This window comes from Octopus sinensis, linkage group LG1 (assembly GCF_006345805.1).
Source record: "Octopus sinensis linkage group LG1, ASM634580v1, whole genome shotgun sequence".
In the NCBI taxonomy this organism is placed as follows: domain Eukaryota; kingdom Metazoa; phylum Mollusca; class Cephalopoda; order Octopoda; family Octopodidae; genus Octopus; species Octopus sinensis.
In genome coordinates, this window is record NC_042997.1 from 140,162,359 (window position 1) to 140,306,537 (window position 144,179).

The 144,179-nt window shown below is 35.4% G+C and overlaps 4 protein-coding genes and 1 pseudogene across 8 annotated transcripts in view; 2 read left to right on the forward strand and 3 right to left on the reverse strand.

The window, feature by feature from the left end:
• Window positions 1-2,409: 2,409 nt before the first annotated feature.
• On the forward strand, window positions 2,410-71,895 carry LOC115224366 (formin-like protein 3). Of its 2 annotated transcripts, none has more exons than XM_036505334.1 (27): window positions 2,410-2,985; window positions 37,534-38,057; window positions 39,447-39,500; window positions 40,434-40,636; window positions 41,302-41,455; window positions 46,623-46,673; window positions 47,725-47,823; window positions 49,368-49,517; window positions 50,744-50,860; window positions 51,879-52,019; window positions 53,322-53,348; window positions 53,937-53,981; window positions 54,578-54,646; window positions 55,453-55,597; window positions 56,315-56,445; window positions 57,040-57,145; window positions 57,973-58,032; window positions 59,081-59,208; window positions 59,928-59,996; window positions 60,753-60,839; window positions 61,985-62,053; window positions 63,904-63,984; window positions 64,203-64,329; window positions 65,210-65,313; window positions 66,149-66,313; window positions 66,996-67,191; window positions 69,030-71,895. In XM_036505334.1, exons 1-27 carry the CDS (start codon window positions 2,775-2,777, stop codon window positions 69,404-69,406), a joined length of 3,690 nt encoding a protein of 1,229 aa, XP_036361227.1. In that variant the 5' UTR covers window positions 2,410-2,774; the 3' UTR covers window positions 69,407-71,895. The 2 variants fall into 2 exon arrangements, with proteins under 2 accessions (XP_036361227.1, XP_036361229.1); XM_036505336.1 differs by lacking the exon at window positions 2,410-2,985 and adding an exon at window positions 30,625-30,749.
• A 5,888-nt stretch (window positions 71,896-77,783) lies between these two features.
• LOC115211616 (cell wall protein RBR3) lies at window positions 77,784-93,144 on the reverse strand. 3 transcript variants are annotated; one of them, XM_036505348.1, is made up of 5 exons: window positions 92,774-93,144; window positions 85,203-85,471; window positions 83,529-83,663; window positions 81,791-82,353; window positions 77,784-78,641 (listed from the first exon to the last, which is right to left on the reverse strand). In XM_036505348.1, exons 2-5 carry the CDS (start codon window positions 85,432-85,434, stop codon window positions 78,258-78,260), a joined length of 1,314 nt encoding a protein of 437 aa, XP_036361241.1. In that variant the 5' UTR covers window positions 85,435-85,471; window positions 92,774-93,144; the 3' UTR covers window positions 77,784-78,257. The 3 variants fall into 3 exon arrangements, with proteins under 3 accessions (XP_036361241.1, XP_029636089.1, XP_029636106.1); XM_029780229.2 differs by having other exon boundaries at window positions 77,988-78,637; window positions 81,787-82,353; window positions 92,774-93,141; XM_029780246.2 differs by lacking the exon at window positions 83,529-83,663 and having other exon boundaries at window positions 77,988-78,637; window positions 81,787-82,353; window positions 92,774-93,139.
• A 7,781-nt stretch (window positions 93,145-100,925) lies between these two features.
• Window positions 100,926-139,030, reverse strand: LOC115214493 (argininosuccinate synthase). 2 transcript variants are annotated; one of them, XM_029783701.2, is made up of 16 exons: window positions 138,884-139,030; window positions 130,727-130,816; window positions 127,772-127,902; window positions 125,175-125,243; window positions 122,791-122,915; window positions 121,274-121,394; window positions 118,937-119,011; window positions 118,052-118,122; window positions 115,628-115,749; window positions 115,388-115,472; window positions 114,032-114,096; window positions 113,728-113,801; window positions 110,728-110,785; window positions 109,040-109,196; window positions 103,174-103,239; window positions 100,926-101,709 (listed from the first exon to the last, which is right to left on the reverse strand). In XM_029783701.2, the coding sequence occupies exons 3-16, from the start codon at window positions 127,883-127,885 to the stop codon at window positions 101,652-101,654; spliced, it is 1,260 nt and encodes a 419-aa protein (XP_029639561.1). In that variant the 5' UTR covers window positions 127,886-127,902; window positions 130,727-130,816; window positions 138,884-139,030; the 3' UTR covers window positions 100,926-101,651. The 2 variants fall into 2 exon arrangements, with proteins under 2 accessions (XP_029639561.1, XP_029639554.1); XM_029783694.2 differs by having other exon boundaries at window positions 130,717-130,816.
• Window positions 123,222-123,320, reverse strand: LOC115220507 (annotated as a pseudogene).
• LOC115214510 (RING-H2 finger protein ATL52-like) overlaps window positions 138,532-144,179 on the forward strand; it is a 53,388-nt gene continuing 47,740 nt past the window's right edge. Inside the window, exon 1 of the mRNA XM_036505386.1 lies at window positions 138,532-138,731. The gene's annotated coding sequence lies outside the window, so the exon portion shown is untranslated. The remainder of the gene's footprint in view (window positions 138,732-144,179) is intronic.

Sequence of the window (144,179 nt, forward strand, 5' to 3'; positions counted from 1 at the left end):
CTTCATGCTTGCAAGATCCACTACATGTATGCTTGTTAATACTTCCAATCAGTTAAGATGAGAAACCATGAGAGGCACTGAATGCATGCATGCATGCATGCATGCATGTATGTATGTATGTATGTATGTATGTATGTATGTATGTATGTATGTATGTATGTATGTATGTATGTATATACATATACGTATATAATATATATATAGACACACACACCAATATCTATCTATCTATCTATCTATCTATCTAACTATGTATTTTATTAATAAAGCTGCAAAAACAGGAAAAGATCCCCAAAACATCACAAAAATTGTTACTCAGAGTTTCATGTCCCCCTTCGATGGACGTGTAACTCTGAGTAACAGTTTTTGTGATGATTTTGCAGCTTTATTAATAAAGCATAATACTCTACCTCTGCTATTCGAGTACTATTTTTTTCCACCTTGTTACACATTTACGTGCTTACTCTGGGGTTTCTAAATACATACACACGTGCGAGCACATACAAACACGCACACATATGTGTATATATATATTTGTATATTATATATGTATACACACACTTGCGTACGCTTACATTGAATGCACCATAGATACTCTCAAACATACACATGCATTCATACGTGCATGCTTGTATTGCGCGTGCGCCCCTCCCCACAAAAGTAGATTGTGAAAGTAAGAATGCATAGAAAGATTAAAGATTTCCGAATTATGTTTTTCACAGGACAGCGTATAAATTACTAGTAGTATCGCCCGGCGTTGCTCGGGTTTGTAAGGGAAAACATATATAAGCATTTTTAGAGAGTTATAGCAAAAAAATAGTAAAAAATGCATTAAAAATGGAATAAAAAATTATGGTAATTTTTTTTTTAATCGTTGACTCATCGTAGACATTTTTAGAGAGTTATTTCCCTTATATAATAGCGAAAAAATGTATTAAAATGGAAAAAATGATGGTAAATTTTTTTTTAAATTGTAGACTCATCGTAGACGCGCGCTAATACCCAGAAGGGCTCGATATGAATCACGACTATAAGATACCCGGTTTTGGTTAAACTGCACCGCAAAATGTGGGAGTAGTTAGGAATCTAAATCGTAGGAGACAGACACTCACACAACTTCACTTTTATATATAAAGATTTTTTGCAACAACTAAAACATTCGGTTGTGCAAATTGTTTGCACAGGAAACCTGCCCTGTGTGGCGGTTTTTGCCGTTTTTGTGGATCTGTTTCAGCTTTTTTTAGCGATTTCTGTTTTGGCGACTTCAAGCCATGAAGTCGTTGTTCTAAAAGAACGCTGGTCTCCTTGACAACGCTTTACGATGTTGATTTCCCTACCCTGCCTTCCCCACAGCTTCACGAGGGAGGGAAGAAGGGAAGGAGCTACACAGGTGCAGGTGCGAGCATGAACGCCAACGCCGCCACCGACACACGAAAAAATTGGAAGATCCCAGACCACCACCATCATGAAGACCACCACGACCACCACCATCATCCCCACGACCACCACCACCATCATCACCACCTCCACCACCACCAACAACACAACAACACCACCACCACAAACACGACGACCACGACGACCACCATGACCACCATCACCACTACCAGCACCACCGCCACCACCGCTGCCACTACCACCGCCTCCACCACCACCATACTATGCCTCTGCTCTCTCCTTTTGGCTACTAAATCCATTACCATATTTCACAAGTACCATCGCCATACAATATTGCCTTCAAAAGTTTGTGTTTGGATAATATTTTTTTAAGTAAAAGTTGTGCAACAACGATAACATTCGGTTGTGCAAATTATTTGCACGGGAAACCTTCCCTGTGTGGCGTGTTCCCCGATTTTGTAGAATTTGCTTTCGGGCTTTCTTAGACGTTTCTGTTTTGGTGTCTTCAAGCCATGAAGTCGTTGTTCTAAAAGAACGCTGGTCTTCTTGACAACGCTTTACGACGTTGATTTCCTTACACTCCCTTCCCCACAGCCTTTAAAAAATATGCGTTAAAATGGAAAAAAATTATGGTAAATTATTTTTTAAATCGTAGACTCATCGTAGACGCGCGCTAATACCCAGACGGGCTCGATATGAATCACGACTATAAGATACCCGAATTTGGTTAAACTGCACCTTAAAATATGGGAGTAGTTAGGAATCTAAATCGTAGGAGACAGACACTCACACAACTTCACTTTTATATATAGATAAGCGGAATATTATTATGTGCATCCTGTATGAGTACGTGTGATTGTAATTTATAAGCTTTCAAGTTCACACGCTCATTAAGTTTATTTATCTATTTTGTCCACTAATTTTCTCTAATAAACTCTTTCAACTGAAAACCTGTTTAGCGTGGGCTTACTTATACCTACAGGGGGACGACCACACTTCTTTCACTTGGCTGACAACCAAGCGCTGGATCAACACATTCTACGATTCCCTTCTATATCTATGCCAGTTTCTCTCTCTCTCTCACTCAATTTATGCCAATTATTTATGATATACTAATGATAGTCAGTCATATATTTGTCATATATATAAGTTATTTACGCAAGTAAATGATATTATCTAACACCATAATTCAACCATATTCTAGTTGTTCTTATACGTATCTTTTATATTGTTGTAATATTTTCTTTTGAAATTCAACAATATCCAAATTCTGATCGATAAGAAAAAACAACAACAACAAAGATTAGATCATTGCTCTTTGTAAACTAAACAACTTTAATTCGAATTTATCTTGGTGAGTGAAAGAGATATCTAGAATGGTACGGAATCAGTCAGAAGTGCCATTGGGCGATAAGAAATTTGAAAGAGGTTTCGTGACGAATGGCAGTCAAAGAAAAACCCGACACAGCACGCAGTCAGCTCTTGTCGCGATGTCAGCATCTGTTTGGACTGGAGGATCCACCGCATATGACGCTTTTGGCCGAAACCGCGATGACACTATTTTAACTCTTGATGGATTCAAGTCTGGTATGTGTATGTTTTACAAAAAATTTTCATTATTTCCATTTATTGTTGTTGTTATTTAACCTCAGATCAACCCCGACTGAGCGGGCCTTTGGTCAAAAACATTCTTGCCGTGAACACCACGCAAAAACGGGGAATCCAGGAACGCATTATCTAATGTGTACTTTTCACAGACCAATAGGTTATTTAATAAAGATTTGACTGCTATTTCTACCAGGTCCAGCGATTGCACTGAGGCTCCCTCGTAGGCTCCTTCCCATTTGTTTGCATGTGGAATGGTCCACATTTTGCCTTAATATCCCGCGAAGGCAATCAGTAGAGTTTGGCAATGATTTTAAACTCAATGTTTTCTTTGATTGGTATGCTGGATTGAGATGTCAATAAAACATCCTACAGAACTCGACGTATTTAACTTCATGACTGTTCAGACTTTTTGTGACCAGAACTTAGAGTTTAAATTTTCATGTTCAGTGGAGACAATGTTGTTATTGATGTTACCCGAGTATTTTGAAGACGACATCGTTTGTAGTGAGTAAAAGTTTGAACGTTAATGTTTTCAGGCAACAACCTACTTACTGTACATTGAAGAATGCGCTAAATGTGCTACGGACAAAATTAGTTTCTTAAAAATAATATGTATGTATGCATGTATTCTATTTGTTTCAGTCATTAGACTGCGGCCACGCAGTGGCAGCCTTTAAGAATTTCAATTGAATATTTTTGAAGATTGGTACTTTTTCCATCACTCTTTTTTGTCAAACCGCTAAGTTAGGTGGACATAAACACACCAATACCGGTTGTCAAGCGGTGGTGGGAGACAAACGCCGACAGAAAGACACAAACACATACATACATACATACATACATACATACATACATACATACATACATACATACATACATACATTTGATAAGTGCTAACGCACGAAACTCTCGGCTCTTGAGTCACTGTTTCTTGTAATATATATAGGCCTGGCTGTGTGGTAAGAAGCTTACTTCCCAACCACATGGTTCCGGGTTCAGTTCCACTCTGTGGCATCTTGGGCAAATGTCTTCTACTATAGCCTCAGGTCGACCAAAACCTTGTGAGTGGATTTGGTTGACGGCGGAGACTGAAAGAAGCTATCTCTCTCTCTCTCTCTCTCTCTCTCTCCTCTCTCTCTCTCTCTCTCTCTCTCTCTATATATATATATATATATATATATATATATATATATATATATATATATTATATATATATATATATATATATATGTTTCTGTATTCCATTATTGTTTTTTGTTTTTTTTATATCTGTCCTTTTGCTGTCCTGGTGTTCGTATGCATTCGATCCTTCTTCCAGGAAATCTACGCTTCCAGCTTAGTTTTTCTAATGCTCGTTGCTTAGTTTTTCTTGGAGGGCTGGCCGTGATCTAGTAATCTCAAGATTAATCAGCCGAAATTACTACGATGATCCGGTTCTTGACTGAAGACTGAGGGTTTCGAATGTCTTGTCCATGTTTATTGTACCGTCTTCTAAGAGTTATACGTTCTTGTCCATGTTGTATTTTTCTACATACCTTAATATATATATATATATATATATATATAATTTATCGACCCCGAAAGGATGAAAGGCAAAGTTGACCTCGGTAGAATTTGAACTCAGAACATAATGATAGACGAAATGCCTATTTCTTTACTACCCACAAGGGGCTAAACACAGAGAGGACATACAAGGACTGACAAACGGATTAAGTCGATTATATCGATCCCAGTGCGTAACTGGTACTTATTTAATCGACCCCGAAAGGATAAAAGGCAAAGTTGACATCGGCGGAATTTGAACTCAGAACGTAGCGGCAGACGAAATACCACAAAGCATTTCGCCCGGTGTGCTAACGTTTCTGCTAGCTCGCCGCCAATCCCATGGTCATTTATGACCGAAGGGAGTCTTTACCCTTACTTTTATGCCCCCCCCGCCAAGACGGACTTCTTTCAGTTTCCGTTTAACAAATCCACTCAAGATGCTTTTGTCGGCTCGAGGCTATAGAAGAAGACACCTGTCGAAAGTACCATACTGTAGGACTGAACCTGGAACCATGTCATTTGGAAGCAAATTTGTTACAACATAACCACATAAACAACTATTAATATTGTTTCAAAGTAAGAATGAGCACACTCATTGCATTTTAAGACAGAGATGCAGTAACGTAGCGTAGGTTGCCAACACTCGGGGTTGAGCAAGTACTGCCCTCCTAAACCGTGGATTCATTTAGACAAAACATAACTAATTTTTCTTCAACTGTTTCCCTAATGCTTGAATGCTATATACCAGTGCTTCTCAAACTATTTGATGTGGTGTACCGGTAGTTTATTTTTCCAATGTGTCAGGGACCCATTATAGTTTTTAATAATATTAATTTATACCGGAAACAATATATATAATTAATTTAATAAAAGTTGACTTTTTTATCGTATGTCTATTTTGTAAACAAATAATACCATATGACATAAGCATTTTATAATGTTTCTTTTCTGGAAACTCGCCGCGTACTTGCAGCTGATGGCTCGCCGACCGGCACCGATTCACGGACCACCAGTTGGAAAGACTTCCACTCACCCCCCATTTTCTCCCAAATTTACTGACCCGGGGGATAAACAACAAAAACAACGAACAGAAGTATGAGACCTCTAGGTAGTCGTTCAGCCTGCCAGATTTAATAAAACCCTACCGTTTTTAAACAAAGCAGGATATATTGGATAAAATAGCCCAAGGTATTCTGTCTAAAAATTAGATTTGATGGTCATGAGTCGATTAATCTTAAATAAAAAGTGTGGGAACGTTGTCTATAGCAGTGCTACTCAAAGTGGTGGGCAAGACCCCACCCCAGCCACCCTTAAAATTTTTTTGACCCTCTTCCTTTCGGCTACAGGGAATACGAATCTGCAAATAAATTGGCAAAAATCGACATTTCTAAATTACCACGCCCACCTCCATTTCCTTCATTTTAAACTTTTTTCACAATCTTTTTTTTCCAAAATATGCAGAAAAATACGGAGATTATGATTCTGAAAAAAATTCCCAAAATCTTTGTAAATTTTTTTTTTAATAATTAAAAAATTACAAAAATAAACAAATTTGGGAGAAAATGGGTGGGGACGGGCGGAAGACTTTCCCTAATATTCTAATATATCATCCTATATATTGGATGGGAGTTGTAATATAAAAAATATATAAGACATTTAACCAAAGACGCTCCAACCGACAATTCTGTTTTTAGAGGCATGTAGGGCTTCATTATCTGTCATTTCATATTTTTTTTAGATCAGAAAGAATAATTTGAGGGAGATCTGACTGTTATTTCTAATAGGTCGTGCGACCACATAAAGGCTCGTTAAAACAATTGTATGTGTTAATGGGTTAGACAAAGATTTATACGGGAAGCATGTTACCATCGGCCCCTACAGCTGCGAGGTCTAAATCGTAACAATTAACGGTATTTAAAACGATCAGTTTGCATTTAATACCAATTTCTTAGTTTTTGTAGTTAAGAAAACATTAAACAACTTTCGAAAATTTAATGAGTCTGTGAAGAATTATAAGGGGATATTTAAGATGTAATTCATTTTTATCGACGTGCTTTCCGAAATCCGCCGAAACTACACCTGATTATATATACACTTTAGATGAGTTGTAGTGCACCTGAGCACTGTACACAATTATTATTATTATTATTATTATTATTATTATTATTATTATTATTATTATTAATAATAATAATAATAATAATAATAATAATAATCGTAAATTTCAACTCATGAATAACAGCAGAGGTACGTTTAATAGGAGCTGAACCACTGATAAAGTTTTTGTTGTCGTTGGTATTTTATGGGGACAGGGAAGGTGCTTGACTATTTCATCGCATCAGCCTCGCAATCACCTGCAGGATTGCTGTGTGTGTCTGAGGGGTTGCCTTAAAAATTTCTTCGTCGTGGAACACTTGTATCCCCTGATGTGGTGTGTAATCGAAGGAGTGTGTAAGCTTATTATTTTATTTTATTTACCTACATTCTTTCGTTTCTAGACACACTTTTTACTGCTGTAAACTTAATTCGTGTAAATTATGTTTTTTTTTTAGCAGATTTATAGTTAATTACTGGAAAAAAATTATAAATGCAAGCAACTTCAAATGTAAAAACAAAAATGATTTTGGTTAAGTACTACTACCAAAACAAACAAACAAACAAACAAAAAACAAGTGTATTAGGTGTAAAAAAAATGTGTATTAAACGAATATGTAAAAAAAAGTTGCGCCGACAAATCGGGTGCGGTGGGTGGAGAGAGGACTTTCGGAAAATTCGGAAGATCCGATTTTTCCCCTCATAACTTTTAGGAAAATGGATATCTTTTGATGAAATTTTATAGAAATACCTTTCAAACAGCATAGATTATAATTGTAAAGAAATTTGTGGGGAAATTTTTTCCCGAGGACGTGAGGAGAGGACTTTCGAAGAGAAATTCATAAATTATTTTTTGGCTTGAGTGTAATGGAAAAAAAGTTCGAAAAAATTATTTTAGATTCATTTATTTTTCGTTTGAGTAATAGAAAAAGGGTTTTAAAAAAGATCCCATGTAGCATAATATTTTTTCATTACTCAAATGTGTTTACGGGGAGAAAATATTAAGCAAACAAGGAAGGTATCAGATGGTCGTGAGCTGTGCTAAAAACAACAGCTAAATAGCCCTTAACATTTTTTCCCGCAGTGAAACCATATTCAACACTGTACTTATAAATTTGTTTCTCTCACCATGGTACATGAGATCTTTTTAAAAACCTTTTTCTATTACTCAAACGAAAAACAAATGAATCAAAAAATTTTTTTTCAAACTTTTTCCCATTACACTCAAGCAACTAAATAATTTATGAATTTCTTTATCTTCGAAAGTCCTCTCCCCACACCCTCTCGAAAAAATTTCCCCGCAAATTTCTTTATAATCGTAATCTATGCCGTTTGAAAAGTATTTATGTATAATTTCATTAAAAGATATCCATTTTCCTAAATGTTATAAGGGAAAAAATTGGATCGTGTGAACTTTCCGAAAGTCCTCTTTCTACCCACCCCGGTTCGGTGGCGCAAATTTTTTATACCTATTACACCTTTTTTTTTTTTTTTTTTGCTAGCCGGGTGTTAAAGTAGTAATTAACCGTGATTTGTTCAATCTAAATTGTTTAGTATTATGAATATAAGTTTTTTTTTCCTTTTTGAATGTAATGTTGCTAGCCCCTTTCCAACTTTGTAGGTAGTTACAATGAATAGCTACAGGCACTAATGAAAGAAGATTAATTTATATTCAACACAGTCTTTTTTTTTTTTTTTTTACATCAAGTTTTCTTATTTTGCATTTTGAATATGTCCTCTTATATGGTTCAATACGACGTTCATGGGTGTATTTATGATAATAAGCGTCACATATGAAACACAAAAACAATTATTCGTATATAACAGGGGTCCTTAATTGATCTGCCGTGGTGCATTGCTACATTATATGGTATTATTGCTGCACCACAAAGGATATATATGTAGGTGTGTCGCAGATTTTAAGAATTTTTTTTGCTTCTTTAGAAAACTCATACTAATGCTTTAGCATTTTATAAAGTGTGTTCATGATTTTGTTATATGCAAGTATGATTAAAAAGCAAGGTAAGCAATAATTTTTTCTTATATTCTAGCTATATTTTCAGTTCTAAAACCGCTCTTTTTAATAGAATATTCCATGAAATGTGAGTCGTAATGGAAAGCCTTCCTCCCGTAATTTTTGTTTTGCTATGAGGTATTTCATAGGGCAAATAAAATTGATAAGTACTTTACATACGCACATACATACACGTACGTACATGCATAGATATATGCACATACACACGCTCACATGCATCTACATACAAAACACGTATATACATAAGTGCATACCAACTTATATTCATACACACATCATACATACATATTCAGGTGTGTGGTGGGGACAAGGTCAGAAAGAATTTATGTCCGGCCACTTAAAATGAAATATTCAAAGGTTCCACATATTTTCATCGCCCTTTGAAAGATTTAGCAATAAGTTAATTGTAAGATAGAATTATGTCATTAGGTTATACTCGAATGAGTTTTTATTTTGTCAGAAACAGTTAATGCTTTCTTAATTGGACACAAGGTCTCTAACCTGTGGGTTTTGGTATAGTTCACACTGGACAATCTTTTTCGAAATGCAGGCCGCATGAGACATGGCTCACGATCAAGCAGACTGCACTACTAAAATAAATAAATAAATAAATATATTTCATTAGGTGTGCCATTCAGAAAATCCCGTGGGCCTTAGGTTGCCCATGACTAGTTTAGAGCTGTCACAGGCAAACTGCAGCCCACGGGACTTTTTGACTGGCACGCCTAACGAAAACTTTCCTTGAATTTTTATAATAGTGTGGCCCATCTATTGAATGAACCATTTCTCATGCCACCCGATTCCCGAGAATGATTGTTCATGTCTGGTTTAGAGCTTATGGTTGAGTATAGAATTTAAAGGACGGGGTGGTTACGGTTGGAAAACTGTAGTTGTGTCGAAATTCCATTGTATATGCACATGATTTACTTGTTTAGAGCATGCGAGGAACCAAAATGAATCTGACTGTTTAATTTTTATGATGAAAAATTTATATTTCAGACCATAAAATATGGAATATTCTAAATTTCATACTCTCTTACATGTAGAACTTCCTTGGTAAAATAACATATATTCTGAGGCAGTATTTGAAGCTATACTTCATACTAAGTCAGTGGAAACCTAGATATCTAGCTCAACAAGCAATACCAATTTCTTGTTTAATATTGCTTTCCAATTTAAGGCGGACAGAAACGTTAGCACGCCGGGCGAAATGCGTAGCCGTATTTCGTCTGCCGTTACGTTCTGAGTTCAAATTCCGCCGAGGTCGACTTTGCCTTTCATCCTTTCGGGGTCGATAAATTAAGTACCAGTTACGCACTGGAGTCGATATAATCGACTTAATCCGTTTGTCAGTCCTTGTTTGTCCTCTCTGTGTTTAGCCCCTTGTAGGTAGTTAAGAAATAGGTATTTCTTCTGTCTTTACGTTCTGAGTTCAAATTCCGTCGGGGTCGATAAATTAAGAACCGGTTGCGTATTGGGTCGATCTAATCGACTGGCACCCCCACCAAAAAAATTTTCAGGCCTTGCGTCTAAAGTAGAAAAGAATATTGGTTTCAAATTATGGCACAATATTAGAGGTGGTGGGATAGTCAATTATATCGACTCCAGTACTTTACTTTATTAATGCCAAAATGAATGAAAGGCAATGTCAACCTCGGCAGCATTTGAACTCAGAACGTAAAGACCGACGAAATTTCACTAAGCATGTTGTTGTCTGGCGTGCTAACGATTCTGCCATCTCACCGCCTTATTCTAGTTTAATATTGATTTCAAATTTTGGTACAAAGCCTACAATTTCGGGGGAAGGGCCGAGTCGATCACATCGACCCCAGTGCTCAACTGATAGATCCTTGAAGTTTTTTTAGGGAGGGGACTGACTAGTCGATTACAACGATCCCAGAATTTCAATGGTGCTTAATTTATCGACCCCGAAAGGATGAAAGACAAAGTCGACCTCAGCAGAATTTGAACTCAGAACGTGAGCTGCTAAGCATTTTGCCTGGCGTGCTAACGACTCTGCTCGTCGCCTTTGTTATTCTAGTTTAACTTAAATAAATAAATAAAAGAGCTTTAAGTTTGAGTTAATGTCATGATGACCATAGTCTTTAACTAAAACCAGAATAACAATACAATACTAACACGAGCGATATCACATTTTCCGAAGATGCAAACGAAAATCTTCAAATACGTATATTTAATAACGTCTTTGAATTATCCTTTTTACTATTGGTGCAAGGCCTGAAATTTGCGGGGAGAAGGCTCGTCAATTACATCGATCCCTCTGCCACCTCAACGCCTGAACATCTTTGAACTATAAAACATGCAATAGTTGAAATATAATATTTAACTATGATAGTATTATGTGATTCAGTATGTTAGTAGTGACTGTAGGCAACGCAAACAAGAAATCTTACATCAAAATCTCAGAAAGAAACTGATGGATCTACTGTGTTGGATCATAATTGTTATTGTTACTTGTTTGGTATATTTTATATACAATTACATGTCAGCACTGGTTAGGTGCCAGCCATGGTATTTACTAGGGAACCCATCACTAGTAAAAAGAAAATATCAAATCACGGAAAACATCGTGTGTATGTGTGTGTGTGTGTGTGTATGTATGTATGTATGTATGTATGTGTGTATCTGTGTATGCATACACACACACACACACACACACACAGGGTGCGATGGGTAAATTGTCGCCATTTCATATTTTTTATTTTGCGCATGCATATTGTTTTTAATTTTGTTGACTACACAGTATTGTAGTGTCAGTTGGGCACCGTCTGTGAGAAAACTAGTACCGTGACGCAATTCACTCTGCCAGAAATTTGGAAATGACATGCTGTACTGTTTGGCTGCGAACATTTCAGAGTGTTTTTGGTGTCAATCTGAGGACAGTGCAGAGGATTCGGAAAGAGTTGGATAAGTCTCATGGTGATTACGAAGGTACAGTAGCTCGGAAAACTCACTTTGATCGTTCGGATCAGAAAAAAACTCCAGAATTTTTGGTGAGATCTAGGTCAATGGAGTTCTTTTCTGAGGTCATGATTGACAACGTTCCCTCCATGTCACTCAGGTTCATTGTCAGGGACATAAGTGTGTCTGAGTTTCTTATCAGGCAAGTAGTGCATGAAGACATTCGGTATTTCTCATACAAGATGAGAAAGGGCCAATTTTTATCCCAAGCCATCAAGTGCAAGAGGAAAGACCGCGCTACGAAGCTTTTGAACAAACTCAAGCATCCCCTCCAACTGAACATGCTTTGGTTTTTCTCAGACGAGAAAAAATTCTGCTAGGATCATATGGTGAACACAAAACAACCGTTGGATTGCTGTGTCTCCAAAACACGTACCGAGAGTGATAAAAATCAAACATCCAGTCAACATCATGGTGTTTGGAGTGATCACTAGTGATGTCAACGTTATACCTCCATTCATCTTCCCACACGGCCTCTGACTCAACACAGTGGTCTACATCAAGTGCCTGGAGTAGGTAGTGCTGCCCTGGGTCAAGAAGGTGGCTACTGGAAGACTCTGTGTCTGGCAACAGGACTCTGCAACATGCCACACAAGCAGGAGAATCCGGTCTTGGCAGTCAGACAATTTCTCCAATCACATCACCCCTAACATCTGGCTACCTAATACCCCAGACTGCAATCACCTTGAATATTATATATGGGATGCAGTTGAGCGACAGACCAACAAAACTCCTTGTAACACCAAAGATGAACTGAAGGCAAGGATTATGGCAGCGTTCACCAACTTAAACAAGGTGACCACCCAGAAGAGTGTGCAGGAGATTCCGAGGTCGTTTGGAGGCTGTGTTTGAAGCCAATGGCGATTTTATTGAATAAATTAACTCTTTAGTATTTCAGGATATATTTATGCAATTTTGGTAAATATCTGTTAAAATGAGATGTCAGTTATTTTCATTTTTGTATAATTTAGACGATAATTTATTCATCGCACCCTGTTTCTATTTTTTCGGTATGCGGTCAAGCAACCTGTTTGCCTGTCCCTTTTTCTTATATACAATATATATACTGAACTTTACAGAAGTTCCTGCCGGTAATCGGCTATATATATATATATATATATACCGCATATACTCGAGTAATAGTCGACCCCCTAGTTTTAGCCCAAAAATTGGGTATTTTTCATAGACCCTGTATAAAAGTCGACCCTAGTATTCCTCGAACGACAGGACAACATTTGTGGGTCAAGGTACCGCATTCTCCTGTACGTAGAAATAACGCGGTTACAAAATTTTGTAGCTATCTTACTGTAGCCTGCTTTATAGGTGGAATACTTACTGCTTATAATGGAATGCACGTTGCTTACAGTAAAACACCATTAAATAGCGAGCATTCACCATTATTAAAATGTATGAACAAGATATGATACAAACCTGCATACATCTTCAAGCACAGTAAACAAATGCGTCATACACTCATTGTTTACATGGTGAGAAACGTGTTTCACAGACTGCACTATTGACGAACATTGGCAAATGTTCCCATGCGACCTTTATATTTTCCTCATTTGCAAATACAATAAACACATGCGTCATACGCTCATTCATTTACACGGTGAAAAACGTGTTTCACAGACAGCACTATCGGCGAACAACAGCAAACACTACTGTATGAATTCTTACAGAGGCAGGACTTTGGAAAGCCTAAAAACATTTAGTTAATCGTTAGATCAGTGGTTCCCAAACATTTTTTTCGTCGCGGAATCCTTCGACATTATTTGTAAAAACGTGGGATCTTTACTTTTTGACCTACAGATTTAAAAAATTACTTTTTGTAACTAAACACTTTCAAACTTCGGACACTGGTAGAATGTGTTATATAAAACATGTTTTACTCTTAGCATTTTTGAGAAAAACTTATATTTACGAAGCTATTTCACGTTAAAGTTATCGTATTTCGGTAATTTCAACCAATCAATGACGTGTATTCAGCTGAATAAAATTACTGCTGTTGTTTGTCAACAAGAACTTCCGGCGGTGTATTTTTCGTTTGTCACTGTTATTTGTGACAACTCTAACCCTAAAACCTTAACCCCAGCCCTAAAGCCTTAAAACCAGTACAAACGCATGAACGATGTCATAAATAACAGTAAGTTGCTGAGGTGGGGTAGCATTTAGGTTCAAGTAGTGCAGCATGCTTTGCCTTGATAAAAGCAGTGTGTTTGCTAGAACTTCAAACTAATCCTGTGTCTTACTCTGTTTCTAGCCAAAGGCCTTCAGTGTAGTACTGCAGATAGTGGTCCTAAGAGAATCTACTGTCATCTATACCTCTCTACCTAGGGGATCTGTAGAGAAAGCATCCTCCAGGTCAGTTCTGTTTTAACTGGATGTTATGTTATAGTGATGACAATATGCTGTTTACTGAGTTGTTTCATATAAAGGATCTCCTTTGGCTGCAATTTAATCTTGGAGCAAACCAAAGAGTGATCCAAGTCATAGTCTGCACTCTAGAAGGGTTGTGTCATCAGCACATTCCTCCAATGGCAGTGTCTTATAAGTATCAGGTGTAGCTGATGCTAATGTATGGAGCAAGGATGTCTCCAAGACACTTTGTGCTGGCTTTTATTTTAGAAGTGTTTGTTGGTGACATACAGTTCTTGGAGTATGCATAACTAAAGCAATCATTATCTGTTGTTATTCATGCTGTCAGTCCCATGCTGTCTTGGGCAGCTTGGTCAGGAGTCATGGTCAGCACCCATTCTAGCGTTAAAGTCATCAAACAGTTGCAGCTGCTTCTGGATTGAAGTTTTCTGAATTGGCCTTGAAAGTTGATCATAGAATTCATCCTTTGTATCTTGTGTAGAGGGTCAGGCATGGACACTGACAAGCTTGATAGGCTCATCAATGTATGGAATGTGAAAATAACCCTTTATTGTTTAACAGTGAATTTCTCACTGCAAAGACAAGCTTGTACTCTTCAGTCTTTTCTAAACTATTTTCCTGCCAGAAAAAAAGTGTAATCTCTCTTGCATAGTGTTCCTGATTCTGCTACATGTGTCTCTTGTGTTGCATTGTCCTTTTGAAAGTTTAGCAGTTTGTTACTCATCTCTGCACTCTTTGATATGTCACTGCTCTTCAGGAAGTATTTAATTGTCAGTGATTATGGTCTGCACATTTCAGCATCCTAATCTGTGTGTTGGCCTTTTTATTTACCTTCTTATTATGCCTGGTGTGGTTCAGGTTACATGTATACCTAAGTCCCATGCAGTCAATGAGACAGTTGGGCTGTGATGCGACAGTATCTAATTGGCCAGGGTTTGCTAATTAGCCTGAGTTTGCTTATTTTGAAGAGGGATGCAGTTGTCCAGTGAGACACAATGGCCTCTTCTTCCATTGAAAGTTGTCTTTGTCATCTGGCTCTACTTCAAGTTGAATACACACTTAGGAACAGTAAACTGCTGCTTTTTGCATTGTACCATCACTGTGAGGCAGTGCTGCTATTCCTTCAGGGTATAGTCCTGGGCAGGATTAGTGTAGGAGATCAGCAGCTACTCATGCAGCAAGTCTTCCCTTTTCATTAGACTGGCCATGCTAGAGCACTGCCTTGAAGAATTTTAGTCAAATGAATTGGCCCCAGTATTTATTTTTTAAAGTATGGGTACTTATTGATTCGGTCTCTTTTACCGAACTGCCAAGTAACAGAGAAACACCAGTTAAGAAGCGGTGATGGTACAATCACAGACACGAAGATATGTATTTTTTTTTTCCAGATATATTCTTAGCTTTTAATTGTTCCTGTCATTGAACTGTGACCATGCTGAGGCACTGCCTTAAAGTGTTTAGTGGAACAAATCAACTACAGTACATTTTTTTTAAGCTTGGTACTTATTCTATTTGTCTCTCTTGCTGAGCTGCTAAGTTACAGGAATATAAATAAGCCTAACACTGGCTGTCAGCTGGAAGTGGGGTAACAAACCTGGATCTCTGTTGGTTATGACTGAGTGTTTTAGTGGATCTAATCAATGGAACAGCCTACTCATGAAATTAACATGCAAGTGGCTGAGCACTCCACAGACATGCATACCCTTAACGTGTTCTCAGCGAGATTCAGTGTGACACAAAATGTGATATGGCTGACCCTTTGAAATACTGTACTATTTATTTTTTCCAGCTGAGTGAAGTGGAACAGCAAGAAATAAAGTGTCTACTCAAGGATGCAATGTACCACCAGAAATTGGCCTTACAATTGTGAGCCAAATGCCCTGACCAGTAGGCCATGCATCTTCACAAACACAAAGACAGATGCAAACACAAACACATACACATAGATATAAATATATACATTTGATCAGCTTCTTTCAATTTCTGTCTACCAAATCCATTCACAAGGCTTTGATAGGCCCAGGACTATAGTAGAAGACACTTGCCCAAGGTTCCACAGAGTGGGATTGAACTCAGAAGCATGTAGTTGAGAAGCAAACTTCTTACCACACAGCCATGCCTGCACCTATATGTGTATATTTATGTGTAATTATCAACATGTGTATGCATTTGTTTGCCAGAGAGCAATACATGAACATGTAAAATGTGATGCAATGTCTTTTGTTTTTCTTTCTCACTCTATAATTTGTCTTTGTTTCTCCTGCTTATATCCACATAGACAAATTACCTCCATCACTATCTCTCTCTCTCTCTCTCTCTCTCTCTCTCTCTTTCTCACTTCACTCTCTTAGTAACACACACATACACTTAAGACTCTCCTCTCCTGCTGCAAGGGAGCATGTGTTATAATGTTTACAAAAGTTTGGAATACCTTCCTACTTTGCTTTATTTACAGTTGTGTTAGCAATTACCAGAAGTAAACATTCAGGTTCAAATAACGCAATTATCATCATCATAGTTAGCATCTAAATTTGAGACACTATTTATTTTTACTTAATTTCTTCACCCCCCACCCCAGATGCTAGGGCAGTCAGTTCATTTGAGCAGGCACCTTCATTAAACTGTACACCTAGATGCATTTGATTATTAAGGCGCTGGAAATAGATAATAGAATATAAATTTTGTCACACACACACACAAACATTTAGTTAATATTTAGCAGAAGCAACAGAGTGACTCAAGGGCCAAGGGTTTCATGCTTTAACACTTATCAAAGAAGTTTTATATGATCCTTGGTCCTTGAGCCACTTTGTTACTTTTTCTAAATATTAAGAAAAGAATGTACATATACTCGTATTTTGAGCTCTACTTTTCCTCTTTGCGTCACCAATAATACGGGTTGGACAGTTTGACCAGGGTCTGGGAATCCAGGAGGCTGCACCAAGCTCCAGTCTGATCTGGCAGTGTTTCTACAGCTGGATGCCCTTCCTAACACCAACCACTCCATAAGTGTAGTGGGTGCGCTTTATGTGCCACTGGCATGGGTGCTAGGCGAGGCTGGCAATGGCCATGATCGGTTGGTGCTTTTTACGTGCCACTGGCATGGAAGCCAGTCAAGGCGGTGCTGGCATCGGCCACATTCGGATGGTGCTTTTTATGTGCTACCAGTACAGGTATCACAACTACAATTTCCATTTGATTTCTATTTTGATGTTGATATACTTGACTCAATAGGTCTCCTCAAGCACAGCAGGTCACTCTACGATCCAAGGTGCTTTGGATGGGCTGGGGCTGCTATGTGAGGCTGGTATACAAAATTGTTTCCCTCTTTTCTGTCATTAATTGAAACTGAAACCATGCAAGCTACACTTGGGTTAATCTGTCTGTCATTTACTGTACAATTTCATTGAAAACAAACCTTTATTTAAAGATTTGTTCACCTTGAAGATGAATAGAAAATTTAATCTACACACTTTCCTTGCAGCAATTATAGTAATCTTTTTCATGACTAATTTGCCTCCTTCTTTGGCCCTTAGTCCCTCACCTTTTCCTCTCTCTTTTATTCTCCTTTGTGTCTATCATTTGTTCTAGATTAATGAGTTCCGTAGTCTTCTGTCTCTTTATTTTCACTTATTGTTGAGTAATGTCATTACGAACACCATTTTGTTTGTCAGCTTCCCTACCAACTCCTGTCAACAATCTCTATTACTCTTTCATTGTTCAGGCTTCAACCTTCAATTTAATCCACAGCTCCAATAGTTTTACACATGCATGCACGCGCATGTGCACACACACACACACACACACAATCTCACTTGCGATAATCTTTGTCAACTCATCAGCTGTCATATTATATGCAGCATTAATTTTAGATACTATGACTGTACATTAGTGGATTAACAACATCTTCTTAGGTGAATACCCTAAATTACGTGTTGGCAACTAGAAAACAACCTTTTCATTTTATTATTTATTTTAATTATTCAGTAAGCTTTTGAGTTGCTCACCTACTTTCATGGACCCAGTTCAATGGGACAGAGACTTTACTATGCTCTGTAGAGGACATTGCATAACCCTTTAGTGACAGAATTCAAATACAGGACATTTCAGATTTCAGGAGTAAGGTCAGCTGATAAATATCCAATCAGTGATTCTGCATAGCAAAGGTCATTCACCATCGTTTCCCTTATGTATCTTATGCAGGCGCCCTCTGCATTATGGAAACATTCCGTTACCAGAAAATCTTGCTGTAAACTGTCATTGCCTCCATGAGGCCCAGCACTTAAAAGATGCTTTTTACATGCCACCAACGTGGATGCCAGTTACGCGACACTAGCATTGGTCATGACTATGATTTCACTTGACTTGACAGGTTTTCTTAAGCACAGCATATTGCCAAAGGTCTCTTCATTTAATTATTGAAGTAAATTTAATATTTGCTTGATTTAGAGTGTGATGGCCAAGGTGACCGCCCCAAGATCAGAAATATCTGTAATCCCAAAAAGTTTTAATGCAAAACCTCTGATGAATTTTCTTGCAATATCTTTCTACCATTTTTTTTTTTTACATAAAAAAGATATTTTTTAATGTTTTCAGGATTAAAATCTGCCAATTGGAGTAATTCATTTTTTACTAGAGAGAATTACAAGGATTAAGATAAAATGTATGAGTGCATGAAAGAAAGAGGGGAGGAGAGAGAGAGAGGGGGGAAGAGAGAGAGGGGGGGAGAAAGAGAGAGAGTTAGAAAATTAGAAATGAGTTATTGGTTTGAAAATGCTCCTAGAATATTTACATTAATTTCATTAAGTATAAACATTTCCAAGAACTAATATAATATTTTCATTTCTATTCCTCCTCCCCTATTTTACAATTTGAACAGTTTTTTTTCTAAGTTTTCTTTTATTTTTAAGCCTAATTTCAAGCAACTCTTCCAGATGAAATATCAATAAAATAAAAGTTTAATCCTTAAGCATTTAAACCACAATATCCAGCCCAAAGATTCTATCTGTTTTATGTCTAAACTGGCCAGATTTGACCTCTCACACCTCTCATACAATGTCATTCAGAAAAATATACAATCACATCATTGAAATTTGGAAATTATAAGATAGTTCATGACTAGTTCAAAACAGTTTGAATAAATAAGCATTACATTTGACAGAATAATCTGTATGTTAAAAGTTTAATGCTGATATAAATAATATTGTTGTTTAAGTTGAAAGTCAACCTTTGATTAAAAGTGTTCCAGCTGCAACTATCCCATCTTATTTTAAGGTCAAATGTATCTAGGATTCCATTATCCAGTGTATCCTTTTATTTTTTCCTAGTTGGTTGAGTGTGATTTGAAGGAGATGTGACTTCTATTGCTAGATCAAAAAACAACATTATAAAGAATTGAATATCCTATTGTAACATGTAATGAGAATGAAGAAATGAATGATAAAGATAAACTCTAGCATAAAAACATGTCAATAATAAAATACAGTTACAACATTGTCTTTCTGGGTAATGATGGTCTGGAGCCTCTTACAATCCACACTAATTTACACTAATGTACATCATCATCATCCTCATCATTTAACATCTGTTGTCCATGTTGACATAGGGTGGACAGTTTGATCAGGGCTGGTAGGCTGATGGGCTGCACCAGATTCCAGTCTGATTCAGCATGGTTTCTATAGCTGGATGCCTTTCCTAATGCCAACCACTCCAAGAGTGTAATGGGTGCTTTTACATGCCACCAACATGGATGTCAGTTGTATGACACCAGTGTCTGCCATGACTATGATTTCACTTGGTTGATGAGTCTTCTACTCAAGCACTGCATATTGTCAAAGGTCTCGGTCATTTGTCATTGCCTCCATGAGATGCAACGCTTAAAAGATGCTTTTTACATGTCACCAGCATTGGTCATGGCTATGATTTCACTTGACTTGATGGGTTTTCTTAAGCACAGCATATTGCCAAAGGTCTCTTCATTTAATTATTGAAGTAAATTTAATATTTGCTTGATTTAGAGTGTGATGGCCAAGGCAATCACCCCAAGATCAGAAATATCTGTAATCCCAAAAAGTTTTAAATCCAAAGGTTTATGAAAATTGATGTTGTACCTGTACTATAAAACCAAGATCTGTATTGAAGCTGTTGGCTTCAACAGTCAAATATATGCTTGATAGTATAATAAAATAGGAAGTAATAGTTAAAAAACAAAGCAAAAATCTTAACCTAAATTGACAGTATATGTTATTTATTTATTATTCATTACATGCTAACTGAAAATCACATGTTCAGAGCATTACACGTGCCATGAAATAATTAGGGTAACATTTCATGATCAAGATCTGCTGTCCCATGTAATCTTTTATCTTTATGGAAATAAACTGTGGCATGAGAAATTAATGATTTATGAAATGAATTCTGTGTTAATTACTAGTTTGACTGCTGTCTTTCTAATGATGTATAAATTATCTAATTAGATGCCTGAACGAAAATTTTGAAGTTTTTATCACTTCTGATATTTTCACATGAAGTAAATAAATTTTCCACAAGGCTGTCAGTCTAGATTTTCTCTTGCTTTTAAACATGTAACCTTGTGTAACCATATACGTTTTTGAAAAATACACTTGTTCACATGGGATAGCAATTAAATATTTGTAATCTTATTATAAATAAATGATTCATTTTATTTAATAAAATCAAAATGTCCTCTTGGGATTAAAAAAATCACAGTAAAGTCCATTTATACAAAACAACCACATTGAAGTGATGACAAGCATTACTTGCCAGTACAGTTACTGCTTCATCTCTTATTGAAATTTTATAACTAGCTGTTTTGCTTACTGCAAGATCAGCAACAGAATGTCGCTTGATTTTCTATGTATTGTGAGCTGAAGTGAACAACTGCCCTCTCTAGTAGACAAGGTGTCCTGCACAGATGATGGGCAGAAATAGTCTGAAACCAGGCTGGTATGTTGGTTCTGTCACTAGAAGGTGGTAGGGGTTCGCTCCTCTACTTGCAGTATATCAGATGCAGGTTGCATTGTTAACCAGCTAGAGGAAATGTCCATTTGGGATTAAAAATCACAGTAACGTCTGTTTGTACAGAACAACCATGTTGAAGTGGCAGCAAAGTATTTAAATGTTCAGTGGTAATGGTTAGTTGATAGAAACCTTAAAAATAATTCTTTGTATTTGTATTCTAAGTATTGCACTCATCAGATAAAATGGAGTAAACATTTTTTAAATTACTAAATAAGAGTTTGGATGTTGCCAAGAATGAATGTGAGAATTACTTTCCTTAACCCTTTAGTGTTCAAATTACTCTCTCAAATGTAAAACTTATTTATTCATATTGTTTTGAATTAATGATGTATTGTCTCATAACTTTAAGATTTTGATGCTGTTATTGTCTATTTTTAGAATGGCATTGTAGGGTAGGTGTGAAAGGTTAGATCAGCTAAGTTTGAACATAAAACAGAAGAAATATCTGGGCCAGATATGGCCGGTTTAAACACTAGAGGGTTAAAGTAGTCCAACAAAAGAATTAGTATTTAAAAATTATATTTTGTAAAGTTGTAATTGTACAATTTTTACTGGATCATCCAAGAGAACATCAGAGTTCCATAAGACTAGGTTATTATATTAATTATAAATTAAAATGTGTATCTGTTTAAGAAATTGCATTGGGAAGAGTATTTGAAGATAAAAAAAAAACCTTAGAATGCATGACAAAATAAATTCTTATTGTATAGTAATAGATTATAAACGAAGTTAGTTTTTTTTAACATCTGGAATAATAATTAATTGAGTGTGATAAGTTTTTCAACTTGATTTGTAGTGATGTTTTGACTCATTAATTAACCAAATTTAACATGTTTTTCATACAGTGAACTTTAAAAAATTCAAGCATTTATAGTATAGCTGCAAACTGTTATTAAAATATTGACAATGTTAATAGGAAATCTCACTAGATAACTATTTCATTTACTCATTAACATTTAAACTTGCCATATCTGACCTAAATATTCAATCTGTTTTATATTCAAACAGACCTGATCTGGCTTCTCACACCTACCCTACAATTTCAGTCTAAAAATAACAATTACATCATCAAAATCTTGAAGCTATAACATAATGCATGATTAATTCAAAACCATGTGAATTTAATAAGCTTTACATTTGACAGAGTTATTTGAATGCTGAATGGTTAAGTTTAATTTTGTCTGCTGTCTTTATCAAACTAATTTTATGCTGCCTTCCATGTCCAGATGAGACCAATAGAATAAGTACCAGGCATAAAAAGAAAAGCAAAACAAAAAGCACTGAGGTCAATTCATTCAACTAAAAATTCTTCAAGGTGGTTCCCCAACATGGCCACAGTCTAATGGCAGAAACAAGTAAAAGATAAATAATATAATTACATAATTATATGTACATACATACATATACATATATACATACATATATATGTATATAGATATGTGTGTGTATATGTATGTATGTGTGTGTGTATATATATGTATGTATGTGTATATATATGTATGTATGTATGTGTGTGTGTATATATATATATATATATATATATATATATATATATATATATATCAACATGTGTATATATGTTGAAATTTCAACATCCATCTGATGATATGCTCTATGATTGATCTGATTTAAAATTAGAATTAAGGTTTCTTTAGGTATCTAGAGTGTTTTCTTGAAATGTCCCGCTCCTTAGTGCTAATGGGAGATTGGAATGATATCTTGGATGCATGCTTGGAATGTGTGGGGCTAGCTAATAGAAGAGGAGGTGCAATTTTTGAAGCTAGTAGGGTTGTCCAAAGATGATGGCAAGAGGTCTGATGGGGATTACCCTTTAGTCTTGAGCTAAAAGTAGATGCCTTATATGGGGTGTCACTGTCAGTATCCTTTTATGTGTTACACATCCTCCATGTTGTGGTGGAGGTGAGCATTACTGCATCCATTGTTGTATAGACTGGGATATTGAAATACGTGTACCTTCCCTTCATTGGACACTGCTTGCGAAGACCTGTTGAAGCAAGTGAAATCGAAATCAAATTTGATGACTGGCTAGTGGAGCACTAAGAGCACCATCCGAGCATGATCGTTGCCAGAGTGGCTAACTGGCGTTCGTGCTGGTGGCATGTAGAAAGCACCATTCGAGCGTGATTGTTACCAGCGTTGCCTTACTGGCACTTGTGCTGGTGTGTAGATGGCACGTAAAAAAACACCATTTAGGCATGGCTGTTGCCAGTACCACCTGACTGGCCTCATGCCAGTGGCACGTAAAAGGACCCACTACACTCTCAGAGTGGTTGGCATTAGGAAGGGCATCCAGCAATAGAAACTCTGCCAGATCAAGATTGGAGCCTGGTGCAGCCATCTGGTTTGCCAGTCCTCAGTCAAATCGTCTAACCCATACTAACATGGAAAGCGAATGTTAAACAATGATGATGATGAATTATTTATCATTGATGGCACTCAAGACTTTGGAGGGAGCTAGACTGATGACAAAGAAATTTTTGTCATCTTTGGTTTTCTATTTCACTGGAATATCAAGTGACACTTGCTAGGATGCTTGGCTATTTCAACACTTCAGTATCACAATCATCTGCAACAATGCTATGAATATTTTGGGCTCCTTCAAAAAATTTTTAGAGTTGAATACCTATATCTTACTTGTGTGATCTATAACTGAGGAGGTGTGGATCTTTCATTCCTTATTTTTTTTGCATTGTTTACTCATCTTTACAGTAAACCTAATGCCATAATTAATTCTTATGTAAGGTATTAAAGAAAGTCTTTAAATGTGTGTAAAGAAGCTACTTTATTGGTGACTTTGTTACGTTCATTGATTGCAAAAGTAATCAGCATGGGAGAATGTGATAGTTATTTTAGTTTCATTAATATTATTATCTGAAGGTAAAATTGTGCAACGTGACAAGGATACCACCTCCTTCTGATGAAAGCAAACAAATAAAATATTCATAAATTCTCATTGTTCTCATATATTCCAACTTCAAAGTTTATAGTTTCTTCTTGGAAGCTTACCGAACATCTCACGTGTGACATATAAACGTTTCATGGCCAAGGTTGACTCTCCTACGTAATCTTTATTATTATTATGGAGATAATTTATGACATGAGAACTTCAGGACACTTACATAAACACCTGATTAAATTCTGATTTTATTGCAATATTAGTGATGGTCTTTGGTTAATCTGATAAAATAATTGTATTATTTTTAACCTTTGCAAAAATTGACTTTACAATTCAGTAAGTTCTAGGTTCACTTTTCACTTTGACAGATTGAATTTCCTTGCCGATTCATTTTGTTAATATGAGCATAATGTGTTTAAGTCAGGTTTTTGGAATAGTTATTGCAAATAAAATGGAATTTCTTGTTTTTTTTTTGTTTTTTTGTTTTTCAATATTTTTGGTTTTATAATATTCTGCATTCTAACTCACAGGCAATTTGCATTAAAAATATTTTTCTAATAAAAAAAAATCCCTATTTTTCAAACTTAATGCCCCCCTGCCCCCACTTGATTGTGCCTTCAGAATATCTGTTAAAATTAAGATGACTTTTTTTTTCATGCTATTTTTAATAATTTTATAATATCATACACTCTGAAACGTTTAATTGAGACTAAAAGAAATTTCTTTTAAATTCATTTTTTACAAAATATCTTGCCCTATATGACACAAAAATTAAATGATAATGAAATTATTGTATACAGTGCTCAGGTGCACCAATGTAGTAAGCTGCATGATTGCTGGAGCTGCTAAAAATATCAGACTTACAGAAGTGGATATATGAAAAACACAAAATTGGAATTTTGAAAGAAATATTTATAAAAGGATAATTTCAGCTGTTTGAAATGTGAAAAAGAATATTTTTGATTTTCTTTTCTAAAGAATGGTAATTTTGAGTGTTTGACAAACATTAATACTGAGAATACTTGAAAGGCATGATGAAGGGGTAAGATGGGTTAACATTTAAAAAATATAGAGTTTTGAAAAAATGATGAAAAATACCGCTAAAAAATAATTCATTATTAATCACAACAGTTATTCTGAGGTGAAGGTTAAGAAGTTTGAAAAACATGGATTTGTTAAAGATATATTTGAAATGTGAGTTACATGTATTTTAGAAGGTGGGATATTATAAAATGCTGAAAAATATCAATAAGAAAAAAAATAACCCAAATTCTATTTTACTCATGACGAAACACAAAAAATGACAGCAGGGTGTGATTTGAGGAAGATATGGCTGATGTGTCTTCCATTTCAAGTATCTACCTAGAAATTCCCTCATTTGCAACTTGGTATATAACCTCTAACTCATTGATTATAAAAGTAATATGTATATTAAAAAACGTGACAGTTTCAGCTTCGTTAACATTATTCTTTGTGTAACGTGACAAAGAAACTAATTCCCTGAGAATGTTTATAATTTGTTATTTTTGTTTCTCATTGAAAGCCGAAGCCCCCAGTAACATATCACGTGTGGCATATAAACGTTTCATTGCCAAGGTCTGCTCTCCTACCTACGTAATCTTTATTATTATGGAAATAACCTGTGACAGTGAGAAGATAATAATGAATTAATTAAATACTGGCTTGACTGCCTGCCATACTATTTTGCTCCTTAACTTTTGCGTTGTCCTATGTGTGTTGTGGGGGGGAGCTTTTAGAGGGAGATGGGGTGAGGGACTGTGTGTATGTATGTGTGAATGACTGATAGTCGTGTGTACTGTGTTGGCAATAATATAGGGCAGTGGGTTCCCAAATTGACAAATACTAGCCACTTCCGAATATTAGTGAATTTCTTTTGCTTCCCACCTTTTCATTTATGAGAAGACAAGATAGAATTTGCATCTATATAATTCTTCTTTCAATGCTATGGTATTAGGACTCTTGTTATAATATTTCTACTGAAATACACTAACTTTGCTTCAATTAGTTTTGAAATAACTTTTATCATTATTGAGCTGGTGTTTAGTTCATGGATCTGTTCCATCTCATGCACAGATTTTTTTAATTAATTTTTATGGAACAGATCCTTCATAAATGAACAGGAAATTTTGATGGAAGGTTTTAATTTAGTTCACTTTCAAACAAAAAGTTTTTATTATAGAACCAGGAGCAATCTGATGTGGATTGGTAACAAATGTATTAAAACTATCTTAAATTTATTAATATGGCCCCTCCCCTTTCAATCCTTTCAACTTCTCTGATATATATTACTACAGATAGCTAATTTCCAGAGTTTGGGTAAATTGATTATATTGATCTCACTGCTCAGTTGGTACTTATTGTATCAACCCCAAAAGGATGAAAGGCAAAGTTGACCTTTGAAAGAAGGTTGAAATACCACAAAGCATTTTGCCTGGCATGCTTATGCTTCTGCTTGCTTGCCACTTTTTGATGTGATGAACTATTAGTTGGAGTAGCTGTCAGTTCACCTGTTGTCAGAATTCCATACTTAAATCAGGTAATCTGGGCTCTCCTGTATCATTGCTTCTCTATTGCATGTTGGTACAAGGAGGCAGTTGATTAAATTAACTTCTGGAATGATGACTATGAAAAACAGAGTTGATCCTAGCAGGATTTGAACACAGAGCATCAAGAGCTACAACAAAAAGTACTTTTGCTAATCCACCCACCTTTGACGTGATAAAAAAAATATATATATATTCTTAAAGTTATAAGTTGTACCCTTAAGGAAAATTTGTTTTAGTGCTTAGTAATTTCTGACACATTTTTTCACATTACCTCAATGAATACTTCCAGGGTACATTTGGTAGATTAAAACAAAAGAAGTGTCAAATGACCTAAGTAGAAAATGAATCCCTGTTTTCACTGAAGGGGATGATGTCATAATTTAAAAGCATATGTATTTATCTCATGGTTGGAATTGTGTAATATTGCAGTCAAACCAGTATTTATTTTTCATTGTTTTTAACTTCTCATACCACAGGTTATTACCATATCAATAATGATTATGCAAGAGCTGAACCTGACCATGAAACGTGTATAAATGACATGTGATTCCATTGTCTGCTTCACTATTTCTCATGAGCACTTCTTTTGGGTTGCAAGGCATTTCGGCTCTGCTTTTCTGTTATCACAATGAAAGGCTGTTAAAACCAGCTCTCAGCACAAATAAGTTCAGGGGTGAAAATTTACATGTTTAGGGATCTTTGTAGGCAAAGGACATGTTTTATAGCAGGTTTGCCTAAAATAAATATAAAATAGCAAAAGAAATAAAAAATATGTTTGGTAAATTATTTGTGTGTGTGTGTATTCTAACATATTAAATTATAGTTAACTAATGTAAGAAATTGTTGCCAGATTACTTGTTAAGCAGTATTGAGTCTAGCATGATTGATATTTGGAAACCCTTTTTGACTTGTTTATTAAGATACTACTCAAACTATGGCTTGTGCACAAAAGAGCTTATACCCAAAATCTTGTTTTTGAAAATGTAGGATCCAAAAAAGCCATAGGCAAAATCTGCTTAATACCTATAATTAAGACTTCAAAGGTCCCATTTAGTGAAATATGATTATGATGATCTGAAAAGTATTAGCTCATGTGTTTTTCAAGCACACTGTAATGTTTTTATATGCTATCATTTACTGGAATGTTCTAAAACAAATTACATATTCTAGACAGTTTATGTTCCACCAAATCACAAGTTAAAAAACAAACCTAAGGAGATTAATGAATACATTAAAATATAATTATATTATGTTACTGTCTAATACTATTATTAAATTGCTGTTCAACCCATAAATTTAAAACATAAATCCTATATTATTTATTTCTCAGGGTTTGTTTATTCTTCTTACAACCTTTCATTACCATTTTTGTTTCTTTTTAATGAAAAATTAGAAAGAAGAGAAGGGTATGTCACAAAGACTGTGTAGCCCTCTTGGGTCAGAGTGTAATCTGGTCTTGGTATGGGTTTTGTTAGCGAGAGAGAGAGAGAGAGAGAGAGAGAGAGAGAGAGAGAGAGAGAGAGAGAGAGAGAGAGAGAGAGAGAGAGAGAGAGAGAGAGAGAGAGATTAATATAATACAAGAACATATGGAAGATGAAGGAGATCCACAGTAATAGTTTGTGGATATTAACACTTTAGCATTTAAACTGGCCATATTTGGCCAAAATATTATTCCTGTTTTATATTCAAACTGATCAGATTCAGCCTCTTACACCTACTCTACAATGTCATACTAAAAGTAAACAATCCCATCACTGAAATCTCAAAGCTACACAATGAATTAAAAGCATGATGAATTAAAAACAATGTAAATATATAAGTATTACATGTGATAGTGTAATCTAAATGCAAAAGGGTAAAACACTTCATGAATTTTTTTAGAGAAAGTTTGTGAATATTAAACACTTTGGTATGGGTTTTTTAGCTAATGAGTGAGAGAGAGAGAAAGAGAGAGAGGGGGAAAAGTATGGTGACAATTTGACATATGGATATGTTTTCAGTTATGGTATTACAGTTTGCATTCGCCAAATTTTAAAGAACAGAATTGATTATATTAATAGGTAGTAAAAGAAGTAAAGAAGATCTAATTAATATGAAGGAGGTTGATGTGGAGAGATTTAAAACTGCTAAAATAAGACATACTGATGAGATGAATAGCCTTCTTTTGAAGGAAGTCTAGGATACTAATGATTAAAAAAGCTGTGTTATTTCTAATGTAGGAACATTCATTTATAATCATATAGAGAAAACTAAAATAGAGATTTCTGGAAATTTAAGTCTTAGAATGAGTAATGGAGGAAAACCTTTGACTGGGAGTTTTTTTTTTTACAAGAACTGGGTGTATGGTGTGGAGCTCTCAATATAATATTTGAGTTTGAAACTTTACAGGATTGTCTGCTCCCAAGTTGTCTTAAATGGCTTTTCAACCAGAAGTACTGATGTAATAGTTTGATATATAATGAAGAGGGATGGAGTGATATATCATCATCTGGCATAAAATTGAGTAGCATTAACAGATTAATTGATAAATAGAAAGCAAATTAATGGGCTGATGATAGATTTTAGAGTGTTGGCATAAGATTTAAATTGGTAACAAATTAAAATTAGGATTTCAATTCAGATAAGTATAAATTAGATAGGATGAAAATAGATAAATTTTACAAGAATTCTGTGTGGTAAGAAGTTTGCTTCTTGACCATATGGTTCCAGGTTCAGTTCCTCTGTGTGGTACCTTGGGCAAGTGCCTTCTATTATAGGCCAACCAAAGCCTTGTGAGTGGATTTGGTTGGCAGAAACTGAAAAAAACCCATTATATATATATATATATATATATATAAATTAAATTAGAGATAAAACCACTATTAGGCAAATCAAACAAATATATATATATATATATGACAACTGGTGTTGGTTTGTTTATATCCTTGCAACTTAGTGATATGGTAAAAGAAACCAATAGATTAAGTACCAGGATTTAAAAATAAGTACTGGGGTTGATTCATTTGGTTAAAACCCTTCAAGGTGTTGCCCTAGCATGGCCACAGTCCAGTGACTGAATCAAGTAAAATTTAAATGATAAAAGAAAGATATATGACAGGGATTTACAATGCTACATTGATCTCTGTATTAATTCATCTCTGTATCAGTATTGTTGATTAATTTTCGATAAATACCTAGTAATCTTTTAGTTATTAAAAGCATCAATAAATTTTTAACAGCAAAAATAAAAAAAAGTATATGCATTAATATAGAAATTGAAGAAAGTAACAAGTTTCCCTTAAATATTTTTATGAGCTGAGATCAAACAGAAACTTTCCATTTTAAACCTTGGTGCAAGAATTTGGTTGTTTTTATTACATATGTCCTAGTTGTTTTGCACTCATATTATGTTAAATAATAAAATTTTGTCTTTTTAATGATTAATTAGTCTTAAGTACACATTTTATTAATTAACTGTATTAAAAATGATCACCTTGGTTTTAATAGGTTATTTTGTTTGATGAACCAAAAAAAAACAACATAAAATCCAATTAAATAATCAAGTTCAAGACTATGTTATAATTCGGTGAAATCAAGTGTTTATTCTGTAAAAGAATAATGAAAGAAGAAGCAAAATTCTCTAAACTGAGAACGTGACTCTCTTGACATGTGACTTTCAGCTACATTTTAGACACGAGTTACATATCGCACTTGCTTCATATATGCAACACATAAAAGTTTATGATATACAAATTGCACTATGTAACCCTGCTATTGTTTTAATCTGTTAATTAGTATCAATTTTTATATATATTCTTGGTTATGTATCTGCCTGGGAAAATTCAGTTTCAAGTTCACTGCTCCAATTACTAAAACAGTATGTGAATTTCTCACTCATTACTATAAGACAATAAGATTGTTCATGCTTTTTGAGAACGATAATATATTTTTAGAGTTTTTTAATTATTCATCTCTTTGTTTGTTCATTAGAAAATGATTTACTCTAGCTTCTTTTGTTCTCACTTTTAATTACCATAATTATTTCTTCTACTTATATATGACTTTCAAATTAGATTCTGTTCACATTCAGAACTTTGCTGTCTGATGTTTAACACCACAAATTCTTATTCCAAACTTGAAGGATATTTTTTCCAACGTTCACCATAAACCATGGAAGTAGTAACTGATTTCTTATCCCGACATGGTAAAATACAAATCTTGTGTCATTTTTACTAATCTGTTTTATTAGTTATAACATATTGATGGACATTTATCTTTCATTATTGAATTGTAATTTTCATTTTCTGTTACTGTTTTTCTTTAACCTTTGACTGTGGAAATCAAATATATTCACTCAGAATTTCATTTTCCTTAACTGCAGAAAGCAGTTCAGAGATATCAACATAAAATTTCATTATCATTAACTGCAGAATGCAATTTTAGAAACTAGTATATCTTTTGTTGCGGAATGTCATCTTTGAAACTATTTTCCATTGAGATATGTCAAGTTTGTTGAGGCAAAGTGACTTACAAAAAATACCAATTTTATTTTTTGGTAGATATTTAACATCATTACAGGATGAAACAATCTGATAGGGACTGCAGAAAATAGACTTTATATTATGAATAAGAAATTGTTATCTAGTAATATTTCATAGTAGCATGCTCAACTATTTTAATTAGACGTCTACACTGTTAAAATAATTATGTTTGCAGTTATAAATGCTTGAATATTTCTTAATGTCATCATACTAGAAACATGTTAAATTAGGTTAACTAATGAATCAAAGCATCATTATAAATCCATTTGAAATACTATTTATGTAATATCTAAGTGAATATTATTTCAGATATTAAATAAAAAAGACTTCATTGCAATTTTGTTTTTATCTTATCTTTTACTCATAGATTAAGAGCTTCATCCAGTTCAAGCATTCTAAAATTCTATCTCCCAAATACTTCTTTTCAAATCTGTCACTTTGATGTATATTCATTTCACTTTATTATCAACATGATAACTCAGTTCTGTGGAACTTTGTTATTCTCGTGGGGGTAGTTGAAACTATTAACAACTTAGGCAATTACCTGAAGTGCCATGTCATGTGTATGTGATCCTCCAAATAAAAGGAGAAAATTGTCTTGCCTTGCTTATTCCCATCTTCATTGGTGAGGGTTGGGAATTATGGATGCATGTACCATTTCTTTCCATTGATTCCTCTCTCTGGCCATGGTTGTGCATTCAGCCAGAAGTTTTCCTGTCCATTCTTTGATGTCATCCTGCGAGTGTCTTCTCAGTCTCCCCTCTTTTCATTTTTCATTGGCTCCTCTCTCTGGGATATGAGGACTGAAGTTCTGGGCATTGATAACATACCTAAAATACTGCAGCTTTCTCTTCCAGACAGCTGCAAAAAATTATCTTTCGTTTTCTATTTCCTCTAGTACTGACTTGTTTGTTCAATAGTCAGTCCAGTACTCTTTGGTACATTGTTGTTTCAAATAATCTGAGTTGAAATAATGAAAATGTAAAAATTCTTTGAATGGAGTCAAGCTTATTTTAACACGCTTCAAAGGAGATCAGGAGTGGAAGGTGAGGGATAGAGATTGTCTTAGTTAAATATAAGGAAATTCATCTTGTTTTAAGCAATAAGGAATTTTCCTTTCTCCTAGCAAGTTAACTACTCATGGTTTGAGGCAACAGCTTCAAAGAATTACATTTAGTTGTGAGATCCAAGAAAAGTAAAAAGCAATATCTTTGGTAGTGAATCATGAAATCGAAGAAATTAAACTGATAAGCTATGGTTGGTAAACTCAAAAAGTTATGCCCTGTGACCAAATAGGATATGATAAATTTAAACTTGTGGATAAGTTGGCAGCATTTTATAGCTATATTTGTCTTTCTGTAAATGTGGGCTGTCTGATGATTTGTCAGCTCTCAGAGCCAGCAGCACTTGGAATAGGTAGCATAGCATGCCAAAATGCAAGAGAATTATTGTAAAATTTAAGTGTTTATATTGATGTTCTTTAAATTATTTTGCAGTTATTAGATATGATCATATATATATATATATATATATATATATATATATATATAGCTTTAATTGTTGGGTTTCACTATTGCTAAAAGTCTCTCCTGGCAAAAGCACTTCTTTAACCTAGCTAGGGCTACATCCCAATGGTCGACCCATCTCTTTAGGGTCAGAAGATATTTCAGCCTCCAACAATTATTGATACTTAGCAAAAGTCAGGTGATGTCCACAAAGGGGTTTTGCTCTCAGATCTGGGATGGTGCTGCTAATGAAAACACTGAAACTCTAATCACATCCATAAAAGGGCTTATCTAACTGATTGATATAAATTCACTCATGGACATGGTTTAACCTCTGGCCCACAGATGGCATACTGTATCTTCCCTCTGCCTTTTTCACAAGTATTGTAAAAAAGCCTACGCTCCCAGGAGCTGACTGGGCTTATGCTAATTCAATTCCCATTCCACCTGCCTCTCTTCCTCTTATCACCCTTATTGTGTCCAACATTAGTCCTTTAGAATTTCATGCTTGTTCATTTCTTTCATGTAGGTGTTGATTTACAAAAGATCCAGGGAGACCTGTAAATGGTCTCTAGCTCGTCCACCAGACTAAGCAAGTAAATATGCATGTGCACACACACACACACACATTTTCTATATCTAATTTGTTTCAGTCATCTGACTGTGGCCCTGCTGGGGTTTGGTTGAACAAATCAACCCCAGTACTTATTTTAAGTCTGGTACTTATTCTGATCTATCATTCTCTTTATTAAATTACAATATGCACACACACACAAACACACACACACACTAAATAAATGTTTATGCAATATACATTTGTTTAATTAAAACATCATGACAATCTTGTAAACTTGCAATTTTCATTTCAAAATTATTTTATAGGTTCTGTGTCTACACTAATTGATATTGTCATTGAAGATATTTGTCTATGTTGCCAATGAAGATGTTCTAGTAGTTGATTTTATTTTTAATAGTTAAAAAAAAAATGGGGTCAAGAAATAACCTTGAAGCTACTCCGCCTTTCTTTCTAAAGTTTGTTATTTAAAGCATTGACTTGATCTGTGTGTATGTCTGTTAAGGCTGTGTTTAATCTTGGAGACGATGAAAGTTGAATGGAAATGTCATAAATAAAGCAGAAGGCCAAATCTCTTTCAGCTATGCTGTGCCTTTGTTATTGGGAAGGCCTTCCTTTTAAAACACACAAACACACATACACATACCCTATCACAAATCCAGCCTGAACTAAACCCTGTTACTACAGAAGTAATCTTCTTGTAACCCTCTATCTGGCACTCTAACAAAAGGTTCCTTTTCCAAAGAGCTATGTTTGCTGCTTGCTTTAATAATATCTCTGTGTCAACAGTGGTGGCCTATGATGACAAGGTTCCGAAAATCGAAATAGCCGAGACTCCATTGTGTTTATTTACATTTTACAAGTAATAATTTTTATGGTTTTATTTTTTAAAATATTCCCTCTAACTTCAGTTGCATTTTCTGGCCAAAACTGTTTATAACCTTGAACAGAAATAAGTTAAATAAACACGGCATTTTTTCATCCCTTTTTTCCCTCTCTCTTACTATTTTTGATCACAATACTTGTAAGTCATTGCTTCAATCAGTTCCTGATTTGGAATAGCAGACATGAAACCAATTGTCTTTTGTCTCAGTAAGTTGATGACATTTACAGATAAAACCCATTTCTTACCTATTTTTCTTTTGCAATAATGACTTACTGCACTAATTATTATTTTCTTTATCAATTCTTCCTTAATTCTCATCTCTTTCAAGCATTTATATATATATATATATATATATATATATAATATATATATATATACACACACACATACACACACACATATATATGTATACATTTAGTGTTATAGCTTGGGAAAAAGAGTATTCAGTGTCATTGTAGAGATTAATAATATATTTTATTTTGGTAGAGTTAGTCCCTTGCTATCTCTGAAATTAGTTTCATCTGTGGGTGCACAAGATCTTCAGTTATGTCATAAGTTGCCCGAAGATCCGATGCACTCACAAGTGAAACTCAGAGTAGCATGAGACTGACTTGACCAAAATGAAATATATATTTAGCTTTCATTTATAGAAAATTTTGCAAAATTACGTAATTTCTCTGGAGTTGTGGAATTCTTTTTTTCTTCTTATCTTTTTGCAAATATATTTTGCCATGTGTTTTAATAATGTTTACTAATTACAATAATGAATGCTGCTGTCTTAGACCTTTATCTGTAACATTCTATACTAGCTACTGTGACAATTTCATATTACATGTGAAAAATTACATAAACATTATAGTTATTTTTGTTTTTAAATTACTGTGCTGATTCAATGTTTATTACTAATGGTAGGAGATATCAGCAATGATATGTTTATTAGTAATTGTAAGAGATATCAGCAAAGATTTCAGTTGAGTCTGTTACAAAAACTTTTATCATTAAATACACTCAGACATTCTCATTAGGATAAGCAGCTTCTTCTTTAGTCATTCCTCTGTAATATATTAAGTACATAATTCTCTTTTGACAAAATGCCAAACTCAGACACTTATAATTATAATTATATATCTTTCTTCTTCATTTTTTTTTATTTCTTTCAATCATACACTCAGAGATATCATCACATTCTATGCTTATTTCTCTTTCTGATTGGCTTTGGTGAGCATAGATATTAAATTTCATCGAACTGATTAATCTTATTTGCAAAAGCAACATGGCTCAGTCATAGGGTATTACTCAGACTTTTGGAATAGTACAGCTGTTTCAGTCATCAAAGTATTAAAATGCTTCTTTGGAAAATAACCATCTGTATGAAATGATAATTTTCTACCACTAACTCTATATCATTCTTAACCCATTTTTAAGCCGTCCCCTTAAACTTGATTCTTCCATCTCTCTTACTCAAGTAGGTCTATCATATTACCTTCTTACAAACTGAAACTGAAATGTGTTAGCCTAAAACCCATACTTTTTGGGTGTAAATTTCATCTTTCAGATAATCCTTTCACGGGCAAGCTTTTTCATCAATCTTTTGTATTAAATTATGGAGTTCTACATGTCTAGCAAGTGACTTGATTTGAGACCATCTGTTGAAACTGAAGCAAGTGCATCATAGAAGAACCAGTTTAGCCATCTAAAAACTCGCAAAAACTGTTAAATTCACATTACATTTATATCTCATAATTGCTAAGGTGCAATGGAATTGTGTTAGTGATCATGTTGAAGTAGTGTAATGAATATTTTGACACCTCAAAAAGTAAATGAAAAAGTGAATTTAAATAGTCTCTTATGGGTCCTTAAATGGTCGAGATTGCAGTTCTTCCATGTTGTAATTGCTGTTGAATTTAACTTATATTCTACTATACAACTATCTGTCTTTTGCTTGAGTGAGGTCATGAGAGTAGGGGTTCTCAACCAGTTATGTATGGACTCCTTTGATTACTATTTTACTCTGGTGAACCCCCATAACCATTCTATATTTGAAAACTAGTTTTATAGAAACTGCTTTCAATATTCCTATTTTGTTTTTCACACATTTACCTGTGTAGGTTGAATTATGTAAAATATTAGAGAAAGAAACCGGGCTGTTTCTTGCAATATATACAAATATATACATCTAAAGTAAAATGTTTCCAGGAGCCTTTAAAATACTATTGTGGATCCCCAATTTACTATTTTGTTGCATACCCCCCCCCCATCTTATATGGTGCATCATGGGCCATTGTTGAAGATACTTACCCAAGATGCTGCACAATGGGTCTGAACCTAAACCCATGTGGTGGTTGGGAGGTAAACTTCTTACCAGACAGCTACAAATATAATGGCCATCATTCTGTTTGGTATTTGTTTATTGCTAGGTATTGTTATTTTTATGTTCATCTTTCTTGAGAGGATTATACTGTGGCTGCAGGTAAGCTGGAGGAAACAAATGAAAGCAAACACAAAATCTGGCAATATGCCTTGAACTTTTGTTGGATTTATTTGTTTTAAGACTGGCTCAAAGTGTTGAAAGGATAAGATAAATCCAGTAGAGAGACATTAGGGAGTAACAAGGTGTTAAATATACACAACACAAATCACAGTTTTGAGAAATGTTAATGCACTATTCAAGTTAGCTCTTTGTGAGGGAGGAAACTATTTTGGCATAGGGTTTAGTATAATTCTATGTCAAACAATCTACTTTTCAGATAAATTGCCCTTTTTAATAGTTTAACAAATAGCTTAACAACATTGTATTACTTTTACACATACCTTATCTATTATTGTTTTATTATTTTTTTTATACTGAATTTAACTTAGGAAATAAAAAATTTATTTCTGTCTAAATTGTTGACTCCATCTTCATCATCACTATTTAACATTCATGTTCCATAATGGTATAGGTTGGATGGTTTGGCAGCAATTGATGTGTCCAAAGATCACATTGTGCTCCGCTTTCTGTATTGGCATAAGTTCTACAGCTGGATGCCCTCCCTAATACTAACTTTACACTTTACAGCATGTATTAGATGCTTTTATCATGTCACTGGTACTAGTAAGGTTGCCATGCAGCTTGCTAGAGTACAAAATTCCTGGTAGGATGAGTGGGGGTTGGCAGAATTCATGCAAGAAGAAGAGGTTAAGGCATCTATATACTTTTAAAGATGCTATTGTAGCCTTCAACTGCAACTTTAAATTGTAGATCTAAAATTTAAGAGGCTGATTTATCACATTGTTTTATAATTTGGGAGGATTTTATATAATTTCTTATATAAATGGTAGGTAATCAAGATAAAAATATCCATCATTAATTTTAAATAAATGAATACATGTATTTTTTCATATTTGGACTTTAGATTATGTTTCATTGAATTTGTTTAAGTTTTTGTCATTAAGACATTTTCTTTTTAAATTATTGTGTTTTTTTTTTTTATATATTTTAGACCTCCAAGAATCTGAGACTGATGTTGACTTCATTGAAACAAGCCCATCATCTTCAACCAAATCGTCAGATATGTTTTACACTTCAGTATCATCTTCGTCCAACGATGGTGGTCAGTCGTCTGATTTGGACTCTTCTGGAGTACACAGTGGTAGTTTTTCAGTAAGTAGCTCACCAAAAGCGAATAATAGCAAAGATTCTGATAGAGACTCAGGGCGCCTCTCCATACCAGATTCTGCCAGTGAATATTCTTTGACTGAAACAATATCGGCATGGGATATTTCAATGCCATCAGTCTCACCAGCTACTTCACATTTAAATCTACATTACTCGGAAGATGACTTGAGCAAATATGAAGACAAAACAGGTAAAAAAGACAAGATTCGTTCAAGAAAAGACAAAATCATGATGTCTATTAAAACTTTTAAGAAGAAGATCATGAAATTGTCAAAAACTAACCGAGAACCTGGAGATGAAACAGATACTTCAAAGCCTTCTGACGAATCATTATATCAGTGGGTTGTGGTAAGTAAGCTATTTGGAATTATTCTTTTATTTGTTTCAATCATCTGACTGCAGCCATGCTGGAGCAATGCTAAGTTACAGGGATATAAACACACCAACACTGGTTGTGAAGCAGTGATGGGGGCACAAAATAAACACGCACACACACACACTCACACACACACACACAATGGGGTTCTTTCAGTTTCTGTCTACCAGATCCACTCACAAGGCTTTGGTTGGCCTAAGGCTATAGTAGAAGACAGTTGCCCAAGGTATCATGCCGTAAGACTGAACCCAGAACCATGTGGGACCCCGGAACCATGGTTGGGAAGCAAGCTTCTTACTACATGGCCATGCCTGCGCCTATAGAGAAATCTATTAATGGTTTCAAATTTTGGCACATGGCCAACAGATTTTGAGGGAAGGGGAAGTTGATTACATTGTCCCTAGTACATGACTGTTACTTATTTTATCAACTTTGACAGGGTGAAAAGCAAACCTTGGTGGAGTTGGTACTTAGAATATAAAGACAGACAGAGTGTTGCTAAGCATTTTGTTTGGTTTGCTAACAATTTTGCCAGCTCGCCACTTTAAAAAAATCTATTTATGTCATCTGGGTTAATATGAACCTTAAAAATAGTAATTGAATATGTTTAAAGATGTGGATTTGAACCTCATGGCAGTCTTTGACTTTTTCTATCCAAAGCATTTTTTAACCCTATATTTACATGCTTTGGTTGCTTCAAGATCTACCATTCTAAAACAAAATTATTTTACATTCCCTTGAAGTTTAAAACTCCTCATGATGTGAATAGTTTAATAGTGTCTGTAATATTTTGAAATATTTAAATGAAATTCTAAAAAGTTCTTAATATTGAAAGTGCTTATGGAAGCTGGCAGAATTGTGAGCACTCCAAGCAAAACGCTTAGTGGCACCCAGGTCAATATGGAATATGGATGTTAAATGATGCTGCTGCTGATGATGATGGTGAAAGAATGGGGGAATGCTATTAACTTTATAAATTAGAGCATTTATGAGATGCCTTCTATATTGCAATTTCAAAGTTTCTAATTCTTTCAGCTTATCAGGTATCAAGAAATTAATAAATAAGTGAAAATAATTATTTATTTAATTTACTGTTTATTGGTTTCCCTCAAAAGCACAATCAGCCATCTTATGGTGTACACACACATACACACACACATGATGCGCTTCTTTCAGTTTCCACCTACCAATTCCTCTCACAAGACTCCAGTAAACCCAGGTGTCACACAGTTACACTGTAGAACTGAACCTAGAGCCATGTGATTGAGAAGCAAACTTTTTACTACACAACCACACCTGTGGCTATGCAGCCACACTTAGAATAGTTATGTATATAACTGTTTGCTTTTTTTATATTTCAGGATAGTCTGTCACAACTAGATAATGAAGGTATCAATTCTGATATTGAGAAAAAGGTAATTAACATTGCATAAATATTTTTCTTTTATTTCATAAAATGCTTTCCTAAACCAGTTACTTTTACTTGAATTAGTTCTAGAAAATATATGTTATTAAACTTACTCTTCTCTTCATTATCCAATGGAACCAGTGTTACTCTTCTATGCATTTGTTATTCTATAAAGAGAAGGCATACATTTTTTTTTTACTGGGTTCAGTGTGTAATCTCCAGCTTAGCTGAAGATCCATATCCAAGGGTTTTACACTTTGCCTGTCCAAAGCATTTTCATAAGCTTGTCCTAAATGTCCATGCTAGGTTTTCTGACAGTTAGCTAGACCTTGATTCCTATGTTCTGAGTAACTTAAAGCTTTCCTTTTATAAGTTCCAAGTTACTCTGGTGGTTGAAAAAAGATTGAGAATGTTTATAATATTATGATGCATGGTTGCCAGGGAAATATGTCCTGTGTATCACATGTGACACACTGGACAAGCAAAGTTGTGTCACCTGGTTGAGGGTGATACAATGCACCTAATCACCCCAGGAAACATCAGGGCACCCCAGAAAACATTGCTTATGATGTGTCCAGATGCATCACAGTGATGTACAGAAAAACAGATATACAAAATTAAATTTCTATTAAACCATTTTGGAGGTGCGTGGCTTAGTGGTTAGGGTGTCAGCATCATGATTGTGTTCTTGAGGAAAACACTTCATTTCATGTTGCTCCAGTCCACTCAGCTGGCAAAAATGAGTAATGCTGCGAGGGACTGGCGTCCCATCCAGCTGGGGAATACATACGCCATAGAAACTGGGAAACTGGGCCCATGAGCCTGGCTAGGCTTTAAAAGGGTGCATTTATTTTATTTTATTAAACCATTTTACTTTTACATTTTGTTTCTCTACTAGAATAATTGATGTTTTTTTTTGGTTTATTTGTTTTTTTCTTAGATGCTCTCTCGCCCTACTAATGCTGTACCGTTATACATTGAATGTCTGAAAAAATGCATTGAGAAGAATCTGCTTTCTTGTCCCCCATCCGATGTATACTCAGCTACTCAGTTTGAGAAATACAAAGGCACTCTTAATGAAATCAATCCAATTTCCTATGTCCTTCAAAGGCTTAAAGGCGACTTGCGTTTGGCAGAAGAAAAGTAAGTAAAAATTTATTCTCTCACTACATGTTCCTGTTAATCATTGACAAAGACCATTTTCTGTTTCTTCCCTAACAGAGTTCTTTAGCATTTAAACCAGCCATATCCAGCCAAAATATTCTTCCTGTTTTATGTTCAAACTGGCCAGATCCAGTCTCTCACACCTATCCTTTAATGTTGGTCTAAAAAAAAAATATACACATAATTGAATCAAACACATCACAAACATTTGCTTTGCAGTGTTGACTTAAAATTTCTATCAACTTAACAATTTAATATCATAGTTGGTGTTCTTTTTTTTATTCAATCTAGACTGAGTTTTTGTTACTCATTCTAGAAGCTTCTAGCTCATTTTCATTTTTTGAATCATTCAATGGCTTTGAAATCTAATCTAAACTCTGACCCTAAAAGTTTTGTTTTAAGGATACTTCTGAAAGGTATGTCAGTGACTAAAAATTATTTCCTGATAGAATGCTCTAAGAACTATCATATGTGTCTGCCTAACTGTCTATCTGGTTGGCTGTTTAGTCTCATTATCTCATTCGTTCTCTCAACATATATTATAAATTGCTGACAAAAAAGGTCCTCACACCCACACACACACACACTTATAACTATATCCCCACTCATACACATATGATTATTTGTTTGTGTTTCTTTTGCAGTTTTGTCCTTGAATACATTAATAAGCCTAACAGAGGAATGATTTTGATGGTTCATTTGCTACAAGACATCCAAGTGGCTGGAATGTCTCTATCAGAAACAGCCTCTATAATGGCAAACCAAGGACTCAAGTATGATGAATATCAACAACAACTGGTATGTGAGAACTTCTTGAACTTTCAGACCATATCGCTTAAGCTAAATTGAAAAATATTTTTAACTTCATTGATACCAACCCATGTTAGGGTACCCTTGATTCTGTGATGCAAACTTCCAGTTTTAATATGCGTATTTATTCACATTGTTTTGAATCAATTGTGCATAGAACATAGGATCAACTCACATATTATTAATCTAAACCTTCCAAAGTTTTATAGTAATTTAGAAAGCAAAACAATTGTTAGATCCTGAATTGAGTTCAAACTGTATTTAAAATAAGGACAATACATATAACTTATGTATTAAGTGATCTTTTCAAGTTGATCCTGAATAATTATGAATTACTTCTAAACCTGTCTCTTATTATTTCTGTTCTTTGCAAGGTGGCAAGCTGGCAGAATCATTAGCAGCATTTCATCTGTCCTTACTTTCTGAGCTCAAATTCTGCTGAGGTCAGCTTTGCCTTTCATCTTTTCGGGGTTGATGAAATAAGTACCAGTTACACACTGGTGTCAATGTAATCGTCTTGCCCCCTCCCCCAAAATTTCAGGTCTATAGTAGAAAGGATTATATTTGTTGTTTGCTTTACTGCACATCAGCCAATTTTTGGACACTTCCTGTAGCCTATCAGTTTTTCTATGAGAGATGGTTGCTAGCTCCTCACTTAACTTTTCTCAATTTCTTGAGAAAGAGATGCTTTGAGTAGTCCCTTATGGCCTTTCCCACTCTGCAATGGAACTGATACTGAGACAGAGCAAGAAGATAGAAGAATCAACCTTAGTACATGACTGGTACTATATTTTATCAACCCCAGAAGAATGAAAGACTAAGTTGGCCTCAATGGCATTTGATCTCGCAGTGCAGAGCCATATTAATACTGCAAGACAATCTAACACTCTAAATGGCTTTGTCAATTCACTGTCTTTAAAACCTTTTACCAAGCTGGAATAACAAAAAGAGTAGCTTTCTTGTTGCCTATGCTTTTAATCATAGCTGAATATAACAGTGGTTATGCTGTTTATGTTTATGATTTTAATACAAATGTACAAATATATAGGTAATAAGCAGTCAATGACTTTGAATATTAAACAAATTAACCATATAATGTTGAAAAAGATATTTTCAATATCGTTTTAAAAACTGACGGATGAAATGTTAATTCTGTTCAACATTACTGCTGTGTTGAAATTTTGCTGTTTTTTGGGGTTTTTTTTCTTTTAAGTATTGGTGAACAATTTATCTGTTGTTCCTACCCCTAGCTGTTGCAGTAAATATAGCTGGCGAGTTCATGTCAACATGTTCGTTATTGTTTCTGCCTCTTGTTAAATGTTTTGGTGTTAGTCTTGCTTCAAGAAGCAGTGAGGACATAGATAAATAAATAGACATAGAATCAAAAGAAAAAAAAAAGAAATAGAAAAGAAAAGGGAAGGAACATAGAGTAGGGAGTTAGATGCAAAAAGAAGAAAAAAAAAGAAAAGATGAGTGTAGTTTTCTTACCATCTTTGTTTTACGTTTTTCTTTTTTCATTGTTAGCCTTTTGTTTACTTTTTCTGTTTTTCATTCCAACTTTTGTTTTCTTCCTATTTTCTTGTTTATTTTTCTTTCTTTTTTTTTCACACATACTTACGATCTCTCTCTCTCTCTCTCTCTCTCTCTCTCACTACCTTCTTTTTAATCTCTAAAATATAATTACTTGATCTTGTATGCTAACCTTCCACTCTCCCACCCAAACGCCTTGGAGGTGAGTACCGTTAGATATACTGCATGTGTTTGCTTGGTTTTTCTGTTGCAATGACGTCAATCTTTCATAGTTTGACTTGTTTGTGTGTATATGGTGTGAGCTTTTCAACACGAGTGTTTTGTTTCGGTTTTGTTTTCGTGTCTGTTACCCGCATTACTCCTTAAACTTTCTACCAATACTGCTATTACTCTTACTGTTTAATTATTCATTGATCTGTTCCCATCCATGCTCATACTTGGTAAAATAATTGAGTAAGTAAATTTCATCATCATCATCATCATCATCATCATCGTTTAATGTTCGTTTTCCGTGCTAGCATGGGTTGGACGGTTCGACCGGGGTCTGGGAAGCCAGGAGGCTGCACCAGGCACCAGTCTGATCTGGCAGTGTTTCTACAGCTGGATGCCCTTCCTAATGCCAACCACTCCGTGAGTGTAGTGGGTGCTTTTTACGTGCCACCGGCACAGAAGCCAGTCAAGGTGGTGCTGGCATCGGCCACGTTCGGATGATGCTTTTTACGTGCCATCGGCACAGAAGCCAGTCAAGGCGGCACTGGCATCGGCCACGTTCGGATGGTACTTTCTACGTGCCACCAGCCAGGTTGACTTTGCCTTTCATCTCTTCAAGGTTTCATAAAATAAGTACCAGTTGATCACTTGGGGTCGATGTAATTGACTAGCTCCTCCCCAAACTTGTTAGCCTTGGGCCAAAATGTGAAACTAATATAGAAAGGTAATCTGTAGGACTTAGATCAGGGAATAGCGGATCTTTTAAGTACTAGGCTGAATTGTAAGTGTATAAGAACCTGTATAAGAATTGTTGGGGTGCATCTGTGCTGACAAAAAAACGTTTTATTTTTTACACATTCATTGGTAAGCAACTTGCATTAAATTATGGTTGTAGTCTTAAGGCTTGAATTGAAACAAAGATAGTGTATTTCTGTTGAAATGCACCACTTTTGTACTGTTGTTTCAATTCATTTTGAAAATAATAAAGAATTTAGTAAAACAACTTTGTCCTTAGTTGGCTGATATTTGGAACATAACATGAAATTCTGACAGAAGGTCTTAATGTTGATCATTATGAAGCAAAAAGTTTAGATCATAGACCCAAAGGTGGTTTCAAACTCAATACAAAGTTTGGTATCAAAAGGGTTATACCATTTTTTTTCATATGGGTTTTTTGTGACTTTGTCACTTGGCAAGTTTAAATTTGAATGCATGCAAAATTTTATCCAGAGGTGGGAAGTTTATGTTTTTATTTTTCGAAAGAGTGAGTGGATTTGAAACATTGACTGGACTTTGAAAAATGATAGGGATTGAATTGACAACATCAGCTGGGGCTTCCATGTTGATGGCAATAAATTAAACGAGATACAACCATTTCTAAAGTTGAATCTAAATAAACTAATTTGGATTCAGATTAACGGAATGGGTGAGCAATTTAATGAACTGTTTTACTTCATGTAAAATGTTGGACAATTAAACATTAAAAATAAATTACATCTAATCATCATCATCATCATTTAATGTCTGTTTTCTATGCTGGCATAGGTTGAATGGTTTGACAGGATCCAATGAGTCACAGGGCTGTACAAAGTTCCATTGTTGGCTTTGCCATGGTTTCTGTAGCTGGATGCCCTTCCTAATGCCAGCCACTTTACAATATGTACTGGGTGCTTTTCATCATTCTACCAATATTGGTGACATTGCCAAGTAATTGCAAGACAAAAAAAAAGAATGGGAAATTTTTCAGAAAAAAGTTTAATGGCTTCAAGGGTTTAATCAAGCAAATCGATCCCTATATTTATTTTATCAGTCTCTTTTGCCAAACTGCTACATTATGGAGACGTAAACAAACCAACACTGGTTATTGAGTGGTGGTGGGGGGCATAAATACAAACACAAAGACACACATCTATGTGAAGGGCTTCCACACAGTTTCCATGCATCAGATTTATTCAGAAGACATTGGTAGGTTTGGGGTTACAGTACAAGACACTTGCCCAAGGTGCTGAGCAGGAGGACTGAACCTGAAACGATGTAGTAAATTTCTGTGAAAAATGCTTTACTATGCAAAGCAATAGGGTAATCTTAACCTTTTCTGTTACAAAACAAGACTCAAAACAACAAAAGTAGAATTAATGATAACCATAAAATATTAGAAATTTATAAAGATTAGGAATGATTAAAATAATCCAAAACGAAAAATTTTTGAATGGCTCAAAATAGTTTCAATTAATTTTGAGAAATATCGATTAGCAATCCAAGCAACAATTTTTTTCCCACAGTCAATGTTGCTTAATTTTTGTTGAATTTCAGACATAAGGAAATTTTTTGAGGGCAAAAAGGCAACCACATTCCTTTTCTGTCGAACTGACAGCATATCTGCTACATTCTTGTCATACATTAAGTGTGCATGTTTCCTCAATCTTGTATTGATACAAACTCAATTGTACCCTCATAGACAAAGTCAAATGGTGGAACATATTTTAAATGGGATTACAGCTATGTTCAGTAAACAGATCCTAACACTTTGACTGTGTAATTAAATTTCATGGTCATTCCCGTAATGATCAATGTTAATTATCCACCAAAGAAAAAAAAAAAATTAGAATTGATATTTTCTGTTTCTGCAATACTTTTTCAGTATCTCTTGAAGGTCTGCAGGTACAGTTTTCATATCTACCACTAAAAGTATTTGGTTCTTACTCTATAAAGAGATATTTGAAATATATGAGAAAAAAATAAAGAAAGATCTGAAAAATTAATTTTGTTAGAAAGTGTCATTGGGGGTGTCTCCTTTTCTTGCAGCATAATATTTTATCTTTTACTTGTTCTGCTGGGACTCCACCTTGAAAAAATTTTGGTCGAATGAATTGACCCCAGTAATTAATTTTTTTTTTTTTTGTTAAACCTGGTACTTATTCTATCATCCGTTTTGCCAAACCACTCAGTTATAGGATGTAAAACACCAACACCAGTTGTCAAAATGTGGTGGGGGACAAACGCATACACAAGGGGACACAGACACACACACATATGATGGGCTTCTTCCTGAGGCTATAGTAGAAGACACAGTGGGACTGAATCCAGAACCATGCGACTAGGAAACAAGCTTCTTACCACACAACCATGTCTGTGCCTATAAACTAATTGATTTTCAAACCTTATTGGAGTCTCGTTAGAGACATCTATATGGGGTAAAATTACTTTCTGCAATTAACTAATAAAATTTTGAGCAGACATCTGCTTTCTGCATTTGAAAGGTCTTTTTACTCTCCACAGCATATTCTTACCCACCGCCTCCGTCACCTCCAATCCCCACTTAGATAGAAGGCTGACTAAAATGATTTCTCATCACTATTTAAATATTTGTGTCAATTGATTTTATTAATGTTATTAATTACTGTTATATTTTCAGGATGATGAACATGACTGTCTGATGTGTCTCAAGTACATGTTGAGGTTCAAAGTAAGTTGTTGAGCTTTTGTACAATGTTACATTCAAATTGTAGAACCATATAACCTTCTTGAAAATTCTTACATCATACACCACACACACAGTCCAGTTTTTAATATTCTAAAGACACCACTTTTCTCTCTAACTTTTGATTCTATTATCTCTTTCAAACTGTGTTACTCATCTGAACCCACCTCTTTATTTTAATACTCATATAATTAAACCAGTGGAGTGTGTGTGTGCGTGCATGCACACATATAGTAGTGTGTGCGAGTAGTGGTGGTTGTAGCAGCAGCAGTAGTAGCTCAACTTGTTAATGTAGTAAACTAAGTCTTCTTCAACAAGTACTTTTACAGTCTTTACACTAGGGAACATGTTTCAAACCATCAATTTTGGGAGATATATATATATATATATCAAACACTTCAATCAAGCAGCTATCTTTTGCCATAAATCTGCTGGATCAGTCTCAACAAAGAATATCCTTCTCCAATGGCAGGAACAATTCTAACAATTTCATTACCTCAAATAGTCCTACTCTGCTCTGGCTTTACTCACCTCAACTCTCATATTCACTTCAGTATAATCTTCATTCTTGCACAATCATGAAGTCACTCAGTCATTCAAAGCTCTGATGAAATTCTTTATACTATCTGGTTTCATTTTTTATTCTTTGTTGATTAAATCCTAATGAAATTGTTCTTATTCTTTCATATAATTAGGTATCAATAAAATAGGGTAATATACTGAGCTCAAATAGGACCTGTGCAATTAGACATGTATACTCTTTGTCTTAATACCTTTGTTTCAGAAACTCACATTTGTTTAGTATATGTTTTTAACGTCTGATTTCACTGTATTCAAATTTTTACTTACCTTTTCCTATCCACCTTTAGGATTGATAAAACAAGTAACAGTTTTAATTTCTGGCCCTTAGATTATTTCTTCCTTACAAAATTTACTCTAATCTCACATAAAAGCATCTAATTCTTTATCATATATATTTTTATTGTAATTTTCATGAAATAATACAATCATGTTTCTCTGTTTCCCTACTTTATAGGCAGCTATTCAAAAATTTTTGGATATCCGTCACAGTCTTGAAACAGTTTCACACAGTTTAATTAATGGCATAAGTAAAACCAAGCTGGCAGCTCTCCAGGTAAAATTTTTGTCATAAATTTATAATTTTTATTTCAAACCTTTTTGATATCAAACCATCTGAGATCACTCATTCTATGACATCTGCTGTTGTTTAAAGTGATCTAAATTTAAAATAATAATGAAATTATTGTGTATAGAGCTCAGGTGCACTACGCCTCATCAAACATGCTTGTAGTGTACATAGAATTATGTACAAAAGTCAGGAAAGTGAACAGTGAATGAGTCATGTTATACATGTGTGTATGCATATGGAGGGGGGGATATCAGGTATAATGTTGGCAAATTTCAGGAAGCATGGTGGTTTTAAAGGATGCAATGTCTCAGCAACCTTCTATCAAAATTTCATGCAAATTTATTTTCCAAACATCATCTTAACCCTTTAGCATTCACAGTACTCTTGTACTGAGCAGTATTACTAGTTATGAAAGCCATATCAATATATATATATATATATATATATATATATATATATATATATTGGACTCTTCTGTTGAAGATGATGTATGAATGTTCAGCTTTTGCTTAACGACCTGCACAAATGGTTTGTTTATTGTGATCAAATGTTCATGCCACACATTAGCTCACTCTCTCCATCAAAACAATGTTTTCTGAACTGGTGCATGGTGTGTCACTCATCAGGTGTTGAAGTAATCATAAAGCAATGCGGGATGAGGTTTTTTACTTGAAGAAACAACAGACCACTTGGTCTGAGAATTGAAATCACGATTGCTAGATCATGAGTGCAACACCCTAAACTCTAAGCCATATATCATATAATGCTTGTATATAAGGCACAAGCATGGTTTTGTGTTTGAGGGGATTTGTGGTTTCACATCCAGTCTCACAATGTAACACTGTAGGCAAGTGTTTTTCTACTGTAGTCCAGGGCCAACCAAAGCTTTGTGAATGGATTTGTGGATTTTATATAATAATAATAATAATGAAATTATTGTATACAGTGCTCAGGTGCACCACAACTTGTCAAAAGTGTGTATAAAGCGTATGCAGTAATGTACAAATGTCTGGGAAGGGAACAGTGTATGAGTCAGATATATGCTTGTGTATGTATGGAGGGGAGGAAATCAGGTGTAGTGTTGGCAAATCTCAGGAAGCTTGGAAGTTTTGAAGGATGCATTGCTCTGACAACTAACAACTGACGCCAGCAGTGTGTTCCATGCATCAGCAACTCTTAGCGTGGTGTGTGGAACTAGATTTCTGTTACTTGAGAAATCACTAAAGGTTAGTCGTAGAAAAGGTATCCAGCTGTAAAACGACATATTCATATAATCAATATTAGCATGGAAAAACAGTTGTAAAATTGAGCAGGTAATAAAATATTGTGTATGTATGTGTATTTCTGTCTATATTGTGTATGTATGTGTATTTTTGTCTGAGTATGAACATAAATGTCATAGTAAACACTGTGCTATCAAGAAAGCTTCATACATGTTTTATCACTGTTTGTCTTTGTCATTAACATTATCCTGTTGTATATTATTTATATTAATTTTGATTACTGTAATATATATATTTCATTTACAGATCTTTACTATCTGCTTAACTGAAGTGAATGGCCTCCATTGTGTTTTGGAAGCATTTTCATACATTTGTTTCAAGTTTGGGGAGCCCATGCGCTTTAAACTACTGATGAACATGTTAAAGAATACAACTTCTCAACAACTTAGCTTCCAGGTGCGTTGCCAAACATATTTCTTCGATTCATTCAAGCATCCGTCCGTCCGTCCGTCCATCCATCCATCCATCCATCCATCTTCTCCACCCACTATTCCTAGGATGCTTGTTGGGGTTTAGTCCTCACACTCCTGCTCCATAGGATCCTATCGGAAGCAACCATCATTACACTTTCTGGTTGGATTCGCAAGCATGACCAACTGAGACTGACAAATAAAAGGCACCCACTACACTCTGTGGAGTGGTTGGCATTTGGAAGAGCATCCAGCTGAAGAAACCAAGTCAAATCAGAATGGAGCCTGGTTCAGCTTTATGGCATGTCAGTCCCAGTTAAACCATCTAACCCATGCCAGCATGGAAAATGGATGCTAAATGATGATGATGATATTAATTTTGGTCTACCCCTAAGTCTTCAACCAGTTGACTCAGCTTGAAGAATCCCTCTTGTGATTCTTTCCTGTGACATACTAATTACAATATCTGTAGAATGAGAGCATTGATCTCTCAATGCAGAGAAGTAGCAGCTTGACCTGGGGAGACTTTCTGATTTCTGAGCTAAGCAACCAGTCAAGTAATGTTACTTCAAAGATCCTTCAAAAGAACCCCGTTTCAGATGCTTATATTTAAAATTGTACTCATACAGTCATTATCCATCAATCATGACCATAGGTGATGATAGGCACAAAAATTCATTTGAAGATAACATGTTTCTTCCACCAATTTAAACAGCTATGATGTTTTGATTGCTAATTTTATGGAGAAAAAAAATGAAGTAGAAAAAAATTAAAAGAATAAATGTAACCTACATATTTTAAAAAATTATTTCTTTACAAGTTTTTTTTTTCTCTTAAACAGTAAGAGAGAAGCCTCTCTGCGCTAATACTGCCTCTGCCACTAAAATTTATTTTCTAATCAGTTTGTTACATAAGCCTTTAGCATTGAAACTGTTCATATCTGGCCAAAATATTCTATCTGTTTTATGTTTAAATTGGCTAGATCCTGCCTCTCACACCTATCCTACAAAGTCATTCTAAAAATAAACAGTCACATCATTGAAATCTTACTGCTATGAAATAAGCGATGATTAATTCCAAGCAATGTAAACAAATTAGCAGTACATTTGATAGAATAATCTGAATGCTAAAGGCTTAAAGTTATTTTGAATTAAGATATTTAGAAACCATATCTTTATTTACAATAATTTTGTTTCTTTTTCTCTCTCATAGGTGGCATGTTTGAGATTTGCTAATACCATGTTAAATGCAACATCAACCCTTAATCATCGAGTTTTTCTGCAACATCAGTTGCTGGCAGCTGGCTTAGATATTGATTTCTTAGAAAAGGTATGTAAATTTCATACTAGTATTTAATTAAGATCTTGTACAATTTATACTAGATTTTTCTTTTTACTCAATGTAATTTAAGCCTGTTGTTCCCATCAAATTGTTATACATACATACATACTTAGATACATACATACATCCATATGAACATGTGTGTATGTGTGTATATGTATATGCATGTGTGTGTATGTATGTCTGTGTGTATATATATTGTCCCGCCCATGCCAGCATGAAAAGCGGACGTTAAATGATGATGATGATGATAATATATACATATCTATGGACCCTTTTGATTCCTATTTACTCTGATGGACCTTCCTAACCATTCAATGTTTTAAAAAATCCTCTTATATTTTTGTAAAAAAATTGTTAAAATATTTTGTGTATTGTAAATGTAAATTTTTTCCCAAATAAAATGTACTTCATATTTAATGCTCTGATGAAGCTATAAGGTGTTACTCAGGCACTCAACTATGAGCACACTGCATCTTATAGCAGAAACAACTGTAAGCTAATGAAGTTCATAAGATAATCATTAATTCCTTTGTCATCTCATTTTCTTATCGCTGCTCTGTACTCATTCTGAAGCAGTGTATATTGAGGTTATTAACCAGGTTAAATTTCAGATAAATTTTAATAAAAAAATCTTATATGGACCTCCACAAGGGCCATATGAACCCCGGTTGAAAACCACTGGTTTAGTGATAATGATATAATAAGAATTTAGAAATTTCAAGAAAATATGGAATAATTCATTTTTGCAACATTGGAGCTTGAAGCAGATAAGCTATAAATAATAGCATGTAAATATTAGATTAAAACTCTTTGAACAGAAAAGTCAAAAGCTGTCCATGGAATACATAGGGCAGCCCTTGACTTATCTCATCCAAAGCATTTTTAACTTTACATTTATACATAATTATTTATCTGCTTCAAGATCTAGTGTTCCAAAAAAGAATATACTGTTAAGTTTTCAATAGTACATTCATTTAAATTTACTTTCTTTCCCATTTATTAGCAAGAAACTGAGGGAAATGGTTGCGATCTGGCTGAGCTTCATCATGAAATTACTAATTGGAAGACCAATTTCGTCAATGTTGAAAGCATTCAAGAGGAACAAATAATGGCTGAAAGCAGAAATTCAATTCTTCGTCGAGAGGTAAGAAAAATGTTTACAGTATTACATTTGACCCATTTTGATTGTTTGACCTATTTTGATTATTATATAAAGCACAAATCAGTCGATCATGTTGGGAATGGTTTAGGGATTCTGTTACTACTTCACATATGTTTCAGTTTTCTGTTTTGGCTCTTTCATTGATTAATACCTTCTTATATGAAAACAACACATAAAGTCACATAGCCTGGTGGTTAGGATGTTGCACTTGCAATTGGAAGATTGTGGTTTCAATTCACAGACCAATGGTTTGTTGTGTTCTTGAGTAAAACACTTCATTTCCCATTGCTCCTGTCCACTCAGCTGTAAATAGATAACCTTTTGGTGGGACTGGCATTTCATCCAAGGGGATGTCAATCTGGTCACCTAACCAGTGGTGTGGCATCATTCAAAGGATACAACAATGCAAAGAAGTGCATTGTGACCAGTGGTGCATAACAACATCTGATAGTCTGGTGAATGCAGTGATAATAGTACAGCATCTCAGGTGTATCAAGGAAGAAAAAAACAATTAATAATGTATTGGAATCAGATAAATTCATTCATTTTCATACCCATTTATTTTAATCCTTTCCATTTCAATTAACATGGAAAATACTTCTACTGTAGTGTTGTATGCTGTTTTTTATTATTATAGCTCTATTCTTCCTCTACAACTTTTGTTATCACTTTTGAAATTTGAATAAACTTTACTGCTTTTCAGGCATATAACTATAGAATGCCCAGGAGGAAAAAAAAAATGAATTTATCTGACTGCCCAATCCATGCCTTTCACAAGGACCTTAACATTGTCACTGAAATTGCTTCTATTGTTGCAGATGTGGCTTATTAACTGTTTACTACTTCCCCTCTTTATGTGAAGGCTTGGCTCAGTGGTTAAGAGGATATAATTCAGAGAAATACTATTTATATATCTATTTATACAAAAAAGTAAATTTTTTCCCAAATAAAATGTACCTCATATTTAATGCTCTGATGAAGCTATAAGGTGTTACTCAGGCACTCAACTATGAGCACACTGCATCTTATAGCAGAAACAACTGTAAGCTAATGAAGTTCATAAGATAATCATTAATTCCTTTGTCATCTCATTTTCTTATCGCTGCTCTGTACTCATTCTGAAGCAGTGTATATTGAGGTTATTAGCCAGGTTATTAGCCTTGCAATGCCTTAGTGAAATATCAAAATATCTATTTACTTAATCATATCTTTGTAGAAACTAAAAGCATCAATTTCCTCAATATCTTTATGTGTATTTTAATATTCATTTATTTTGTCTTACAGGTGGATATTCTTCAAACAAAAATGAAAGTAAGTACTCAATAATGTTTATTATACTAGCACTGCTTCTATTTAATATTTAAATTTGTTTTTACATATACATTGCTCAGGTATTCTCACACATACTTTCCCCGCTGAATTCATAGAAGTTGTGGACTGGTGAAATGATTCATCTCTGATCCTGTTTGGGCACATGATGTTGATAAGCCACAAAAATGGCAAAACATCAATGTCCATCATTCCTAGATGGGATTAGAGGTGAGTTACCTCACCTGTCCATTACTTTCAGGTGTATTAACACCTGACGCTTTGAGAGAGTATTCTCTACCATACTATATCAGAGCAAATACACAAGCCATGTATGTTAAGCATATGTGGTTGATAATGTTTGTTACATGAGCACTACTTCTATTTCATATTTGAATTTATTCTGAAGTACTTATAATTTGTTTTTGTATTCACTTTGCAAGACACTCTAGAAAAGTTGTAACTGGTAATGCTTCTAAAATACTTCTAAAAATAATATCTTTTAGTCATTTGATTTTGTATTATACATTCTTTGAGCCATTGCTGGGCATAATGACATTTTAATTAATATTTGTATCTTGGTACTTTCAGAATATTGAAAATGATTTTGAATCTTCAAAAAGTCATCTTACTGAGGTAAGCATTCATAGTTTATATAAAAAAGTTTTATTCAATAAAGTGTGACTTGCTGCTCAATGATTTCATGAAAAAAGAATTCCAAAAGTGAATACCTGGTGGGTTATGACTTTCAGAGAGCTTTTCCAATAATGCTTTGTTTAAAATATATTTTCTCTGAAGCCTTTTGTGCATACATATATATGAGGGGTTAAAGTATGAGAGAAGGGGCAAGAGTATAGCAGATTTCTTGCTGTAGAGAAGCTACATGACTACACACACACATGTATATTCACATGCTTTTTCATTTTCCCTCTCTCCATATATATATGTATATATACACACACACATTATGTGTGTTTATCGATCTATGTATCAGTCTGTCTATCTATCTATATATGTATATATATATATATATATATATATATATATATATATATAGAGAGAGAGAGAGAGAGAGAGAGAAATAATAGTGCAAACTCAATGCAAATTTGTAATATTTCACAGAGTAAATATTAAATATATAAACAACAATTTTTCATCTATGTTCATGTATATATCTATGATGTGTGTATGTATATGTATATATAATTTTTTGCCTCTTTCTCTTTTTTTAGGCCAGTAAAAAATCAAAAGATTATCAAGAAAGAGTCTTTGAATTACAAGAAAAAATGGAAACATTAATGGTGAGTACAAAATGTATATTTGGTATATTCAGTAACTACTGTTGTTAGAAAGAAAATAATTATATCCTTCTTTAAAGAATACATGTTCCAGTTCCTTGAAAACTGGAATAATCTCTTGTACTCTGCCTTAACATTCGGAAAAATGATGGTAAATTTTTTTTTAAATCGTAGACTCATCGTAGACGCGCGCTAATACCCAGAAGGGCTCGATATGAATCACGACTATAAGACACCGGCTTTTGGTTAAACTGCACCGCAAAATGTGGGAGTAGTTAGGAATCTAAATCGGAGTAGACAGACACACACACACACAACTTTAGTTTTATATATAAAGATATATATATGGTAGGCATATGTGTGTGGTTGTCTCCCACAACCAGTTCACAACCAGTGTTAATTTGTTTATGTCCCTGTAACTGAGGAGTTTGATAAAAGAGTTTGATTAAATAGGTATCAGGCTTTAAAGATAAGTACTGGGGTTGATTTGTTCAACTAAAACCTTTCAAGGCAATGCCCTAGCATGGAGACAGTCCAATGACTGAAACAAGTAAAAGAAGGAACATTCAAGTTAAAGAATAAAGATATGAACCATTAATTCAAGAAGGGGTTTTATTGCATTCCAAGTTTCATTAACACAATGCTACACAGATTAAGTCTGTTTATCTTTCTTTGGTGGTGTAGATTTTAGAAGAGAGATCACAGGTGTGAAATACTTACTTAGTTCTTTGATATCTGTATTGTGACATGTTTTCTTATTTTTTTTACCTGCTCTTAACTTATCTTATAAATTTTCATTGAAATCTTAGCAATTATACGAAGAAAAAACTGGACAACTTGCAGGCAAAAATATAGTTGCAGATGTATTGCGTTCTGTGGAAGCCCCAGAGTTTTCACCAGTGCGTCGAGATAGCGCTGCTTCAGTTACTTCAGCAGTATCACATGCTATTCCTGGTAATTATATGTTTTTTCAACTATATGGTTATCAGCTGCTCTCCTAGGTCTTTTGCTCTCTCCTTCTCTCTCATATATATATATATATATATGTGTGTATGTGTGTGTGTGTGTGTAAGTGTATGTATATATATATATCTGTATATATGTATATGTGCATGTGTGTATATATAAATATTATTTACAAAATAACAAGATGGAATGAACAGGCTTTGAAATGCATATTATGAGGTTATTACTCAGATGATATTAAATACACACACACACATACTCAAGCATTGTTTTGTTAAATAAGGTAAGCCCTCTAACACTCTAACTCTGCAGTCAATCTAGTTGCAATTGATATTGCTGGCCAGCAGGAGTAGGCAATACCTTCATAGCTGCATTATAGGCCGCTGGGCAAATCAGTTCACTCGGCCCTATAGTATTTATTGACAACAAACCACTGTATACATAGATTTGAATTCGTTTCCTAAACTCATGGGACCACACTTGCAGCTGTTCAGTGTGTCTTTGCCTCAAAATGGCATTGTGAGCAGGAGATACATTTTGCTGAGCAACTCCACTACATATACATATTAAGACTCACTTTAACTTGACAGATGTAAGATTCTGAATCTGTTTGCAATATTTTCTTTTCTTCTCTTTCCTTCATACAAAAATCTGTCATTCTTTTGCGCTTCCATTTTCTATATTATCTGATACATTCCATTTCAGCTCCTCCACCGGTACCACCAATCAGGGAGAATAACTCTAATTACTCATCCAAAAGAAAATTTGAACCTAAAGTTAATTTACCAGTCTTAAATTGGCTCCCATTGAGCAATGTTCGAAAAACAATTTTTGAAGTAAGTCCTTTGAAGAAAATAAACGTCTTTCATATTCTCATGATCAATTATTATATTCAAAGTGGTACACCAGCTTGGACATAGTCCAATGATTGAAACAAGTAAAAGTCAGGTACATTAGATAGATGGTTGTTAACACTTACATCACAGTCAGAAACCTTATCAACAGCTCTTTGCTCTTTATTCTCAAACAAATGCTGAATATATTTTTTGCTAACTATTTATGCTTTTAAGTATGCACAAACACACACACACATACACCCACACACACATGCACCCCACACACAAACTAATTCATACATGTAATACATATTTATATACCCTGGCACCTGTATACAAACATACTTCCTTTGTAAGTCTTTGGACTCTGAAGTTGGGTCAAGTATCTCTATCCATTTATAAACTTTGTTGGATGCAAAAAGATTTATTTTTGACTAGTTTATGCAAAAATGTGCACAATCTGAGAAAAATAACACCTATCAATAAAGTTATCAAATATATTCAGCTCAGGAAATGGACAATGGATGATAGGATAGAAGAAAGCGAAGACAGGTTTTCTGTGATGGCTGAGTAATATTTTATGTATTGTTTCAGGAACTCAGTGATGATGTTGTATACCAAGAAATTGATTTCTCTGATTTTGAAACCAAATTCCAGATTTCTAATAACAATACCAATGCTTTCAACCGATCTTTTAAATGTAAGTACTACAAATTATTATAGTTAACTTTTTCAATTTCAGTATATGTTACATCGTGTGTGTGTTTGTGTGTGTGTATAGGTATTATTATGGGGACACTGATGAGGTAAAGTGTATGATTTCATTGGTTCTATAACTATTATGTAATTATTTCAGCATTTTGTTGAAACATGTGTATGACCTATAAAGCATTGAATACCATACATGTTTTCTGCTTATTATTATTATTTCGATTATATGCCTTAAGAAAGTTTGCCTAACTGTTAATGATAAATTTTTGTCTTTCAAATGGAAGGAAAGTTAAACCTCAGTTTGTCAACTTTGCCTTTCATTCTTATGTAGTTCTTAAAATATATCGATCCCAGTCAAGTATTGGGGTCGATTTGATATACCTATTAATCATCCTAGATTCGAATGGAATTATTAATAGGAAATGAAAAATACTTAATTTGTGACTGATATATATAAATGTGATTACCATAACATTGCGCAGGATCGTAAGTTATGTTATGTAGGGGAAATAACTACAATTTAGTTGCATATATAAAATTATAAATGTGCCAAGGGAAATAAATCTACTGAACATAGAACTCGAGCTGTATAACGTGTTGATCTCACATTCAAATGTATGTTTTAATAGCTCCTTTGTATTATACTATTATACCCTTTTCTTCATTAGGATTTAATTTTAAAAATCAACTAATTAGTTTGAATTTCAAACTATAGTCATTTTTACCTTTTCTTTTGGTAGTTTCAGTCAAGTAGACTGAGAACATACTGTATTAATTTTATTACTTTATGAAAACTGTTTTTATTTGTTTTAATAGCTGTTCGCAAATTAAAAAACAGACTGAAGGTGTTGGATAATCATCGTGCGAGAAATTTAGGTATGTTATTTCTGTATATTTTACATTAGTTTTACAATTTCAGTTTTTGAAGACACAACTTATTAGATGCATATTTTGTTTGTTAGCAACTAAATACCCTCAATATCATGCTATTTATTTTTTTTTAAAGATAAAGAATTTAGTCCTACTGTTTGGCATCTTGGGCCAATATCTTCTACTATAGCCCTTGATAGACAAAAACTTCATGGAAGTGTCGTGTGTGTGTGTTACTGTCTCCTTGCTTTGACTTCATATGGTAGTTGTAAATGAATGTCACCATCATACAAGCATTTCTTTCATTTCCAATCTTCCATGCAAACATGCCAAATCAAATACTACCTTACTTGGAAACAGATGGGGGTTTGTGACAGGAAAGGTATCCAGCTGTAAAAAATTCTGTCCAACCTATACAAACATGGAAAAGTGGTCATTAAAATGATGATGATGATGATGATGAAATCAATAGTAAGCAATTAAAAAAATACTGATGTTTCTTTCATGTTGGTGATGTCAGGATTTTGTGTGGATGTAGTTTGGCAGGCTGTTTTGAAACGTTCTTTAAATAAGATTCTTGATGTGAAATTGTGTGTTGAAACAGATTGCGAAGTCCATACATCAGTGAAATGTCATTAGCTACAGCTTGGAAATTGTTGGCCATGTGTTTCTTTAGTCCTCAGATGTTTGACCACATCATGACGTGAGCATTGAGGATCTTTCTTCTCTCCTCATGCACTTGTAATGTTGTTTCTCTTATGTTGGAGATGTAGGGTTGCATTGCTTGGATGTAGCTTGGCACGTTGTCTATCGATATTCTGCTGGACTTATCTGTGGGGAGGTACACAACCTCCCTATTCTTTGCGCATTGTATGAGTTTATGCAAGCCACATGCGAATTCTTAAACCACAGAATATAGTGTTTTTCAGCATCTTGCTATCCTGGTTGATGCTCATGTTGTTACATTTATGTATTTATTTTGCAAGATTCTTGATGTGACATTTTCCTTTTGTGTATTTTTAACCTATGCCTTTCTTCAACGCCTGTTTTCCAGTTATAACTCAAAGAAAGATTGGTCACTCTGCCCATCAAATACGTGAATATATTGACAAATATGACACTAAAAATCTCCATGGAGACTATGCGGAACTTCTATTAAAATATGTGCCTACCAAAGATGAAGTAAGCTTTATTGTTGTTTTGTTGTTGTTGTTTTTCTTTCTTTCATATTTATGCATTCTTAGCTTCAGTTATATAGTAATTTCTACTGAACACACCTATAGAGCTGACAAATGAACCTCCATGCTGGTCGTTCAACCAGCTAGAAATAGCAGTCAGATTTCCATCACATCACATTCTGTTATTAAGAAAGAATGGATACATTGAGTACCATAGTTCGAAATATATAAAAGATTCGATTGTTACAGCTATAGCAAAAACAGCATACACTCATACACACACACACACCATGTATGTGTGAGGGAGAACACAATATTACAAGCACAGTAGAAGCTTTTGCTTTATTCTTTCATTGCAATATGGTCAGAAGTTTCAACTTGCATCACTACAAAAGAAATATGATCAGTTCTATCTATCTATATATTTGTTTGAGAATAGTACAATTGAACAATGTCACTTTGTATTTTACTGAAACTAAGACAATAAAATATACAAAAAATAGTGGCTGTTATTGTTATATAAATTGATTATAAGGAGAAATACATTGTTATTTTTGCAATACACTACTAAATACATGAAATAAATCATTGCTCATGTTTATGGGGAAAACTGTGACAATATTTTTGACAACCAAGTGAGGGCTTTTATCATTGTTATATGTTTTATATGGTCTTCATGATTATTGTACTCATTCAGTTATTATTTTACTTCTTTCTCTTCAGGCAAAGATTCTTTCCAGATATTCCAAAGACTATTTCACATTGGATATGTCAGAACAGCTTATGTATCAGGTAGGCTTCAATTTTATCAATATATTTAAAAAATGTACGTGATAAGTAGCTTGTCTGTTAATGAATAATTGATTAATAACTGATCTCAATAATATTTTGTCAAAGAAATATGACTTTCTGTATGTAACAAAATGATTATCACCATCTAAGGACCATTTTAATGCTTGTAAAATTATCATTAGGAAGGCAAATGATGCCATTGTGTATAACAAGCTCTCCTGTTTCACTTAAATCTGTCTCTTACTTCCCATATTGTAGTCAGGCTTCTTGATTCCTCAGCTACAGGATCAATATTAACCATGTAGAATCCTTCTTCCAGCGCCATTCCTCAACCAACATAACCCTGAAAACAACACACCTGCTCTTAAAGCTACCATATTTGTTGCACTTAATCTATCAGTTTCTTTTGCCAAACCTCTAAGTTACAGGTATGTAAAGAAACCAACACCAGTTGCCAAATAGCAATGAGCAATAAGCACTAACATAGAGACAAACACACACACACACACTCAAGATGAGCTTCTTTCAATTTCTGTCTACAAACTCCAGCCTGACACTATAGTAGAAGACATTTGTCCAAGGTACCATGAACCCAAAATCATATGGCTGGGAAGCAAATTTCTTACTGCACTTCCACACCTGTGTCTATGTTGAATGTAAAATGTACATTTTTAATAAAATTTCCTTTAAATTCAACAGCTACCCTAAATGTAATTGATTTTGTTTTAAATATCTAAACTGATTGTTTCCTTGCAGTTGTCTCACATTGATAGAGTAGAGAACAAACTGAAAGTGATGACTTTCATGGGACAATACCCAGATATTGTCAACAACCTGAAACCAGTAAGTAACTGCTTTAATATTAAATGTAAAATAACCTATACATTTGACACATTCTGACTTCATTTGCATCTTCTTTGTTATTTCTATATTTCAAATTTGAACTTCTAATTCCACTAAAAATTATGAGATTATTATATTACCCCCTGTACAAACTATCTGCTAGGGCAGATGGCTGTCAACTACTAGGCTGTAAATCAGATGTGGATCATTTGGTACCAGACCGCATAGAAAGAATAAACTTTAAAATTTTATTTCTATTTTAGTGACTATTGCATTCTGCAGTGTGTTTTTGCATTATATATGTAATATATATGCATTATATATGTAATAATTAAATTATATATTATGCACTCTATTGTGTTTAGTTATGTTCATGATCCCTGTTCTGTGGAAAAATTGTCTTGCCTAAATCAAGTCCGTGGAGCAAAAAATGATTGGGAACCACTGTACTTGGGGACTCCTCAGTAGTCATTAAGTTTTCTGTTAATCATAAACAGACCAGTAACATTACAAAAAATATTAAGTAATAATCATGTAATGTACTAAATGAATTTTTCAGCTTATTTTCTTATTCAAACTGAGCAAATTCAGTTTCATTAAGCTATCAAGTATTAAGATGATACCCTATTCAAATATTTCATTATATGTGTACCATCTTTAGAATATGATAAATTTATGATATAGTATATATAACAGTTACTTCTAACTCTAGTAAGAGCCTTAGATACTAAAGAATTAACCCTTTAGCATTCAGATTACTCTGTCAAATGTAATACTTATTTATTCACATTGTTTTGAATTAATCATGCATTATCTTGTAACTTCGAGATTTCAATGATGTGACTGATTATTTTTACAATGACATTACAAAGTAGGTTTTTGAGAGGCTGGGTCTTGCTGGTCTTGAATATAAAACAGATAGAATATTTAGGCCTGATATGCCTGGTTAAGATGCTAGAGTTAAATATGGATTAATGAGCCAAAAACTAATGTAAACTTAGAATGTCCTAGGAGTAATAATTTTTTTTAATATTCTGTTTGATTTGTATCAACTCTAAACTCCAGTTTCTTTTGTATATTGAAACCCAGATGCAATATAGTGAAACATGACACAATATAATGAAAACTGCATGTTTTTTTTTTAGCAAATTACCAAAATCACTGAATGCTCAAAATCTCTAGCAGATAATGCAGAACTGAAGAAAATTTTTGAGGTATTTAAAATTTTTTTTTTTTGCTTTTTTATGTGGATCAATTATAACACATGAAGTATAACATAATTAGGATTTATATTAGATGAGAAATCACTTAAACAGTAAATAAACCTAATACCTCAAATACTTATATTTTCTGTTGGACAAAATTAGTGTGTGTGTGTATATATATATATATATATATATATATACACACACACACACACACAAGAGTTACAGAATAGAGTAGATAAGATCCAGGCTACATATGTTTCATAGTGAGCAGAACCTCAGAAGTGATAAATATCCAGGCGGGGTGTATACCTCAGGCTACTCTTCAGGCTAAAGATATCTTGATTAAATGGATATTCTTTATTCTTTATTCGTACACCCGGCAACCCTGGTCACCTGCTGTGAAATATATTTTCAGTTTATTGTACTTTGATATGTAAAAAATCCACAACTTTCTGCCTCAATAAACCACTATTGTCCCTGAAAGTTATTTTTTTATATTTACTACGAATTGCTTGAAGCAAACTTTCTTCCTACACCTTGATCCCTGGATCTTACATTTATATATATGTATATGTGTATGATACTATGGAAAATGGACATTAAATGATGACATATATATATATATGAACTGATCTAAATGTTTGTTTACTTGCAACGCTGCACTATATTAAACTAAAAGTGAAGCAATTGTATGTCTCACTAAGTTATTGCGATATGAAGGAGGAAAAGACAGAAGCAGAGAGAGGATTACAGTAATCTTACCTGTCTATCTGGAAGGGTCACTCACAACATCCACATGCTCTGTCAACCGCCGTATCATCTATCTATGTGGAAGCAGTTGCTCACAACGTCCACATGCTCTGTCTGCTGTCATATCATCTAACAGGTCTGCTCTTGTACGCTCTTGTCCACTGCCAACTGACCACTTGCACCTTGGTGACCCCGCATGCCTACCGCGGCCCTTCCAGTGGGACCCACAGGCCCCACTTCCAACAGGACATATGTACTCCCTCACTCCCAGTCCTTCCCTACACCACAGCCTGGCTCATAACACCACAGTTATTACAAAAATTCTGGTTTCACACAAAAAATTTCTGTAATAACTTAGTGTGAATGATACACCATTTGTCCAATTTTGGTAAGGTTTTTTGGTCTTTCATGTATGCATGTTTGCATAAATATGTATGTTAGTTTATGCATTTATTCATAATGTATTTAGTATTTTAATAATAATAATAATAATAATAATTGTGTACAGTGCTCAGGTGCACTACAACTCATCTAAAGTGTATATATAATCAGGTGTAGTTTCGGCGGATTTTGGAAAGCATGAGGGCCTTAAAGGATGCAGTGTCATGGCAGTCAACAACTGATGCAGGCAGTTTATTCCATGCTTCAGCAACTCTGAGCGTGAAAAATGTTTCCGAAAGTCATGGGAGCTGTGTTGTTTTCTGACTTTGTAGGCATGTCCACGTGTGTTAGACACATGGAGATCAAAAAGGTGTTCAGTGTTGTTGTTGGTGAGGTGGTTGATAACTTTGTGGGCGTTTACCAAGTCCATTGCCAGACGCCGGAGCTTCAGTGAATCCATGCCCAGGGAAACAAGGAGTTTAAATCTTTGTTTTCGAGTATTCAGTTTACCTAATGTTGTCCAAACAAGACCGCTGTCTTTTGAATTAACCAATCAGTTGATTTTTATATTTATCATTATGCATTAGTTTCTTAAAAAAGAGTTTATTTTATCACCAAAATAGATACCTTTCTGCTTGTTATGATTTAAAAAAAATAATCGTTTTACTTATATTCTCATAACTTATTAATTAAAAGTTTATAATATTGTTCTTTTACATAAATAGATTATTTTGGCATTTGGTAACTACATGAACAGTTCCAAGAGAGGTTGTATTAATGGTTTTAAACTGGAATCATTAACAAAAGTAAGTTGAAAGATGTTTTTCCAGTCCTTTTCTTTCCTCTGAAATTAGAGATACTTGTACCAGTCAAAGATTGGGTTATGATAGGTGTCATATAGCTTGTTTGAAAGTTAAGTTTATTTCATTTCTAGCTAACAGTTTACTTAGTGTGTGTGTGTGTCTGTATATTTTATCTGCAGTGCCTTTGATATTTTTAATAAACTTATTACTTTATTTTGCAGTTGTGTCAGATAAAATCCAAGGACAACAATCAAACACTCCTGGAATATCTTGTTGATATCATTTGTTGCTATTATCCAGCATTAATATTCTGGTATGATGATATTGACTTGCACATAAAGAGATCAGGTGAGCTTTATATGTTCTGATTAGAAAGATGATAAATATTTTAGGGAATAAATATTAAGACTTGAGAGCTTTAATGAATTTTTGCATATGATTATTTTTATAAGAGTTTAATAAAATAGAAGTAGCACAGATACTGATTTCAAATTTTGGCACAAGGTTGGTAATTTTTAGTTGAGGGGTAAGTCGATTACATCAACCACAGTGTTCAACTGGTACTTATTTTATCGACCCTGAAAGAGTGACAGGCAAAGTGGGCCTCTGCAGAATTTGAACACAGATATTATGAGACGAATCAGCTACTGTAAAATGATACCAGACATTATAAAAGTTATAAGAAATTTACTGAAGTTCAGTGTCCCAAACACACCCATGCAAAATTGCAAAATGATAGCCTTTGTACTGCATCTATTTTTATTTTATGTTGTAAACGTTATTCTGTTACGACATGCGTTCGAATGTTACGGTTTCGAAGGGAAATAACTTCGTCTTCATCTCGATTGTTATTGCTATTAGTTGAAATCAAGACAGGCAGATGATAGTACAAGAGTAATGAACAGGGAAGATGTAATATGTGTTAACTGGGTGGGAGCCGACTGTTATAGAAAAGAGAAAGTAAAACAATGAAGAAATACTGGAAATTCTAGATTTCTGGAAGCTGGATAAGAGGTCCAGTATTGTATATTATGTTCATAAAATGATTATAAAGTAAAAGTAAATACTATGGTCTAGGTTTGTTGTTATAATTGTAAGACATTCTACCACGAGGCAATTGTTTTAGATCCAACACACATTCTCAGGTTAGATCACTTGGCAAATAAATGCACCCACCCCCAAAAAAAATTTAATGTTTTTATATATTTTTTTGTTTTATATATTTCAGCTTCATATCAATCCATTGCTGTTGATATATTTACCTTGAGAAAAGGAATTGATCTGTTGAAGTTTGAGAGGGAGAAAAATACATCTATCAATGAATCACTTGAAATATCCTTTTTGGCAAAAACGTGTGTGTGTGGTGTATGTTTCAAATTTTAGTTCAATGTTTTCTTAGCATCAAATACATAATGAGACCTCAGTGTAGCCAATCTGTTGTATTATCTATGTTTAAGAAACAAGTTCTGCTCATTACAGCCACTTCATATCATTTAGTTCAGTTTCATTCAGAGTTGTATGAAAAATATTTTACTTCATCCCAACATATTCCTATAGACAACATTCTCTAAGTTATTTCAGACAAACCAACTAGATATCTATGCACATCAATCAAAATAATAATCATTTTCTAGCAAAAGATCCTTACATAAATTTATGACAGAAGGTTTAAATTTAAATTTGAACTCTACAAACTGACATAATTTTGTATCTTGAAACTAGTTATTGTTTTAAGTGAACTGGTTTAAGAGAAATTAAAATTCACAAGATGAAAATATATAAGTAGTCACTATACGTTATAAAACCATGTAGTTGGTTAGGTACTTGTTACTTCAAAGAAACCATTAAATAATGCACTTGAAAATGTTAGCAAATGTACAGAAGTTTTTCTACTGTTGATTTTGCTTCAAATATTTGGGAAGGCTTGTGTTCATCTTTATAATTTTGACATAAGACCAGCAATTTTAGAAGAAGGTAAATCAATTCCATCGGCCCCAGTATTTGACTGGTGTTGGTACTTTATTTTATTGACCCCCAGAAGAATGAAAGGTTAATTGAACCTTGGCAGGATTTGAGCACAGAATCTAAAGCGCAGGAAGAAATGCTTCAAAGCATTTTATCTGTTTGGTACCACTTGTTATAATTATGAAGCCTTAACTGTTCATACACATTCTATAACACAGCAACAACAGAGATGCATGCTGTATGGGAATCATTTAAATTGATGGAAGATAGTTACAAAGATATCTGTTCCAAATTTGGTGAGAACTACAAGACAATTGATCCGGGTCTGTTTTTTAGTTACTTCAGTGATTTTGCCCAGCATTTCAAGGTATGTATCAGAGACTTCTTGATAATATTTTGATTCTAGTGTCACATGTCTTCAAACAATGCATTCTTTTTTCTTACTTCAGTGTAAACAATACTGACTTTAGTTTTGACAATATTGACTAATTACAATTTAGTTGAGTAGTTTACAATCAAACTAAAGGTAACTCGTTACATGGAAACACTAAGGCTTCAGCTGTGTGTTCAGTAGTAGTAGTAGTAGTAGTAGTTGCAGTAGTAGCAGCAGCAGCATATCTTTTACTTGTTTCAGTCACTTGACTGCAACCATGCCTTGAAAGGTTTTAGTTGAACAATTTCTAAAATTTTCATTGAAAGGTTTTAGAAAATAAAAATAAGAAATAAGTGGAAATTTTACCGGTGAGTGTGTTAAATAATAAGGCACTAAAAGAGAATGACTCTCCCCACACACAACAGAATATGAAAATAAATTTGTGAGAAAGTATCCTATCTGCATTAATATTGAAGAAATGTAAAAATAGCAAAAAGAAATCTCTCTTGAATACATATAATCAATTTATTAACTTTTTAGCTTGTTTTCTTTCATGTTGTCTAGATTATTTCTCTATTTTCATATAAATCGATGTAAATAAATGTTCTCGTTATTTTTGGCCTCTGATAGAATTTATATTTTAAAAATGGTTTCCAATTTTCTTTTATATTATTAGAAAGCTCTGGAGAAGTCATTTGGCAGCAACCAATTAACAGCCGAATCTAAATCTCTCTCAACGGGTGCCATTTACCAGCAGACAGATTCTGATTCTACATCATCTGGTGGATTAAATGCTCAGAAATCTTCCCAAACTAGAAGATCTTACACCAAGTTTAAACAAGGAGCCTTTCCTGCAGGATCTCGATATGGAAGTAAGTTCTATCTTTCGGTCATTTCAACTTGTATTGATTCTTAATGACTGTGTGTGCAGTACCAGACCAGTTATCCAGCAAACTTAGGACCAAAAGTGTCTCAGATTTCTGGATTTTTTTTTCTTTTTGGCAATAGTCTCAATATATACTTAAAATATAAAAAATAGACTATTGAAAAGTAAATAGCTAAATTGTATTTAACAGATTCAAACTAATATACTTCTAAACCAAGGTCTGTTTGATATTTATTAATACACTTGACATCTTTTAAATATACCATGCTGTATCAAGCAAAGAAAAGTAAAGAACATGATTTTATTTAACAGGTACAGATACAAATTAATATACTTCTAAAACAGAGTATGTCTAGTCATTATCAATTCACTTAAAACAGTAAAGAATAAAACTATTTTTAATACATTGTATGCAAATTAGCCAACTTCAGAAATGGTCTGTTTACTAAATAGAGGGTATTGAATATTGCACAATATTGCACAGTATTCCTGGATTTCTGGAAACCTGATAAGGAGCTGAGTACTGTATAAACACACATTAAGGTATTGATATTACTAAAATAATGTATCGATCAATACTAAGAATTTCAAATATAGCAGGGTTTATCACCTCTAAATATTGGTAAACTTCAGCATCATTTTTTTTTATTACTATTTTGTCCTGGTTTAGGGTGGTAGATAGTCATCAGTGATAGAGCATTGAGCAAAATGCATTTCAGTATTTACTTATAACTATTTATATTCTGAGTTCAGATCCCACAGGGGTAATGGTTGGTTTTCATCCTTCTTTGATAAGATAAGATAAGTTGGTAAGATAAGAATCAGTCAAGTAGGTTAAGCATTAGTATGCGCATAATATACTATATTGATCCTCCAAATTTGAGGCCTTGTGTTTACATTAGAAACTAATAGTCTATTTAGCTAAAATACAATTTCTGGAGTATGTATTGCAATGATGTTCACTTTTGTTGAGCAAATATTCTGGGATTATTATTGTTATTATTACTATTCTTCTTCTTCTTCTTATTATTATTATTAAAGTAGCGAGGTGACAGAATCATTAGCATGCAAGACAAAATGCTTAGCAGCATTTCATTCATATTTACATTCTGAGTTCAAATTCCGACAAGGTTGACTTTGCCTTTCATCCTTTTGGGGTTGATAAAATAAGTAGCAGCTGAAAACTGGGGTCAAAGTAATCAACTTACTCCTTCCCCCAAATTGCTAGCCTTGTGCCTATTATAGAAATAATAATAATCCTTTCTACTAAAGGTACAAGGCCTGAAACTTTTGGGGAGGGGACTAGTCGATTACATCGACCCCAGTGTTTCATTGGTACTTAATTTATTGATCCTGAAAGGATGAAAGGCAAAGTCAACCTCAGTGGAATTTGAACTCAGAACGTAGAGACAGACGAAATGCTGCTAAGCAGTTTTCACAGCGTGCTAATGATTCCGCCAGCTTGCCGCCTTAATAATAATAATAATAATAATAATAATAATAATAATAATGATAATAATAATAATAATAATAATAATTATTATTATTATTTATATGAAAACCAAAATAATCTTCACAGCTATACATTTTTCTCATCTTATTGTCAGTTTGATTACTATTCTGATGCCCTTTCATGCCCATTTACCCAAAATTGCTTTTTGTATTAAAATATTTAAATGGAAATAAAATCTTGACAGAAATTTCATTGTTACATGAATGATTAGAAACATTTTCCGTTTTCTCAAGTTATGCTCTCAGTAGAGATTCTTCCTAGTTTATTAAATTTTATTTAATTTTGTAAATTATGACCGTTTTTTGTTATAGGTAAAAGATATATCAACTCTAATGACAGAAGAAAAGACGAGAAGAGGAGAAGCTTAAGACGAGAGATTCCCGTTTTAACAAACAGCAGTAATACAAAGCAATACCATTCAGTTCGCTCAACAAGAGAATTGCAGAACTTAATGGCTAAAGGCCTTCGAAGTTATAAGTCTCTGTCTTGTCTTGCAGATGTAAACCTTTCAAAAACAGTAAACATCAAAGAACAATATGCTAACAGATTTAATAATGACTTGTCTTCTCAACACATCTTGCCAGTCCAATATGATTACAAAGGCATAGGTAACAAAATAACATATATACATTTCACAGACAAGCAGATGCAAAAAGACTCAGAGAGTGATGAAGTGACTTGTCTATAGTTTACTTTCTTTTCTGACATCAATAAACTCTACAGTAGTCTCCACATTTTCTTTCACTGTAAAGTATATGTGCTGCTATAACACCAATACAAATGTTTACATGCACATAATGCTTAAAAAAGAAGAAAAAAAATTGTATATATTTGTAAAATTCTGTATATTTTTGCGTCAAGTTGTACATGTATAGTTTTCATATATCTTTATGTATGTGTTTGTGTGTGTATTTAATGTATGTGTTTGTGTGTGTGTGTATCATCATTTTCCATCTACAGGTTTTTTCCACTTGGATCATTTCACACTTTTACCCAACAGTCATCCTTTATAAGCTTCACATGTTTGTATTTGTGTAGTCTTCTCTATTACACACTACAGCTAATTCCCAGTTTTTCTCAAAGTGCACTTTTGCTCTGTTATTCATATGCTGTTAGTGTATGTCTAACAAAATATGCTCATCTAATGTGGTATACTATACATAGATAAGACTCATGCATTTCCTTTAAAAAGGTCAATGAAAGCAAGAGTTGAAAGATGCTTGTGTTTTATTGACATTCTTTGAGAAAAGGCAAAGGAAATGTTGCTCTCTATTCCTTGTGAATATAGTTAGTATAAATGTATAATTACTAACCAGTTTGTAATTAATTCCTCTTATAGTGTAAATTTTATAGACATTCAGTAATATATCAAGCTACATATTTTTGCTTGGTTATGTTTATAAAAAAATATAGATACCTTCATCGCAAACCAATTTTTACAGCCTACATTTTCGTTTTCTATATCTAACAACCTGACCATGAGTAACTAAATCTTGACATTTTTGAAGCATTAAATTGAGCTATTGACTATCTTTTATCTTTTACTTGTTTCAGTCGTTGGACTGTGGCCATGCCTTGAAGGGATTTTATTCAAACAAATTGACCTCAGTTCTAAATTATTTATATCTGATATTTATTCTATTGGTCTTTTTTGCCAAACCACTAAGTTACAAGGATGTAAACAAACCAACACTAGTTGGCGAGCTGTGGTGGGGAACATAAACACAAACACATATTTATATATCTTTCAGTTTCCATCTACGATATCTACTCTTGATATCTTGCTTAAAGTGCCACACAGTGACACTGAACCCAGAACCATGTAGTTGGGAAGCAAATTCCTTACCACAAAGCTACACCTGTTAAATTAAAGAATAAAACTTCCAATTTGTGGAAATTAATAATTATTGGAATTAGGTGAAATAATGGTGATGTGATGTATCAAAAATGTTAGATCTCAGTATTTAGTTTCAACCCATCAAGCTCTGAATTCAAATTCCACTGAGGCTGACTTTTCGTTTTTTATCCCTATGGGATTACGAAATCATGTACAATGCCAATATACTGATGGCTAATTCATTCATGTTATTACATGTCATATGAAAATAAAACTGTTATAGCATCATCAGTTATTAACTTAAGTGTATTGACCTTTTGAATCCACAAATACATTTGATTATACTTCAGAAAATGCAGAAGTAATGGGCCAGATGGATTTGTGTTTATAGCTGAAAATAATATTTCTGCTAATTAGTAAACTGTAAACACAAAACCATGTGGCCATGTAATTTTGTGTCTTTCTGGGGGTACAGTCTAAATATGCTGAAGCATATTTATAGGTTCAAAGGGTTAAAAGGTACCAAAAACATTTATAGCCTTGTTCTCTTATAAAACAAACAAGTAAAAATTTAAATGGTCAGGAATTCCAGTCAACAATTAGTAGCTTCATTGATTATTCTTTTTACTTAAATTTCATTATTTTAATTAATGGGCTGTCTGATATAGAGGTTTCGATATTTTGCATGTAGGTTGCAAAGCAATGTTGGTACTTGCTTTTTTGGGGAAATAATATCCTTTGTATTCAATTGAAATTATTTCAACTATAAATGTTTGAAATGAAAAAGTTGGAGACAGAGATTTTAAATTTTATATAAATAACATACAAACTTTTGTCGTTATTATATACTTCATATTTATATTATTTCCCAAGTATACCATTAAAATTTGCATATGATAGGAGAAATATAATCAAAAAGGCCATAGGAGCTAAGAAATGTAAACTTTTATAAATAATATTCATAGCTGAATTATGACCTTTAATGGGTTAAATTCTAAAGGCTATTTTATCCTCATTCTGAATAGGTTACACTAACTTAAAGATCAGTGTTGACATCACTATCATAAGAACATAAGTTCAAGTCCTAGATCAGGTAGCACATATCTTTACTTCAAATTGCTCATCTACTCAGGTAAAACTGAGTACCAACCTAGACCTAGTGCAACCCTTTCTGTCTTTCTGGAGAGTCAAGGGGTGAGAGGGTCAAAAGGGAGCCTGTGTCTACTTGCAACTTCATAGGAATGTAAAACAATCAGCAAAAGCAAGGTACATGTAAGCTGGTCATATTTGCTTGTGTGAAGGCTATGGGAATAAAGGTTACATATTTTCAAACACCTAATCCCTAAATTCTCTTTTGAAAAGCGAGAGAAAATACAAATTTCTAAGTGATGCTTTGAAGTAGGTTAAAAGTTTATCTTTCTAAATTAATATCAACCCTCATATTCCAACAGGTTTTCCCCATCTTTCATTGATTAGCTAGAGTGATTAATTTTTCTGTGAAATTTATCCATTTGGAATATCGTATTAGATATTTCAATCCATTTCTTTTCAGATTATTTATCTCTGCAATAACTCTTACTTTGAAAAAAATCACCTTCATTTCTTTAACTCATATTTTTCTATATTGGCACATAGGTGTGCAATACAGCATCTCTATGTATTTTGATCCTAATATCTCATCAGTGAAACCCAGCATTCTCAGGTTTAACTACTCCCTGTGTCTTCCTTAATCTACCTCTAGCACAGGTACTTCCCACTAACTACTTATAGTACTATGTTTTTTTTTAAACCCAACATGATCATCTGTATCAATTAATTATATGACTATCTGTGTCCTCACTTCTCTTATATATTGGTGCTCAATTACTTTCTTAATTTGTTTGCACACATACTATATAAGAACAAATATTTACTTTAATTTTCCAATCTATTTACAGTACTAACAGATTTTTATTTCCAATTTACTGTAAAATATTGAGCCAGTCATTTGTATAAAAATTGTATAAAGAAAAACCAACTGTATTGAATAAAAAAATGATTAAGTTAAATGTTTTCTTTGCATTATTCTATAAAATATACTTTATTTAATCCCTTAACATTCAAATTACTCTGCCAAATCTAATACTTATTCAGTTTTTTAATTAATCATGCATTATCTCATAGCTTTGAAATTTCAATGATGTAATTGTTTATTTTTAATATGACATTATAGCATGTGAGAGGCTGCAGCTGGCCACTAAACCAGGTTGAATAGGTATGTGGACCTGATATGACTGGTTTAAATGCTAAAGGGTTAATAGGAACAATTTAAGATTTTAATTTTGGTTTAATCCTTTACCATTTAAACTAGCTATATGCAGCACAAATAGTCTACTTGTTTTATGTTCACCACCTCCACTACAATGTCACTTGAAAAATAAACAATTGTATCATCTAAATCTTGAAACTATAAGCTAATGCATGCTTAATTCAAAATAATGTTAATGATTAGGTTTAACAGAGTAATCTGAATGCTAAAGGGTTAAATGTATTTGTCAAGATAAAATGAAAATGAGATATACTGGTATGAAACAGTTTCTGCGAAGAGTTTATCATCATTGTTTAACCTCCGTTTTCCATGCTGGCATGGGTTAGATGGTTCGACTGGGGTCTGGGAAGCCAGGAGGCTGCAGCAGGTTCCAGTCTGATCTGGCAGCTGGATGCCCTTCCTAATGCCAATCACTCCGAGAATGTAATGGATGCTTTTTTACATGCCATCGGCACAGGGGCCAGAGGGGGCTGGCATCAACCAAGATTGGATGGTGCTTTTTACATTCCACTGGCACAGAAGGCAGTCAAAACGGCACTGGCATCGGCCACGTTTGGATGGTGCTTTTCATGTGCCACCAGCACAGAAGCCAATCAAAGTGGTGCTTTTTATGTGCCACCGGCACGAGGATCACAACTATAATTTCCATTTGATTGTGATTTGGTTTTAATGCACTTGACTCTGTTACTTGTTTCAGTCATTGGACTGTGACCACTCTGAGGCACCAACTTGAAGGCTTTTTTTAATCGAAAAGATCAACCCTTGTACTTGTTCTATTGGTCTCTTACTGAATCGCTGAGTTATGGGGACATAAACAAACCAACACCAATTATCAGGCAGTGGTAGGACAAACAGAGAGACAGATTTATATACACACACACACACACACAATGGGCTTTCACACAAGATTTACTCACAAGATGTTGGTTGGCCTGGGGCTATAGTAATATACACTGGCTTTGTTTGAGTTAATTTTGAAAACAATGAAGAATTTAGTGAAATCACTTTGTCATTATTTAGCTGGTGTTTGGAACATGAATTAAAAAATGAATTTTTATAGATTTTAATTTAGATCACTTTAAATCAGGTTGTTTGATTGATAGAACACCAGGGCAGTCTAAGGCAGGCTGGCATCAAATGGGTTAAATTTGATTTTAAAATTCTCTAAATAATAATATATCTACTTAAAAAGAACACTTAGCACTGTTTCTTTGAAATTTTCCTTTATTTCTTAACATATTTTATTTTTTATGAAAGTTTAGCTGTTTCAGTGGTCTGAAGTGAATATTCAGCAGGTACTTTCTAACTGATAATTCCAATGTAGTACTCTAAAAAGCTTGTTATGTAATATACACAATATTTTGAGTTAAGCTTGGGTTTTAACAGTCATTAGAATCCTGAAATCCTCATGAAAAATAAATAAGAATCATAATAATGAATAACTCACTGTGTAACAAAGTTATTATTATTATTATTATTATTGAGTGAGAGAGCAGTGCATGCCATCAAAGTGACACTGGGGTAAAATATACGAAGCCCAGTATACCCATCATGACACCAGGCACATGCATCACAACCATATGTGTGCAACGTGGTGATCTCATATCAAGATAAACAGCGCATGACCTTGCAGGTGGGGCCCAGTTAGAATTTTCTTCTGGCTGAGTAACCTATCCCGCTCAAAAGGTCCCTGAATAAGGATTGTTGAATGAAACACCTATGTTTCCAGAGGTGAATCATTCAAACCCCAAAGAATTCCTCTCAACACATGGCTATGATGCTCCCCCACTACTTCTGCTAGTGATCAGAGATGCACATATTGTCAGCCACTAAGGGACATGCTCAACTGGTTACGGTCAAACAATTGACAAGCAAATCTGTGGTATTGAGCAGAATATTTACTGTAGCCCATCTTTTATTGGTCAGTAAGTATTATTTCCTATTTGTTTCTGTCTAGAAATCAAAGGAAATGACTACTATTCCCGTCCCTTCAAACTTTTGCTTTTATGACCTAGGCATCAAATGTTTTGAAACTGACTTATTTTCCATTGCATTTCAAACAGATTCAGCACCGAGTTGCTGAAGTAGAAATATTATTATAGCAAATATTCTGTTCGATAACACAGATTTGCCTGTTAGTTGCTTGACCTTAGCCACTTGAGCATGTCCTTTAGTGGCTAACAATATGTGCATCTTTGATCATGAGCTGGAGTAGTCGGGGAGCATCATAACCATGTATTAAGAGGGATTCTTTGGGATTTGAATAAATGTAACAAAAGCAAACTTTGAAGGAAATAACCATTTTTCATACTTTCTAGGGATAAGCAAATGGGAAATAACAGTTGCTACCCATGGACAAAAATTGTTACACAGTGTAACTTGTATTGTATTAACTTAGCTATAGACCACAGATGAAATTAAATTTCATCATATAAAAAACCCATGATGATTGCATTATGATACAAAGTCCTGACCTATGAACTCAACTCCATATTTTAACCATTCAGCTATTTCAACATTTTTACTATTATCTTTAGGTGATCTACCACAGAAAGAAATACAAGACAAATTTTTGTTATAAAAGCAAAGATTTGTGTGTATGTATAATGTGTTTCTGCATATTGGAGAAAAAGCTATCTTAGCAAAAGTTATATATTGAGCATATTTGGGTGAGTGTGTTCACAAACAAATACACCTATGTTTGTATATTGTCTACAATAACATGATGTTAAAATGAAGACAAAAAAGGCAATATTTCTTAAATTTCCAGAGTATTTTTATTAAAAGCTTTAATAAAATTTAATGACTAGGAAAAAAAAAACATTAAAAGGATTTTAAAATTTAATAAAACATTTGGTAAAATGGTTTATAAATAAGACAATAAATATAGAAAGCAAAACAAAACTTGGCCATAAATTTCTGCAAATCTCATTAGATATATTCAATCTCATGGGGCAGAATCCTTAAGAAAGAAACTTAAAGAACTAATGGACTAGACATGCAAGCACCTCATTAAGATCCAGATTACCTCACTAACAGTATACACAAGGTGTAAGTTACAATGAGCAATGATATTTTGCAAAACTTGTTTCATTTATTGTATGTGTGTGTGTATTTATATATAATGGTAACATTCAGACCAACAGATGTTGTTATACATTGCTGGTCATAATGCACTTCATAATGTTTTAGCTTTCAAATGATACCACCCCACTGGCTAGGTAAGCAGGTCAATATTTTCACCTGAATGGAATGCCAGTCTGTCACTGAGTTACCCATTTACAGCTGAATGAACTGGAACAATGTAAAATGAAGTGTTTTGCTCAAGAACGCAGCTGGTCTGGGAATCTCATGATTGTGAGTGCAACATCCTAACCACCAGGTCACATGCCTTCACAGACATGCGTGCATGTGTGCGTGCGAGAATTATGAATAAATCAGCAAATATTTTCAGTAAAGCTATTATTTTATACATAGTAGTCTTTGGATTAACTCATGTCATATTCCTGGCAATTAATGTCTGTTAACAAAATTATGTCAAAAATATAATGAAAAAGTAAAAGCCCTCAATGTATTGCACAAATAACTTGATAAATATTAAAATCCAGGATAAAAAAGCAATGAAATAAAAATATCTTCCAGTTCAAATATCTACTAAAATCGTTTTGTTTTGTTGTTCTTCATTTTAGTTACGACTAAATATTTTACTAATGAAGAAGTTTTCTTGTCAGGATATCTCTAACTAGCTACAAACAAAAATTGGATTGTAAGTTTCTAAATTTTTGCACTTTAACTGAAGAAAAAAAAAACAAGGTTCTTAAAACAGAGGGACTATCAAGCAATCCATCCATCATCATCACTGCCATCATCTACAGCATTTAACACATGTTTTCCCTGCTGGCATGGATTGGATGGTTTGACTGGAGCTGGCAAACCAGAAAATTGTCCAAGGCTTCGGCATGCATTCTACAGCTGGATACCTTTCTTAATGCATTTTATGTGATACAAGTACCAGCGTAAAATGCACATAGTACACCCTGTAAAGTAGTTGATGTTAAGAAGGGCATTTAACTAGACAGACAGAGACTGGTTTTATATTTGCATGTGTAAGAGAGTGAAAAGGAAGTCTACATTGAATTTCTCAGTGAACTCGGATTTCACTTGAACGTGGAATGTAAGATGTAATGGAAAGCACATACTTTCCCAAAGCAGTTCCACCTGCAAATCAAAACTAGATTGTATCCGTCAGATAATTTGAAGCTTTGATATCTTAATCTGTGACATGTTGTTTAAAAATATTTACTAAGTATTTTTGACTAGAATGAGAACTGTTAGGTACTTAAATTGTTGCCCTAACATAAAAAAAAAATGAAAAAACTACAACAAAAACGAAAAATAACAGACCAGAGCACAGTAACAAACTTGCAACAATATAGTATAGTGAATTTCAATTCAATGAATTTGAATCCATAAAATACAAATATAATATTTTGCTTGTTACAGTGTGCTTATGGTTGTGTGTTATGTTTTAAACAATCTTAACAACAGAATGACATCTAACATAATCAAAATCTTTGATAAATGAAACAATGTCATGAAGATTTATAAATTCAGAAATCCATGCATTGAAACAGAAAAAGGAAATTTGATGAAATGTGCAATTTCACAGGTATGTAATGTTGTATTTAATATAGTATCTACAAACCATTTAATGTGTATATGTATACATTTATGCATGTGTAGATAGGGAAGTATATATGTCTGTAGGGTTCATAGGAAATGAAATATAATTATAGAATTTAAATAAATAAACTTGGAAAGTCAGATGAAGAAAAAGAAATGTGTTGAAATAACTACATCAAGACAATTAGTAACTATTTCTGGTAAAATTAATTTCAAATTAAATACTCAAATGATTAAAAAAAAAAGCAGTTTTACTTTTGAGAAAATATAATTAAAATTAATAATTGTAATATATTGTTTTGGAACTTGAAACATCTCCAAAATAATCCTTAGACTTGTGTATTTTAGAGGAAAGTCATGAGGTCTTGTGCTTACACCCTCACATGCACCAACAAAATGCATTCTCCAAATAAATATATACATTAAATAAAGGCAATTTTCATCCCCTTTTCAAAGTTAAATGCATAAAAGTGTATAGTTGCATTTGCACCAAATTATTGGCCCATTCAGATTTCAATACATGGAGATATTAATGTACACAGCCATTATATTTACTAAAAGCTCCCTCCCACCACTCTCACACACAGAATTAGAGACAGTCAAGAGAAAATATTTTCTTCATTTGAAAAAAGAAAAAAAAAACCCTTAAGTGTAAATTTTTCATATCTACAATGGATCCAGCTATATGGATACAATGAAGCAAATCAAATTCTAATGGATGTTTTCAGGATTGCTAAAAGCACTTGAATCTTGTGTTCTTTCTGCATGACTGGGTAGAACCTCCCACTGGTCACCAGGGTTAAGAGAAGAGGACGAAGAGGATGATGTATCCCAGTTCAGGCCATCTGAAATGTCATGTGCGTTTACAGCCACAGTGTTGCTGTCAGAAATCAAGTTTGCTGAGGAATCTAGAGATGATGTCATTACATCATGTGACACTTCTGGCATGGATGCTGTGGGCTGTTGATTACTAGTACTGACCGGCACACCTGAAGACCGATGGCGGAGATTAGAGTTGTCTACAAAACTTCTGGGTGTCATTGATACAGCATCAGCAAGTCCTCCTAAAAGTTCAACATTTTCGTTTGTACCTGGAAAACAGAATTTTTTTTTAAAACAATAAAAAAAACAACTCATAATTTACATTTAGAAATTATTTTTATATCATTTATCAAATAAACTACTTGCAGATATGGCTGTATGGCTACATTGTGGTACCTTGGATAAAACCTGAGAATGAAATTTGTATGTCAAAAATTGCACTGAAGTCTGCCTAATACATATATACATAGATTTTGGTTTCCAAGTGGATTCAATGCCATAGTTCAGTAGAAGAATTCCTTCTTTTATTGGTTATGGTGTTTTTGCAGGGTAAATTGTCAGATATAGTATTATTATTAATAACGCTAATAAATTTTTGGAAAGAATAAATAAACTGTTAAGATATTTAGTAAAAGAAGGGTATAAATATGGTAAATTGGTTAAAACTTTTAATCACTGTTAAGGTGGGAGACTTGAAATTTGAAATAAATATGGGGTAATATCTAGTCTTCAACTTATCAAATATTTGTAAAGATTTGGAATTTTTACGATTTAAGTTATTTGCTTACTACATCACCAACATTGTTTGAGACAATTGAGGAAGAAGTAATTACATACTACATCATAAGGTAGTCTTTTAAATTCTAGAGGTGATGGAACTATGTGGCTTGAAAAAACATGTAAGTATTAATACTTATTATCTTTTAAACAGTTTTAATTTAGCTTTAATTGTAGCAACATTTTATAATAATAGTTAATTTACAAGTATACATTTATCAGTTCTTATTTAATAAATTTAATGCATCCGATCATCGCCGTTCGCCAGCCTCATCTGGCACCTGTGTCGGTGGCACATAAAAACACCATCCGAGCGTGGCCGTCTGCCAGCCTCGTCTGGCACCTGTTTCGGTGGCACATACAAAAAACACCATCCGAGCGTGGCCGTTCGCCAGCCTCGTCTGGCACCTGTGTCGGTGGCACATAAAATCACCCACTACACTCTCGGAGTGGTTGGCGTTAGGAAGGGCATCCAGCTGTAGAAACACTGCCAGATCTGACTGGTCTGGTGCAGCCCTCGGGCTCCCCAGACCCCAGTTGAACCGTCCAACCCATGCTAGCATGGAAAGCGGACGTTAAATGATGATGATGATGTTTCTATTAGTTACTGGTAAGTTTACATTAAAGCTTGTTAGGGTAATATATATTAATATGTATGTAGTGTTTTTATTATCAACTTTTGAATTATGAAATAATGTATTTCACTCATAATTATTATATTATTCATTAAATTAAATTCAATCATATTTTGTTTTGGAGAGAATTGAAATAAAGCTTTCATTTTTTTTATTATAGTAGTAACTATGGAAGAATGGTAGGATTATTATTTGTATGGATTTAAAGATTGGTTGCTATTTAGTATATAATTTGGTTATTGTAGGTTTATCAATAATACTGACACAGATGCACATAGATTTATGTGTTTCTTTGTTGTAGTTTAATCTTGCCTATATTTAGATTGAATGTGGTTATTAAGCTTTTACTTTTATATTATACTATAGAAGACTGTAAGGAATAAAATGTATGACTTAAAGGTTTGGTTGCTGTTTAGTTACATATTTAGGAGTTGGTTATAGATTTACTTATTGAATTTATTTACCGATACTGTTGTACACAGGGGGAATATATGGATAGTTTATCCTGTTCATGTTATTGTACTAGCATTATCATGCGTTTGAGAATAACTTATTTCTGTATATATATATATATATATATATATATATATATATATATGATAATCTGGAGTATACCCACCACCACTACCACCATCTGAACTTGAAGAGAGTCACGAAGAGAAAATTAATCTGGTCTAATCCTCCATTTAACCTAGAAGTTTCAACCAGCATAGCTAGGAGCTTCCTGATGCTAATCAAGAAACCCTTTCCTAGAATCCAAAAGAATTATAAACTTTTCATCTCCTACAATATTGAGGTTAGTTACTTCTGCTTAGACAACACCACTTCTAACATTGCATGCTACAATAGATACAAACACACCTAAGCTGCCAATGTACATCCCAACCTGTAACTCCAGAATCCTACCAACTTCCTGCTGGAAGGATCCTGCATCATAAGGTCTTTGGTCTATAGAGCCACCTTCACATCATCTGGTAGCATTACAACACACTACATGGACATGACAGCCAATGACTTCAAGGGAAAGTATACACAGCATATGTATATGCTTCAGTGGATAAAATGCCACTAAGTACTTTGTGGAACTTCCGACTGCCTTGCCGAACTAGGTGCCAGGAACCATGCATCAGGTTGTGACTCAGTAAAAGAGACAAGTTGTGAAAAGGTGAGTCTGACAAACAGGGAACACAATCACCATGAAGGAAGCACTGGAGATGTCATAGCCTCAGCATATGTCTGTGCATCATCAGCCATGGCATGCCCAATCTTCCATTCAGTGGGGTTGACAACAAATGGAGTACCTGACCACTGGAATGTGTCCCTTCAACAGAAAGCAGAAGAGTATGCACTCCAATTTAGTCAGATGTAAACTGAGGCAAGGCACAATGATCAAGTGGTAATATATAACAGAGGTGATATATGCATTTGCCACCTCTGCTCAACCTTTCAGAGATGGTTTTCTCTCGGCCCATTTCTGGATGAGATTGGCTACCCTGTTCATCACCTTATCCCAGTTCTTCTCCACTAGGTGATCTGGACTAAATCAGACTCCAAGCAATTTAACAGGTCCTTCTGTCCAGCGTGCCACAACATTATTGGAACTTCTTCAAGTTCCAAGTGGCAGGCCCACTGACTTTTTTTTGGTTAATTTTTGCTCCTGTCATTTCCTCATGTTCTTTTAGAGCACAAGGCCAGCAGTTTTTTTTGTGGGTGGGGGGGTTGTAGGGGAGGGAGTAAACTAATTACATTGACCCCAGTGCTGAACCGGTACTTATTTTATCGACCCTGAAAAAAATGAAAGGTAAAGTTGACCTTGGTGGAATTTGAACTCAGAATGTAGAGACAGACAAAATGTTACAAAGCATTTTGTTCAGCATACTAATTCTGCCAGCTTGCCACCATGTTGCTGTTGTTGTTGTTGTTGCCAGCTCACCATCATGTTGTTGGTTGATGATGATGATGGATGATGATAATGATGATAATAATAAACTACAGTTTTTACTCACTTGAGATTTGGCTTTCATTGGGTGTATCATGCCTGGCTAACATTTCATGGTCCAGTTCAGTATTTGACACTGATTGTGACTGATTTGATTCTATAATGTTCTCCACATTATTTGCCTGGTTATTTGCTGACAGCCCAACTGGAGTTGAAGTTAATACAGTATTTCGGGTCGGAGAAGTGGATGTCAGATTTTCAACAGGTACTGATGATGTTGTACCCGATGTTGCTAGCTGTGAAGCCAGCGATGGATAGATTGTATTTGTTGGTGAGCTTGTGATAACAGGATTGTTATCTGAAGTGGAATTGTCTGGCTGAGATGATGGAGCTGATGGAGGAGATGGTGGGTCTGATGGCGGAGATTGTGGTGGAGCTGATGAAGCAGTACGTTGTTGCTGTTGATGGTAGTTGTGAGCATGCTGGAACTGCTGATGAAAACGATTGAAGACATCAATACTTTTATGAAAGACAAATAAACCAACTGCCACTGAGAGACTGAAGACAATTGATAATACACCCATAAGAATGAGTACTCCTCCTAAGATGATAGTTGCGAATGTTAGGACAGTACCTGAAAATTAATAGGAAATAAAATAAAACTGTAATCAGTGAAGCCAAAGTATTTATGTAACAAAGTAGAACAATTTCAAACCATTGTTTAGTAGCTATTCTCTATCTCAAAAAGTAATGTGATAAATATCTCCAAGAGCCACCAAGATTTGTAAAGTAAGTGCTTAGCTCTGGATTCAGTAATGTTAAGTGGATAAGAGAAGAATTTGCCTCTCAATAAAATAGCAGTGGATAAATAGGTAAAGTTCCTGTAAAACATGGTACATATTCCTGCCTGCTATATGAACTGAATCATATTGAAGTAATTATCTCACACAGATATCTACCACAATATCTTCAGTGGAAACGAACAAACAGATGGTATGGTATGATATCTTATCTATTCAGAAGTAACACCCCTAGTAAGTAGAAATCTAATTTCAAATCTTAAAACAAATGTTTATTTTGCTTACTTTCATTGATCATGCAACATAATCACAATATTTCACTTTTATACTTCAGTTCACAATTTACAAGAATTTAAAACAGAAACTCTCTTTAGTAATGATTATAGTTAGCTTGAACAATTAGCATCAATACAGATTTCATAACATAAGATTTAAAAGCAGCATATCTAAGATAACCTAGCAGTCTACATTCAATGATCCCATGTACCATGCCTTTTTCAGATTTAGCAAAATTGGGATAATTTTCTATCATAACTTTTGATTTTAAAATATAAAAATTAAATTTTAATTTCAATAAATAAAATACACAAGCAGGAATGTTTATGAAACCTAAAACTAGATTCCTTTGAGCACAAAATTAACTAAAAGATTAACAGTATATTGTGTGTAAGAGGGTGAAAGTTCATTACATTTACATGTTTGGAAATGTAAACTATATTAGAAATTTCTAGAACTGTATCTGAACCTATGTGATAAATGCTAAAAGCCATAATATACTTCTGAATTATTTAAAAGATATGATTTCAAAGGACTAAATTTAGTATGTAATCTGGCAGCTATATCTAATAAGATACTGCTGCCTATACAACAAACAGAGAAAATGATGTTTTTACATAATATTCTGTCTGCAACCATTATACTTATCAATCTGAATAATTTCAATACTATCTGAAAAAAGTTACTTGAACAAAATCAGATGATATCATCTGTGCACAATCACATGCAATACCTGCTTGTGATTCATTGAATCCTGTGCTGATGTTTTGTTCAGGATTGTCACTTGACATGGCTTGAGGACATCTGGTCAGCAATTGGAACTGTTCCATTAAATATCGTTCCAGAGAAGAAATGCTGTATTCAGAGCCTGTGAGTCATAGTGTAGAAGGGAGTAGAGTTAGGAGAAAGTCAAATTAATTCAGTGCAGTTAAATCCTAAGTTAAAACAGAGGAGAAATTATTCTTAGACAGTGCCAAAATAAAGTGGTGAAACAACAGAAAAAAAATAAGGCTCATTATCTATGACAACTTAAAGGCACAAACTAGTGTATTTATATACGTAGTCTTTATCAACTTATTAACTGTTGGATATAATTTCTGTTATATCCCCTATTTCTGGGATGAGGTTTCATTAATATAAAATATATATTACACTTTTCTTCAAAACCTCTTTTGATTGACTGTCTCAGGAATAGTTAAATCACTGGCTATCTTCATATTGTTTATAAGACAAAACTAATAACTACTCAGTGAGAATGATTTAGGTATATAGTACATACTAGTCATAATAGCACATCACCTGGAGGCAACTAAAGATTCAATAAGTTACAGTTTGGAAAAGCAAATAATTCTGAAACATCATGCAACAAAATGTAACTATAACATTAATATTATTTTTATGACTCATATCCTTACAGAAGATATTTCTTTTTTTTTTTATTAGAGGAGGAAGAGCAGCACTATGAGAATTTTACTGTAAAGCCTTTGAGACAGGTAGGAGGTAAGTATAGAAGTAACAAAGTCTCATCAACTGCTAAAGTATTAATCTATCCTCAAACCTCATTCAAATACTTGTAACTGAACTCATTCTGCCTTCCAAAGGCTACATGTGGAAATAGAATAGTTTTCCTCATTATTGATACAATATCAGGTTTACATTGCAGTTGAACATATTTGTACAACAGCAAATTTTTATCATTTCACTGAATGATGTTTGAAATATTTCTTTATGAGTCATTCATTCATTTTAATGTAAAAGGATTCAATTGCAGTATTGTGTATGATAAAGCCATTTGATATTTTCCTGTTAGCTTGGGGTCTCATTTCACTGTCATTCTTTCTCTTTTATCATCTGTTCAGCCACAAGGCAAGTATGGGGTGATGAAATTCAGAGCCTTGCCCTCAACACAATATAATACAACACTGTGCCAGCAGATATACAAATTCACAAGTCTTCAGCCTAGAGCAGTGATTCTCAATCTTTTGTAATTTCATGGCAGACAGAAGATCAAATAAAATTATTGGTGCACTTTGAGCATTAAAAAAATGAAAAATAAAAAATTAGATTTTAACATGAAATATTTAGAATATACACAAAACAATTGTGTTATTTAATCACTCATACTAATACATAACAAAATTATGAATCACATTACAATGGATTTAGCAAAGCTTTAAACCATATTTGAGAAAAATCTTTGGTACACCTAGGTATCTGTTGTGATCCATCAGTGTGCCATGATGTACCATTTCAGAATCACTGGTCTAAAGGCTTACCTAATTAGAGTAATTCATTGTACAAAAGCAAGCATCACAGTTGCTAAACATGCATCAATCTAGACATTGCTTTCTAAAAAAAAGATATTACATGATTTGAATAAAAATGAAGGAATGTTAAAGATACTTACCTTCAAGAAACATAAACCCACCAAATGTAAGGAAAATACTGAAAAGTGTAAAGGCAAAGAAACAGGCAACAGGCACACTGCATAATACAATAGTAAAAATTCCAAACATTGTGATGAAAGGATGGTTGGCTGCAAATGTTTTTAGCTTCTCCAAGCGGTTAGTAAGGTCAAAGTTTTCAACCAGATCTTGATAGATGTGGGAGAGAATTGTGCTGAAGCTTTCATTCTCCATTTTCAGCTGTTGGATGGATTACTTGCAGGTACTTTAACTGTAAAAGAATGGAATATTTGAGTATGTGTAGGTCTGTATTTATGTGTATCTTTGTGTGAATGTGTGTTTATGTATGTGTGTATACACACACACAGACACACATGCACACACACACACACACACATTACATGTCATACAAATTGAGACATGATAAAATTATGGATGAAGATCTGTGTCTTGTACTATAATTAGACCAACGACATTACAATCAGAATATTATAGATAAATAAAAGTATTGATTGTCTGAAATCAAGTGTTACTAATTACTGCCAACAATGTGCTATGACTAACGATACACCAGCAATCTAAGTGGGCTAGTTAAATGCTATTTCTAGAAGATAAGTTTCTATGGTCACATACCTGTTTAATTAAGATAGGTTAGAATATTTATAAAGCATGTTATCTTGAAATTGTGCTAGATTTAAGCAATAAAGTTGCTCAAGACGATTTGTTCTAGATGCTGAACATCCTCAAAGTACATGTCAATTTTGTTTAATATTCAAAGATCAAATTCCTTTCCAGCTAGTATATAGACATATCATTCATTTATCTTGGACTGGATAGGCTTAAGTTATCCAAAATACACTGCAGTGAGATGAAGTTTTGGTAGAACTCCAATGCATCTATGGGACTCATGTGTCTATAAATTATCTGTAAGGTTAATATGTATAATAAACAGAATCTGCTATTTCTCAAAAAAGAGTACTATAAGGATACATCTACTCACCCCTAAACTATATCTTATTACCCTTCCCACACCTCAATACAGGTCCCGGCAATAATATCGAAGCCACTGGAAAACCATGGATTTGTTTGGGAAATTAGCTTTAATCAAGGAAAAGGGAGCCAAGGTGGGGAAGGGTACAGGAAGATGAAGGTAGGAAGGAAAACATAAAGTGGTAAAAGATGAGGACGGAAGTGGAAGGAATAAAGAAAGTTTAAAGGTAAACAACGTCAAATGCCTGTGCATACATCAGGTTCTAAATAGGTGATGATAATGTTTTGAAGTTGCATGATAGGTACTTCTTAAAATGCCTGAATTTCCTGAATACCTCTGATCTTGTGTTTAAAAGAGGGTTTGGTTATGAATGTTTTGAGGAATTTCCTCTTCTCTGCCTTGCACACATCACATCTTTTCTTGATAACATCTTAGAAAGGTCCAAGGCAGTGAGCTGGCAAAATCATTACTGTATCAGGAAAAATGCTTAGTGACATTTCATCCAATTTTACCTTCTGAGTTCAAATGCTACAAGGGTCAACTTTGCCTTTCATCTTTTCAGGATCGATAAAATAAGTACTACTTGAAAACTGAAGTCAATGTGGTTGACTTGACCCCTGCCTCAAAATTGCTGGCCTTGTGCCAAAATTTGAAACCTAAGTCAGCAAGCTGGCAAAATCATTAGCATTTTGGGCAAAATGCTTAGTGGCATTTTGTGTGTTGCAACGTTTTGAGTTCAAATTTTGTTGAGGCAGACTTTACCTTTCATTCTTTCAGGGTTAATAAAATTAATACCAGTTCAGCATTAGGGTTGATATAAATAACTTATCCCACTCCCAAAATTGCTGGCCTTGTGCCAAAATTTGAAACCAATACCTTAGAAAGGTCCAGATCCAATATGGTATAAAGGAAACCAATCACATTTCTTTTAAGCAAGTCATAGTGAAAATGAGAACAACATATATTGGGATTGAAAATATAAAAGAATGTTGAAAATTTCCCTCCAAACTGATACAAAGACACACACATACATAGATTTACCATATAATATATATATATATATATATATATATATATATATATATATAATATATATATATATATATACATACATATGATGGGATTCCACAGTTTGTTTACTAATTTCACTCACAAAGCATTGGTTGGTCCAGAGTTATAGTAGAAGACACTTGCCCACAGTACTGTGCAGTGGGACTGAACCCAAAAACATGTGGTTGCAAAGCAAGCTTCTTAACCACACAGCCATGCCTGCACTTATGAAAAAGTAAGAATATGGCAGTGTCTAAAACTAGAGGAGGGAAAGATGAGAACAGAGTAAAAAAATACCTGAAAAAAAGAGTAAGCCTAATAAAATATGAGAATAAATTAGATGAGCAATTGGCTGGAAATGTGACAGTGAGCAATGCATAATGGCACAGGGTAAAGTTCTCAAGAGTAGTAAGATTATTAACCAGGGGTCAACTAGTAATGTATGCATAAAGCATACTGTTAAGATAAATATATTAATAGTGAAATCAATGATAGATAATGAAAAGAAAGTTTACTAAAGCAGGTGATTAAGGCATCTATAAATAAAGTATGAATAATAACAATAATTGTTTCTGACACAAGGCCAGTATATCCTATACACACAGACAAATGTATTTTGTGATAGGATATAATCATAGCCATCACTTACAGGCGAGTTTGACCTGATAGGATGTGCCACACTTTTGCTAGTTGTTTTATGTATGCATGTAGTTGTGAGCAGACATAGAAACTCCTTCAGTTCTTCCACTTTCGACTTAGTGGGAAATCCAGTATGTGACAGCTGGAGAGAGTGGGGAGGCTGTATAAAAAATTTTTTTTAATGGTTTGTACTCATTTTTCAGCTGTGTTGTTTTCCAAACATAAGTTAATTAAGGGATATTTAACATGTAATGAGAAATTACAATTGTAGTAACTGCTGTAAGTTGGCCAACCAAGGTAGAATGAACCATTTTAGGAGCAATAATGGGGTATATCCAATAGATTTAATAGAAGAATCAATAAAAGGGGAGAAAGAAAAACCTTAAAGAAGTCAAATCTGAAACTAAAACTACAAGCAAAAACACTCCAACCATGACAATCCAGTTCTTTCTTTCCATCATAATCTATCCTAGGATACATTTTTTAAATATGCTTTTAGTTACAATGGTAAGGTATGGTATAAGAGAGATTTGGCACTATTGTTAGCAAGTTGAGCCAATGTCCTCATTTGGTTGGATGTGGTTGTTAGGAACCTACCATGTGGTTAACTTTTTGTTTTTCTTTTACAAGGTATCAAAAGAAATAGATTAAAAAGGCAAGACTCTTCTATTTCATTTAAAGAATTCTATAAGCAAACAACTTTTGAACAGATTTGATCAAGTGGATTATCTTTCTCAAAATGAAGAGACCAAACTTGAAAGACATTTTCTAATATGGATTGAACATTTTTACCAAGAACTTCTGATCTGAAACTGTCATGATATTGGAGTTGGGTTTCAAAGTCATGAGAAAATAGTGAAAACAATCAAAGAATTTATAAACAAGAGTACTCAGAGAGAGCAAACCACCGCCAAGGTAACACCAATGTCCTCTCAATGATTAGCCGGAGATGATTTTTAAAATAAGAATATCTGAAATAAACTTGACTGCTCTCACAAATGAGAATACTAAAAATTAACCTGACCGCTCTCAAAAATTAAGTAAAAAAAAAAAAAAATGGAAAAATAATGCAGAATCCTTGTTCAATACCAGACTGATCTCAAGATCTAATCAGTTTGTGCCAGCTACAAGGCCAAATATCTCCGAAAGTTTCATCTAAATCCATCCAGTGGTTCTTGAGATATCTTGTCCAAGCAAACAAACAAACACGACTGAAAACAATACCTCCACCTTCACTAAGGCAGAAGTAATAAAGAAAATGAAACTACTCTAGTCAACTGCAAAAACAATTTACAAACATTTTAATAGGATCCTTTTCTCAGCTAAACATAACCTACATTTTCTGCTGTGATTAAAATAAGGCTTGCATTCCTCTAAGATTTTCCACTTGATGTACAATTCTCAGAGCATCAGCAGATTTACCTAAACTGCAGGAACAAAATTTTCAGCCCATACCCACATGAGAAGATATATATATTATTTTATGTACAGGTCCCACCATGATTATAATCACTAGGTTCTCAACCTCTGGCTCTTCCAACATCACACTCTGAAAATCCAGCAAAGTCTTTAACCAAAACATACATCAATATACAGACATACATGTGCAACCAAACACAGGCTTAAAAGTTTGGACACCAACTCCTGCAAAAAAAAACCCTCCCAACATATATATATACCAACCCCTCTCATCCCACTGCATATATTTTCACCCACTGGACTCTTGCTGCTTTACAGTCACTTCAGATTCTTTAGAAGCCAAGAAATATAACCCTTGATAAACCCCTTGCCTATTAGCCTCCTGCTACTGTGTTTCATCTTTCTTCACAATGACCACAAGTCCGATGCAACATTTTTTCACCTCCAGTAACAGAGAGCAGTTACCATATTTTTTCCATACCTGCCACCTCTGAAGAGAATATGGTGTTAGTTAACACTCTGCTCTTTAATATCTGATTATCCGATACCAGTGTGAAACTGATTGGTAAGATTGGCTGAAATCTATAATACTGTATACTTTCATTGATATATCCATTCTACTGAGAAATATATGGGTGCATATTTTTCTGAATTATGGATTCTTGGACGACACACATATTTAATATAAAGAAAGTTGCATTCCAGTGGTTACGACCCTTATAATAAACAGTAAGCTAGTATTATCAACAAATATAACTTTTATTATTTTGAGCAAGTCATTTATACACACACACAAGCATATATTTATATATTGTTTCAACTATTAGACCACGTTTGGATGGTGGTTTTTACATGTCACTGGCATGGGGAGCCAGTCAGGTGGATCTGGCAGTGACCCACGTATGAATGGTGCTTACTGCATGCTACCAGCACTGGTAATGGCCACAACTACAATTTCCATTTGATTTTGATTGACTTGACTCAATAGGTCTCCTCAAGCACAGCATGTCACCCGACAATTCAAAGGTACTTTTTAAATGGGCTGATTATGCGACGCTGGTGTAGGCTATGGCTGTGATCACACTTTCCTTGCTGGGTCTTCTCAATCACAGCATATCTCCAGAGGTCTCGGTCATTTGTAATTGCCTCTGAGGCCCAACGTGCGATGGTCATGCTTCACCACTTCATCCCATGCTTTCCTGGGTTTCTCTTTTCCATGGGTTCCTCCCACTGTTAGGGAGTGACACTTCACACAGCTCTCCTCATCCATACATAGCACATGACCGTACCAGCACAGTCGTCTCTCTTGCACACCACATCTGATGTTTCTTATGTCCAACATTTCTCTCAGGGTGCTTACACTCTGTCGTGTGTTCAGACTGACATTACAACACATCCAGCGGATCATACTAGCTTCATTTCCTTCGAGCCTATGAATGTCTTCAGCAGTCACGGCACATGTTTCACTGCCATGTAGCGTGACAGTTGGCACACATGCAATCGGTCTTTTTTGCCAGACCGGTAAGTTACGGGGACCAACACTAGTATACACTAAGCACCTCTATCGCAACGGAATGAGATAGTGAAAATAAGATAATTTGTTGAAAAATTACTGTTTCAGTACATGCCATTTAAAACATTTGCGAGAGCTGAGGTGCCGCACGTTCGCGAGGGTGTTTGGCTGTTCCAGTATTTCAACCTCGCTATCAGACATGGTACAGTGTTTTGGGTTATCTCAAAAACTTTTTTGAAAATATCATTATTCCCTGGTGCGATGTAAAACAAGGAGGGGGCTGTGCCCGCCTTCTTATTTTATTTACTTTTCTTTTTACACAATTTTTTGGGGGCATTTTTCTTACTTTTTCTACGGAAATGTATCGTGTTCTTCGATAAATAACTCGTGATTTATTTTTAAAGTTTTGGGAAATCCCTGAAATCACATTAAATTTTTATAACACTTTGTTCCCCACCTAACGTTTACGCTCTGATTACAAAGATTCCAAATATTTTACCGGAAATAAATGAAACGATAAATGAATTTCATCATTTCGCTGCAATATGTACCAAATCAATCTGGTGGTGTAACCTTTGTTAAAAATATATTTCATACAATAACAATCTTTAAAAAAAGTAATAAAAATGTATCTTTGAAGTATTGTTTGTTTTTCTTCAGAAGAATTAATGGCGTTCGTGTTTGTATTGTAGATGTTACTCAGATTAGTTTAATTTTCTTTTAATTTTGTGGCCGTAATATGCAAGAAAGGCTGCCGATTGCCAGAACAAATACGAGATAGTCACGCCTGGAAAGCTTTTGGTCAAATAGTTTGTTCGATTATTGACTAACATCAATAAAATATCTATCCCGTTACCCAAAAGTCTGCATTATGTACGCAGCAACAATAGGAAATAAACAACGACGCAATTTAATTGAAAACAATTGTTCCTAAATCAACCTGTATTAAGTAGTACTATTTGCACTTTTCTTAATTATGACATATCATTATCAACAAAGGAACAGTTAATTTCTGTTTAAGAATATATATTTTAACGGTAGTAAGATTATTTTGATTAAATGTATGAAGGAAAGTGTATTTTAAATAGGATCCAAGAACTATTTGTGTACTTCTGTTATCAGAAAATCAAAATACATAATTTATCTCAATTTACGTTGAAAACAATAGGAAAATACCCCGAGACCCTCACCCATGTGTCAAATATATATAAGGCGAGCTTATCAAATAATACCTATATATTTATCAAATAAGAGATACGATGCCTATAAACATCTGCAATCCACCTCTGCTCTTCAAATTCAAATAAAATGTCTGCGTCTCTCGGCGACTATTAATTAAAAGGAGGCTTCTATGGGGTCGCTCGACTTGCTAATAGACCCAAATTATTCCTCTTATACCATATCGTCTGAAACAAAACATGAGTTACAGTATACCAAGGGCTATATTATCCAATGCTCCGACATAAGATGGATGGCTACGGCTGGAATGCCTCTGATCTTAGATCAGCTCCATTAGTGTTGACTTGCGACAAAAAAAAACGTCCATTGTTTTCATGAAGTAACACTACAGAATTTAGATGGCAAATATAGGTGATGTAGTGTTTATTATTAACACAGTACAATTTCCTACCGCGATGCTCATACACAAACACACATATACAGAGCAGAGTAAACAGATACACAAACATGCGGAGCTGAGTAGACATGTGTAAACAAGTTTTATTATTAAAGTACAATTCCGCCGATGTCGACCTTGATTTTCATCCTTTTGGGGGGTCGAAAAAATAAGTACTAGTTGAGCATTGGAGTCGATGTAATCGACTTATAGACACCCCCAATATTTCAGGCTCTGTGCCTATAAGAGAAAAGATTATTCTCATCATTACGGTACAACGAGCAATAAAATGTCCAGATAATAGGTAACATAAAAAAAAAACAAAAAAAAGATATAGATAACTCACGATAAAAGCAATTCAGATATAATATTATTACTGAATTGAAATTTCGACGTTGGTAAACGATAATTTATAAAGCTGCTCCTGATCCAAAAGTGAAGTTAATTAATTCTACAAGATGTGAAAGTCGCTATTCAAGGCAATGTGTCGTAGTTTTCACAACACAGATTAAGAAAGAAAACAAAAGCAGTAACTTAGAAACGCAGCGGAGGAAAGTAAAAATGGCCTATCTCTTTTGTTTTATAGATAAACTTAAGTCCTTCAACTGTTGAAGAAGCCTGCTTTTGTTTTGATTACAGGCCACAAACAATTGTTGAATTATTATTAAAGAACACAAGACAGATCGGGCTTTTTTTCATGTCTAAAGCTTCAGTAGTTTAATACTCTAACCTAGTCTTGTTCTTTAACTACAGAGTTAAACGTCTATTCCAAGGACAATATTGCATTGGACATTTTATTATTTGTTTTTATTACTGTAGTTACAAACTACTATAGAAATTGGTTCTTTTTTTAATTATTAATATTTTTTAAATTGTGTTCCAATATTAAAAATATTAATCACTTACCTAATGTTTTCTTTTTCTTTTTTTTTTTAAATTCGTTCAAAATGATTCTTCACAGATGTTGCGGAAGGTTCCTAATAAAAACTAATAATTTCTACGAAAAACTAAATCGCTAAATTAATAATTCGAGAATTCGTTTATAATTTAAACGACATATGTCTATAATCTACTTTATAAACGTTTCGTGGAAAATAGTAGAAATTTAGTCTTTAGTCATTGATAAATCTTCGCTAAAGACGTTTGAATGCAATTTGGAAACTCCGAACAAAAAACTTTATATTTTTGATTTATTTATCTTCCTATTTTTGTTTTAGTTATTGGACTGCCGCCATGTTATTGCTCTTGGGCATTACCTTAAAGAATTTAGTTAGGAAAATCAACTCCCAGAACTTATTTTCAAAGTCTGGTACTTGTTCTGTCGGTTTCTGTTGCCGAACCGTTACGGGTGCGTAAGCAAATCAATACCACTTGTCATGCGATAGTGGGAGACAACTACAATACATACACACTCGTGTGTGTGTGTGTGTGTATATATATATATATATATATATATATACACACACACATAAATTTGGACACAGGCGATTATTTCTTGTCTTGAGATTCACAGTCAAACGGCTGGGTGGAATTGCGCGAAAAATTACACAGATGTATATACTGATCCGGTGGTGATGCTGGGCTTTTTTTTTGTTTTCATAGCTCCCATGGTTACCGAGATAATCTACTATAATAATACTCTTGTGTTTATGAATGAGAAAGGAAGGAAGGTGGGGTGATGTCATACTTGGTAGTGGGATGATGAAAATTGTACGCTGAAACAAATAAATCAAACAGCATTTCAACTCTGTGAATATATGTGCGTGTTTGTAAAAGGAGGTATGTGAATGTATGTGTGTGTGCCTAGTACTTATTCTGTGAGTGACTTGCTGAACCACTAAGTTACCTAGATGTCAAGCAGTGGTGGGGGACAAACACAGACAAAATGACACACACATATACGACGGGCTTCTTTCAGTTTCCATCTACCAAATCCATTCGCAAGGCTTTGGTTAGCTCAAGGCTATAATAGAAGACACTTGCGCAAGGTGCCAAGCAGTGGGACTAAACCCTGAACTACGCCTGTGCATATATATATATATATCATCATCATCATCATCATCATTTAACGTCCGCTTTCCATGCTAGCATGGGTTGGACGGTTCAGCTGGGGTCTGGGGAGCCCGAAGCCTGCACCAAGCCAGTCAGATCTGGCAGTGTTTCTACAGCTGGATGCCCTTCCTAACGCCAACCACTCCGAGAGTGTAGTGGGTGATTTTATGTGCCACTGACACAGGTGCCAGACGAGGCTGGCGAACGGCCACGTTCGGATGGTGTTTTTATGTGCCACCGACACAGGTGCCAGACGAAGCTGGCGAACGGCCACGCTCGGATGGTGTTTTTATGTGCCACCGACACAGGTGCCAGACGAGGCTGGCGAACGGCCACGCTCGGATGGTGTTTTTATGTGCCACCGACACAGGTGCCCACGCTCGGATGGTGTTTTTATGTGCCACCGACACAGGTGCCAGACAAGGCTAGCAGACGACCACGCTCGGATGGTGTTTTTTTATGTGCCACCGACACAGGAGCCAGATTAGGCTGACGATCGGCCACGATTGGATGGTGATTGTTACGTGCCCACAGCATGGAGGCCAGTCGGTGCGGTACTGGCTACGGCCACGTTCGGATGGTTTTCTTGTGTGCCACCGGCACTGGTACCACAAGGATACAAATTCCATTGATGTTCATCTATTTTGATTTTGTTTGATTTTCACTTGCCTCAACAGGTCTTCACAAGTATCACAAGAAGGAAGGTATGCACAGGTGGACTGACTACGTCCCAGGTAGGGGCCACGGGTTATGGCCTGACTAGTCTTGCCGGGTCTTCTCACGCACAGCATACTTCCATAGGTCTCGGTCTCTAGTCATTTCCTTGGTGAGACCTAAACTTCGTAGGTCGTGCTTCACCACTTCGTCCCAGGTTTTCCTGGGTCTACCTCTTCCACAGGTTCCCTCAACTGCTAGGGTGTAGCACTTTTGCACACAACTATCTTCAGCCATTCTCGTCATATGACCATACCAGCGTAGCCGTCTCTCTTGCACACCACAACTGACGCTTCTTAGGTTCAACTTTTCTCTCAAGGTACTTACACTCTGACGATTATGAACACTGACATTACACATCCATCGGAGCATACTGGCTTCATTTCTTGCGAGCTTACGCATATCCTCAGCAGTCACGGCCCATGTTTCACTACCATGTAGCATGGCTGTACGTACACATGCATCATAAAGTCTGCCTTTTACTCTGAGCGAGAGGCCTTTTGTCACCAGCAGGGGTAAGAGCTCTCTAAACTTTGCCCAGGCTATTCTTACTCTAGCAGTTACACTTTCAGCACACCCAACCCCGCTACTAACTTGGTCTCCTAGGTAGCGGAAGCTATCAACTACTTCTAGTTTGTCTCCCTGGAACGTGGTAGAAGTTGGTCTCTGCACATTTCCAGTGTTTATTTCTCCTGAGCATCTGCCACATACGAAAACTATCTTCCCAGTTAGCCTACCTTTGACATTGCTGCACCTCTTATGTGTCCATAGCTTACACTTGGTGCACCTTATAGAGTTTCTACCTACACCTTTTTTACAGATCGAGCAGGGCCATCTACCTGAAGTTGTTTGTGGTTGGTCCACCTTCCTACTTATTAGGACTTTGGTTTTGGCTAGGTTGACTCTAAGGCCCTTCGATTCTAATCCTTGTTTCCACACCTGAAACTTCTCCTCCAGTTCTGATAGTGACTCAGCAATTAGAGCAAGGTCATCAGCATAGAGGAGCTCCCAGGGGCATCCTGTCTTAAATTCTTCCGTTATTGCCCGGAGGACTATGATAAATAGGAGGGGGCTGAGGACTGAACCTTGGTGGACCCCAACCTCTACCCGGAATTCTTCACTGTACTCGTTGCCAACCCTCACCTTACTAGCTGCGTCTCTGTACATGGCTCGCACAGCTCTCACTAACCATTCATCTATCCCTAGTTTCCTCATTGACCACCAGATAAGGGATCGGGGGACCCTGTCAAAGGCTTTCTCCAAGTCAACAAAAGCCAGGTACAAGGGCTTACCTTTGGCTAGGTATTTCTCCTGCAGCTGTCTTACCAGGAATATAGCATCTGTAGTACTTTTCCCTGGCACGAACCCAAACTGCATATCATCTAAGCTAACTCTCTCTCTAATTAACTGGGCTATAACCCTCTCCGTAACCTTCATTACCTGATCCAACATATATATATATATATATATATATCTGTCTTCATATCTGGCAGTGTGGGTTATGGTCTAGTCACCTGTATTGTAAATTAGGTAGTTCATGAAGGAGTCATACCCAATGACAGGTGTAGCAGCACCATAGTCAACTGCTACAAAGGTAAATGTGATGCCTTAGATAGAAATAATTACAGAGGTATCAAATTGTTGGATCAGGTGATGGAAGTTATGGAGAGAGTCATAGCCCAACTAATTAGGGAGAGGGTTAGTCTAGATGAGATGCAGTTTGGGTTTGTGCCAGGGAGAAGCACCACTGATGCTATATTTCTGGTAAAGCAGCTGCAGGACAAATACCTAGCCAAAGATAAACCTCTGTACTTGGTTTCTGTTGACTTGGAGAAAGCTTTTGACAAGGTCTCCTGATCCCTTATCTGGTGGTCAATGCAGAAACTAGGGATAGACAAGTGGTTGGGGAGAGCCGTACAAGCCTTGTAGAGGGACGCTACCAGTAAAGTGAGGGTTGGCAACAAGTACAGCGAAGAATTCAAAGTACAAGTAGGAGTTCACCAAGGATCGGTGCTCAGCCCTCTCTTATTCATCATAGTCCTCCAGGCAATAACAGACGAATTCAAGACAGGCTACCCCTGAGATCTCCTCTATGCTGATGACCTTGCTGAATCACTACCTGAACTAGAGAAGAAGTTTTAGGTATGGAAGCAAGGTCTAGAATTAAAGGGCCTTAGAGTCAACCTAGTAAAAACAAAGTCATAGTAAATAGGAAGGCTGACAAATCACAAATCCCTTCAGGTAGATGGCTCTGCTCAATCTGTAGAAAAGGCATAGGTAGACACTCCATAAGATGCACCCAGTGTAAGCTTTGGACACATATAAGGTGCAGCAACATCAGAGGAAGGTTAACAGGGAAACTAACTTTTGTGTGTGGATGGTGCACAGTTACAATAAATGCTGAAAATGCACAAAAAAATAGACTATCAACTGCCAGTGGGGAAAGCTAGAGGTAGTAGATAGCTTCTGTTATCTAGGTGACTAAGTTAGTAATGGAGGTGGATGCTCTGAGAGCGTAGCTGTGAGAATAAGATTAGGCTGGTCAAAGTTCAGATAGCTCCTACCCCTGCTGGCAACAAAGGGTCTCTCTCTCAGAGTGAAAGGCAGATTGTTTGATGTCTGTAATGCAAACAGCTATGCTGCATGGCAGTAAAACATGGGCTATGACAGCCAAGGACATGTGTAGGCTTGAGAGCCAGTATGCATGTTCAACAGAAAAGTTAGGCATAAGAGGAGTTGGATGTGGTGTGTAAGAGAGACGACTGCACTGATATGATCATATGGTGCATATGGATGAGGACAGCTGTGTAAAGAATTGCGAATCTCTAACTGTAGAGGGAACCTATGATAGAGGTAGACCCAGGAAGACATGGGACAAGGTGGTGAAACATGATTTTTGAACTTTGAGCCTTGCAGATGCAATGACCGGTGACTAAGACTGTTGGCGATGTGTTGTGCTTGAGAGGATCTGTCAAGCCAAGTGCACCCATACTGGTGGCATGTAAAGAACATCATTTGAACATTGGACCTCAAGGAGGCAAAGTGGCTGAGTTCCTCTCAAGCATTGGGCCTCAGAGGCAAAGTGGCTGAGTTCCTTTCAAGTGTTGGGCTTCACGGAGGCAAAGTGGCTGAGTTCCTTTTAAGTGTTGGGCCTCATGGAGGCAATGACCAAGACATTTGATGTTATGTAATGCTTGAGAAGAAGACCCATCAAGCTGATCAGAATCACAGTCTTGGCAGATACTGGTGTCACGCAAATTGGCACCCATGTTGGTGACACGTAAACACACTCTGTTATCACACAAATGGCACCTGTGCTGGTGGCACATAAAAGTCCCACTACACTCTCAGAGTGGTTGGCGTTAGGAAGGGCATCCAGCCATAGAAAACCATGCCAGCATGGACAATAGATATTAAATGATGATGATGATGATAATATATATATATATATATATATATATATATATATATACACATATATATACATACATAGGGGCATACTTACATAAGTGTGCCTCTTCACCAACTTTATTTCCTCATGACTTTAAGATAAATGGATATCTTTTAATGAAATTTTCTGCAAATACCAATCAGAGCATGTAAATTATGATTATATTAGAATTTGATATGGAAAAAAATAGAAAAAGATTGTTTTGATGAATCATGATACATTTTACACCATGCAGATCAATTTAGGCCATAACTTTCCCAAAATGTCAAATTAAGCTCTAGAGACTTTAGTGATTGCTCCAACTGACCCTTATAATAAGGATGGGTCTTCCTTTACTGTGGTATCCCTCTTCTTGTTGGCCATACATTTTTTTCCTTTAAATCCTCTCCTTGAAAAACACTCATACATCATAACAACAGGAGTGACCATCATGTAACACACATGAATATATATATAACACAAAGCCACATAAAATACAAATCCAAAAAAGACACAAACATGAGCGAAGAGAGAAAAAAGAAGAAAGAAAATATGAATTCAACACTTAGTGTTTCAATTGGTCACATACCACATATTTCATTGGAACCTACTGAAGCAAGCCAACATGTTCGTGGCATTACCTTGGGTAATGACAAGGCTAAGGTGTTGGAATAGTAATACTAATAGTGCAATTAGTATATAATAATCTAATTTAGAAATACTTTATGCAATGAAGAAGGGACAAATGTAAGCATCTTGGCAACTACAGAAGACAACTCTCAACATGTTTAGGTATTATTAGACTTCCTCAATGAAGTATATATTCAACTATGCTTAATGAAGTAAAAAAAAAGAGCATTGCTAAATAAATATACAATATTTTACAGAAGTGGTCATGAAACATGATCATTTTTTCTTTTTTTTAAAGAAAATACTTAATTAGCGAGATTAATTACTCACAGATGCTATCAACATGAAAAACAGTAATTTAGTTGGTGTTAACATGATGTAATGACCATCAAAAATTTAATTACAAATATTTGTTTTCAAATGGATGGCATCTATGAGAAATTAATCTTGACTATAGCTCGCAACTGCTCTATTTTTATTCATTTGCAGCGGTAGGAAAATCTCTGATGCCAAGAAATTTATTAACAGCTATTGCAGTTAGTACCTATAAAAAATGATGGGGATGGGTATATGTCTCTCTCCTTTCAGTAAATCTTATTCTTCTGGTTCTGAGCCTTGCTCCATATTATTGTTGTTTCATTTGGCCTTTCAGTACTCCTTATTCTTTTTTACCTCTTCGGCATTTAGTTTTGATTTTGTAGCATTTCTCTCTTAAACAAGCATTGACTTATTGTGATAATCTTTTCTATCTGCAGTTCAGAGTTGAGTAGTGTCTCTATGAGAGAACTTAATTTGTTAGACCTGCAATTACACAGTGTAACAATATTATTATTTTTTTTCGTCTTTGGTCAGTAAGTGTTATTTCCTATTTGCCTCCATCTAGAAATAAAGGAAATGGATACTATTCCCTTCAAACTTTGCTTTTGTGACTGGATGAATATCAATGTTTTCAAACTTACTTATCTTCCATTACATTTCAGACAGATCTAGCACCGAGTTGCTGAAGCAGAAATATTGTTATAGCAAATATTCTGCTCAATACCACAGATTTGCTTGTTCTTAACCACTTGAGCATGTCCCTTGGTGGCTAACATCTCTGATCATGTGGAGTGGAGGAGCATCATAGCCTTGTGTTGAGAGGGATCCTTTGGGGTTTGAATAAATGTAACAAAAGTAAAGTTTGAAGGAAATGTTAGCTATTTTTCATACTTATCATTGCCTCCATGAGATCCAATGTTCAAAGGGAGTTTTTTAAATGCCACCAGCCTGGGTGTCTGTTACACGACACTGGTATCGGCTATGACCAATTTCACTTGGTTTGACAGGTCTTCTCAAGCATGGCATGTTGCCAAAGGTCTCAGTCACTTGTCATTGCCTCCACGAGGCTCACTGTTTGAAGATCATGCTTTTCCACTTGGGGCCTAAGTCTTCATTTGATTTATTTTAATATAAATATATCACAGAAAGGTTAAGCAAATTCAGTCTTTCTCACATCTTAATATAGTCATGCATAACTGTTTTGTCTCATTTTATTTTGTCTTTTAACAACTCTAAAAAATGTTTTGAATGATCTTGAACAATTTGGTAAGCTGTGACACCATGAGAAAGAAAAAAAAATTAAACTTAAGTTGAATTAAAATAAACAACAATTAAATAAAACAAAAACAAAACATTGCAAAGAATGTGATCAATTTATTTGCTTCTAAAAATGAAACTGGAAATAAAATACCAATGAAAATGTTTACTCTTTCTGAGAAGTATATCACATCTTTTTTCTAACCCTCACGTTCAGTCTAATTGAGCAGGCCTCTAATCAAAGGCCTTTCAGCCAGAGCCATCAGATCTCTTTGTTTATACACTGTCCAGTGTATCCTTTCTGCTTTATATATGATGATAGAATGTGATTTGAGGAAGATTTAGCTGCTATTTCTACCAGGCTGAGGAACTACATAGACACATACTTAAGCTACTGCTGCTGCTGCTGTTGTTGTTAATGATGTTGATAATGATTTAGTTATTGTTTTACATCTGTTGGAACAAACCTGTTAAACAATTTCAGTTTGCCAGCAGTTTGGGGCACAATTCCACCTTTATTATGGGGGGATAAGATGATGAACTAAAAATTCAAGACAAAACACATGGTCTCTGTTTTAAAGAATTTGATGGCAACGCTGAGCAGCTTACATAGCTATATACAAGTCACCTTATTGGCTCATGATGGTATTCGCAATGGTGGTGGTGGTGGTGGTGTTGTTTGGAAGGTAGTTTGGAGAGTTAAGGATTGATACTTCTAGAATATAAATGGCTACTAAAAAGAGAACAGAAAAATAATTGGAACATCCAGTATCCATTACAGCCACTAATTTAATTTGTGATGGACAAATATGAATAGTAACTTCTAATATGGCGTTGAGGAACCAATCTGCTTTTGACGATTTCTGTAAAACTCTCGCAGTCTGGAAAAGATATTAGATATTCAATTATAAAGAGTCATATAATTGCAGAGAGTTATATAATTCCAGAAAGTTATATCTATGACAAAGGAGATAATTACATGTGATAAATTACATAAGAAACACATAAATTTACCCATCGTTGAATTGCATGGAGTCGCACATCGTTAGATAGTTAAACTTTGCTATTATACATGATATGGGGAAATTACAACACACACACACACGTGTGTATTGTATTTATTTGTATATAAGTTGCATCTTTAGTTTTGTGTTAAATCTTGGTAAAACATTTTTTTGAATTTGTACTTTTAGCTTTGCCCCATGTATAAGATGCACTCCAGTTTTTTTCAGTTTAAGTCAAGTGTAAAAGAGCACAGCTTCACTCATGCAAGGATCAAAGTAAATTAGAACAACCAGGCTGAATGTGAGATAACTATTGTCTAACAAGACAGGGCAATCATATATAATTCTAAATTGAACTGATAACATAGAATGATGTAAAGTATACACTAATATTAATGCTCCTACAATTCAGATGCTATTTTCAGATATTGCATAGTATCCTTTAACCGTTAGCATTTAAAATGACCATATGCAGCCCATATATTCTACCTGTTTTACATTCAAACTGACTGGATCCAGCCTCTCACACCTACCCCACAACATTGTTCTAAAAATAAACAATCACAACACTGAAATCTTGAAGCAACAAGATAATGTATAATTAATTCAAAACAATGAGAATAAATAAGCATTGCATTCGACAGAGTAATCTGAACGCTAAAGGGTTAAACAAGACATTTATCCTAAGTACTTTAGTCACTGATACTTCATGATTATAGGATAACCATTAAAAGAGGGAAACGAAATGCATACATCTTACTTCATGCAGATATACTCTCTCTCTTTTACTCTTTTACTTGTTTCAGTCATTTGACTGTGGCCATGCTGGAGCACCGCCTTTAGTCAACTAAATCAACCCCAGGACTTATTCTTTGTAAGCCTAGTACTTATTCTATCGGTCTCTTTTGCCAAACCACTAAGTTACGGGACAAACACAGACACACAAATATATACACACACATGCATATATATAAATATATACGACGGGTTTCTTTCAGTTTCCATCTACCAAATCCACTCACAAGGCTTTGGTCAGCCTGATGCTATAGTAGAAGACACTTGCCCAAGGTGCTATGCAGTGAAACTGAACCCAGAACCATGTGGTTGGTAAGCAAGCTACTTACCACACAGCCACTCCTGTGCCAATTTGTATAAACTTGCACAAATATTTGAATATATAGATCTATCTAAGTCACGGTTTTATGGGAGAATGGTAAGAAAGAGGAAAAAATAACCAAAAACAAAAAGATGTTAGAAAAATAAGAAGTAAAGATTTAAAGTAAGAACACAGAAAAGTATTGACAGAAATATGTATTAGGTTGAATGTGAAAATATTTTTACCTCAGAGAGCAGATCTTAATGAAACCTCCAGCTTCAATCGGCTGATAGTCTCCCTGGACATTCATGCTGAAAACAAGGAAATAAAACATTTAAGACATGTAGTAGAGACAGTTATATATGTATAACACCATCAAGTTGCCAATAGTTGATGACACGGAAGACTTGATTAGGATATTAAGTAAAATAATACCTAAGTCGGTCAACAACCTAAAATTGCAGCTTTGATTTGATATCACTATCATAATCATTATCATTTAACATCTACTTTTCTAAGCTTGCATGGGTCAGACAGAATTTGTTAAGACTGGTTTTCTACAGTTGGATGCCCTTCCTGTTGCCAACCATCATCTGTTTTCAAACAAGGTAATATTTTCCCATGACCTGACATGTTTTTCAGAGAAGTCTAGAAAAGAACAACATCATTTGTATGACGATGGTGATGTTCCTTTACAACCATCATGTGATGTTAAGACAAGAGTACTTGCAAACACACCCACACACATCATCATCAATAATTAGTCCACACTGTAAAGTGGCCAGTACTTGGAAGGACATCCAGCTGTAAAAACCATACCAAAATTGATCTCACCTGTACTGGGGCCACGTAAGAAGCACTTAGTTCAATCTGCAGAGTTGCAGGTGTTAGGAAGGGCATACAGCTGTAAAAAAAAACCATGTCAAAAGAGACACTGAAGCTTAATGCAGTCTTCTGTGTAGCCAACTCCTGTCAAACCATCCAACCCATGCCAGCATGGAAAGCAGACATTAAATGATGATGATGATGATAATTTTGAAATTACATGGCGACCTGGCAGCTGGAGTCTTAGAGTAGCTGTCCACCGAAGTTCCATATAATATGGGAATGAAAAAGGAAAAGGAGGAATATACAATGTTACTAAAACAAAGACACATTCACAAGTATACAAACAAATGGTTTGATTAGGGTATAATCAATTTGGCGAGGAAACTAAAGAGAAAATATTACGACGATGACCACCACAGATCTACAATGGAAGAATTCACCACGTGTAGTTGAGGGTAAAAGAAATCGTTGAACGACAGTAAGTACGTCCAAAATTTATAAAGCAGTGACATACATACATACATAGATACTTGTAGCACACATGTATATACGTGCAGAGTGAAAATAAATCACACTATTTAATGTGACGGACTACACTGCAAAAAAATCAAAAATTTCATTGCTGTTTACAAACTTTCTCCGTGTCTATACGCACAAATACTTTTATGTATACACACGCAATATTTAAGAAAAAAAGGAATATACACAAAAAAGAACGAAACATGTGTATATACACACACAATATTTAAGAACAAGGAATATACACAAAAAAGAACGAATCAAAAACAAATATTTTATATTTTACTTTTATCGTATTGTTGTTTACATTTTCTGTCTCTACGGATGACCAGAACCAACAGAATCGCCATGGTGAAAGCCATAGCGGCGTGCGATAAGACTGGTCGCTGCTCTAAAATAGAACACTGCCCAGAAAATCACACCTGCCACATCTGTACGGAACCCGAAAATACGTTCCGTAATCGCTGGGTCGAATGTGGGACATGTCTCATCTCTGTCTGCCTCCAATGTGCCACGGACTTTCAGAAGATCCCAGGCCAAAAAAAGAGCCATCATAATGCTATGATGGATAGACTCTGGAAGATGGTTCAGCTTAAATCTTGGACTTTTCAGTGTCAGGCCTGCGTGCCTCCACAACCGACGATTGTGTCTCCCCCTGCCACTCCCGTGGAGGAGGCGGAACAGCAACAGCAGCAACAACAAAATCAACCACAACCAGAGCAGCAGCAACAACAACAGCAGCAGCAACAACTAGAGCAGCAGCAGCAGCAACAACAAAATCAACCACAACCAGAGCAGCAGCAACAACAAAATCAACCACAACCAGAGCAGCAGCAACAACAAAATCAACCACAACCAGAGCAGCAGCAACAACAACATCAACAACAACAACAGCAACAACAAAATCAACCACAACCAGAGCAACAGCAGCAACAACAACAACACCAATTGACCAGTGCGGTTCTTGCAGAACTGCAACAATCGATCTGTGCTTTAAAAGGGGAAGTAGCAGGAATAAAAGCAACCATTCAGGTTGGACTCCACAATGAGGGGTCTTATCGGAATGCTCTGCTAAAGAACCTCCCTGTACCTGTACCTCTTGTCGCATTTAAGACCGCGGATTCTGCCACCCATGAAGTCATTGCCATTGGGGTGCCAGAAGACATGGCTGATCTTCAGGCTTTTGCTGCCAACTCAGCCAAAGACCTAGGCTGCGTTCCCCCAACGGGTGCTATCCGCCTTGGACGACCTGGCCCAAAACCTAGGCTCATCAAGTTGTCTTTTACGGACCCCACTGAGGCAACCTCTTACCATCTGGCCTCAGTTAAAGCTGGGCGGGAAAATCGGACCACCTTCCGAACACGCCCAGGCTTACCGTCCGATGTACGTCCGAAGCTACGTGTAGTGGCTTCCCTGAATAGGAACTCAGCTCTACAGGAAAGCTTCAGTCTTCGGGAAGATGGACAAATCTGGAGATTTGTCAAGACTGCTGAAACGTGGAAGAGAGATACCAGCTGGTCTGAGTGCTCTCTACCCACAATAACTAAAAAGACTACAGCAACTCAGGGAAACTAAGCCAGAACAACCTGCCATCCTCTACACACCATCATAAACTGCGAGCAGGGTACAAATTGTTGTCCTTAAATGCTCGCAGTTTATGCAACAAAATACATTTGTTCAACGCCTACGTCAGAAGTGTTGACCCTGACTTCATCACTGTCACGGAAACATGGGCGCGTTCCTTACTCTGTGATGGGGTTTTCAACATTACGGGATACAACCTCTTCCGTAAGGACCGCACTAACCGCCGTGGTGGTGGTGTGATGGTCTACGTTCGTTCAAATTTTTTGGTAATTCCTTGTGCCGATTTGAACGAATCACAAGAAGAAGTTTTTTTCTGTGACGTGCGTATGACCATGTCAACACTCCTGCTTGGCGTTGTTTATCGTCCCCCAAGTTACCATCGGGACACACAGCTTTGCAATGTCCTCCGAGCTGCTGCCAGGAAAACAGCCACTTATGTGTTTATTGCAGGCGATTTCAATCATCCTGAGATCGATTGGGAGACCTTCCATTGGCCACAGAGTGCAAACGATTTTGTTGAGCTTGTGCTGGACTCAAACTGGTCACAAGTAGTCACCTCTCCAACAAGAGGCGACAACACCTTGGACCTGCTCTTCACCACAACTCCTGAAGCGGTTATCAATTGCACTACGGAGGAACCTCTAGGTGACTCTGATCATGCTATGATCATCGCCAATCTGGCTCTTGCGGGCAACAAAAACCTGAACCATCTCCAATCTGCTTCCTTCGATTGGAAGAGAGCAGATTGGAACCTGTACCACACTGAACTACAGCACCCAAACTGGCGTGAATTCTACAACTCTGGAGATGTGAATACTATACTCCAGAGTATCCTGGACTCAATATGGGCAGCATGTGCAGCATCAGTGCCACGTAAACAAAAAAGAAGAACCGCCCCAAAAGGGCAATTTGGGAAACTTCAGCGGTCCGACTTGCCAGGAGGGAACGTCGGACTGCTGAACGGGAATACAGGTTGCATAAATCAGACACCAACAGGAAGAAGCGGAATAAATCCTCCAACCATCTCAAGCAAGTGACAAAAAAAGCAGTGCTTGAATTTGAACAGTGCATAGCAGCCAATCCTGACAGCAAGGTTTTCTGGAAATATGTGCACTCAAAGCAGAGACCTCACTCTCCAGTGGGCCCTCTTCGCAACCCTCACACAAACCAGATCACTGACAACCCCAAGGAATGCGCAGAACTCATTGCCGAGTGCTATGCAAACATATTCACTGTTGAAAGTCAAAATGTACCATCTTCACCATCACTAACAGCAAACTCCATAACAACTATGGAATTTACACCTGCAATGCTGCGACGTCACCTTCAAAATAAGCGCAACTATGCCTCCCCTGGTCTCGATGGAGTTACATACCTGCTTCTCAAACGTGGCAGGCACTTCCTTTTACACCAGCTTTCTATTTTCTTCCAGTACTGTCTCAACAATGGTGCTACTCCGGAGCAGTGGAAAACTGCCAGTGTCATTCCTCTGTTCAAAAAGGGCGACCGCACATCACCTGTCAACTATCGCCCAGTCAGTCTCACTAGCTGTATTGCAAAACTGATGGAATCGTGTGTCAGAGAAACACTCTGGAACTTCTGGAGCTCTCACAGTCTCATCCGACCCTCACAATATGGATTTGTCCCTAACTCCAGCTGCAGTGACCAGCTTGTCGAGTTCCTTGAGGACATTACTCAGATTACTGACAGTGGCTCATGGGTGGATGTTGTCTACCTTGACTTTGCTAAGGCTTTCAACTCTGTGCCACACAAAAGGCTTATGGTGAAACTCTCTGCAATGGGTGTGGGGGATGACCTTTTTAACTGGTTGAAATCCTTCATCCTCAGCCGAAAGGAGGTAGTCACAGTTCTAGGACAGCACTCTACACCATATGAGATGTCATCGGGTGTACCACAGGGATCTGTCCTTGGTCCCCTCTTGTTTGTGGCATACATTAACGACATAGATGCCAATTTAAAGAATGCCACAGTATTGAAATATGCAGACGACATCAAGCTGTACCTTGAAATCAAGAGGACAGATCCTGATGTCTACAACTCTTTCCTGCAATCAGACCTAGACACAATGCAGCAATGGATCACAGACTGGCAACTGAAACTGGCTGTGGACAAGTGTACCACCATGCATTTTGGGAGAAAAAACCCTGCGTTCACATACTCCCTCCACAACACTGATATCAAGAAATCCTCTTGCGAGCGTGACCTAGGCATCACTGTCAGCAGTGATTTGCGTTGGTCAAAGCATATCTCTAAGATTGTCAGGAAGGCCGAGGGTGTCTTGGCATCACTCAGCAGGTCTTTTGTTAGCCGCTCTCCAGCCATCTATTTAAAACTGTATACAGCTATGGTACGACCACACTTGGAATTCGCATCATCAGTTTGGAACCCCTATCTTGCACAGAACATTGACCTCCTGGAATCTGTCCAGAGACGTGCAACCAAACGCATACCCTCCATCAGACACCTACCATATTCTGAGCGCCTTGTTTCCCTGGGCATGGATTCACTGAAGCTCCGGCGTTTGGCGACGGACTTGGTAAACACCCACAAAGTTATCAACCACCTCACCAACAACAACACTGAACACCTTTTTGATCTCCATGTGTCTAACACACGTGGACATGCCTACAAAGTCAGAAAACAATACAGCTCCCATGACTTTCGGAAACATTTTTTCACGCTCAGAGTTGCTGAAGCATGGAATAAACTGCCTGCGTCAGTTGTTGACTGCCATGACACTGCATCTTTTAAGGCCCTCATGCTTTCCGAAATCCGCCGAAACTACACCTGATTATATATACACTTTAGATGAGTTGTAGTGCACCTGAGCACTGTACACAATTATTATTATATTATTATTATTATTATTATTATTATAACACACACATACAGAAGTCTTTTAGTTTTCATATAGAAATCAATTTACAAGGCTTTGGTCTGACTGGGGCTATAGTAAAAGACTTTCCCCCAAGGTACTTAACAGTGGGACTGAAACCAAGACCACACAGTTGGGAGTCAAGCTTCTTAACCACACAGCTATACCTGTACCTGAACACTTTATGAAAATTGATACCAACACACCTCAGACTACAGAAGTGTCCTTTTGGTATTAAATAAATACAGGAATAAATGTACATACTTTGTGAGAAGAGTGCTTACCTGACTAATTCTTCATTGTAGAGAGACAGAGGGGATTCCCGGCTTACGACCATGGCTCTACCCTTGTATAGTGTAAGGATGACACTGCCTTCCACACACTCCTGACTTTTAGCAATACACTGTCGAGTGAACTCACATTCAGGACTGAACCAAAATCCTGTTTTATCACAGAAAAAATGTAAGCAGTTGAATCACAGATCATTTAAAAACAACAAAGTGCAGCAAAAAAAAAGGAAAAAGAAAAGATTATATATATATATATATATATATATATATATATATATATTTGTATGTAAAATGGGCAGCATGTAAAGCAACTCCACAGCTCTTCAGATAACATAAATTCTTTTGAGACTTTTTCATTAACAAAACAAAAAAAAGATTTAAATTTTTAAAATTATAATACACACTTGCGGAGTCTCATAGAATGTAGTTTATATATATTTAATGCATGTAGAGTTGTAACTTGCATGAAGAAACACTCTATATCCGTAGGTGAAACTCAGAGTAACAAGAGACTAACTCAAAACAAAAATATTTATTCGTCTCTACTTTGGCAATGAGTACTTAACATGATATTCAAGGGACATAACTCAGTGTTTCAACAATTACAGTTATCTTTTCGATTCGTATTGTTTGCTATGCAATAAAATAATTTTTTTTTAATACAGAAAAGGGTTTTAGACAAACTGGTTTTTGTAGTGTTCTTGTTGAATAATTAATGCTTGTGGTAGAGTTTGTTGATTAAATAGAGGAATTGTTTTGCCACGAAGTTATAATGTGCATGCTGAATGGAGGATTGAATGAAAAAAAAAAGATCTGGTTTCATTGACAGTATTGTGAAGTTTCATGTTGTTTGATTTATGCAGCATTTCAACAACAAATAAACCTCTTTGTAAATTGCTGTGGCATCAGTGTCAATGAGTAGGGATGTCGCTAAGCCCCTGCAATCCCTGCGGTCGCATGGGGCCTCCGTAGTTGAGGGGCTCCATGTTAAGATCAAAGTACATAGATGAGTGATCTATTTACTTTGGTTAAGATGTTGAGCAAGAATTAAACTATATTAACTTAAAACTTCAAGAAATAAAACGGTAATACATTGTACCTGCAAAAGTTCTTGTAAAGATATAATATATACCACGAACGTCCCTACCTAAATAGGCTTTGTACACTCTGGTCCTTATTACTCACATATCTGGAAGTTTTACTAATTGAAATTTGTAATAAACCTAAATAAATTTAACTTGTATTTTAAAAGATGTTCTTTAGGATAACGTCAAATATTGAACTTCAGATACAATAAAGTAAAATGTAGCTAGGAATAAAGGGTGTAGATTATGAATTTTGACTGACGTGATGGGGCCTCAATACAAAAAGTTGCAGGGGACCTCTAAAAGTCACACAACACACCTGTCAATGAGAGATACTTCATCTTCACCAAAACAACAGACACTTTAAACAAATAAGAATTACATTCTAAGTGCTGACATGAGAATGAGTTCTTTCTTTTCAGACTCAGCAGAGCTGTGAAACTAAATTGCACCTTGTGCAACAATCCTAAAATCAACATGGCAAAACCATACTGATTAAAACACATGAAACCTTTAGGCATGAGACAATAATGTAGTTTAGCATCATGCAATTATATAGGTAATTGAGTGTGAAACACCTAAAACAACTCTACTTACCACGATAGACCTGTTCTGAAAATTTGTTGTCCAACTCGCGCTTTATTTTGCGGACCTCCTGCAATCAAAAACAAATGTTCTAATAGTTAGAATAGTTGAAGGAAAACTAATACTGCCAAGTCAAATAATAGTTTAAAATTTTGGCAGAGAGCTAGCTGGTTTTGAGGGGAGGGGGAAGTCGATCACACTGATCCCAAAATGATGAAAAGCAAAGTTGACCTCAGCAGAATTTAAGCGCAAAATATAAAAACATGAAATGCTACTAAGCATTTTGTCCAGTATGCTAACAGTTCTGCCAGCTTGCCACTTTAGTCGAGTCAAATAATGATATAATGATAACAGGAAAAGATTGTTCCTGCTGTTTAGCCCCAGATTAAGCAGGGCTATGAGCAAAGGCATTGTACATATAAGAATAAGTTGACTGCTGCTATTATTTTGACGTATATTTTGTGTGGACTGAATGAGAGATAATATTTTATGATAGTGCTGTAGTAGTGTTCTGGTGTGTTGTCTGGGAGTAATTATAGATACAGAAGCAGGAACTGTAAATGCTGAAGTGTAGCATAGTAAAGGGGGTCTCTAAGCAGTTGCAGTGAAATCTTCAACTTCCATCCAATCATCTTAAAAAAGAAAATGAATAAACATACTGGATATATTTCTTTACTACCTACAAGGGCTAAACACAGGGGGGACAAACAAGGACAGACAAACAGATTAAGTCAATTACATTGACCCCAGTGCGTAACTGGTACTTAATTTATCAACCCTGAAAGGATGAAAGGCAAAGTCGACCATGGCAGAATTTGAACTCAGAACGCAGTGGCGGACGAAATACCGCTAAGCATTTCGCCTGTCGTGCTAACGTTTCTGCCAGCTCGCCACCTTGTAAACATACTGGATAGCCATTACATAAAAGTCATTGGAATGTTGGTCAAACAATGAATGGGTAAGTTTTAATTTGTGTTTGTGTATGTGTTTTAGTTTGTGTGTGTGGTTGTACTTTTGCAGACACATGTGCATATGTTTGTTAGCATGTGACAGAAAAGTGTAAGTAAAGATAATGCATTGTGGGCTGATTGTGTAATAAACCTACAAGAAAATTACACTACAGAAATCTTGAAATGCAGTAGTTTGGTCTGGTTTGAAAATGTTATACTCTGAAGATGACATTACAGACTATGGTGATAAATGAAACGATGTGGTACAACTAGCACAATAAAAAGCAACAGACATTTACATGAAAGCACATATTTCATCTTAACAGCAACAGCAACAATTCTTTCTAATTTAGTTTCAAATTATGGCTTAAGGCTAACAATTTTAGTGGGAGTGGACAACTCAATGACATCAACCCCCAGTACTTCACTGGTGCTTATTTAATCTACCTCGAAATGGTGAAAGGCAAAGTTGACCTCAGTGGAATTTGAACTCAGAATATTAAAAGCTGAAAGAAATGTTATTAAACATAATTGTTCAACACACTAATGATTCTGCCACCTTAATAATAATAATGGTTTCAAATTTTGGCACATGCCAGCAGTTCTGAGGGAAGTTGGTTAGTCAATACTATTGACCCCAGAACTTGATTGATTTTTATGAGCACCAAAAGGGATGAAAGGCAAAATTGACAGTAGCAAATAGTATTTTCTGATTTAAGCACTAGGTCTGCAATCTTGAGGGGAGGGGAGGAATTGATACAATAAACCCTAGTACTTAACTGGTTCTTTATTTTATTGAAGAATGAAAGGCAAAGTAGTCCTTGGTGGGATTTGAAATAAGAATGTAAAGAACTGGGGCAAATATAGCTAGGCTTTTAATCTGACGTTTTAATGATTCTGCTAGATCACCACCTTGATGTTGGCAATTAATGAAGATTTTTAAATAAGGGACAAAATGACAACTTTAGAGGGGAAGAGTTTAGTTGATTGCATTGATTCTATGACCTGACTGGTCCTTATTTTATAGATTCTGGAAAGATGACATGCATAATAATGATTTTGTATTTGGTTCAAGGGCAGCAAAATAAAAACACAAAAGGTGGAAGAGTAAAAAAGAAAATTACTAAAGTATTGGATTATAAAAATTGCAAGTAAAAAATACAGTAAATAATATAATTTACTACAGAATAAATATCCAAACAAATTCTACTCATATGGGTTAGATGGAAGCAAGATTTTGGTGTATAACAATAATCTAATGTGGTACCATTTCACCACTAGTTAGCAGCTGATTCATAGGGAGAAGACACAAAGAACCAACTCCAAGACATGACTGGTAGTTTCATCACCATTTGTGTTTAACATCTGTTTTCCAAGCTGGCATGAGTTGGTCAGTTTGACAGGAATTGATGAACCAGAGGACTGTGCCAAGCTCCGATGTCTGCTTTGAAATGGTTTCTAAAGCTGGATACTCTTTCTAATACCAACAACTTCACAAAGTGTAGTAGGTGTGTTTTATGTGGCCCTGATACAAGTAAAATCACCAAATAACATGCAAGTCAAAATCACCTGATGGTGTGGTTTGGTAGTAAGGGAGGTGGCTTTATGCCAGGTGATGAGAGGTTAAAATATGATAGAGGGACAGGAACAAGCACCTTGCAGTTGAGGAGATACCCAACCCTAACCAGTTGGAAAAAGAGGGAAGATGGTGAAGAGATGTCAGAGTGTACTCTAAGGTTACAGGAAGGTGATCACCACCACCACCACCACCATCATCATCATCAGTATCATTTAATGCCTGCTTTCAATGCTGGCATGGGTTGGATGGGTCGACATGGAGCTGGCTAGCTGGGAACTGTCCAAACTTCAATTGTCTGTTGTGGCATGGTTTCTACGGTGAGAGAACTTTATTGATAATTAGCCCTCAAAGGGTGAAAAGCAAAGTTGATGTTAGCAAGATTTGAACTCGAAGCTCAGGCATCTGAAATAAATACTGCTAGGTATTTTATTCGATGCTCTGATGCAAACGATAAAAAGGCAAAAATATTAAATATTATTTTACCCTATCCATGGTGAAGATTTCAATGTCTGTGTGAGCTGTTAAAAGGATGGTGCCAGCTGGAGTTTCATAGACTCCTAGAATAATAAAAATAAGACAGATTTAAGCAGTATTTATTGTGTTTATTAAGAATTAAGTTAATATAGAATGAATTTATTAACCATGTCATTTAAGCATAATTTTTTTCTTATATTTGATTACATCTGTGATGATGAATTTAGCAGTAAAAGAATTTAAAAATATTCATAAAATATTCAAGCTTAAAAATATTGGGATTGAAAAAAAACAAAAAAACGTCAAAGCTAACCACGTGATTTCATGCCAATAAATCTGTTTTCCACCAAGTCAATACGTCCAATACCATGTTTGCCTCTGAAATAACAAACAAAAAGCTGACAGTGTACATCCTTCAGTCTTCTATATACAGGCATATCTCAACATACATCGTTTTGGGTTATGTCTTTTTCACCTTCAAAGTTTTTTAGAAGAAATTAATGAGAAAAAAAAAAAAACCTCAACTTCAGTTGGTCTATCTGACTTTACATCAGTCTCAGCAACAGTATTTAAAAGCATAATATTTATCCCTACTTAAAAGTAGATACTGTACTAGAACACAAAATACTGCAGTAGTTACTATCAGAGAAATTCTTGTATTGGCTTTTGGTGAATATAAGCACTCCTGTTTACATCGCTAGCAAAGGAGACAAATCTGTGTTCTAACACAACATCTATTTTTAAGTGGGGATAAAGATTAGCCTTTGATATTACTCCCACTTCTGTTGCTAATAATTATATTTAAAAGCGAAACAATTTTTAATTAAAGCAACCTAAAAACTAATAATGACGAACTTCAATTTCAATGTGAACACTTTAATTCACACTTTTAAAATCTTTAATCAAGTACATCAGTGTCACCAATGAGATACTTTATTTGAATAAGGTACCAATGATGTATATAGGTTAATGGTGCCAACTAGCACCCAGGTGACAATACAATCTATTCAGAATTCCCTGGGCTCTGGAGTAGAGAATGACCTTTCTGGTCTAAACAATTTCCTGCACTTCCTTCCAGCTCAGTTCATTCATGTTGAACTCAGTTGGTAGTAGTTCAAAGCTCATCAGGTTTTTGTTTTGGCCAAGCCCCAGCTCTCTCACAGGACCTCCCAGGGCACTGGTAAGAAAACAAAAGTGTTCGCTTCATCAGCTAAGTACATGAAATGCAGTTTCTCTGCTTAACACTAAGCAGCTTCTCAGTAATACCAATGAGATTAGAAATTAAGTATGTCCAAAATACACACACACATACATATATACATATATATATATATACATACATATATATATATATATATATATATATATATATATATATATATATATATATATATATAATATATATATATATATAGTTTCTGTTGTTAGAAGTTAATGATTGGAGAGGAAGCATGGACAGAGGATGAAAACTTGTATAAAAATAAAAAAGGCTCAAACGAAGTGCTGAGTACATTAATTAATCAGTGAAGGTAGTGTTGCCAAATGGAACCATGAAAGAACTTTTTCAAACCATAAATGGTAACATGAAAATATAAAGGTGATATTGAGCACAATTTCACACATGAACATCTCATTCATGTGTTGCAAGTTATGGAAAATCCATACTAACCCAAGTTCATTGAGGTACAAGTACAATTCCAAAGGATCTGTTTTGACAGTTTTATCATGAAGATTCTTCACAGAAACAGGAAGTCCTAAAAAAGATAATTATTTAAAAAAAATAGCATTAACTTCAACTGCTATTTCTGGCAAACTGAGCAACCACTTTGAGATTCTTAATATAGGCTCATCTAGCTGCATCTAAATTTTGTTGATAGAGATAAAATATGGCAAATGAAATGAAGCTCACCTTTCTTGAAAGTAATCTGAATACGTTCAGCCTGCCCTGGTGCTTTTTCTGGGTCAGTTGTCATGTTGTATATTCCATTTGGTGCTTCAGTCTTAGGGTTTTCAAGAATTCCACTTTCATAACTGTGGAAAAAAAGAAAAGACAAAAATTTCACTTTGTTGTTTTGTTAATTTCTCTGTTTGTTAAACAAATGCTGCCTCTATGACTAAGAAAGAAAAAAACTATTATTATTGTTATCATTAGCACACCAGGTAAAATGCTTAGCAGCATTTATTCTTTTACTTATTTCAGTCATTTGACTGTGGCCATGCTGGAGAACCACCTTTAGTCGAACAAACTGACTATTCTTTGAAAGCTTAGTATTTATTCTATCAGTCTTTTTTGATGAACTGCTAAGTTAAGGGGACGTAAACACACCAACATTGATTGTCAAGTGATGGTGAGGGAACAAACACAGACACACAAACATATACATACATATATATACATACATATATATATATATATATATATATATATATATATATATATATATGTATATATAGGACAGGCTTCTTTCAGTTTCTGTCAACCAAATCCACTCACAAGGCTATAGTAGAAGACACTTGTCCAAGGTGCCATGCAGTGGGACTGAACCCGGAACTATGTGGTTGGTAAGCAAGCTACTTACCACACAGCTACTCTTGCAATGATATATTCTGAGTTCAAATTCTGCTGAGGTCGACATTGCCTTTCATCCTTTCAGAACTGATAAAATAAGTACCAATTGAGTACTGGGGTTGATGTAATTGACTAACCCCAATCCCCGAGAGTGCTGGCCTTGTGCCAAAATTTGAAATTATCATTATTATCATTATTAAGGCGGGCAGCTGATAGAATTGTTACCATGTAGGAAAAAATGTTTAGTGAGAGTTTTTCCAGCTCTTTACATTCCGAATTCAAATCCCACAGAGGACAGAGGTCAATTTTGCCTCTTATCCATTTCACGGTGAAGCCAGTAGGTACCAGCGAAGTACTGGTAGTGGTGGTGGGGGAGAAGTTTCAATATAATCGACTCCCCCCCCCCAATTGAAACAATCAAAGAGGCAAGCAGGCAGAATAGTCAGCATGCTGGACAAAATGCTTGGTGGCCTTTCCCATCTTTACATTCTGAACTCAAATTCTGACAAACCTGACTTTGACTTTAATCCTTTCAGGATAAGGACCAGTTGAGCACTGGGAGTCTATGTAATCAACTTAATCCCTCCCCTGAAATTACTGGCCTAGTATCCAAAATTTGAAACCATTATTTACTGCTTTTCTTTGCTTTATCATACATTGACATAAAAGTATCCAGTACATTCTTATACTCAAACTTTTATATATAATGGCATAAAAGACTCACATGCATGTTAGATGCACTCCAATTTCTGCAGAGGCCCAACTTCACTTATTGAACCTGGGGTGATATCTTAAGACATTTACTTTGGAAAAAAAGTGTATTTATATGATGCCAAATAGAGTGGCCAGCCAAAAGAGTTTGACCAAAGCACACACCAAAGCACCCATGTACATGCACGCACACATCCCTATAAGGCAGACACCCCACAACATAAACTGTCTCCCACCATCCCCAACATATATACCCCCATGTATACATAGACCCCCAACACACATATTACACACCACATGCTAACATACCTCCCCAGCAGTTTTATCCTTTACAGAGAGAAAACAGACCAACGAACACAGCTATATATACCTACACCCCTAGAAAAAATTATACATATGACACCGCAATTAGCCAGATTTACCTATCTATACATTTCATTTGGTAGTTTGATAGGAATAATGGATAACAGATGTAAGTCTTTGGAATGGTGTCCTGAAACAGGCACTATGCAACTAACATCATAATTATCAGGTGTAAAAAGCATCCAGCCATGAAAACCATGTCAAAACTGACCTTGCCTGTGCTTGTGACATGTAAAAAGCACTCATTCCACCCTGCTGGGTGGCTGGTGTAAGGAAGACCATCCAGCTGTAAAAAACCCTGCTAAAACAGACAGAAGTCTGGTGCAGGATCCGGCCTGGCTGGCTCCTGTCAAATCATCCAACCCATGCCAGCATGGAAGGCAGACGTTAAATAACGGTGATGATAACGATGATGATGATGATGATGATGATGATGTACATGAGGATTTCTTACTGAAACACAAAATGAAGGATACAATGGGAAAATAAGATGAAATTGTGTGAATCCTGATGATATTCTTATAGACATTATTGACATTAGTGAAGTAAAATTGTTGCAACAGTCCAAAATCAAAGAGAGAATTCAACTAACCCTGGTACTTTGCTATACATCACTCACTATACATATACATACACTGATTCTATACACTTCCAAGGCCTCTTGTACAGGAAAATAAAACACATATATACCTGATATGCATTAAGTTAGCATCCATACTCCATGGATCCTTTTTAGTTGCAGGAACTGGAATTCCTCGTTTCTGAAACAGATATCATGTTTTAATGCTTAAACATTCCTTGTTTTGCAACACTTAATATTACAATGTATGTAAACAAAGTTAGCTTTTTTTTTCTTTTTTCAGAAGCATTGAGATGTATTGAAACATACAGATATGAAAACATTTTACAGATACAAAAACATGTTACAGTTCTAGTAACATGATGAAGAAAATGAAGGAAATGGAAAGAAATTGTGATGTTTGTGACACAATCATTGTTAGTTTCATTGTTGTTGGTGATGGTGAGGAAGGTAGCATTGCTAATAAGACAACAGTTGCAAAGGTTACAGTGCTGATGATGTCATCGTTGTCATTGTTGTCGTCGTCATCATCATCATTATTGCTATTATTTTAACACATTCAATTTATCATGCTCACATAATTTGGATGGAGTTATTGAGGCAGATTTTCTATGGCTGAATGCTCTTCCTGTCACCAACCCCCATCTGTTTCCAAGCAAGTTAACATTATCCCATGTTGAAAATAAGTGACATTCATTTACAACATTCAAATGTTGCCAAGACAAGGAAACACACACATGTGATAGGCTGTGTTCAGTTTCTGCTTACTAAATCTTGTAACAAGAATTTGATCAGCTTGGAGCTATAGCAGAAGGCATTTGCCCAAGGTGCCATGCAATAGGACTGAACCTGGAAGCATGTCACTGCAAAGCAAACTTCTTAACCACACAGCCACACCTGTGCCGATAGCCATGTCTGCAATAAGTTTTAACTATTTTCAAGAGAAATTACCAAAAACAAAAATTCTAGTTTAAGAAATTCGAATACAAAGTTACCTGAGCATATTCCATGAGGTCGTCTCTTCCTTTAAACCTGTTGTAGAATTCTGGCAACCTCCATGGTGCCACAATCTAAAAAATAAATGATAAAACAGATAGAAAACATATAACTATATAGGCTTTCTTTGACCACAAAGAAGGTCTTTCTTGAAATGGTGGATTAGTGAAATATATAAAAATGGGATTTAAGGTAGATTTAGGGCCATATTTTGTCTTTTGAAGAACTAACCTTCAAAAACACCAAGTAAAATGTTTGAGGGGAAAATCATTTCACTGGAATATATTGTTAGTGATATAATTTTCTTTGAAGCCCACCTTTTCAACTATGAGAAGGGGCTAAAATAATGTTGCATTTGTCCATCCATCAATAGCAAATACACAAATATATACATACATGTGTGTATATATATATATATATATTATATATATATATATATATATATAATACATTTGTTGGTTGTAAACAACCAACAGATGTATTAGTTTAATGGGAAGCTCAGGAAGTGAGAAAGTCTTTTACATTTCGAGCCTACGCTCTTCGACAGAAAGGAACACAAAAGTAAACAGGGAGAGAAAATAGAAAAAGGTTTAGTGGCTAACGATCTATCATAGCGAATGCCAGACATATATATGTGTGTGTGTGTGTGCACATGTGTCTTCCTTTTGTTTTGCTTCTGTCAATCCATGGTTGCCATGTAAAAAGCATTGGTGCTGGTGCCACATAAAAAGTACCCAGTATACACTGTAAAGTGGTTAATGTTAGGAAAGGCATCCAGCTGTAGAAAACATGCCAAAACAGACAATGGAACCTGGTGTGGCTCCTGGCTGAGCCAAGACCTGTCAAACTGTCCAACCTGTACCAGCATGGAAAATAGATGTCAAATGATGATTTTTATTTTCTATATAAAATACGAAAATTTTCTAGTTATATGAAATGTGTACATGGCCTTTAACAAAGAGTTTACACATACTCTCCTAACCACTTATAAACATGGGTAGTCTACATGTAGTTTGTTAAAACTTCAGCTCATTAACTGAATATAATTTTCTTCAGAGAAGCAGTTCACTATACAATTTATTCATATAAGATCATCATCATCATCATCCAGTGTTTTAAATTTGGGTTTTGTCTCTGTTAACGAGGGTATTTGGATCTACCTCAATGTCATAGCAACTAGCCTCACACCATCTTGCCTGGTTTTGGGCATCTTCCTTTTTCAAACCAACCCTCCCAATCTCCTCCTCCACCTTTTCCTTGGTCTAACATATCATTTGTAAACACTCTCCTAGCACTTATATATGTGTTTATTCTTCTCATGGCTTGTTACTCAAATTTCAGCTTGCTAAGTAAAAGTATTCCCAGTCACTTATAATGTGCATAGTCTTTTCATTGATAAAATTGAAGCTTATTATGCAAGTAATTTTCTTCAGAAAAATTATTCATTATTCAATTTGTTCATTCAGAGCAGTGGCTTTCAGTCATTTTTTAAACCTAAGGATCCCTTTGATACTTATTTTACTCAGGTGAATTCTCAAAGCCATTCAATGTTTGAATGGGAAGCTCGGGAAGTTAGAAAGTCTTTTACATTTCGAGCCTACGCTCTTCGCCAGATATTAAATATTAATAGAAATTATATTAAAAAATTGCTAGAATATTTTGCATAACCAATATATTGCACATAAATAAAATCTTATAGAAACCTCCAAGGTTCATGCAGATCCTGGTCAAGAACCACTGATTCACATGGGAGTACACCACTGCCTTTTTAAAAATAGGCTTAACAGCATCTTTTATAAAATATAGCCTTGTTGTATGGCAATCAGATTTTTAGTATAAAAACAAAGTTCCCTATGACTAGTGTAATCAAAATGTTTAGTGCTAGAAGAAATACTGCAATGCATTTTGTCTGATGGTCAAGTGATTCTATCTATCCTATTGATTTACAACTTTGGCCCAAGGATACAGTCAATTAGACTGAATCGGTACTGAACTGGGACTTTATCAACCCTGGAACTTGGATGGATAAAAAGTAATGTTAACTGGAAGGATTTGAACTCAAAATGTACAGAGATGTAATGGCTGTGTCTGCACTCATTTCTTCTTCAAACAGACTCTAACCTTAACCCTTTAGCATTTAAACTGGCCATATCCAACCCAAATATATTATCTGCTTTATGGTCTAACCAGCCAGATCCAGCCTATCACTCCTACCCTTCAATGCCATTATAAAATATACAATCACATCAAAATTTCAAAGTTACAAGACAATGCATGATATAAATAATCTGAATGCTAAAGGGTCAAACAACACTGTAAGCATGCTAGCAACTTACTTCGATTTTGGGGTAGAGGGCATAGGCTGCAAGTTCAAAACGAATTTGGTCATTTCCTTTGCCAGTTGCACCATGGGATATATACTGGGCACCTTCTGCTTTAGCAACATCAATCATTGCTCTGGAACATACAGAGAGAATCAGAAAGTAAGTCAACAGCCAAATATATATGCAGGTACTACACATTTTTTAAAGCTTAAACAAAGAAAGGCAACATCCATAACCATTTTTACAGGTTCTCTTGAATTGGTTAAATAAATGGAAATTATTTGTTTGTTCATTTAATGTTAATTTTTTTCCAAGATAGCATGGATTGAACAGGGTTGTATTCGAAGTAAGAATTTATGACTGGATGCCTTTCCTTTCACTAACCATTACACGTTTTTAAAGTAGGGAATTGGAATTTTCTTTGTTGTTCTATATTTCGTCAGAAATACAGAGTAAACAGACATGATGTCAGAAATGTAAACATCATGTCACTGTTCCACTCAGACAGTGACAAGCAAATCTGTGGAATGTCAACATTCACACACACATACATATATATATGAAATCAATGGTAGAAATTTTATGCACCAATAACAGTAGTGTGTATATATACATATCAAAATGCATATATATATATATGTTCACTGACAAAACTTCATACTGCATCACTACGATGCAGTATGTGGTGCAGTACGAAGTTTTGTCAGTGAACAGGTCTCGGTCTCAAAGCGACGAAAATATTTTGACAAATTAAATTTAAATGTTGAAGTGAATCTAACAGTTTTGTGTGTTTCTTAAATGGCTTATAAACACGTTCCACGCTGCAATTGTTATATATATATATATATATCAAAATGCATATATATATATATATATTATATATATCAAAATACATATCCCCTGTGCTGGTAGCATGTAAAAAGCACCTTTTCAGCATTCGGTCTCATGGAGGCAAAGTGGCTGATAATGGTGGCACATTAAAAGCTCCTTTCGAGTGTTGGGCTTCATGAAGACAATGACCAAGGCCTTTGGCATTATTTTGTGCTTGAGAAGAAGACCCATCAAGCCAAGTAAAATCGCAGTCATGGCAGATACTGTCATTGTGCTAGTGGTATGTAAAAGTACCCATTACACTCTCGGAGTTGTTGGCGTTAGGAAGGGCATCCAGCTGTAGAAACCATGCCAAATCAGACTGGAGTCTAGTGCAGCCTTCCAGCTTCCAATTTGTATTATCCTCATTATATAGCATCCTCTTTTCTATGTTCACATGGGGGTCAAACAATTTTCTGAGGCAGATTTTGGATAGCTTGATGCCCTTCCTGTTACACTCATCTATTTCCAAGTAAGGTAATATTCCCCCATGACCAGACATGTTTTTCATGGAGACTGGAAACAAACAACGCTGTTTATATGTTGGTGATGCTTGTTTACAACCATCACAAGACATCCAGACAATGGTACACACAAATGCATGTGCATGCATGAAAGCTGCCTCCCCCACACATATGAAAGTACTAAGTTTTACTCACTTTGCAATGCAGGGTCTGGCAAGAGCTGTACCAAGCAGATACCTGTCTTCATATACAGCATTACCTTGAATAGCTGGAAATATATAGTCTGTGACAAATGTTTTCCGCTCATCTGGAATGACAATCTATGATAAAAAAAAAGTTCATTAAGCAATTTATGGCATTTTTATATCTACTTATTCGTTTGTTTTTGCTTCTCATAGCAAAAAGGCACCCACCCATATATATACACACATACATGTGTGCGCACACATGATGAACTTCCACACAGTTTTTATCAACCAAGTCACTCACAAAGCATTGGTCAGCCCAGGGATATGTAATAGAGGAGAGTTGGAGAGTTGCCAAAGATGCTGTGCAGTGGGCCTGAACCCAAAACCATGTGGTTGTAAAGTGAGCTTCTTAACCACACAGCACACCTGTACCTATACGAAAATATGGAACTCTTCATGAATTTTTGTGTCATCCTTGCACAGGGGCCATGCTTAATCTCTGTATTGTTCCAATTTTAGAATATATGAGCAAAACATCCCCTGTCCAATGGACAGTGCTGAGTTGTCAAACATTTAAACCAAATTTTCTCAAAACAACTTGTCTGACCGTCCCTTAGGCTATCCCTTTGAGAAACACTGATTTAACCTAAATTTGAGACACCAGCAAAAGAAGAAATAAAGATTGACTTTTTTCCTATTCCAAAGAAAAACGATTTTCCATGGCTTTATTGATTGCATTCTCACCTGGAATTGGTTTTTGTAATTTTTTCAAGACTTATACACACTCTGATACTGTTGGTATCTACATATCAAATTTGAACGCAATCAGATGGAGGAAGCCGGAAGCCCGAGATCCTAGAACGAAAACACACACAGAGAGACACAGACACAGACACAGAGAGAGAGAGAGAGAGAGGAGAGAGAGAGAGAGGAGAGAGAGAGATAGAGAAGAGAGAGAGAGAGAGAGAGAGAGAGAGAGAGAAGAGAGAGAGAGAGAGAGAGAGAGAGGAGAGAGAGAGAGAGAGAGAGAGAGAGAGAGAGAGAGAGAGAGAGGAGAGAAGAGAGAGAGAGAGAGAGAGAGAGAGAGGAGAGAGAGAGGAGAAGAGAGAGAGAGAGAGAGAGAGAGAACGGATTTTATATAAGAGATGATGCCATGACAATATGGCTAATTCTTGCAAGTTTCTGCTAATAAATTCTACAACCAAAAGCTTTCCTTTTAATTTCTTCTTTGTTGTTTTTGTTTTCATTTACAAACAGGGAAAATCCAGATCTTTGCACATAGCCTAATGGACCCTTCTTAAAGGTGGAAGATTAAAATATTAAGGGAAGTGGATGCAGTTAATATCAATTTTAAATTGACTGGAACTTGATAAATTTGTGGAACTAAAGTGGGGTTTCTATAGACGAATATAATCTGTTCCAGAGTCCTGTTCATTAAAGAAATTGCTTGTGACATGCGTAACTGAAATACACCTAAATAAGGGTTTAGTTGGCCTGACACTATAGTTGAAGACATTTATCCAAGGTGAACCTGGAACTATGTGGTTGGGAAACAAACTTCTTACCACAGCCAAGCTACATGAAATGCTTACATGAATGAATGAACAGTTTTTACATGTTTTCCCAACCACATGTACATGCGCATAGTCTACTTGCGGTTCTTTTGTTCAAATATCTGTTTATTGGCTGAATATGATGTCAGTAAAACCATTCACTATACAATGTGTTGATTTAGTACACAGTAAATATATGCTTTACCAGTGTGTGGAGGCACATGGCCTAGTGGTTAGAGCAGTGGACTCGCGGTCGAGGGATCGCAGGTTCGAATCTCAGACCGGGCGATGTGTGTGTTTATGAGCGAAACACCTAAACTCCATGTGGCTCCAGCAGAAGATAATGGCGAACTTCTGCTGACTCACCACAACTTTCTCTCACTCTTTCCTCCTGCATCTTGCAGCTCACCTGCAATGGACTGGCGTCTCATCCAGGTGGGGAACCTATACGCTAAGGAAACTGGGAAACCGGCCCTTATGAGCCAGGCATGGCTTGAGAAGGAACATACACATGCTTTACCAATATTTATGCGTATATGCAGTCTATTTATGGTTTATAGTTAGAATTTCACCTTGCCAAGTAAATAGATACCCACTCACTTATATGCATGCAAGCTCTGCTCATCGATCTAATTTCAGCTTATTATGTGAGTTTAATTTTCTGTTCATTAATCCGTTTGCTCATTTAGTAAAACATTTGTAAATGATACCTCACAGTACATGAAAGAAGAAAGTTCTTGAAAAGTAAAATTGCTTTTTAAATGAATCTGATGACATTGAAACAACTGAATAAAATAAAACTGTAATTAAGAATTCGTGCAAACTGGAAGAGACTTACTTTAACAGCTCCAAGCGATTCTGCCTTTTTACGCGCGGCATCAAAGTCTTCTTCCTGGCCTACATTAGCCTGAAATATAAAATAATGAAAGTGATGTGAAATAGATCCAGTAAGAGGTCTTTTATCTTTTACTTGTTTCAGTCATTGGATGGCAGCCATGCTGGGACACAGTCTTTAAGGAGTTAGACAAATCCACCTTAGTATTTGCATTTTTTCAAGTTTGGTACTTATTCTATTAATCTTTTTCTTGCCAAACTGCTAAGTTACGGAGATGTAAGCAGATTAGTTGTCAAGTGGAGGGGATACAAACACAAAGGCATAAATACATACATACACACATATATATGATGGGCTTCCACACAGTTTCCATTTATCAAATTCACTCACAAGGCATTGTTTAGCCGAGGGCTATAGTAGAAGACATGCCCGACCATGTGCCAAGCAGTGGAACTGAACCCGAAACTACATGGTTGCAAAGTAAGCTTCTTAACCACACAGCTATGACTTCACCAAATGATAAAGTGGTTTTTCTAGTAACTAATGTAGGGTCAGAGTGATCTCAAGGCATTCTAAGTTAATTAATTCAAATGATATAAATTTTATAAGCACTAAAATGTAAGTTAAGCACTGTGTATGCTACATTAGGAAAATGTCTAGACAAACACTAGGCAAAAAGATGATAAACAGAATCATTTGTGAATTGCTTTGAAGATATATGGTGTATTTTACTCAAACTGTCTCAACCAACTGAAGTAGATTCTTTGTTAATTAACCTGATGGCCTTGTTTTAAATATAGTCTAGGATAAAAAGCACCATCTGCCGTGCCGGTGGCACGTAAAAAGCACCATCCGATCGTGGCTGTTGCCAGCCTTGCCTGGCCTCCGTGCCGGTGGCATGTAAAAAGCACCATCTGATCGTGGCTGTTTGCCAGCCTCCTCTGGCACCTGTGCTGGTGGCACATAAAAAGCACCCACTACACTCACGGAGTGGTTGGCGTTAGGTAGGGCATCCAGCCGCAGAAACATTGCCAGATCAGACTGGGCCTGGTGCAACCTTCTGGCTTCCCAGACCCCAGTTGAACCATCCAACCCATGCTAGCATGGAAAGCGGAAGCTAAACGATGATGATGATGATGATGTTTGAGTATATAATAACAGCAGCACAGTTCTAGCTTCATGAGCTGTACTCTGTTGTGAGTGTTCATTTGAGCTCCGTAGGATTACTTTCTCGTAAATATTCCTTATTTGCTCCTTGGATTTCATAAACTGACTAGAAATGGTTTTTGTCTCTGCTGCAATATGAAAGTCCTTGTAAACAAGAAGTGTAAACTGCCTCAACCAACCGGTTGAGTATTTCTTTAAAGTTGCTATTATTTCAGTACCAATCTGTTTTTTTAATGCCATTGCATGTAAGTGATTTAATGTGAAAAGTAAGGCAATATTTGTGGTTGATTACATTGGAGTGGCACTGCATCAGACTTGCATCAAAAGAGGCACTTACACTGTATGATGGTCAGGGATTTTATGTTCCTTATACAGGGAGAAAACAATAGGTAAATAAATAAAATAAAATAAATAAAAACAGTGAGATAACAGACAAAACCAAGATGATGGTAGCATAACTAGAGAGAGGGGGACAAGGGAGAGGCACATTCCCCGGGTGCCAATTAAAGCGAGGGGCACAGAAGATAAGCTTGAACTCCATTTATAAAATTGCAATTGTAATGATGGATCTCCAGTTTATCGCTTTATGCAATATAAGGGCTGTCTGCTCAAACAAAATCTGCAATAATAAGACCAGAAAAACTCCTGGAATTCATTGTTTGATATAAAGATAACAATGTTTTTTCTGAATTTGTGCATTGGCCTTCAGATACTGCTCACAATAGCTGTATGAATTGCAAGCTGTGAACGCTCGTTCAACAAGTTGAAGTTAATCCTATCTTATTTGTGGACATCAATGTTGCAGGACCACAAGCATGATGTTGCTCTTCTGAGCATTGAAAGTGAAGAGACAAACAAAACTGATTCTGAGGATATAATCGATCAATTCGCCCCATCAAAAGCAAAGAAGATAAGACTTTAAACAATTGTATTTTTTTTTATATTACAGCTCATTTCACACATTAGGATTTTTAATGTTTCAGTGGAGGCTGCTGGTGTATTAAATGGTTAAAATAGGGTGGTTTCATAAAAGTAAACATCCAAAAAATATATTCTGAATTACGGGTTGCACCGAACTGGCAGATAAATGAACCTTGGTAAAGTATTTATTCCTAAAATATTGCTTTAAAACATTAATTACTTGTAACAAATAAGTACTATATAGTACTGTGTATGTTGTAAATGGTATGTGGGGGCGCATTTTTGTGGCTTGCCCCAGGTATGGTTTACCCTAGCTACACCATTGGGTAGCATTAAATATAAGTAAGAGGATAAGAAGAAGGAAAGGCATTCCTAAATTAAAGTTGTATTTCATTTATTCATTCATAAACCAGAAACTAAGTCATTTGATTTTGTATGAAATTTGGATAAAAAAGAAATATGTTAATAGTTAGTTACTTAGAAAACATAAAGGTTTACAAACAATAACTTACAAGGAATGCTACCACATTATAACCATTCTCTTTGAGCCAAACAAGAATACAGGAAGTATCTAAGCCACCACTGTAGGCAAGCACAACCTTCTTTTTGCCAGAACTATCTCCCATGACTGTTCTTTATAAATCTGAAGAACAAAAATAGAAACAAATATGTTTCAACCATTAAAAATATTGAAAAAAAACCAAAACAAACAAACAAAAGAAAAACAGCATGCCTTATTTTTATATTCACATCTGTAAAAGAGAAAAAAAGGAAAGGGTTGTGATGATGATGTTGATGATAATGACAATGATGATGATGATGATGGTCGTCATCAATTTTACCTTGTCCTTATTCTTAGTGCAAGTTTTGAAGAATGCAGTTCGATTTTAACAGCTATTTATTCAAAGCTATAATGGAAGTGACAAAGGAGCATATTTGACATATTTTGCTTTATGAGTTCAATAAAGGCAACAACACAATTGAAAGTGCAAGGAATATTAATGTAGTATGTGGGGATCAGACAATAAGCGTAAGCTAGTATCAACAGTGGTTCCAGAAATTCCGAGCTGGAAACTAAAGCCTAGAAGATGAGCCTTGTCATGAAAGATCTGTAGAGCTCAATGAGGATGTCCTGCAAACCGTGGTGGAATAAAATCCCATCGTAACTGTTGAGGGACTAGCAGAAAAGCTTGGATTTGATCCTTCAACCATTCATCGATACCTACATGCCATCGGAAAAGTCAGCAAATTGGGTCAATGGGTTCTTCACAAATTTTCCAAGTCTAATCACGTACAGTGAGTGAATGTGCACTCTTCTTTGTTGCCATGTCTCACAAACGAACCTTTTTTGGATTGAATAGTGACAGGTGACAAGAAATAGGTTCTCTATAAAAATGTCAAGTGCCGAAGATAGTGGGTAGGAAAAGGAGAGACATTGGCACCCCAGGTTAAAGAAGGTCTTCATCCATGTAAGGTGTTATCTGTTTGGTGGGATATGAAAGGTTTAGTCCACTTTGAACATTTAAACCCAAACCTAATGATAACAAAGGAGATCTACTGCAAGCAGCTTCAGTGGCTTAAGTTAGTAATAGAAGAAAAACAACCATCTTTGGTTTTAAGACAGAAAGTGTTCTTCCATCAGGATAATGTTCGGCCACATACAGCGAGGATAACACTCCAAAGGCTGGAGAAGTTTGAATGGGGAACAATGTCCCAACCACCAAACACACACACACATATATATATATACACACACAATCATATACACATATATTTAGAATGGTATATGGTCTGGCAGTCATGCTGTTTGGCTCATGGTCAGCAGTTCAATTCCTGGAATGGGTAGTTCTTTGTATATCCTTGTGTATGACATTTCATTTCATGCACTCCTGTGTACTCAGCCACAGACAAATACCAGCCTGTTGGCAGTGCAGCTCCCTTGCTCTCTCTCTCTCTTTCCCACCAGGTTCAATTGCTCAGGCCACATTTACTAGTCAAGGACAAAAGAGCCAAGCGGTTGTTCACTCCCTCTTTCTTCAATGATAGTATATATAGAGAGATATAGAATGAGAAACACATATTACAAAGGAGACAAAAAAATATAGGTTGAAGAGCAATGCAATTGTATGACATCAAACTTTGCTTTCCTTGTTTTTTATCTTTCATTCTTTCTTTCTCCGGGACAGTGAAAGAGAGGTTCAGGATGAGAGAAGTGCAATGAGAGAGAGAGAGAGACACACACACAGAGTTAGAGAGGGAAAGCGAGGTGAGAATGATGATGATGATGATATTGGTGGTTTGAAAACTGGGTCACAAGTGACAATAATAGTCTATTGCTGCATTCTTTAAAATGAATATAGATTTCTGCTTGTTATCTCAATTTCACTGTACAATGGCAAGAAAGATTATTCATATTCATACACGCCAACATATGTTTATACAAATTGGCTTCTAATTTTCTATGCATGACAGGGTAGTTATGAAGTATCAACTGCATGGTTTCAAATTCAGCTCCAATATGTGTCACCTGAGGGAAGGGGGTTCTCTTACAGCCTGGGCCAACCAAAGCCTCCTGTGTGAATTTGGGCGACAGAAACCAAAAGAAGCCTGTTTTATCACGTTCATCATCATTTTAATGTCCACTTCTCCATGCTTACAAAGCTCAGGCATAATTTATTGAAGCAGATTATCTATGGCCTGTATGCCCTTCCTGATGTCAACCTTCTCCCATTTCCAAGCCAGGTAATATAGCCTCATATTTTCACAGAATATTGCGGAAATGAATAACTGCTTCTATGACAGTGACACTCATTTACAACTATCGCACTATGCCACACACACACATGCATGCATGCACACACATACACATGCACTCACTCACTCACAATGGAGATCTTTCAGTTCCCATTACCAAATTCACTCACATGGCTTTGCCTGGGGCTATAGTAGAAGGCAGTAGAACCTAGTTAATAACTGAACAGGATTCACTTACAGACCATTTCTGACAAATATATTCAGTTAATTAATTCTTCTCCAGGCCTTCTTTTAATGAAAAGTGGGGGGTTAGGGGGGTTTCGCAGAGAAAATGAAAAGCGTTACTTTTCTCAATTAAAATGTTATATCAACAGTTGAAAAACTTACTCTTGTGTAACTGATACCCTTGACAAAGGCATGAATATCACAAAATCCAACTGTATCTGCATATTCTGATAGTTCTTATACTGTATCAAACACTAGTCAAAACCATCACACGTTGCTTGTATCACAAGCCTGAGATATTCAGTGACATTCAATCATCATAGAGAAAGACAAGATGACTTTTCTTTGGCACATGACGTGGAAACTATTTATTTTGATGAGGGCCTACTATATATGCATTTTCACAGATAATGCTTGAAAGAGGTGTATATAGCAATGGTAAAAAAAAAAAGAAAAGAAAAAAGAACATGTCACCAACCTCTACTTACTGAAATGAATGAAATACCAATGTGTGTAGGTAGCTGCAACAGTTTGCTGTCTCTTGAGAATGTAAGTAACTGCAATATGAAACTATTTCTCTGAAATTTAAGATAACATTAAATATTTAAAACAGTTGAGTTATGACATAAAATTCAAGTCAGATAAATTATGAATTTGAATCAAACTGTTCTGATCCATACATGTAACTCCCAATAAATTGGTTGAGTGTCCTTCTTTTGCTTGTCTACTCTCTCTCTCTCTCTCTCTCTATACATATATATATATATTATATATATATATATATATTAATTTGCCTGTACGGCTGATAATTCGCTTACCACTTGTGATGGTCTTTTAATAATACCATCACTATATGTGTGTGTGTGTTGTGTGTGTGTGTGTGTGTGTGTGTGTGTGTGTGTGTGTGGAGGCGCAATGGCCCAATGGTTAGGGTAGCGGACTCACGGTTTTGATTCCCAGGCCGGGCGTTGTGAGTGTTTATTGAGCGAAAACACCTAAAGCTCCACCAGGCTCCGGCAGGGGGTGGTGGCGATCCCTACTGTACTCTTTCGCCACAACTTTCTCTCATTCTTTCTTCTGTTGGCCTGCTCGCATAGCCCGCGGGGTGGTGTCATTTGAAGGCTAAAACAATGCGAAGCGCATTGTGACCAGCGATGTGTAGCAACATCTGATAGCCTGGTCAGTCATGGTAATCACGGTGATATATATATATATATATATATATATATATATATATACGTATATATACTTTGGGTATGGTAGATGAGTTCAGTAAAAATTTAGATTCAGATGAATATGGTACTTAAGTTGAGGCACCAGAATTTAGTACGGTATTATCCATTTCAAAGTAAGGTGATTAAAATCAAAATAAGCAACAAGGATATCCAGAGGTAATGCAGTACGATCGTTTCATGAAACTCCATTTAATTGAACAATGCAACCATTACATCAATTTAAACCTGGATTTAAAACACTGGATGATGATGATATATAAGAAATTAAAAGGGGTAGCTTATTAGCAAGTAGCACCTCTGTCACTTTTGTGACCTCAATTAATATAATATATATATATATAGTGAGGGCGCGTGGCTTAGTGGTTAGGGCATTCGGCTCATGATCGTAAGGTTGTGAGTTCGATTCCTGGCGACGCGTTGTGTCCTTGAGCAAGACACTTTATTTCACGTTGCTCCAGTCCACTCAGCTGGCAAAAATGAGTTGTACTTGTATTTCAAAGGGTCAGCCTTGTCACTCTCTGTGTCACGCTGATTATCCCCGAGAACTACGTTAAGGGTACACGTGTCTGTGGAATGCTCAGCCATTTGCACGTTAATTTCACGAGCAAGCTGTTCCGTTGATCGTATCAGCTGGGACCCTCGTCATCGTAACCGGCGGAGTCTTTAAGATATATATATATACACACACACACATACGCGGATACATACATATGTACATTTTGACCTGGTCTTCTGTTATACAACTAGTTATACAGAAATATGATCCTCTTTCACACATTATCATTTTAGTCATTACATGTTAGTTTTATTAGCTGACTTTTCTTATTTGTCACTGTCTGTCATTGTTCCTTTCTCTCTCTTCTACTCTGCTTTCTCTTTTTTCCACCTCTCTTTCTTTCTAGCTATCTATCTATCTTTAACCAGCTGTCTCTCTTTTTCTCAAATGTTTCATGTTCAATTTATTCAGATTATGAGTATTCTATCACTAAACTGAAGCGTTGCCATGCTAATAATTAAGTCTGCTGTGCTGCCATGGTTACTTATCACTAAGGTATCAAAATTAAATGGGAAATAACGAAGATAATGATTTCTCACCATGGGGAAAAGCTGCAAATGTGTAGAGATTAGTGAAAGCCTTCCGAGTATTGACCCCAGAGGGGTGAGAAATGCATTTAACATCAGTGGAATTTGAGCTCATTAAAACAGATTATTGCTAATAGTAATTACTCTTGACATGTGACTGATTCTTAAAAAATCTTTTTCTTATTTCTTTACTGCCCACAAGGGGCTAAACATAGAGGGGACAAACAAGGACAGACATACGGATTAAGTCGATTACATGAACCCCAGTGCGTAACTGGTACTTAATTTATCGGCCCCCGATAGGATGAAAGGCAAAGTTGACCTCGGCGGAGTTTGAACTCAGAACGTAACGGAAGATGAAATACCGCTAAGCATTTCGCCTGTCACATTAATGTTTCAGTTAGCTCGCTGCCTTTAAAAAAATCTTTTTCTGACAAAAAGAGGATATTATTAATACCTTTTCTGTAGACTCTTGAAGAATGGTAGAAAAAGTTAATTCTGGAATGGTTTGAATTCAGAAACAGTACAGTGCCATTTTACACATTCAAAAGCGTCTAACTGCTTACTGAAACAGAATCGACCAGCTTCTTACTTATTAATGCTTACTGTTTGGCGAAAGCCTACATATTTAAAAATGAGGAGTATAGTCTCTTCAATCAATTCACAGCACCATATTTGATGGCATAGAAGATACATGGACATATTAGTTATGCTATAATTTCAGCAGTGCATACTCAAGAAAGTATGTAATATATACTCTTTTACTCGTTTCAGTCATTTGACTGTGGCCATGCTGGAGCACTGCCTTTATTCGAGTAGATCGACCCCAGGACTTATTCTTTGTAAGCCTAGTACTTATTCTATCAGTCTCTTTTGCTGAACCGCTAAGTTACGGGGACGTAAGCATACCAGAATTGGTTGTCAAGCAATGTTGGGGGGGGGGGACAAACACAGACACAAATATATAGACACACATATATATATACATATATATATTTATATACACATATATGATGGGCTTCTTTCAGTTTCCGTCTACCAAATCCACTCACAAGGCTTTGGTCGGCCCGAGGCTATAGGTTCCATGCAGTGGGACTGAACCCGGAACAATGTGGTTGGTAAGCAAGCTACTTACCACACAGCCACTCCTATGCCCAATTTCGCATATAAGACCAGAATGATATTTTGAGACTCTTTTCAGCAATAAAGAGCCTTATATGCCTTCAAATATGGTATATAATATGTACCTATTTATGGGCTCTGGAGGAATGGAAAGCAAGTCGACTTCAGTGGGAAAATGATATTGTATTTTCAGTTCACATCCTTAAGTTGGAAGCACCATCTGGCCACATTTATTCACCTTTCTTAGAATGAGTTTTCCAAGTGGATTTTCTGACAACTAACAACAATTACATTGGATACATACGCAAGAAAAAAATTGTAATAAAAAAAAAAAAAGAGAATAGATGCCCTGTGGCTAAATAATAGCGTTATGAATCTGTGTAGGCAATGCCATAGCTAGAGACAATAGGCAAACCGTAAATATCTCACTCTCTCATGAGCTAAGACTAAAAGCTGACTCAGCTATAATTACTCGTGCGTAACCACAGTCCCGGAAGGAGCTACGGAATGACACTAAACTTATCGTCAGAATTTCAGCGATCGACTGCATCACTTCAGAAACCATCACCAGCAACAGAAATAAAAATTATCATTGGTAGATTTAAGGTGGCGAGCTGGCAGAATCGTTAGCACGTCGGGCAAAATGCTTAGCGACGTACTCGTCCTGAGTTCAAATTCCGCTGATGTCGATCTTGCCCTTTATCCTTCTGGAGTCGATAAAATAAGTACCAGTTAAGCACTGGGGTTGATGTAATCGAAACTCCCACCCATGAACTTGCTGGCCTTGTACCGAAAACTGAAATCAAAATTGGGAATAAATCTATACCCAAGTAATTCAATACTAGTCTTTCGTATGAAAACGAGATAATTCCCCATTAATTCCTTACTGGCTACGACTATTAATAAGCTCCAACGTCAACCATTTGATGCAACTGGAAAATATTAGCCATTAGTCCTGTAGTTTTTTAAGTGAAACAAGAGCAGCTTTTTTCAAGAAGCGGTTCTCATGAGACATGGCTCATCATAAGGCGAGCTGCACAACTAAGAAAATATAAAAAAAAAAAAAATCAAGCTAAGCTAATTTATTTTTGTTGGTGCGCTATTCAGAAAATTCAGCGGGCCTCAATTTGCTCGTGACCTAACAAGCTGTGAGGAATATATTTGATTTTATGTCATTTTAAAAAGACTGTGGTGTTACAATTTGTCATGGTTTCAGACTAAACTGACTACATGTTCATATGTATAATATTGCTTACTCTGTGTGTATATTTATGTATACGTGTTTAGAGTACTGTTATGTACCTTGTTCTTAAGTGTTTGTATGTATTTTAATAATCTACTAATTAGCTGCGAGTATGCGTTCTCCTGACATTGCGTCAATAGCGATTAACTGGTATGGTACTTTCACTATTTCTCTCAGTACTAAATAGGTCGTTTGGTTCAGTGACTCTCAGACAAATATTAACTCTCTCATAGAAAAAGAAAAAAAGAAAACTGAAATTCCTTGTCTCCACCCCAACAATAACACAAGTGAAAATTTCCTCCTCTCCTCTTCAATTAATGAGAAAACAAAATAGAGTTTAATTTTTCTTTCTTCATTATGGAGTCAGACTAGTCTTATTAAACGTGACAATTTGTCCGGTCATTTTTTTATCTTCTCAAGTACCGCTATGAGTACCCACCCACTTATAATAATAATTATAGTTTAGTCTGTATATATACAAGGAGCAAAAATACTGAAGATTCAGTATATACCACGTGGTAAAATTATGAGTTGAAAATAAGTGGAAAAAAATATAAAAAATAAATATTTCTCCCTCCCACCTTTTTTAAAAATATTTTTTCCACATATTTTCAACAATATATATATATATATATATATATATATATATATATATAACCGTTCAGCGACGTGCAACCAAGAGAATACCCTCCATTAGGCATTTGCCATATTCTGAACGCCTGACTTCGCTGGGCATGGATACATTGAAAATCCGACGTCTGGCAGCTGACTTGGTAGACACCCATAAAATTATTAACCATCTTACTAACAATAACTCTTAGCACCTTTTCAAACTCCACCTGTCTAACACCCGTTGACATATTTACAAAGTCAGAAAACAGCACAGCTCCCATGAAATTCGGAGACATTTTTTTACGCTATTTGCTGAAGCATGGAACAAACTGCTGGCACCAGTTGTTAGTTGTCGGAGCACTGCATCCTTCAAAACTTCCATACTTCCTGAGATTCGCCAACACTACACCTGATTTTCTCCCCTCCATACACACGCAAGCATGTATCTGACTCATACACTGCTCACTACCCAGACATTTGTACATTACTTTATACGCACTTTTGACAAGTTGAGCATTGCTCAATGCACTTGAGTATTGTATACAATAATTTCATTATATATATATATATAATACAAAACCACATTAAAATGCAAATCAAAACCGAACATTAGCGCAGACAGAAAGAGAAAAAGAAGAAAGCATACACTAAGTGCATCAGTTGGTCGAACAACAAGGTTTAACGAAACCCACTGAAGTAGGCCAACACGCTCGCGGTATTACCTTGAGTAAAACATGCGAGTGTGTTAGAATACTTATATGTACCTACATATGTTGTCGAAGCAGCAGTGCTTCGGTATGTCAGTCTATTTAAATTACGTATGCATAAGCTTTTCGAAACTTAATTTATAAATATGCGCGCGCTAGTATGCTCGTAAATGTTCATGTGTCTAAGAATATAAACTCCTCTTATGTATATATATTGCTCTTTTATTAAAATATAATAACAATGAATGTTTGTGCAGTAATGCAATTGTATGTATAGTTTGGTGGCGAATAAGTGCTTCGTAAAGTCACTGTGATCGAGATCTAACTACGATCACAGACATTCCAGCAATGACCACACCGCCCTTCGTTTCATCCCCCACTCCGTATACTGGGAATGCAGAACCACATAATCTAACGTGTCATTTTTTTTTTCATGAACAATTTGAAGGAGATTTGGCTGCTACTTTCAACAAGCTGAGCGACCACGTGGTCTTTCCCCGTTGGCTAAGGAGCCACCGAGAGTGATCCATATGGTAGTGGTCAGATTCCAATTTTGTTGTATTCCTAAGTTTTCATCGCTTTACATTATTTCATAGTAAAGTTTTCATGAATATGGTAATATTTATAATATATTTCTTTACTACCCACAAGGGGCTAAACGCAGAGGGGACAAACAAGGACAGACAAAGGGATTAAGTCGATTACATCGACCTCAGTGCGAAACTGGTACCTTATTTATCGACCCCGAAGGGATATTTGTACTACACACACATTCATTGAGCTTCTCATTTGCATCATGATGAATCAGGTACCGGTAAAAAAGAAAAGAAAGAAAAACAAGCCTTTAAGCACCAGCTTATTTTATTTAATGGTTAACTCAGCTCTTCTGTCTGCAATGTATATACATTCACTCCTGCATTTTGATTCTATTTCTATATTCTCCCAACAATAGAACAATACGCATGATCATAATAATTAGTCTATCTTTTCTTAGGTACATTTACATGTCACTACTAGTGCGCGTACAGAAATAGGCCTGGTGTCAGCTCTGATTAATTAAGCGAATTTTCGGACCATGCGCGCGCACACATACATCCCGTTTTATTTTTACTTAGCATCCTGAATTCAAATTTCGCCGAACTCATTTTTGCCTTTCATCTCTTCGGGGCTGATGAAATGAATTATCAGTCAAATACCCGCTAAAAACTGCTGGCGTGGTGCTTAAATGAGAAAACTTGAATTCTAAAATTTATTCGAATTTCTGTTTTAAACATCGGAAATTTCGGATCATTCATCCATCCTAACCCGTAAATTTTTTATAGCCCTACATGATATAATCAGTTCTCTCTATAGTGTGATCTAAGGATCGGCTATTTCTAGCCGATCGCGCAACCGCTTAAAGTTCCTCATTGACTCGTTCCTGTCTATACACACGTCTGTGAATAGAATCTGAAGTACACGCGACATATACACTATTATACACACAAATGAGAAGCAGCTGTTCGCATCGACACTAGTCTATAATAAATAGCATTTCAACATCTCTCCTTTGTGCTCACGATAACTGAGCCAAGCCTTCGTAACTATGAAGTGAAGCAAAGTTACCAGAGCGTCGGAACAGAAATTTGTAGTACCGTATTTATTCCGGTTCTCTGCACTTTGAATTTAATTCCTACTGTTAACTTTGCCTTATGTTCTTTTAGAGTCTAAATAAAGTAAACAGTCAAGCAGAGGAACCGACCCTTCCTCCCACCACCTTTTTTTCTGTCTTTGTTTCGCTTTCTGGAAGAAATCGGCGATGGACAGACCAGGAGAAGGACGGGCACCGTCAGGCAATTGCTCAAAGTACGCTGAATGTCATAACAGCAGTCTTGCTTAATACATCAATATTTTGCTCAGGATAATTGCTTGTCCAAGGAGAGAAATCATCTTAATGGAAGCACAAAATACACGCATCTCTCTCTCTCTCTCTCTCTCTCTCTCTCTCTCTCTATATATATATATATATATATATATATCTTTTAATAACAAAATCAACTGTCAGCTAAATTTAAACTTCAGTGGTCGAAAGTTTAAATATTATCAGAGAAAATGTACTCTGAATGACAGAAAACTATAAAAACATCTATCTATCTTGTTTCGTTATTGCACACAAGGAGCTAAACATAGAGGAGACAAACAAGGACAGACAAAGGGATTAAGTCGATTACATCGACCCCAGTGCATAACTGGCACTTAATTTATCGACCCCGAAAGGATGAAAGGCGAAGCCAACCTTGGTGGAATTTGAACTCAGAACATAACGGCAGACGAAATACCGCTTATCATTTCGCCCGGCGTGCTAACGTTTCTGCTAGCTTTGCCGATTATTGAAACACAGCTTAATCGGAAATATTGAAAATTTAGCACTTAACATATTTTAAGCGGTAGCAGGAAAATTTTAAGTTTATTACTGACTAAACTTGAGTATTATTTACACAGAAATCCAGCAGTGAGTTTAATATATCAATATATTTTAAAGCTGCATACACGTGTATTACATAATACCATGCGTATGAATATGTATATCTATATATGCTTGTATACATGTATATATATATATGCAACTTGTGTAAGTATGATTATATATAAAAACACGCTTACCTGTGAGCACGCTGCTGCTACTCGGCTTTTACTATTACAAGTGATAATAACCTAAGAGTACAATGATCTTTATGCCACAATTTAGAGTGCATGGTTGTATGACGTGATAAATCAAGGGAGGTAACTTTACACTATTTCAGAAACAAAACATTGGATTTAATTAAAACTAATAAAGACAGCATCTCGTATGAATTAACAATCCTTTAAACTGTCTGCTAACCTGTATTTGCGTATAAAAATCCTTGTATTATATTGCTCTGGTTAAGATCAATCTTTGTAATATAGTTTTTGCGTTCGATGATTTAATTTGGGTTAGAATAATAAAGACCTCGGTGCTGCCCTATCTCTATTTCATTATTCTTTTACTTGTTTCAGTCATTTGATTGTGACCATGCTGGAACACCGCCTTTAGTCGAGCAAATCGACACCAGGACTCATTCTTTGTAAGCCTAGTACTTATTCTATCGGTCTCTTTTGCCGAACCGCTAAGTTACGAGGACGTAAACACACCAGCATCGGTTATCAAGCGATGTTAGGGGGACAAACACAGACACACAAACACATATATATATACATATATACGACGGGATTCTTTCAGTTTCCGTCTACCAAATCCACTCACAAGGCTTTGGTTGGCCCGAGGCTATAGTAGAAGACACTTGCCCAAGTTGCCACGCAGTGGGACTGAACTCGGAACCATGTGGTTGGTAAGCAAGCTACTTACCACACAGCCACTCCAACGCCTATATAAATTATAAATCTTTTACTTTTTTTTTAGTCATAGGACTGGAGCACCGCTCTGGGGAATCGATCATGGTAGTTATTTAACTCTGGTGCTTATTCTATCGACTACATTTTCGAACCGCAACGTTACAGTGGCGTAAACAAATCAACACTGATTGTCAAGCAGTGACACACACTCATACTATATATATATATATATACCTGACGAAATATATATATATATATATATATATATATATATATATATACCTAACGAATTTCCACACAGTTTCCGTTTATCAAATTTATTCTCAGAACACTGGTCGGTGTGGGGTTTTAGTGGAAGATACTTCCCCAATGTGTCGCGCAGTGGAATTGAACACGAGACCATGTGATTGCAAAACGTGCCTCTTAACGACACAGCCAGCATGTCATAAAAAAACAAAGAAAAAATCTGTAGGAGTAGGCAATTTCTTATTTCTCGTTATTTTCTCCCTAGCTGTTTGAAAGCATTACATGGCAAGTATTGCATCAGCATTCTATACTGTTGCATCAGCTGTAGCAGTAAAAAACTGGCCAGCATAGTTGCTGTTGTTGAAGTTGAAAGAGTTTGAAAACATAGGTGGCTCTCATTCACGCTTATACTTGCTTCAGTCATTTGACTGCGGCCATGCTTTGAGCATCGCATTTAGTGGAACAAATCGACCTCGGGCCTTATTCTTTGTAAGCCTAGCACTTATTCTATCGGTTCCTTTTGCCGAACCGCTACGTTACGAGGACGTAAGCACACCAGAATCTGTTGTCAAGCGACGGTGGGGGGGGGGGCAAATACAGACACACAAACATATATACACACACACACACACACAGGGGCGGCTTTTAAGCTAGTATATATATATATATATATATATATATATATAATATATATATATTATATATATATAAATATTTATATATTATGTATATAAATATTAATATATTATATATATAAATATTTATATATTATATAAATAAATATTAATATATTATATAAATAAATATTTATATATTATATAAATAAATATTTATATATTATATAAATAAATATTTATATATTATATCAATAAATATTTATATATTATATCAATAAATATTTATATATTATATAAATGAATATTTATATATATTATATGGAAAGCGGACGCTAAATGATGAAAAAAAAATGAAATGAATGAAAATATATATATATATATATATAATATATATAATATATATAATATATATATATATATATATATATATATATATTCATATATATATATTTATATATAAATAGATGTGTGTATTTTTCCACGGAAAAAATATATAAATTGTTACCAGACTAGCAAAAAATCACGCAAGTAAAAAGGTTGCAACTCCGTGTTTTTAAAGGTAGAAACTTCGGGTTTACGTGAAATATTTTGTATAATATATATAAATAAATAAATGGAGTTAAACACCTAGCCCTATAGCATCATAATTTTGAAATATCTATAAAACCGCCAAAAGCTTGTTTATTTTCATGTTATATATATATATATATGAGGAAGTATAACTCCAAACTTACAGGGAAAAATTTAATTTAGTATTAAATCAAATATGAAACTTAAAACATTAGGATTATTCACTACAACACATTTATTATGTTAAATATTTAATTTTTAAGGTAAAAAAAATGTGTGAAGATATAATTTGGCTTAAAAAGACATAAACTATCGAATATCTTTAACTCAGTTATACTCCAATATTTAATTACCAAATTATTTAACAAAAATAATCACTATTAATATATATATATATATATATATATATATATATATATATATGTATATATATTGTTGCGGTTTGCTACCAGGTTTCTCTTATGTTATATATTATAGCGAATATTTTCTATTTAGTTTGTTTACTGTTAATGCAACGCTACTTATGTTTCCTATTTGGAAATAGATAAAATTATTTAGCTTTTAAAGTAGGAATATATAATGATAAAACCGCCACTTATAACTTACTTAAGTGTTATCATTATACTTAAGTCCTAACTACAGCTATATAAACGCCATTGAGAAATATACTTTCTGGAACGCTAACGAACATTAGCGTGAATGCATGTTGAATATCATTTTGTGTTCTTTTAACCGCTATAAAAAAATACAGTTTAATAATTACAGAAATACATAATATATATAGTTGAAGAACGTGAAGAAAAAGAAAACATTTTCTACATTAATTTTTATTATATACATATAGCATTTTTATATTATATACATTTTGAAGAAAAGTAAATTTTGTCGTAGAGAATTATGACTATATATCTTAACTATCTAATTTCTCATTCTAGCTATATTAAATCTCAACAATTCAAACAAGACTTGTTGGATTTTTCTTGGACATGGCATAAAAAAAATAACCAATGTCTCAAAGAAGTGAGTGTCGTGGAGTTTAGTCACATCCAACAAACACTGAATTTTTTCCCAAAATCCAGGGTTTTTATAACTGCTCAACTTGACTTTAAAGAATCAAAATCACATACAAATATTCTTTAACTAATTCTTAGAATTCCTATATGAGCAGTTATTTAAACAATGGAAAATCGACAATCCTATTTCTTCGGCAATACGACATTACATCATATTGCCTTCTACCACATTTAAAAATGGCTACACGCTACAATATAAACGCAAAATGTCTGTCTGTGTGTGTGTGCCCTTTATACAAATCCACAATTTTTCAGTTAGAGGGCTTGCACTTTCTATGGTCATTCAAAACCGTCCAAGGGTTGTCGTGCACATCTTTACATTTCCCCAGTCACCTCGCAAAGCCATTAAAAAATCAATAGAAGTGACTTTTTTGTGAATTTTCTATCCAAAACCCAATCAAAATGCCCGAAACTTGATACGCCAATTGAATGCCAGCTAGCTGTATGTGATTAATCGGAGATTTGGACAGTACTCGCGTGTATGTGTGCACGCACGCAGCTGTATATGCATGCACTAGTACTATGACCCGGCATTTCCGGGTCATAGTGCTAATATATATATATATATGTGTGTATGTGTGTGTGTATATTTTTTTATATATATATATATATATATATATATATATATATATATATATATATATATATATATATATATTATATATTATATATATATATTATATATATATATATATATATTTATATATATATATATATATATATATATATATATATATATATATTTATCAGATAAGAAATTTTGTCTTTTCAACCTCGTTCATGTACTCCTGTTTCTGCGTAGATCATAAACCCCCACCCGTTCATTCTTTATTATCTATCTATTTCTTTACCATGTAAACATAGTTCCGATAGCTTCGTCTTCCTAGTTTGTCTGAAGGTCATGCATATACGTTAATCGTCACATTTTATTTTATTCAAGTTCATCATTTCGATAATTCATTCTCTCTAAATTTGTCTAACCATAGTATACAAGTGCAGAAGATGCTCTCGTCTGAACTTGCTGGCTCGCGGTACGCCCGCCCTACTACCCCCTCCACTTTTACCGGAAGTTCTTATTCTCTGTCATCCTTGGGTGTCTTCCGCGAACACTTCTAAAGGCCTAACGCCATCTCCACCCCTACCCAGGGTTTATCGATTATATAGCGCATAAAATTGGTGTAGTGTATGCAGGTTGTAAGCTATTGTTTGTTTAAGAATTCTGACAAATGCAAGCTTTCTTTTCGGGTACATGACACTGCTGTCCCTCATCCCAGGGTCTCACAGACCCACACCTCCCACACCCTCAGAGTTGGCACACTCAACGTCAACACACTGAAAGGTAGGTCTGGTGAGATTGTTGAGATGCTTGGACGGAGACGTGTAGATTTGTGCTGCATCCAAGAAGTAAGGTGGAGAGAAGGTTCCGCTAGGTTCCTCACAGGCAAAGAACACAGGTAGAAGATTTTCTAGGCAGGGAGAACTGACGGGATCGGGGGCGTGGGTATACTTCTTGCGGAGAAATGGGTTGATAAGGTAATCGAGGTAGTCAGAGTATGTGACAGAGTACTTTAGATTAGTGTTTCACCATAGGTTAGCTACCATTATCTCGGCCTATGCCCCTCAACCAGGGCTACCGGATGAGCAGAAAGACCGATTTTATGACACCCTATAGCAGACTACCTCGTTGACGAATGACAGGGACCTTCTCTTTGTGGCTGGTGATTTCAATGGACATGTTGGACAACATGCAAGAGGCTTCCATGGCGTACATGGAGGCTATGGTTTTGGTTCCCGCAATGAAGAAGGAACCAGACTGCTGGAGTTCTGCGATGCAAATGATCATATGGTTTGCAATACCAACTTCAGGAAACCCACCAGTCACCTAGTCACCTACCGTTCTGGCAGATACATTAGCCAAATTGACTACATGCTCGCCAGAAAAAGGGAAAGATGGCTGCTTATAAATGCCAAAACCTTCCCAGGCGAAGAATGTACACTTCAACATAGATTAGTAGTTAGCGACTTCGGGATCAAGGCTAAATGGATGCCCAGAAGAAGACCAGCATGGAGGAAAAGGGT

What these genes read in the sequence shown, in the direction of transcription:
- LOC115224366 (XM_036505334.1), top strand. Translation starts at nt 2,775, where the DNA reads ATGGTACGGAATCAGTCAGAAGTGCCATTGGGCGATAAGAAATTTGAA. An exon ending in CTCAACAACTTAGCTTCCAG is followed by an intron (nt 49,518 to 50,743) that starts GTGCGTTGCCAA and finishes TCTCTCTCATAG; the next exon opens with GTGGCATGTTTGAGATTTGC. An exon ending in CTATCAATGAATCACTTGAA is followed by an intron (nt 65,314 to 66,148) that starts ATATCCTTTTTG and finishes AACTGTTCATAC; the next exon opens with ACATTCTATAACACAGCAAC.
- LOC115211616 (XM_036505348.1), bottom strand. Translation starts at nt 85,434, where the DNA reads ATGGAGAATGAAAGCTTCAGCACAATTCTCTCCCACATCTATCAAGAT. An exon ending in ATTCAATGAATCACAAGCAG is followed by an intron (nt 82,354 to 83,528) that starts GTATTGCATGTG and finishes ATTAATTTTCAG; the next exon opens with GTACTGTCCTAACATTCGCA. An exon ending in CACCCAATGAAAGCCAAATC is followed by an intron (nt 78,642 to 81,790) that starts TCAAGTGAGTAA and finishes AAATTCTGTTTT; the next exon opens with CCAGGTACAAACGAAAATGT.
- LOC115214493 (XM_029783701.2), bottom strand. Translation starts at nt 127,885, where the DNA reads ATGGGAGATAGTTCTGGCAAAAAGAAGGTTGTGCTTGCCTACAGTGGT. An exon ending in AATCGCTTGGAGCTGTTAAA is followed by an intron (nt 122,916 to 125,174) that starts GTAAGTCTCTTC and finishes TTTTTATCATAG; the next exon opens with ATTGTCATTCCAGATGAGCG. An exon ending in TTCAGAACAGGTCTATCGTG is followed by an intron (nt 109,197 to 110,727) that starts GTAAGTAGAGTT and finishes GTGATAAAACAG; the next exon opens with GATTTTGGTTCAGTCCTGAA.